General features: G+C 38.4%; 3 protein-coding genes and 3 long non-coding RNA genes across 11 annotated transcripts; 2 read left to right on the top strand and 4 right to left on the bottom strand.

The window, feature by feature from the left end:
* Positions 1–16,337: 16,337 nt before the first annotated feature.
* On the top strand, positions 16,338–33,057 carry LOC136251173 (uncharacterized). Its single transcript, XR_010698963.1, has 2 exons — positions 16,338–16,683; positions 31,961–33,057. It is a non-coding gene; the product is annotated as an uncharacterized lncRNA (long non-coding RNA).
* Positions 33,058–41,579: 8,522 nt separating this feature from the next.
* LOC136251175 (eukaryotic translation initiation factor 3 subunit D-2-like) lies at positions 41,580–57,697 on the bottom strand. Of its 3 annotated transcripts, XM_066043569.1 has the most exons (10): positions 57,436–57,697; positions 57,127–57,217; positions 56,645–56,763; positions 55,413–55,553; positions 54,920–55,024; positions 52,520–52,650; positions 49,041–49,224; positions 46,424–48,832; positions 42,521–42,579; positions 41,580–42,470 (listed from the first exon to the last, which is right to left on the bottom strand). In XM_066043569.1, exons 5-8 carry the CDS (start codon positions 54,962–54,964, stop codon positions 48,743–48,745), a joined length of 450 nt encoding a protein of 149 aa, XP_065899641.1. In that variant the 5' UTR covers positions 54,965–55,024; positions 55,413–55,553; positions 56,645–56,763; positions 57,127–57,217; positions 57,436–57,697; the 3' UTR covers positions 41,580–42,470; positions 42,521–42,579; positions 46,424–48,742. The 3 variants fall into 3 exon arrangements, with proteins under 3 accessions (XP_065899641.1, XP_065899640.1, XP_065899642.1); XM_066043568.1 differs by lacking the exon at positions 56,645–56,763; XM_066043570.1 differs by lacking the exons at positions 55,413–55,553; positions 56,645–56,763.
* On the top strand, positions 57,697–60,994 carry LOC136251179 (uncharacterized). Its single transcript, XR_010698968.1, has 2 exons — positions 57,697–58,033; positions 60,134–60,994. It is a non-coding gene; the product is annotated as an uncharacterized lncRNA (long non-coding RNA).
* A 1,316-nt stretch (positions 60,995–62,310) lies between these two features.
* On the bottom strand, positions 62,311–67,379 carry LOC136251177 (uncharacterized). 4 transcript variants are annotated; one of them, XR_010698966.1, is made up of 6 exons: positions 64,322–67,379; positions 64,077–64,259; positions 63,926–64,025; positions 63,522–63,875; positions 62,677–62,716; positions 62,597–62,611 (listed from the first exon to the last, which is right to left on the bottom strand). It is a non-coding gene; the product is annotated as an uncharacterized lncRNA (long non-coding RNA). The 4 variants fall into 4 exon arrangements; XR_010698967.1 differs by lacking the exons at positions 62,597–62,611; positions 62,677–62,716 and adding an exon at positions 62,311–62,572; XR_010698965.1 differs by lacking the exons at positions 62,597–62,611; positions 62,677–62,716 and having other exon boundaries at positions 63,466–63,875; positions 64,322–64,399; positions 67,213–67,379.
* A 1,261-nt stretch (positions 67,380–68,640) lies between these two features.
* LOC136251176 (eukaryotic translation initiation factor 3 subunit D-like) lies at positions 68,641–78,421 on the bottom strand. Its single transcript, XM_066043571.1, has 4 exons — positions 78,211–78,421; positions 71,749–71,888; positions 69,077–69,250; positions 68,641–68,870 (listed from the first exon to the last, which is right to left on the bottom strand). Exons 2-3 carry the CDS (start codon positions 71,877–71,879, stop codon positions 69,091–69,093), a joined length of 291 nt encoding a protein of 96 aa, XP_065899643.1. The 5' UTR covers positions 71,880–71,888; positions 78,211–78,421; the 3' UTR covers positions 68,641–68,870; positions 69,077–69,090.
* A 1,112-nt stretch (positions 78,422–79,533) lies between these two features.
* On the bottom strand, positions 79,534–92,093 carry LOC136251174 (eukaryotic translation initiation factor 3 subunit D-like). The gene is made up of 15 exons (XM_066043567.1): positions 91,919–92,093; positions 91,826–91,871; positions 90,930–91,066; positions 90,683–90,759; positions 90,481–90,547; positions 89,946–90,067; positions 88,906–89,038; positions 88,301–88,405; positions 87,295–87,343; positions 87,021–87,148; positions 86,619–86,695; positions 86,072–86,228; positions 81,673–81,812; positions 79,947–80,139; positions 79,534–79,738 (listed from the first exon to the last, which is right to left on the bottom strand). The coding sequence occupies exons 1-15, from the start codon at positions 92,039–92,041 to the stop codon at positions 79,649–79,651; spliced, it is 1,644 nt and encodes a 547-aa protein (XP_065899639.1). The 5' UTR covers positions 92,042–92,093; the 3' UTR covers positions 79,534–79,648.
* Positions 92,094–119,174: the final 27,081 nt, after the last annotated feature.

Below are 119,174 nucleotides of genomic sequence, written 5' to 3' on the forward strand. Positions count from 1 at the left end.
ATTTCATAGCGCTTACAACCCGTTGCGAAGGAGTTGTCCGCCAATATTCGCCATTTGCAGTACCAAAACCATGGTAACATCACAATTCTCCGCCAAATTCGCCATTTGCAGTACCATAACTATGGTAACATGATAGCAACCGTTGTGCTCGCCCAGTTTTAGAACTCAAAATGGCGTCCGAAAGACCATCACCATGGCAAATACCGTAGGCGGGGAAAGTTTCGCGAATTGCACTCTACTTTGTACACCGGCGTAAAAGTTTCGCGATGCTGATTTTGCATACTAATGTATTACTGTACAAATACAAGCATGTAGAAGCTAACCGGCGTAAAAGTTTCGCGATAGCTACTGCAATCACGAAACGTTTCCCACGCGTAACCTTCCCCGCCTACGGTAGGGAGCCCTGTATGGCTTCGCGTGACATCAGAGGGCGCTTACTGTTCTAAATGAATAAAGTCACTAATTTCATTGTGTTAAAGTCCCTGTTTAGACTGTTTGACGCTTTTCTACAGTAAAGGACTCATGTAAGATTTGCATTACCTGGTTAGTTTACCAACTTCAGACTGGGATGTCAGGCTGTAGATAGTTGTTTGCTACAGTTGCTGTTAGCAACAAGAAATTTTTGTGTACCTGCCAAGCTAAACTACTGGTACTATTTCAGTACTTTTGTTTTGCAAAGTAGTCTACTGTTATCAAAGCTTTGCATGAGTGATATAATGAAGTGCCACATAATTTGTGATGGTTTCCATGACTCACAGAATTCACTCTTTTTTTAGGGCTCATTCAATGCTACTACACATTACCTACAAGTACTGTATGCTGGTTAAACAGATAGAATGTTATTGGAAAGCAACCATTGTACTGCATTCCAACACAAGAAGGAAAGTTATTTACTAATATCCAGTGACAAATTACAATGAAAACAGAGCACAGTGGGATCAACCACATATTTGGGACACCTTAGAAGCACAAGAGGCGGATGGTTTAACAAAAAGACTGCCCAATACACAATGCCGAGGAATTTAGAACCTGAATGAATCAAAATAGATTGAAGCTGTAACAATATTTGTGGTAAAAGACAGGGACGTACCAAGGGGGTTTCCCAAGGGTTTCAGGAAACTCCTTTGGATTTTACAAACTACTTGAAACATTAAGACATTGGTTTCCAGAATCTGGAATCTATCATGGAACAGGACATATTTTCTAAATGATAGCAACACCTATAGCATTGTTCTGAATTATGATTTTCGTGAAAAGATCGAGATACTAGTAGTCAGGTAATATAAACTACTCTAATATAACAGTCACTTAGATGTATAATAGCAACTCCTTTTCAAAATTCCTGTGTACACCCATAAAAGGGGGTGTGCTGGTGCAAATGAGACCATGGACAAGTTTCCTGGTTATTAAAGGTGTTTGCAGTATCCTAGTACAGTTGTGTTGTACATATAGCACAATCTTGTCAAACAATAGTGGTGATAATACTGTACAGGTCATTCACAAAATGGTAGTCTCCACTGCCCACCAGTGTGGAGAATTACTGATGATAGTTTCAAAATCTATATCATGCCTAGTCACTATACTGGCTTGTATTTTGATTCAGCTGTAAACCATGCAACAGTAAAAACAATGAAATTGTAGCACATTAGATGATTAGTACATCAAAATCTTGTAATGTTAATAACTTATGCTATAGTATTATAGGTATGTGCTACAAATTTATGTTGTTACCTAGCCGTGTTCTGAAGTTGCATGATTGGTCGGTCTTAGCTACAAGGCATGCCAAACTGTCTGTGTAGTGCATAGTCCTATATACAATTATTCTGTAATTCACATCTGTGATGCAATATATCTGCTGGCGTCCACTGGCGAGAAATATGGATATGCCATGGTCCAGATGTGCTATAATACTACTGCAATAAATACTAGACCAGGAGGTTGTCACATGAAATTCAGGATAGACCAGGTGGATATCACATGAGATTCAGGATTTATTATAACCCAAATCACATCATAATCATATGATGCAGCTCCAGCAATTCTTAGCAAATTCTCCTAAGCTCATGCCTGTCGTACATCTGCTCAGGAAGGCAGTATCATGAAAGTCCAGTATGTAGCAGCGTCATCAGTTAACGGCAGATCTGTCGGATCGTTTTGTTCTTGTTCAGAAACCTTGCCAGTGACAGATAGTATAGACCATAGATAATGTAAGGTATATATTATCTATGTATAGACTATATTATCTATGCTCCTAGTCTTGCGGCGCCCGACCCTAAAAAGAGGGTCTGGTGAAACTGCAGAGCTCTCAACTGGTGGAAATCACTTTGAGTGAGAACATAAGTGAAAATGGGTGAGATTGGTATGAAAATGAGTGAGAGGATTGGAGACTCACTTGCAGTGTGTCAATCATACTCCTAAATGCAAAGGATTTTGCGGTTTGGGGACTGGGGTATGAGAAAAGTTTGCAACTCAAGACATTCTCAGATGCAATTTTGATCAAAATTCATGATTTTTGGACAAAAATCATACAGACTTTAATCACATACAGAAACTGATTATATTGCATAATGTATATGTAGCTACTATATAATTCATTGTTTGCTGCTGCTGTGTGCCCTGTTATAATTATTCTGATGTTGCTTTCTTTGCAGATTTGAGCACCGCATCTGCAGGGCTGCATTTATAACAAGGCTCTGTTTTGATTATAACAGATAATGACCAAAATACATACAATAACTATACAGCATGGGAATGACTAATAATTGCATGTTAAAAATAATAATGTGAAGTCAGTTAATTATATGCTATGGTGTGTCCAATGAGTCAATAATGGCAATGGGAAACTTTCTGTTTACATGGCTTCTGTTGATCGTTAGTGGCTAAACAACCCTAACATATGTGAATATCATCACTCTCATGCATACAAGACCCTTACGAGTGATCACGTGATACTAAGAAACGGCTGTTTTGGTTCGACTGAGATTCATGTTGTGAGTCAGAGATTAATGCGTAAGTTTAGAGGTGTTGTGAGTGAGATTTTACTTCAATGCGTGAGACTCACGCAGAATGAGTGAGCGTTGAGAGCCCTGAAACGGTGTACAAAAAGTTTGGCGCTGCCGGAATGTTGGAAGCTCCAATCAGATCGCTCTATTTCAAATTGATTATGTAATGCGTACATTTCAAAAGATTCGCAGCTTACGGCTAATTACATCCGGTGACTCTGCCGCTTAAACTCATTGAGAAAACAGCCATACAATTCTGTTGGGTTCGTTTTAATGTTGAATAAATAAAGTAGCACTATTAGTTTGGTGATGCTGTAAGCGGATCTGGTTGAATGGATGTTGTGATCGACGTAAACAGTGCACTTACGTAACACGTAAAACGTTATCCAATAAACATTCCAGAGCTCAAACTTTTTGTACACAGTTTCATCAGACCCTCTTTTTAGGGTCGGGCGCCGCAAGACTGCTATGCTCCAGCCTTCTGGATCTTGTTCTGAATCGCTAGAGAAGACACTTAACTCCAGTTAGGCTGCAAATACACAATTTAACTTAATGATTTTATACACTAGCTCACCTTCAGATACTTCTTTTAGCCAGTCTTACGACATGGCGTTACTATAGTACATTTTAATTAAGCGCGTTAACAACGCGGAGTGTCGAAAGCCGAAGTACTCCGTTTCATATCCCGGGTAACGACATATATAATCTATGGTTTAAGCGTGGTGAGTTATTTCTGTTTGCAATTGTACATTTTGTATTTTAATTACTAATGCACCTACCAATATTACTGAACTCCCAAACGAGAAATCTCTAGTCTCGCGTAGCCCGAGGCGCAGCGGCCAGAGCACCTTTTCTTCTTTTGGGAAGAAAAAGAGCCTGGTGAACGCAGTATAGAGTAGATGCTGGTATTATGGTTCAGGGGGGTATTGTGGGGCACATAGCTTAAAAAGGTTGAATCGTGCAAATTTAATATGAAAGGGATGCTACCACTTTAGATCAACACAACAAGTGATCATAAACTAACCACAAATCCAATTAAGAGGTTATGCAGGACTTCAAATTATGTCACTATAGAAATACCATTCCAGATTAGCTACCTGTATCACTTACCATGTAGTAAGCAGGACAAAGATGTGAAGTGTATGTACTAAGTTAACTAAGGTGTTTTGACAGTTCCTGCTATTGTTTCCACAACATTTACCATAATTCGACATGAAATGATGATTTTATAAACATAGTGACTCATAGCACCACAAGTAATACCCCAACACTTGCATGGTTTCAGTGAAAAGTCAAATTCCCAATTCTTGGTTGTAAATTTTTAGAAATTTTAGCATATGGTTACACCTTTCCCTACAAGTAGTGTGAAATATTGGGGTCATTGTAGGTGATAGCGGTGCTTTTAACTTAAGTGACTCTTAAATACCACAGTCACTCTATAATATATATATATATATAGCAGTTTTGTTCTGGCGTCCCCCAGATTTGGGGGTTCTACTGGGTGGATTCTGATTGCTGTGAAATGCTGGTGGGAATCGCACTTTTACAGAATAGAAGCTAATGGCATGCCCATTGAGAATCACACATGATTGCTTCCAATGAAGTTGAAACCATCATGCGCAGTTCTCACCAATCAATGCTAATGAGTGAACCTTTCACAGCAATCAGAAGCGCACAATGGAAACTGAGAAGTGCCAGAACTAAACCGCTATGCTGTGTTCCTTTTTTCTTTTCCGACAAAAAGAAAGTGATCTGGCTGTGCAAGACTGCATAATCTCCACCCTCCCCCGACTCAGGAATCATAGCGATTTGAAAATCAAATTATCTTGCCATGGGGCATCATTTGCAATCAAATTCCTACCACCGAGTATTTTTTGAATATAGTACAGCAACGATTATGACATGCTTGCTATAAGTATCACAATTCTAGCCATAGCTATGTTAATTGTAAATTTCATTCACATGCACTGCAAAACAATGCATACCTCGTAATCGAATGTCCTATGTTGGAGCTAGTCTGGTGCCGCCCGCCCCTTTGCAAAAAGCAAAGGACTGGTGAAATACAGATATCATATCATTTCAAAGGAATTCAATTAGACGGCGTATGTGACTGTTGTCAAATGATTGCCCTTTCAGCATTGTGTTGCCAAGGCGATTTGTGTGTGAATGTCATTGGCACACATTAATTGGCTACCACCAAATCTTCACCAGATCCTTACTTTTTGCTAAGGGGTGGGCGGCACCAGACTATGTTGGGGCATCGTTCTGCATCAAAAGTAAGCAGTAAATGAAATCCATTTAGCAACTTGCTGTGCTAGAACCTAAATGTTGAAAATAACTCTTTGCATTGCTAGTGATTTTCTGGTCTTCCTGCACTGTACATGTGCGATGATATTGGTTTGAGTACACCCTTGGTTTGTACATTTTCTGACTTTCTGGGCAGTTGTATAATATTGTTTAACTATATGGCTGATATAAATAGCTATGTTGGTCATGGTCTATACGTGATGATTATGAGCCTGATACTTTTGTTATTGTATACAGGGAGTTACCCAGCCAGTACGTGACTTTCTTGAGTATTTACATAAGCATTGTTTAAACTGGCTTAAGGCATGTGATTTATAGTTAGTTGCAGTTCTATCAAAACTGACTTGTGTGGCCAATGCCTCAATATTGTGTGATTTTTACATGTTGTTTTGAGATGAGGCCTCACCTGGTATCCCATTAGGTAATGTTGTTTTGAGATGAGGTCTCAACTGGTATCCCATTAGGTAATGCTGGATTTGAAAATTAGGACACTTAGTGATTATTTGTGACTGGATCTGCAAATCCCACAAGCCTAATTTTACAGTAGAATGCATCAAACGTGATAGGTGAAGCATTTTAACAAAATTGAGAGTGCTTGTTGCACAATGAAGGAAGGTGATAATGGCAAAAACTTGATAGCATTATGATCCTCAAAGCAAGAGGAATTTGACAATCTTTGTATCTTGTCAGTACTCCTAAGGAGACAGAAGATATGAGCATTGCAGTAGACGAGTGAAGGGCCTGGAAGAAGACAAAACTTACCCAGCAATGGATTCGCCTCATCATGGAAAACCCAATGGTGTAAGTTGCATCTTGGTAGAGGACTGCTTTTGTAAGTTATGACCGTTTGATTACATTTTATTTTCCATTACGTTACAGTGCAAATCGATTTTTCAGTTGTTGAATCTTTGAAGTTCTTGGTTTCTAGAGTTGAAACTTCAGTTGACCATCCCTTTGGCTAGCTAGATAAAGAAAATAGAATCAAAAATGCGCTAACGTGGGGTTCTTGCACATTTTATCTCAAGATGTCCATACTGGTCCCACTGGAAGTGCCCAGCAGGGATAGGACAAGCCCACTACATGGTCCTTAAAATATATTTCAATTTAGAAACCGATTCCTTTGTCTCTCTATAAGGATATATCAAGCATGGATGACTGTTTGTAGTGCCCACCATGTGTTGTTGTTTTGGAATGCTGATTTCTTCATGATGGATTTGCATGGCCATTGTAAAGTACAAACACAGTAGAGTTCAAATGCATATACATCTACCCTCTTCATCGATATTTTGTACAGTAACCAAGTTAAGCCCATGTGAAGTATTTTCAGGCATCACATAAGTGTATTGCATAATGTATATCAGCCCTACCCCCTCACTGTGAAACTAAAGTATTGTTAGTAACATAGCTTTCATGTAATAGTGGATGGTGACATAAAATTCATGTATGATGTGTAGAATTCTGTTCTTACTTTGTATTCAGGTTGCTACCACTGAACTACACATCACCAAGCTACAAAGATGCTAGGAATACAGGCTTTTGATTTATTTAGTGGAGTATACGCCATTCTTTTTGCTCATTTTATGCTACTTTGTTTTTCAAACATATTTATGGTATTGGGTAACTATTGTACTGTGTACGGTAAACTTACACTGGGTTACAATCAACCAGCCAATCAGTATATACTGGTAGAGTATGGAAACGATATTGTTGATATAGCAAGTGCAATCTTTCAGAACTTCACCTATCATCTCCCATTTTTGAAGAATACCAAAAGGCAACATTGCCATGGTAAGACAAAGATTTATCAAAAAATGTGGTTGACGACTACACATGGTGCACCCTAGGAGAAGAACTTGAAGAAACATATTAGAACACACATTGTAGACAGTAATCCTACAATTTTATTACAAGATTCACCACTAGCACTGAGTGTTTTACAAAGTCTTCTGTCTCATGTGAAGCATTTGAAGTAGCAGGGTCCACTGAAGAAACAGATCCAATGAATGATGATATTATGCCTTTGGAATTCCGGAGATGGTCAACTTTCTTGGCAGGTGTTTCAGATGTAATTGTGATACCAGAAGCTCAGTTGCTGACATCTTGACAGTTTGGATAACGTACGTAATATTAGTGGCTTTGGTAGTAATGTTTAAATGTTTGTACGTATTGAATACTTTTATGTGTATGCATTATTGGTGGAAGAAATGCAATTGTATTACTTTTCTCTATCAGTTCACTTACGAAGTTGTACAGTACAAGTACAACCTCTTTGGTCATCGGACAAAAAATGATTGTGTGATGTTAGGAAATGTTGTAAAGGAAAAGCTCAATTTTGGTACATACAACAGTGTCAGGTACTCTGAGGCATCTAATTAGGGAGGTTTCACTGTATTGTTTTATAAGCTACATACATCGTAAATTTTGAATTCTTGAATTGTATCTTGTATCAACTACCAATTACGTAAGGAAAGAGTGGAGCACTGGCACAACTGAGTCACAAGATTAAGGTGTGACTGTTACAGAGACATACAGAGATGAGTGTCTTAAACCCAGAGAGGAGTGGTGGAGGCCGGAGGGTACAACTTAATTGGAGGGTACAATTTACAAGTTGTATGGAGATCTGTCTTAACCACGAAAATTTGTTCCACGAAAATCACGATAATCCACGAAAATTTAATACCACGAAAATTTCCCTCGGTTGGTTGACCTCTCTGCCTTTTCTTATAAGAAGGCGAGGAGAAGTGGCTATTAGGATTTAAAGACGAATGTGGTGGGTAATTGGCTATTTTACCGGTTTCTTTTTCGGTGGTGGAGGAGGACCTCGTCATGACCGAGTGGAACTCGCTGTAGAACCGGCACGTGACAACCAGCTCGGTGACAACGATGCTTTGGAACATCGGCGAAATGAACAAGAGGAAGCGAACAGACAACGTGATATTCAAATACAAACCGCACCTGGAGAAGAAATTCGAAGTAAACCCGCTACACAAGAAAACTTTACCTCAAAGCAAAGGTCAAATAACGTTTATCATTGTCAAGTGCAGTTAAAAGGAAGGAGAAAAACTTTGTTGTTATTACACCGTGCTAAACCTAAAATAAGGAACAGAAAGGCACGAAGACAGTGTAAATCAGGCCATGAAGTAACCACTAGTGAGAGCTTACCATCATTGATACCACCTGATAGTTTAGATACAGAATTACTTAGTGAATCAGAGGGTTTTGTAAGTGCAGGTATAGAATACAGTAGTCTATTGGAGGATAATACAAGTACAAATTCATCTGAGGATTTCATTAATAGAAGTATCCAATCTAGTAGTGTGTCAAGTTTTAGTAATATGAGTACAGAATATGGTAGCGCACCTGAGGATTTTAGCAGTAGTGTACCAGTATCAGTGAATGTAAGAAATGCAAGTGTTCAGTTCAGTAATACTAGTAATAGTTCGGAACAATTAGAAATGGTGCCAGTGATTGATAGCGATGAACAATTATATGAAACTCACATGTGCTATGGTAACCAATTCAGATGTATTAACTTGAAGAGCAATGCCACTGGTAAACCTACTGGACATTGGGAAAGGTTTTGTAAATTAGGTTCTCAATGTAAGTAGATTTATTCTATAGTAATTTATACCAATCTTTTTTAACTTTTGTACAAGATGTATTGAAAATACATTAAAATAAAATGTGACTGAATTTGACAAAACAAGGCTTCGATGCACAAGGCTTTGTTAGGAGATATGGCGATTTTAAGGAATCATTGTGTAATAACTTCCCAGTGCCTACAGCTGTGCAAACAAAATTTGCACCAATTGTTCATCTGTTCACTAGCTATCACTGAGTGGGTGTATACATTTCTGATACCCAAAATTTGTCCTGTTTTGAGCAGCTATTTCGAGCGGGTAATAATATCACAGGTGGTAGTAATAGGGTGGGAGGGTGGGGGTGGACGGTGGTCTTAACATATGGGTATAAAATGAAGTAAGAAGACGATTGGAATCCAGAGGCCAAGTTTGGGCTCTCCATGGCCCTCAAATTACTCCAAATTGACTGAGAACACTATTGGCAAGCTCTCTGTGAAGTCCCAGCTCACTACACTCCATTATCACAAAGCCATGGCCATTTAATGGTGCCAATCTCACACTCGTGGCTTTGACAGGGTCGGAAGAAAGCTGCTACAGAAACCAGACTTGCCAGTGCTGAAGGAAGTACAGTGTGAAATATGATAGTGTATTAGACCAGCAATCCATTTCTGGTAAAATCGTAAGTTTGGTTTTGTGTGTGTGGAAGCCTTGTTATGTGAAATCCGGTCACAAATGTTTATGTTAAAGAACGTATCTCAATGGAATGATAATCAGATTGGTATTTGTGATGCAGTTGCAAATTGATGTCAGTCAATATGCACAATTATCTATGTTATTGTATTCCTACCTGACGAATCCATTATTTATTTATTTTATTTATTTATTAATGCTTTATAGTACACACATACAAGCATGAGCTTAGGTACACACACAGATATAAGAATTGACAATACAAATGGTGTACTAAAGGTCTGTAGGCTTGTTCCTACAGCCAAAAGTAGTAATTATAAAATAGTAATAAAAGAACACATGATAAATTGTCTAAAACGGTGTGTAGTTAATCGAGAAATGATCAGTAACACACCGACTACAGGGACAGTGGTAGTGCAGTGTATGGGGGTTGAGGGGGTCAAAGTTATGAATGAAATTATTCCAGAAGTGGGACTTGACTCACTGTGAAAAAAGAGGGATATAAGATGGTATTTCCAGTGGCTTATTGAATACAAAAAAGCTTGATATAGCCTGTATTATACTAACAATCTCATGTAAGATGTGTTAAACATACTGAAACCATATATGTGATGGTATAGTGTGGGCATTATATTCGATATAAGCTATTTCAGGTAATGTGATAAATAAACTGAAACCATATATGTAATAGTATAGTATGCATTATACCAAACTATAACATGAGTATCATACAGGGTTTATATTAAGGCTTATTTGTATTCAATAAGCCACTGGAAATACCATCTTATATCCCACCTTTTTCACAGTGACTCTGTTCCTGATAGTTATCTTTTAGGATACACCTGCCTATGAAAATTCCTGATGATACAGTGAAATTCTACTGTAGCCTGCCAGCTGCTTACTGAAGCCAGAAAAGTTTGGCCTGGTAGAAGACTAGTTTTACTGTTTAATGACTAATTCAACTTGAGAGTTGCATTGGAAATGTGGGAATGGTACTTCTCTGTACTAGTCTGCAGTTCACTTTGTGGTAATGTTTTCTGTGAAAGTTGAGTAAGGTATACTAAATTATTTGAGATATGGTGCCACATCAAGCTTTTGGATATGACCATCCTTTGCTGTCTATGCAGATACCAATTTTTAAGTATAGAGTACTTTATGGCTTCCCAGTACATTTTCTAGGTTTTGTTGATGCTTTTATCAAAAAGTGAATGATTTTTTTTTTTTGCTTAGCTGCTCTACTATAACTACGTTTGCTCTGCATGGTCCCTGGAAATGCCTTTGCTTACATACAACTCATACTGACTGTCTGTGCAGCTCCCTTTATCCCAGCTGGGGCTACCCACCTAATCATGGGACATGAGTAACCATGGCAACCAATTGGACTTGTCTTAGAGATAATAACAGGTATAGACATGATGAAATAATCCCCTGTATACGTAGTTGGCTTGTAATGCCAATGCAAGGGAATCTCTTGACCTGTCTGGGTTCCACCACCACTACACATACACCAAACTGTCTTTGTGACAGATCATGTGATTATGGCACAATCATACAACATTATCAGCTCTAACGTCACCATCACATGGCTGCAGTTGCATGTGTTGTTATAAATGATAACGTCATGTTTTGACAATTAGGCCCCTATTTGGTGATTATTAGTTTCTCATCCACCGCCCGCATCCTTCTTAGGCTGCCGCATGATAAGCTATTATTTACTCTCAGAAGAACACGTGATACCAAACCGTTATAATTTTTCTTTGTTGATGAATGCTACAATGCACTATATATCACCAGGAGAACTGTTGTTTTCCTTAGCAAATTGCTGCAGTGGATCCACCCAGTTGCAATCGTGTTCTATCAACTTCATCAAAGCAGACTTTCAGTTGACTATCGAAAACAGATGGCAATCACGAAAAGTAGAATCAGCTGGTGAAGGAAATGTTTTTAGTATGAAAGAAAGACAATTTGGACAAGGTCTGTACATCAGTGTGGTAATATTATACCCTCCCGCCCGCATCATAATAATTAGAAAGGCTGGATGAGAAACTAATAATCACCAAATAGGGGCCTTACATGTATAGTGTATAATTACAAGGAGTCAGGAGCCTAGCCTCGGTAATAATTATAATGGATTATCAGAGTGGCTATTCGTACGGCAGTCACGTATGAATAGTTCTTGGGCTATTTGTGGGCACTATTTAGACTCTCTGAATTCAAACTGCAACTAAATGTCTACAAAGAACGCTGCATCTCCAAGTAAGCAGAGAGGTATTGACAGGAAAAGGCATGCTAATTTTACCCCACCAAATTCTAAGAAGTAAAAGGACAAGAACAAAGAAACTCAGAACTGAAACTGAACCAGAGGATATATGTGCTGTGTGTGACGGGCCAATCTTAGAATGGTCAGAAACTAGTGATGGACAGGAGGCTATATTTTGCGAAGGCCGTTGTAATGCCTGGATGCGAGCCTGGATGCACCGTAAATGCAGTGGACTATCTTCAACCTTATTTGATATCCTTAGTAATGAATCGAAAGAACCTTACCGCTGTTGTCACTGCATTTTTATATGTCAAAGAGATGAAATTAACATCCTAAACAACTTGTTGAGTCTTTGACCAAAAACATTTCTAGCTTGGAATCCAACAACTCTATCACGTCCAACTCAACTTCCAAAACTCCGAATTTAATAGAAGCTAACCACTCCATCACAACTTCTGAAACTCCAATAAGTAATCATAATCACCTTCGTACTCCTTCCTCAGGTCTTGTTGAACCTCCCAAGGCAAAATCTGATAAACTGTTTAATGTGGTCATGTATGGAATTAAAGAATCCCAACCAAACAGTTCACGAGCCACTAGACTAAAACATGACATGGAAGCCATGCAAAATGTGCTTACTAATATTGATTCTGCTCTCTCTAAGTCATCTATTAGGGATTTCCATCGACTAGGAAAATACAATACCTCCAATCCAAAACCCAGACCTATATTAATTAAATTTCTTCGCACTTTTGATGCAACATCTGTCTTATCTAAAAGATCCTCAGTACCAAGACCAATTCTAATCAAACCTGTCATGACCAGAGAAGAAAGAGCAATCGAAGCAGTCTATCTGAGAACAAGGTGGCAATTAGCTCAGAATGGCACTGACAAGAATTTTGTCAAGCTAAGAGGAAACAAAATTTATGTCAACAAGAGTCTCTTTGGCACAATTGAAAGGTCCAGCAGCACAGAATCATATGTAATGACTCCTATTACCACCAATGATCATTAAGTTATTAACTTTGACGATAAGAGCAACTGTACATGTCACTTAACTTCTTTCTCAAGAATTTATCAGTTACAGCCACCCACCTTCAATCTAAACTCTCCTTAGCAACTGTACGTATGTATGTATGTATGTAAATAAATATGTAAATAAGTAACATAGGGTAATGTACAAGGCTGTTGGTGCATGTTACCTTCAGGCCTTTGGTGTGTTTACACCATAACGTTTTAAATAAATAAATAAATAATAATAAATTTGTACGGCAGTCACGTGATTGACAATAAACGAGCCAGTTCAACGATTTTTGCATTCCGGAAACTACACGTGGCTTTTGGCGCGTACGTTTGGTGGTGTGAATGTCTGCTCTACTATCTTTGACTAGAGTTAATTGTCGATGCTTTGATGGGTTTTAAAGTATCGCAGAGGATCTTTGTGATGCAATATCGACGTTTCATTTTTTTTCCTGGGGTGCCTGCACCCCTTGCCACTACCCCCAGCACCAGATGGTAAAAGTGCTGGACAAAAAAACTGTAAACTCAAAAAATCAATGAGATGGCAACACTTGGCCTTCCGAAATAGCAAGGTCAAGTGCTCCAATAGTCACAGGGCTGCAAAGGTGTGACCTTGCTCCACGCAAGCAGGTCACTGCTGACCTGAGCAAAGAGAAGCTGGTGGAACATCTAATCCATGATACAACACTGCTGTAAGATTGGCCCCGTTGAGTAGATAGCATAGAAGCTAGACGCTTATAAGCAACTGTAGCTGCACTACCCATTCCTCCAAAAGTGGAGAAAACCAATGGAGTGAATGAGCCCATTTCAACATCTCTTATTCTCTGTTCATACATCCTTTGTTTATCTCTTTCAAACCTTCTGTACAAGGAAGAAACCGCTGTGTTTCGATAACTGGGAGCAGTTAGATTGAAAATTCTAACATCAAAGAAAGCCTTCTGATGACGACTTCCCCAAATGTGCACTGACATCTAAACATGCCTCATCCTCTACATTAGCTGTGGCATAGCGAAAGGACTCACCAGACAGGGGTTGCAGCACTGGTTCAATGGCCACATTATGACATACTTCAGACAGAGCAGCAGCAGTGAAGTCCCTAAGTTCATTATGACGTAGAGTAGGGAAACCACCTGTAGCACAATTCATTGCATGATCAACAGTAAAGCCATGACCACAGACACACTTAGCAGGTAGACTATTGGGCAACCAACCATATCGTAGACACAGTGCATCCCTAAATGCACCTTTATGGAGTGCAAAACCATGTTCTTCAATAGGAAGCACTGATAACCATGATGAGGCACTGATAACCATGATGAGGCATATCGACGTTTCAGCAAGCCGAATTCTTGACCGAATTTGTGCAAACCTGTGTGTACGGCAGACCGTAACACTGGCGATTTTCCGGCGAGGAGGATCATTTGAATCAGCGTCGGCAACACGTGCACCAAAGAAGTACTCAGAAAGGGATCATATAGCTACTGAGTTGCAGGACGAGTAAACATTACCGAATTAGTGCGATTGTACAGTTGGCAACCATGCATTTCGAGATTAGCAGCCACCCACTGTACTAACCACTTCAAGATGAACAAACCTCATTGTCAACTTTCTACTTTGCAGCGATTCATTGAACAGTCACCCTGACTGGATAAAGCAACAGTACAACTACTGCTGCAATGTACTTAACGGATTGATCACATCAGGTGTCTCACTCCCAGCTACACATAACTAGTATGACAAGAGTTAAGCCCAGCTACACTAGTATGACAGGATTAATGCCGCTCATCACCTCTTACATGACCAATCTCATCAGGATACAATCTAAGAACTCCTCGAGACTGTACTTGAAGTTTTACTGAATGCTGCATGTGCTATGGAATTGCTTTATAGGAGCTGCATGCATATTGTCAAGTGTTGTACACCGACTACGACCACTAGGTAGCATGTCAGATTCTGAAGTTGTATATGTCACACAACAATAAATTGTTTCCTTTGCTAATTCTTGATCAGCATAAATTCTTCAGGTCCATCTTGAAAAGTGCAAATGCAAATTGATTACTGGAGTGTATATTCCTGTAATGATCTTTGTTTTGGCAGAAATCTAGCATCATGCCGTTATGAGCACAAGGTAATCCATGGTCATCTTATTCTAGCTATAATATACATGCTTGTATTTTTTGTATGTTAGCTCTAACTAGCTAACAGTTAACTGATATTCCTGTATTAGTTTGAGTACAACTATCTGAATGTTGATTTTGTGATCATAGTTATTATTGTATTATATAAATTATGCATGCTCTTACCGAGACTACAATGCATACGTAGTACAGGTGAGCATGCAGTGTCACTGTACCGTGCATGGAAATTCAATTAGTCAGCTGAGCTTGAATGAGTTATGTCAACAGTGGCGGATCCAGACTCTGGGTTGGTGCAAAAAGAGATCGCAGCCTGCTGACAATGGCTGTCCTCCACCAAATATAACACACTACACATCATAATTTGATACTGCTTTATTCGAGTGATTGATTACTTTATTACAATATCTCGATCTCACATACCAAAACTCTTCGGTAGGGCATAGGCCCACTCCTAAATACGCACTGCATGTCAATTTCTGTCACTGAGGAGGCAGCTGACCGTTGCCAACAAATAGCATTTGGCAAGTGGTAGTTACACCCTAGTTATGCTGTTACGTGACCGTACAAATAGCAGGTAAGCTATTTGTGCATACCATCGTATGAATAGCTTTTTTGCTATTCATGCGGACTGCCGTACGAATAGCACAAGGTGATTTCGTAGTTATTCGTACGTGACCGTACAAATAGCACGTGAGCTATTCGTACGTGACCGTACTAATAGCACGTGGGCTGAATAGGGTATCACTCTTTTCACCCTATTTCATAACCCTACAGAACTTAGAAAAATAACGGTGAACCAAAAGGCGAAAAAAAAAGAGCGGTATTGAAGAGGGATCGAACCCAGGATCCCAGTGTGATGGTCCAGTGTGCTACCGATTATGCTATCGCTGCTAACTCCCTTGATTACCTTTTTTTGTATTTTATAAATGTGACTAACGAAATAAGCTGTATATAGTAAGAAGAACCTAACCCTGAAGGTGAAGAAGAAACCAAAGCTGAACTCTAACACTAACACTAACACTACTAGACGCTTCCCCTAAAGTCTACTACTTGTGGCAACTACTGGACGCTTCCCCTAAAGTCTACTACTCGCGGAAACTACTGGACGCATCCCTAAAGTCGACTACTCGCGGCAACTACTAGATGCGTGCCCTAAAGTCGAAGAGAGAGAGCAACAACTACAGTAGGAAGTCTGGATGCTTTTGAGCTTAATATTACGTAAGGGTTATGAAAGGTGGTGAAAAGAGTAAAACCCCGTATGGGTAGCAACGGCCTAATTATACACTGCCACTTCCATCATATACCATTATCGTTCGTTTTTTCAATTAAAGCTCACCGACAAAAATCTAGAAGGATTTTTTAGTATTTACTGGATGCAATGAAGGTCCGCATTCGCCTAGTTTTCCTCGACAAAATCATCAACATCTACGACAAAATGTAGTCTTGCCCAGACCGAAGCAGATCAAATACTAAGTGTAACTCTGTAAACTATAACGCATGATTCTCGTATGATTGTTCGAGTGCTATACCAACTCTTGCCGACTCTCACTGATTTTGTGCAAGTGTTGTGTCTTGCGACACGTATACAGGATCTGTGGATTCAAAGGTTGTCCGGTGTTTTAAACGTGAAACAGGAGTAGACTACATCTGGCTACTGGATCATTCATACAATTCAACGTTTCTTGGTGAGTTGGTCAAGTTCTCATTTCATGCACGCACTTTAAATGTACATTTCTATGCAATTATTTGCATGTCTAGCGCATTGAAACTTTAAAAGGATGCCAATACATTAACCAATGGCGGATCCAGGATGGGGCATTTGGGGAAATTGCCTCCCCCCCTCTTAGTGTGGAGTAGCTATAGCTAGCTACCGCTCCTTTTGATTAGGCCAGGCCAAGTTGATTGACAGTTTATCGTCCGGGATATTTGAAAAAGTCATGCAGGCGGGAGGTCATTTTTCATATTTCATAATTTTTTTAACTTGGAAAACATTTTAACAGTAGCTTCACACAGTTGCTAGCCACTTTAACAATGATTGCAGAGCTTATTTGATTACGTCACTGTTAATACTTAGCTATTCGTTTATGTAATCTCTCTTTAGAAATCCATTTATTGAAAGTACTAATGAGTCCAGGCTGGGAATAATCATCACGTTTGTTGCACACACCATGTTTTAATATACAAAAACGAGTTCAGAAGCGTAAGCAATGATTATCACGTGAGAAATAATGAATTATGAAATTATTGCTCTATTCCTAAAAACCCATGCGGGCGGTGACGATAAACTGTGAATTAATTTGGCCTGACCTTAATACTAAACTCTTTAAGTCAGGCCAAGATCAGTTTTAACTCATAAATGAAAATATGCACATTTTACTAAGACCACTCCAAATGAGAGTGTAGTTTCCCGTACTCGATCTGCCCGCGTCACGTCTGGCCACCCGCATTGCATGTCATTGTTGGTCATTATTTTTCTAACACCTCTTCCTGTGCTGCTTTCTGAAAACTTCTCATCGAGCCTTTTATGTTGCATTGCTAAAAAAGCACAATGAAATCTAAAAATAAACAGTTCTGGTGGTTGCTAGCTTGCAAAGAAGCCATTTTCATGACCTTGAAATCCTCTCAAGATCAAGATACTCTAATAGAGCAGTTACATCTTTATTATACAACCAAGTACTAAGAATAATACGAAAATTACATCATAAATAAATAAAAACAAGTTGATGTTGTGCTACTTCTAAAAACCAGGTACCATGCAGCTAGCTAACTGTATCTGTATGTAGTTGTACCCATGCTGAAAAGCCTTATAATAAATAAATAAAAATAAATAAATAAATAAATAACTCATCTGGAATTAACTATAGACACTATGAATTAACCAACTATGTATTACTATTTTGTAGTTTTGGGCTGTGCAATAATATTATTAGATAATTCTTGTATTTTGTAATTCATGAAATATTCGTAATTCGTTCAATTATGTTGCTATGCACTGCTAAGGAAGCGTTTGTTAAACAAACCGACATATTACACACAGAAGTATCTTCTAAACTGTTTTATAGTGTGACTAATGTGTTTTTCCAACAAATTCTCTTGACAAAGCCTCAAAGCTGCTCTTCATTTTCGTTCGCGTACGTAAGGGATACGCCCCCTTTCAACTCAAAGCGATAGGCTATTCCTGGTAGTGTACGAGGCCTGCGCCACAGCCAGGTGCCAGTGGACATGATTGTTTGTTATGTATTTCTATCATTAACCACGATAGTGGGTTCATAATAGGGATCGCCCATGTTTATTGCAAAAATCCTAATAGAACGCACACCTAAAAAACCACCTTGAAAAGCATCCTTCAACTCAAAACAACCCTCTGGTGGTTCTTTGCAATGAGTATAGGTCCACTAGTAAGTATCAAGTGAAAAAGAAACAGTATGTGTATTTCGTGATTATTGTACAAGGGCGGGTTATCCAGATTAAATACTCTAATAGAGCAGTCATGTAAATACTCTAATAGTGCAGTCAAGTGTATAACAACAATCCTTGCACTGAATTTGATAGCTATTAAAAGCACCGGTTTTGTAAATTGTAGTTCATATTAGGAGACTCTCTGTATGCACATTGCAATTTGATCAGTTTCATGTTTGTACTGAAACGTTGACGGCGTTACTATGCAGAATACAAAAATTACACTATTCACAACAGTCTTCATTATCAGTCCTCATAATCCATTACTGGATTAATAAAAAGTACACAAACTAGATGAATAGAAAATTGAAAATTTTAAAATGGGAATAGGGATCGCTGAAAAAAGCCACGAAACAAGAAAGGATTGCTGGGGGGTGGTAATGTAAACCACAAATCCCTATTTTGACTCACTTCAAAATGACAGAGCATGTAACTAAAGATTTATGACAGAGAGTCAAAATAGGGATTTGTGGTTTACATTACCACCCCAGCGATCCCTTCTTTTTTTGTGGCTTTTTTCAGCGATCCCTTCTAGTTTTGTGGCTTTTTTCAGCGATCCCTATTTAAAATTTCCAATTTTTTATTTATCTAGTGTATACCTCTGTTCATCCTTTACCTGGCTTGCTAGCTGAATTATTTCCATCTCCAGTGTTCAGTGCCAATAATACATTGCTGCATACAGTTCTATGGTATAAAGTGCATCTCCTGTATGTTGTACAGTACATTGCTACACTATTAATGTACCGGCACTCAGCTATCAGTAGTTTTGCATTGGGCCTGGCAAGCCATTGTGTGGAGAATGTTAACACCAGCACAGTTTTCAGCTAATAAGTTTGTGTGTGAAAATACATAGCTCTCAACCTGCAGCCTTTCAGTGCCAGGAGTGAGATCACTTTGTCACAGAAGCACAATACCTCTAACAACCAGACACTTTCCTGGATACACTGTGCTTTGTTGTTTTCACTATTATGTTCTGCTGTACTGGCTATTCATGGGAGCAGAGAGCTACAGTCAACAGAGCTCCCTGCTGTCTCCACTGAGCTGCGTTTAGTGGAAAGCCATATTTGTGTTGATTAGAAAATTGTGGTTTTGTTTGTTTGTTTGTATCATTTTAATTTACGTTGTTTTGTCATCACAACGTATTATTTTACTTTGAGACAAAAGCTATAAACATTGCCTTAATTACATCCCATACAACGTGATTGAGATAACATACACAAAAATTAATGTGCCCTTAGGCTGATAATTGCTGTGTGGTTGTGCTTGCTGCTGTTTATTTACCTACATACTGTAAACTTTATTATTGTGTCTATACATAGTTACAGTCTGCAATGCTACTGCACAGTGGAATTGTACTTTTTTTTTGTTGGCATATCCTTTATTTTCTGGTATTGAATTTTTATCCTATTGAAGGTACTGCCGTCTTTCACAGTGATCAACTGCAGGCAGCTGTTTCTTCTCCAAAATTCAATTTCATCTTGTAGTATATCATGTTATCATTTTAGGACATGGCCCAGCTCATATTGAAAAAAAAAAACTCAGATAACAGTTTCTAGTGAAATACCCTGCTTCTTTTATAATTGAGGTCTGCTTTTGGAAACTTCAGCAGCCATGCATGCCTTAATCCAGTACCCCGATTCATCCTCATTAAACATTATAATTTTAGGACTATTTAATGAATGTATAAGCTTTATTGCTTGCAGACATGAGATTCAATACCATAGATATGAGAGCATGCACTTGCACCTCAACTATACAGGAGGGGCGGTGACAATGCATTATGTGGTCTTCCATGGTTGGGTATTCAATACAACGTAATAGTAGCAGACCCTCACGATTGTAATTGCATGTATCAATTAACCCTTTATTATCAAACGGCTAATATATTGCCAAAAAACACGTTATGGGTGCCCTTTATAAATGGACCCATAACTCCTTCGTCCTAGGGGCTACGAAGTTGAAATTACCACCAATTTGTTGAGTAGGCCAAGGCGTTTCTAATAAAGTTTAACGCGAAGCGATCAGAACGAGTATGGGAAACTCAACACTTATAAACACACAAAAATGTATCAAGAACAATTGTACCTGTTTAAAATTTGATAACTTTCTCTCTAAGCATCATAGTGTGTTTTACTAAGAATCGAACTGTTCCTCACGTGATAAGGATTCTAAAAAATATACAGTATGATGTAACCGGGGGTTATAACAAGATGGTGGCGCCCATCTTTTGCTGCTATGGTGAAGAATAACATGGTATATAGTTTTCCGTGTTAATTAATGGGTGGGGTCCTCAAATAATGCGCAAAGATCACACAAGCCATAAAAGTTCATTTCCTGAGGTTTTTCTGTGGTTTTACAAAATAACTTCAGTAAGAAAGGGTTTCCATCCACAGTGGTTTATTGCATCATCACCTTCAAGCTGTTTATCTTCAAAGGAAGCCATGATGAGTCTAAGTACTTGTGTGCTATTTGTAAACTAAAAGAGACTGAACAACTCTTAATTAACAATGAACTAAGTAGCCATATATTTTGTAAGCTCTCTGTGCTGTACTGAGGACCAGAAACAGAGCTGTGTTGAAATCATTCTTTTAGTTACCCTACCAGTATTACTGACATTCTATGGCTGCATATTAACTGCTAGCAGCTGTTAACATAACCAAGCACAGCCCAGGAAATTACTGCTCTCTTTATAAGGACATGTTTCATTAACAGAAGATAGAACACAGCTATACCTTGAGTGTTACACTACACAGCTATACCTTGAGTGTTACGTGCCTTTGGCGCTGATAAGCTCCTGTTTGTACTTGCCCCGTTAGTAGATTGCCCCATTGTTGGTTGTACTTGGTTGTATGTGCAGATAATGAATACTGATAAGCCTCCTGCTCGCACCAAATAGCAAAAACATCAGGACGGGAAACTACAGTCTTATTTGGAGTGGTCTAACATTTACTATAACAAATTTGTCTAAAACCAAAGAAAATCAGTCAAACTAGCTTTGAAATTGTCACCCAGCACTTTTGTGCATACTAAGTTCCTTTAAATAATTATCGTTTTGTTGCTTTTAATTTTTATAAATGGACAATTCTCCTAGAGTGAACAAATTTTGTTTCCCATCCTCCACTCAGGAAAATTTCCATACAATAGATTGGTTGCTTTTCAAGCCAATATTTGCCTGTGCACAGCCAAAAGCAAACGGCATAAAATGAGGGGTAGCCAATGTCTTGGGACTCTCGTGAGAAATCCAATTATAAATCCATGAATTACTCTATTTATTGAAATGATACAGAGATACATTTTGAAGTACTTAAATATTGGGACTCTTGTACACAATTTAGAAGTTTGTGTGAGCAGTTGGTGACCCCTCAGCGTAAAAACATACTTCTAGCAGCAGGTATAACAAAAATGTAAATTTGTGCTGATTTGATAACATCCTGACATGTTAATAAGAAAGACCAAAAAATAATGGAAGAACGGTGGACGGGAAACATAATTTTTCCTTATTGGACATTATGATTTTCAAACAGCTGCCACTCACTCCAGCAGCTTAGGTCATTGTACCACAAAGTAGCCGACACTAAGCAACAGTTATCTTCCAATTATCATTTTGTAGCATGAGGGCTGCAGGCAATGTTTGAACAAAACTATCCATTTGGGAATATTGTGTTTTATTACCACCCATTTTTTTCAAATTTTATATTATATCTAATATACCTGTGTTCATATGACCAAAAATGGTTTTGATATCTTAGCATAGAGGGAGTACAAAGTTTAGAAGTTTGGTACTATTTTGGATCCCTTCCATTTTTTATGTAGCTATGTCCATTAGATTTTCTGTTTATCATATGTTACGATAGTAGAGACCACAAATGAGTAGCCGTGGCCCACGAAATAACATCACCCAAAAACCAGCCTCAACTTTCCCTGACGACGATGAGGCAGTATTGGTTAGGTAAACTAAGCCCAAACAAGCCTTCAGATCGACCCAAAACGCTTTCAACAAGCTGCTACGGAATTCAAAAAAAACATTATTTAACAGAATTAACTGACTGACTGAGTAACTGACTGACTGATGCCTTCATTCAATAATGGCTATGGCTATGGGCTTGATTTTTTTCATTGTTGGTGTCTCTTCAGCCTGAGAGGTGCCTTTTGATATACCGCAATATGTACAATGCATTTTTCATGGTGTCCTGCTTTGTGTCCCATTCATCTTCACTGACAGCGAAAAGTGTTAATTATATACAAAAGAAGTTAACAAACAAATACACAGAAAATTTGGAATTTTCAACTGGAGTAGAGACCAAGGTGCATCGATAAAAAGTGGAAATAAGCTGTACTGTTTGCAAGGTGCTAGTTAGCTACTTGACAAGTGTTCAATGTTAGGGATAAAACTGAACACAGACCAAAAGTGCCTCTGTATATAATACTGTTTAAGTCTTAAACCTTCCTACTTGAGTTTATTAAGAGATAAACTGTAAGGAATGTTTCCAAAAGTAGCTGCAAAGATAAACAAATTCAAAGAGGTGCTTAATGTTATTATTAAAGCCAAAGTGGCACTTAAGTGTATTACATGGACCAAATGAATATAAAGCTGTTCTGGGTAAAGACAGGTTAGATTAGTACTGTTTCTATTAATTAATAAATCCTAAGTACCATATTTACTCGATTTGTGCTCTAGAGTACTATTATTTTTTTGCCCAAAAATAAGGATAAAACCCTTCAAATAGTGCCACACTGCGGCATTATTCGAGGGTGTGCTACTAATAGTTTAAACCTACTAGCTATTCTACATTATAGGTTTATAAAATAATTACTATTTACTTCTTCTATACAGGATCTTTAGCCATTTAAGTTTTGCCAGGACAACACCTTCCTTAAATCAAGATGGAGATTAATACTAAAATTATGAGAGCACTAATTACGAAAGTATAGTGCAGTACTATTCAAGGGTGTGATACAATTAAAATTATTTTCAGAAACAAACCTTTGATTTTTATTGGCCAAAAAGTGGTGAGGTTCTGGCCTCACTGGTTGCACCTACTCTGACATCCTTGAAGCACGCTAATGAATTTTTCTATGTTATGTACCCATATAAGGTAGAGAACACCCATCAGTTTTTAGGATTGTATTTGTGGTAGGCCACCTAGACTAACATAATTATAGAGAGGTTGTTTCTCATTATTTCATTCTTCACTTTCCATGCATCTCCTTGTAAGAACTAAAAATATAGTGTGCCAACAAAATATTCTTATAGCACTGTACTTATAAAGTAGCACTTGGCCAGTGGAACCTCAAAAGCAAACACTTTGGGACCAGTGAAATTTTATCATTATAAGGAGTGTCCTTGTTTCAGAGACAAAATTGCATTCATAACTATCATTTATTAGGCAATATGTTTTTCAAACATCTGCTATTCACTTCATGGAAATCCATCAGCTTATATGACAAATGGTTTTGATATCTTTAGAACAGAGGACCTTACAATTTTGGTGGTATTCAGACACCTTTCATTTTATTTAGCTATGCCCACTAGTAGATTTTATGCTTTTGCAAGAAAACTAGTGCTAAAGTACAGAAACTGGTAAATGCATGTGTGAAACTTGTAATATACTCGGTAAATAAGGTGATACCAACGTGTACCCAGCCGATAACAACACAGTTCAATTAGATTGGAAGGATTAAAGACAACATGTACAATCACGTACAAATCATTAGTCACGGAAAAGTTCGAATCAAATCTAAATACGCATGCGTACAATTACAACATATTCTAATTAATGTTCAAGTTATGACATCTCCTCCCTCCTTAAGATGGAAGGTCATCTGGGGACCAATGATCTGGAGGATGTCGTACTCTTGTAGAGCGACGAAGTTCAACAGTGTTAGAAGCTTCAATAGTACTAGACTGATCCACCACTGGGGAACTTGCTTGGTCTCCAATTAACAGGAAATCATCAGAGTCGGAAATGTCATTGTTCGACAAGCGAATTTTGACATGGTCTACATGGCGACGCACAACTTTGTTTTTTTGTAACTGAACTAGGTATGACAAGGGACCACGACACTTCTCAATCACACCAGGTATCCAAACTGGAGTTCCACTAAAATTCTTAACATACACTGTATCACCAACATCAAACTCACGCAATCTACGTTTGCCATCATGATTAACCTTCTGCTTTTGCTGGTTAGCTTGAACTCTACTTGCTACAGTAGGCATTAGTAGATCTAGGTGTGATCTGAGTCTGCGTCCAAATAACATCTCTGCTGGAGATAACCCTGTAGTGGTCTGTGGGGTTATGCGGTACTTAAACAAGAATTGATTTAATCGAGTCTCCAGCGGACCATCTGATATTCACTTGAGTCCATTCTTAAAAGTTTGCACAGATCTTTCGGCAAGGCCATTTGAAGCTGGGTGGTATGGGGACGTGAGGATGTGTTCAATGCCATTCTGTTTAACAAATTCAGCAAATTCTGAGCTAGTGAAAACTGATCCATTATCAGACACTATCGTATGCGGAAGTCCATGGATAGTAAACAAACTCAACAATTTCTCAACGGTCACAGCTGTGGTGGCATTTGAAACAGGTATCACTTCCATCCACTTTGAGTGAGCGTCAATTATCACTAAGAACATTTTGTTCAAGAATGGTCCAGCATAGTCTATGTGAATACGAGACCACAGTCGCTCCGGCCATTGCCAGGGATGAAGTGGGGCCTTGGCAGGTGTTGACTGTACTACTTGACACTTCTCACAACAACTTACAGTATTCTCTAACTGAATGTTCAGGTTTGGCCACCACACATAACCTCTTGCCAATTGCTTCATCCTAGTGCTACCTGGATGGCCCTCGTGGAGAATCTTGAGAACAGTCTCTTGGGCTTGTGGGGGAACAATCACTCTGGATCCCCATAGTAGACAACCGTCAAAATGGCTTAACTCATTTCTTCTCGTGTAATAGGGTCTCAATTCTTCCTCGACTTTGGTTTGTGGCCAACCATGTAACACAAAATGTAAAACTTTGGATAAAACTTGATCTTTTTCTGTCATAACTTTAATCTCTTTGGCAGTAACAGGTGACGATGACAACTGTTCAGTTAATAACAAAATGTCTCCTGGAATAGGAACAGTCTTGGGGCAATCTGGTAATGGTAGCCTACTAAGTGCATCACAGTTACCTTGGTCTTTGCCTCGTCTGTATCTTAGTTCGTACTCATATGAGCTAAGTGTAAGGGCCCATCTCTGGATTCTCCATGATGCCATAGGCGGTACAGCCTTGGTTTCACTAAACAGACGTCTCACGGGCTGATGATCTGAAAATATAAGGAAATGGCGACCATACAAGTATTGGTGGAAACGTTTTACACCAAACACAATAGCTAACCCTTCCTTTTCAAGCTGAGAGTAGTTTTTCTCCGCAGCTGATAAAGATCTTGATGCAAACGCCACTGGTCTTTCACAGCCATCTTCTTGACATTGTGACAATACTGCACCGACACCATATGGTGAGGCATCGCATGCTAGAATCAACTGCTTGGCAGGGTCATAATGCACTAAGAGAGCTGATGACTGTAACAAGTTTTTGGCTCTCTCAAAAGCTGCTTGCTGAGCACCAGTCCAGTTCCACTTACGGCCTTTCTGTAACAGTTCATTTAATGGTGCCAACACTGATGACAGATCCGGAAGAAATTTCCGGTAATAGTTGATTAGTCCAAGAAAGGATTTCAACTTAGTGACATCAGTGGGGACAGGTGCCTCTTTCACTGCTTGTACCTTGGCCTGTGTGGGGTGAAGGCCTTGATCATCAATACGATGGCCCAAATATTCTACTGAAACTGACATAAATGAACATTTCAACATCTTCAAACGTAAACCTGCCTCATCCAGTTTCGTCAAAACTCTTTCTAGATTTTGTAAGTGCTCTTCGTCATTTCTTCCTGTGATCAGAATGTCGTCAAGATAAGCAACTACATTAGGAATACCTTGTAACAATGAATCGACAATTCTCTGAAAAATTGCTGGTGCTGTTGAGACACCAAAAGGTAAACGATTGTAAATGAACAGGCCACGATGTGTGTTAATAGTCGTAAGATGCTTGGAAGCTTCGTCAAGACAAACTTGCTGATATGCATGGGCAAGGTCAAGTTTACTGAACTTGGTTCCTCCTGCCAGTGACGCAAACAACTCTTCTGCTTTTGGCAACGGGTATTTGTCTACTCTTGCTGCCTGGTTGACTGTCAGTTTATAGTCACTGCATATTCTGATGTTGCCGTCACTTTTGACAATGGGAACAATTGGTGCTGCCCATGAAGAAAATTGTACAGGAGTGATAACACCTTCAGTATGTAGCCGGTCAAGTTCAGTTTCAACTTTGGCTTTGAGTGTAAACGGTAAGGATCGAGGTTTGTAAAAACGTGGCTGAACATTAGAGTCTATAACAATACTAGCTTGGGTGCCCTTCAACTCACCCAGTTCATCACAGAAAACTGTTTGGTGGCGATTCAAAACTTCTTGGAGTGGGGTGGGCACGGACACAGCGCATACCTGAGCCCAATTCAACTTTATGTGTTTCAGCCAATCTCTACCCATCAAATTGGGTCCAGTACCACTCACAACAATCACTGGTAAGTTAAATGACTGATTACTATATTGTACACTGACATTGATCTGCCCTAGGACTGTGAGCTTCTCTCCGGTGTAAGTATGTAACTGTAAATTGGAAACTTGCAATGGAGGCTGTTGTAAAAGAACCGTCTTGTAAGTCTGTTCACTAATCACAGAGATTGCTGCACCAGTGTCTAGCTCCATTCTCACTTGGCAACTGTTAATTGTGAAGTCGACAGTGATTGGTGGATGATTCTGGTTGTCAATGTGAAACAATGTGTAGGGAGTTTCTGTTGATTCTGTGACAGAAGGGCTGCTTTCAGCTTGTAGAGAATGTTGTGGTTTGGAGGTTTTGGAACTCTTGCTCTGAGGGTAAGTAGGTGGTGTTGACTTTGAAGTCCTGCAAGCTTTCAGGATGTGGCCTTTCTTACCACACCCATGACAAGTACTGTCCTTGAAAGGGCAACTATTAGGGTTATGCTGGCCCTTACAGCGGTAGCAAGTCTTCTGAAATGTACCTTTTTGTACACTGTGAACAGGAAGCTGTCCTGTACCTGTTGCTGCTGCCAGGTCCTTTGTGTCCTTGTCTGCCATTTCTATAGCTTGTGCTATTTCGTAGGCCTTTTTGAAGGTTAGCTCAGGTTCTGACAACAGTCTTCGCTGAATTCGGGGGTCGTTAACACCACAAACTAGCCGATCACGAAGCATGTCTTCAAGGGTCGCGTCGTACCCACAGTGTTGAGCAATGTTTCGAAGTTCCGCTACAAACTTAGCGATGCCTTCTCCCTGCTGACGACATCGCGAATTGAACTTAAACCGTTGCACTATCATCGACGGTTTAGGACTGAAATATTTCGCCAAATGTTGGGTGATGTTTTCAAACTTACATTCTGCCGGTTTCTTTGGTGCCACAAGGTTGCGAATCACTTTGTAAGTCTGTTGTCCGCACGCACTCAAGAAAATTGCACGGCGTTTGTCGGCATCTTCCACGCCATTGGCTACGAAATACTGTTGAAGTCTCTCTTTGTAAGATTCCCAGTCTTCGTGTCGAGAATTAAACTCTTCCAACTTGCCATGTGCTGCCATCAGTAACGAAAATCGTCTTTATCCTCGTCGCCAATATGTAATATACTCGGTAAATAAGGTGATACCAACGCGTACCCAACCGATAACAACACAGTTCAATTAGATTGGAAGGATTAAAGACAACATGTACAATCACGTACAAATCATTAGTCACGGAAAAGTTCGAATCAAATCTAAATACGCATGCGTACAATTACAACATATTCTATTTAATGTTCAAGTTATGACAAAACTGTACTTTTGTGCATCTCTATGGTCAGTTGAGGCTGAGTTGCCATATAGCAATCTGGAGCATCAATTGAACTCGGTCAGAAACTTAATGGATAAATGAGTAATTTAGGTGTATGTGACAGGATAAGTTGTATGAGTGACTTGGACAGATCTCTGGCTAACTTTGGGAATGGCTGGATGTCACTGTTTAGCGATAGTTCAAAATATTCACTGTAAATTTCCTCGTACTTTTGAGTACTGAATAGCTCACAACTCAGCCTAACCAATCACTATGCATTTCTGTTCCCTAAACTATGTTTTGCTGGGATTCAGTATGGATCTCCTATCAGCATTGAAACCGGGTCACTACTGCTGATCCGGATGACCTGCTAACCTGGATAGCAATCAGACCTGGGGCAGTTGCAGGCTGAGTCAATGGTAGAGCTAGTGAGGGACTAGCTAGTTGCATGTCTTCAAAAAGGTGTTGTAGAAATGGCCTTTGCCAGCGACAGTATCAAAGCTATGTTTTGGGTACTCATTTTGTAAGCACAAGGGTAGCTACCTGTATATGAAAACTAGTTTATGTAATAAATAATCAGTGCGTGGGTGTGGTTCCTTGTACAGCAAGGTATGGTTCCTGTAAGTGGGTGTTACTTTGTACCTACCTACACACATACTATATTAATTTCACATATGTTTATAGACAGTATCACCCACTGATATTAAAGTGAGAGTGGCTCATGAAAGCTGCTCTACTGCAAGACTAGGCTGTCTCATACAATATCAAGTGATAACAGGCATGGATTCGTGCATACCATACCTATAGAGTGCATTACTACTGATAAATCAGTGAGGCTGCATGTATGTCTGCAGACAGTAATGCCTAGAACTGGTTGCACATGTGATCCAATTCAGGTCGCACCCAAATAATCTGTAAAGCAGGATGACAAAATGTGACCTGACCTGGTTTCAATGCTTTCTTCTCAGTGTTAGGGGTAGCCACAACGAAGTAACGAAACCCACTTTGAGTTAATGAATGAAGCTTATTAATCAGTTTCTTTCTCTTGAATCATACAGTATGATAGTTACTGTATAGTAGGGACCAAAAGGAGTAGGCGTGGCCCACAAAATAACATCACCCAAAAACCAGCCTCAATTTTCCCAGACGACAATGAAGCAGTATTTGTTAGGCAAAACTAAGCCCAAACAAGCTTTCAGATCGACCTGAAACGCTTTCAACAAGTTGTTACGGAATTTTAAAAATAATTTATTTAATGGAATTTTCTACTGACTGAGTAGGTAATTAACTGACTGATGCCTTCAGACAAGCATAACTTGATAACGGGTAAGGCTACGGGCTTGATTTTTTCACTGTTCGACATCGCTTTGTCCCGAGAAGTGCCTTTTGGCATACCGCAGTACGTACAATGCATTCTTAATGGACTTACCAGTGCCCTCCTTTGTGTTCCATTCATCTTTGCTGACAGCGAAAGGTGTCGATTTAGCTGTAGCTTGTGATGGCTTCCCTTCGAAACAGAAATCGTCAGTATTTTTCATAGTGGCTATTTTGATTGTAGAGATGCTTTTTGAACAGTTCTTGATTCGTACTGCTGTGTAACAGGTTGAACATAGCTGACAGCGAAGAATAATGGATACTTCACTTTTCAGACAATAATTAATATGATTGGGGCATGCAGCATGATTTCTTTTGGTATGCGTGAATTGTAGAGGTGCTTTTCGAACAGTTCTTGATTTGAAATGCTGTGCAATGGGTCAGGGCCACAGCCCACAGTCTGGCCAGTCACTTTTCGGCTACTTGATTTTAGGGAAAAATCAAGATACTCTAATAGAGCAGTCATCAAAATATACTCTAATAGAACAGTCATCATGATACTTTAATAAAGTATTCAGTATAGAATATAGCTTATATTATTATTTATTTATCTATAGTCTAAGCCATTACATCTGTGTTAACTGTCTTAAAATTACCCAGTGAGTCATCTGCATGGCACACTGCATCGAGCTAATTGATCGTGCATTAGCATGTAGTTACAATCTAGAACTAAACTTTTATGTTGAGAAATTTTTGTATGCATCATGAAAATAAAATTAGCTACTAGCTATAATAGTCAGGTATGAAACTCAATTAATTGGTAATATAGCACAAATTACCATTGATGTTAACAAAAAGAAGAGACTTTGCATGTAAAATAGCCTCCAAATGCCATTTCAGAGCATCTATTTTTTAAATTTTCCCTGGGGGAGCATGCACCCTGACCCTTCTAGCTTAGTATGCTGTGTAACACACACATGCAGTTAAGTAGCACACAAAAGCAGATAATCACTGATTTACAGGTCATATTAGATCAATAAAAACTGAGTAGTGTGCATGACTATGACCTTCATTGCAGTCCATGTCTGGCTGGACCACTCAAAATCTTTGGGCCCCAGCCCTGCAATAGGTTGAACATAACTGACAATGAAACATAATGGATAGTTCACTTTTCAGATGATATGGGACTGGGGAGCGCTGCGCCATTTCAGATGCAGTATGCGTGGGTTCACCAGTCATAATAAAATTATTTACAATAACGTTAACAAACAAGTATACGTGGAATTTTCAACTAGAGTAGGGACCATAGCACATCGATAAAAAGTACTGAAACAAGTTGGAGTAGTGCACGATATTAAATCACAGTAAAACAATAAGAAGTGTTCTATCCCTACTGTGCATTTCCCGTTATGGTAGCTTGAGCACAGTAGGGATGTAACACTTCTTATTGTTTTACTGTGATTTAATATCATGGACTACTCCAGCTTGTTTCAGTACTTTTTATCGATGTGCTATGGTCCCTACTCTAGTTGAAAATTCCAAATTTTTTTGTATGCTTGTACAATTATAACCAAGGCTTACACATTGTCTTATACAATGGCATGTCAAGAATGCTTTGATATTTGCAAAGTATGCAGGGTTTTTATTCTAGTAAGACACCTGTAAACAAGTGGAACCTAGTAAGACACCTAGCCACAAACTTCAACAAACAAATTGCATACTTTGTGGGTTCATAACAAAATTCCAGTCACCACAGTCCATTGTCTAAATTACTAAGACATGCATTGCTAGGATTCTTCAGTGGATAAACAGCCCTCAGGAATGATGTGATAATCACCGAGGCGGAGCATTATTACATCATTCCTTTGGGTTGTTTATCCACTGAAGACTCCTAGCAATGCATGTCTTACCTATACTAACAATGCATTTGATAAGGTGATAGTTGCACAAATGGCAGCTTAACTTAATAAGGCTATGGACACAAAGTAATATAATATTATAGTTACTTTATTTTATGGTTATGTAACTAAATAGTTTCAGTTGCAAGTAATAATAATAATTAATAATATTAATGAATAATAATGAAAAACTTTGTTTATCCCAACACTACATGCGTCGTATCTTGTTAAGTATCTTGTTCTGTCAAAATACTACTCATATATTTGCTAAGTTTTTGTGGTTGCTTTCAGCTTATGCTATTTCCAAGTAGTAGAGAGTATCCTGTAGGTGTTATTCATAGGACACAGTTAGTTGTTTATCATTCCTATAGGTATACAAGGTGGGTGATAACAAACTGATGCAGAGAATGATATGGCATATTCAGTGGTGTATATGCTGTACCTACAATAATCCTAACAGTGAGCCAGTTTATTTTAAAATCTCTGCTAATTGTTTTCAGTGTTGTAAGAACATTTCTATGTGTGATTAATGTACAACTGGGATACTGCCAGCGGGTAGCTAATCACCACTACATACTTGATCTAAGGCCAGAGTATGGAGATGATATTTTACAAATTACAAGTACTATCGATGATATTTTACAAATTACAAGTACTGTCTTGCGTGAATTCATAATTTTACTGTCATTCATAGCAAAAATCAAAAGACATTTCTGGCACAATGACCACCGCTGGCTAATCACTACATAAGGCCAGACTATGAAGGTGATATTTTACACATTGCAAGTATTGCCTTGTGTAGATTTACCATTTTACTGTCGTTCATAAGGAAAATCAAAAGACGTTTTTTGTACAATGACTATCAGCCAGCTAATCATCGCATATTTGATCTTATAGGCCAGAGTATGGAGGTGATATCTTTAGAACAGCCAGGACTGTCCTTCATGGCTTCACCTGTCTGCTCTTGAAAATCAAAAGGTGTGGTGAAACAACTAAAGAGTATAGTACATTTGTACCACAGGAGGGAGCAATCGTATTTATGGGACCCTTACAAAACACAGATAGGACAGATGATGATAATGTACTTTAGATATTGCCTGGCGGTCAAATAAGATTATATTATACAGCCATGCTTTTTGTACCCCAAGTATTTCTAAGACCTATTCAAGACACGGATTCTACATGTCATTGACGATCTTGTACATTTGGAATATCATGGACAATCAAATTTCTATGTAGTCTTATTGGATGGGACAATTGTACAAGAAGCACAAATTGTTACAAGATTATGTTATCTGGAGGTGTGGCCATGCAATTGATGAAATAGTGGAGTAGGATGCAAGTAGTTTTGATTATTTGTAATGATCTATAAAGAGATATTTATTTTTTTATATTTAATACCAAAAACACCAGTTGTTAACTTGTTTGTGTTACTGTTTCACATGATGATAGGTTTGAATGACAAGTAGTTGCTTCATAAAGATCATCACTTAGGAATTAAACTATTTCTTGTCTATTTAGTTGGTATTTATGTCTAAATACTGTGACATGCACCCCTTAGAACTATACATTCACCAGAGTTATAATGTCAATTTTTTGGCTCCAGCCTGCTAGTGAGATTGTACTTTCAACTGGTGCCACACATTATCATTGTGGTAAAATCTTGCATATCCTTCCTTAAATCACTTATTGCTAAAGTAATGGATGATCAGTGTTTGTCCCTCATCAAACAAAACAAAGTGTTTCTTTTCCAGTGCCATCACCATTAAGATAAGCTGTGATACACCATTTCTTCTTGTGTAGAATGGTGGTGAGTAGATGCTGGCGATTTGACCAAATTTTTAACATCATGAATTCTCATTTCTGGGAAGCTATATGAAATAGTTCACCAAATGAATCATACATGAAGCCCTACCACTTCATTAGTACAGTAGCAATTACAAGCACAATCAGTACCAATTCACTTCAATTTTTTGTTAGAAAGTTTGGTAGGCCCTGTGAAACAATCCAGCAGGGGTCTTATAATTATATCTCAGGGTGATTCAGGGGCGGAGAAATAGGGGGGAGGGGGGGGAACTGCCCCCTCACTTTTTCCAATGCTCAGTTGCCAAAGTAAAACAACTGTTGCAGTCATTAGCCAACTTACTCCGCCTTGATTTACTAGAATTTGTGCTAAAGGTTATGCTACTGCATGAGTCAGTGCTGGGAGTGCACAAGATCGATATACTCTAATAGAGCAGTCACCTAAATACTCTAATAGAACATTCAGTGGAATTATATGAGTTGGTTCTGCTATGCAATTAATTCAATCTGTCTCCATTAACACAGTATATTGATACGTAATCAAGAGCATGAGTCTGTCTGAAATGCCTTCCATTTACTACTGTATCTACAGTATCTTAATGATGGACAAGATTTATCAGCCATCCCACTGTTACAGACAAAATTAAAGGGGTGAAAGAACCATACTTTACCTCCCAGATCCTTGTTTTATAGGTATGCTTCTTCGTATTTTCATGCCTTCTGTAAATCCTCTAAGAGTTGTTGAACAATTGCTAGAGGCATAGGAATTGAAAACCTTGACATAACTGCCTCCCCAGAAACCTGCCCATATCACTTTCAATATTGTTTGTTCCCTTGTAATTAAGTGCCTTTGTACTGGTAATCAAAATAGTAGCTTATACTTTACTAAGGAAGGTGGTGAAATAGGTACATGCATATGTTGTATAGGGTGGTAAAGGGTGTAATACATTATACAGGCTTTAGTGCTATATAGATAGCTTCAAGTTAAGCACTGCAGAAAAATTGTGTAACCAGCTATATTGTGCAGCAGCTAGTAAATTAAAATTTTACAAATTCACTTCTTTTTTTGTCGTTAAATGTCATGTAGAGTCTGATAACATGCATTTCCCACATGACAGGTATGGTATCTATGCATAGTAGTATGTATAATAGTATTTGTAGTGGGCTTTGCCGTTTTGACATGTTCACATCATTCATGCACTTTGCAGGAAGGCATAATGCACCTCATGTTCTTTAAAAGTGACATCCCGGTATATGTATGCTACATATAGTCAGTACACATTCACCTGAGCCCCCGCCAAACAAAGAGGTGAACATGTGTTCACTCCCAATGGTTTTGTACTGGAACAAGCATGTTTTCATGTTATAAACATGTTTGCGCCCCTGAATCATCCATACTAAATGTATGGGATATTTTTAAAGCCTCATAACTCACCTGTTCTTTTCCAAAAGCGCTTTTTTTGATTAACAGTTCAGGCCTTTAAAGGGCTTCACTGCACTACTAAATGTTTGAGCAGCTGGCCCATGTTATTAACAAGAAATGAGGGCTCAGGTGAACGAGAACAAACTATAGCTAATCATAGTAAAATTTAATGGTGCATTGTGGTGCTAAAAGTTTATGCTTGCATGCATGGTACATGGTTCCCATTACAGTGGAGGTGGTCCTGCACATGATGGGGGTATAGTGCACAATATGGCAAGTCCTGCACATAGGGCAGGTGTAGTTAGCTATGGTAAGTACAGATTCATATCTTTACAATCATTGTATTTAATGGATTTAAGGTATATTATATGTAAGGCTCATGTCACTTTAAAAGTGATATCACTATATGCAATTGCAAGACATGAATGGTGTTGATGTCTAATGCTTGGTTATATTATGGTACCAATGCTAACTGTCTAATCTCTCACCTCCTGCCTACTTCGAGGTACTTTCACTATTGTCTGTTCCCTATGTAATTAAGTGCTATTGTAGTGACAAGAATTCAAAATACAGAGAGGATGCATCAGATTCACCTCCTGCCACAATTCCATCTGCTTTACTACTATACCCATATAGCTACCGGCCTGATATAACTGTGCATAATGAAAGAACTGAAAACGGTATCGTTATACTGGAGTCAGGAGTTCACCTGCCCATTTAATTATCATACTGACCTTACTGCTGCACGTCAACGTAAAGAAGAAAAGCCTGAGTACCAACAAATAGTTACTGACCTTGATTGCTTATAGGCTTCGTGAGTCAGTACTACAGCTTGCAGCAACCTTAATTAATTTATTTTAAAATTTTCTGTTTGTTTTTGTTCGTATCCATGCCTACTTTGACTTTGGTCTTTGTGGTCACAAATGACTGAGGAATTGTTCGTATTATGTAACACTTCATTTAATTTGATGGTTCCATAAAAAAATTAAAAACTGCAGGCTTTACAGTACTGATAGCTTACACATTATTTGCACCTGTACACAGTTGTCTTTGCTTAGCTACTGCAGATCAGCTGGAGTTCCTGTATACTTCACATCATGATCATTTCACTTTTGCTGATGTCTTGGTTTATATCGTTATTAAGTGGTCCTGCATAGTCTCGCGTGGCCAGACCGCTATTTCAGCGCAGGGGCTTATTGATTAGAAATTATAAGCGTCCGCGCTGAAAGACCGCTATTTCAGCGCGGACGCTTATAATTTCTAATCGATAAGCCCCTGCGCTGAAATAGCGGTCTGGCCACGCGAGACCTGCACTAGTATCGCGGATTGCGCATCCGTTGTCATAAATTTATTTTTGGATTCGACCAAATAGCCAATCAAATGTGAGGACTTCCATTCAAATGTTGTTCTCATTGGCCCAATTTCACGTGACACTATAGACATTGGTGACCACGGATGTGCAATCCGCGATATATGTACCACACACACACCATCATAATAGTCATGCATGCCAGGTTTGTGTGGGGGCGGCAAACAATTATAAACTGACTCATAGAGAGTGTTATAATATTTCAATTTTCAATTTCAATTATTAGCTTTATAGTGCAATGTTACAGGTGTATATGGTTGTAGCTACAACAATAGAAGTGAGTTTGTATACAATTGCACTAAAGGTAATCTGGTAAGTACCAGATCCCATAACTTAAATTAAGTACTTATCATTACTTATATAATTACAATTAGCTGCTAAATGTATCAAAGTTAGGCGGCTTGGGATGTTTGGAGCAGATGCTACAAGGACATGTAAAATGGAAACTATGCTGGTTGTCTGGATCGAAGTTTCTTATGAAATGCTGCCATAGGATTTTAGTTAGTTGAAATTTAATGGTAACAAAGGGTTGAGTTAGGTCAATTACTGGTAAGCTGTTGAAGGTTCGAGGAAGTCTGTTGAAGTAGAAGTTTCTTTGTTGATTAGATGATGTAAAAACATGTCACAAGTTTGTTACTGGAAGAAGACCTAGTAGAATGATGACAGAATTTGATGAAGGTCTGGATGTTGAAATGATCAGATGGATTTTGAATTGATTTTATGAAAAATAGAATGTCACACTGGTCATAAATATACATTAATGGTAGTAGGTTGAGCTTGATAAGGCGAGTTTTATAATCAGAAACATAATCGCTGAGGATGTATTTGGTAGCTCGGCGCTGTATTCTTTCAAGAGCAGAGATATCTTGGATAAGGTAGGGATGCCACAATGGGGAACAATACAGGAACTGAGACCTTACTAGTGCTATGTACAGAGTTCTTTTAGTTGTAGTGTTAATAGAATGGCTGAATGTACGTCTAAGCAATCCTAGGGTTCGATAAGCTTTGGATGAAATGTGGTGATAGTGGTTTCTCCAGGACAGGTCAGTAGATAGAATGATACCAAGGTCACGATGGGTGTTACTAGATATTATTGAGGAATCGTCAATGTTGTAAGAAGTTGGGAACTTTGTATTAAAGGAGAGGTGAATAAATTTCTTAGTGTTAAAAGCCGCGGATAGGTTTGACCAGTCAAATAAGGAGTTGAGGTCATCCTGGAGTTTGATGGAATCAAGTAGTTCAAAGATGAGTTTGTAGCATTTAGTGCCACACCCCAAACTTCTTACAATATATCTATAATTGACTGTGTGCACCACCACTGCATGGAATGTACGTAATTAGATAACACCCGAGTTGATTACATCACAGTGGTTTATTTGCCGGACCGCCCCTGCTAAAACCCGTGACTTTCTAGCAAGTGATTAGTGAAGGCTCTTGCTATCCTCATCGCACTGTCTGTTGTAACATGTATATGCTGTCTGTTGATGTGAGAATCGTAGAGAAGTTTTATATTACTTGAAACTAGCTGACATTCCGTAGTCTCGCGTAGCAAAAGAGAACCGGCAAAGTGGTCTGAGTACGCGAGACTACACTGATATTCTGTTCTTTCAGCGGTAGCTCACAGGTGAGTTGCTATTTGTACATATTTGTCTGCCTCGAATAGCCAGACAATTTTATTTTGGTCTGGCCTACTGTAGCGGGGTGTAAAGGATCTGTGGTAGTGACCAAAGAAGCGGTCTGGGGTTGTAGCAAGAGTAGCACTTCTCTCTGTGTGTTGAGACCCTGGGTGTTAGGGATCATGTGTACGTTCGCTTGTGCGACGGATAGTTCCCGGGTAATGGAGCAGTCTGGAGATAATAGGTCGATCCGCCCAATTTGGAAGGCTGCCGCTGATGTTCAAATGGCAACAATTCCACCTGGGAAGAGTTTGCTTATCTGCCCACTGTTTGAGCTAGGCAAAGACTTTCCTGTTGTTTGTTTACTATAGAGCTTTTTCATCTCCTTGACAACCGTTTTTGTTGGAAACGTTGTTGAACAGTATCTACTTTTCCTTGACCACCCAATTTTTTTGTTTATCCAAGCTTTGTATGTGTGTTGTGTTGTGTGTGGTGGTATTGGATTTGTTGTCTGGTGATGGTGCTTATAAGCAATTCTCAAAGTATGCCTAAAATAAGACATCTCCCTAGTGGCCTAGCATATAGCTCCAGTACTGAAATGTAGGTGTATGCCCACAGCCAGCCGAAGGCCAGCTGTGGGCGCACGCCTGGTTTACTGAAATTGTTTTCGTAAAAGTGTGTGTGTGTGTGTGTGTGTGTGTGTACCTATCTACCTATGTTTGTCCGTACGCACCCACGTGAGCAAAATCGTTTAATAATGGTAAAAGCAGCTTTTACGTAAGAAGTAAAAGTGAAATGAAGTCTGTATTAAACTTCTGCACAGGTGAACTTTGCTCTGAGATGGTTTCTTTTCGGCGGACTGAAATACGGGTGTGGCGACTTTCCTCAGACTACCTTCCCCTTGAGGTTTTCAGGTGTTTAGCAACTGAAAAACAACGGTACAGGCCTCCTACACTACCAGGTCGCTTCGAGTTGAAAGGAGGTGTATCCCTTTCGTACGCGAACGAAAATAAAGAGCAACTTTGAGGTTTTGTCGAGAGAATTTGTGGGGAAAAAAACACGTTAGTCACACTATAAAACAGTTTAGAAGATACTTCTGTGCGTAACATGTTGGTAAAAGTGGTTTGTTTACAAACGCTTCCTTAGTAGTGCATAGCAACGTAATTGAACGAATTACGAATATTTCATGAATTACAAAATACGAGAATTAGCTAATAATATTATTGCACAACCCATAACTACCCTATTGTAAAGTAGTAATACATAGTTGGTTAATTCAGAGTAGCATATACTGTCTATAGTTAATTCCAGATGAGTTAGCTAGCTGCATGGCGCCTGGTTTTTAGAAGTAGCACATCAACTTGTGTATATATAGTGCATGTAGGGAATTATATATGTGCACCTCAGATGAAAGGGAAAAGCTAGTGTAGATATCACTATATGCCACTATGTGGGAGGATTAAAGCCATGCCAGGTGATAACTAGCTACCCCAGTGTATGGGTTGTTGATTAGCATGATAACAAGAGTGGCCATGATGTATATTTGTGTGACTTGAGTCACTTTGTGATAAATGAATCAATTAGAATACATTACTAAATCAACTTATAGGCTGTGGATATAAAACCAGTACTCTAGGGCAATATTTTAGTTATCCTTGTCTTCGATTTAGCCTTGGATTCAGGTGATAAAATTAATGCGATATTGCCTCATACTGGGATATAACTATGGTTCTGGTATGTTAACGTGACAATATGCACTGGTATTAGTTACTAGATATCCTGGCAATATTATGAGTTCATGTGTATTGTGAATGTTATTTTGCCAAACTGAATGATTTGCCCACATGCTGTAGCAACTGTATTGTTTTGTTGTTCTTATATACACTATAGGTGCTTTTCTGAGCTTAAGAAACAAGCATGTCACCGTTTCCCAGTGTGCGAGCTTTGGAGATGTTCAGCGGAGCATATGCTGTTCCTACAATAATTCTGATGAAGATCTGCTACTTAATGTCAACATCCCTTTTCAAACATGTATATAGTATTGGGGTAGCTGTAACTACTGTTCTGTGTATGGTAAACTTACAACTGGGGTACAATCAACCAGCCAATCACTACATATTTGATCTCAGGCCAGAGTATGGTGATGATATTGTTGAAATTGCAAGAATCATATTCCAGAGCTTCACAGATCAGCTCCTGTATTTGACAAAACCCAAAAGGTATCTCCGGCGTGGTAAAATCAGAAAGTTCATCAAAAAACGTGGCTGGCGACCACAGATGGTACATCAAAGAAGAAAAGTGTTCCAAAGAAGTATACGAAGACCAGCAGATACACCTGTTGTTATAAACAGTAGTTCTACAATAGTGTCACAAAATTTACCACCGGTATCAGTACAACAATCTACTACAGATGCAACGTCTACTGTACCTCATGGACTGTTTGAATTATGGGGCTCAGTACAAGACTCAGATACAATGGTTGATTATGAACCTCGGGAATTCCTGGCACAATCTAGTTGCATATTAGAATCTTCCAATGGGATATTGCTACCAGAAGCTCTATGTTGAAAGTTTGGCTAGATCATTTAGTAGCAATGGTGGTATAATATTTGTATTGCTTTGTGTGTTAGCTTTTGTATGAGATGGAGAGTATTTGTATATTAGCTGAAGATTGCTATTGTGTTCTACGTGTACTTCTTATTAATGTTTTGTCCGACTATATTCTCAAATGTTACACAATTGCAAGGCACTAAGGTATACTCATGTTGTATAAGGCATTTATAAATGGATTATATATATATATATATATAATAATCAGGCAAGCAATGTAAGTCTGTTGTGCAAGATAATAGTATTATAAGAACTTCATACCAAGAGTTCATAATATAAAGTAGTAAACTCTTGTTCATACTAGTAGACCTATATAGTTCCTTTAGAGGTTGAGTGTATAGGTGATGGTGGTGGTGGTACGTGATAATTCCATTGGTGAAAATGAAATTTTGTGATTTGAGGGTTAACTTCAAACTATGATGCTGTTAATCAGACATGTGCATGGACAATCAGTGTATGTGGAAATAATACCCATCATGTGGGAGTTTTGATAGCTGACTCAGCAATTCTTTACTTAGGGTAAGGGTGTGTGGTAGAATAAATGCTACCTTTTATAGACAAAAAGGAGGTGTAGTGGTGGGAGGGTATTTCAATAATTTGTGTGGGTCAGCAATTGCCATGGAAACAAAATTAGTACAGGGCATGATTCATGTGAAAATCAACCAATGAAGGGAGAATTCTTGTGGTGTCCAAATATCACAAAAGAAAAATTGTGACCTTACAAAACAGTGTAATCTTTGTATTCACCCTTCCTGATATATCCTGTCCTTTTCTTGATGGATTTGGCAAGATTGCTTACACTTTAATGAATGATATACTAGTATAGCCAGGAGCTTATCAGCCGCCGAAGGAGCATGAAACTTAGGCTGCCTGCTGGGTGCCATCGAAATCCAAATTCATTATAGCAATTAGTTTCCATATAAGGAAAGTAAAATCTCATTAGTTGATGTCGTATACTAATTGTGCGTGACACTTGTAGCAATTTATTCAAAAAACGTGACGTAATTTTGATTGTGATGGAACCGAGTTTCATGTTCCTTTGCCGCCTCATAAGCTCCTGGTTTAGCTAAGAAAAATAATGAAAATTACACAAGGTACATACACCCAGCCCTGTGGATACAAGAAGTGTAAAACCCGTACCAGGTCAAGTGCCAATAAATTCTTAAAAGTAACTTGACATATGGATTATTTAGTGATCTGGTTACAGTGTATATTAACAGGCACACAGAGACTAACAAAACATTTACAACTAGTTTGAACCAATGGTTATCAACAAGAATCAATCTTTACACTCAAATGGCCACTGAAGTAATGGATCATACTTGCCTCTCATTGAAACAAAGAAAATTGAAAGATGTGCTCCTTCTCCAGTGCCATCACCATTAAGATAAGCTCTGATGCACATCTTGTAACCATTTCTTCCTGTGTAGAATGGTGGTGAGTAGATGCTGGTGATTCAACCAACTTTAGCATCACAAATTCTCCTCTGGTATACGCCAGAGAAAAGCTCCATTGTGTGTACTGGCAAGAGATACTTGTAATTGTAACTCTAATTCTGAATGGACATGGTGGACACTGAGGATGTTTAGAGAACACTCAAATTTTTCTTCAACTTGTTAGATATAGTGTTGTTATATGGGATTGTTTTGATACTTGTGACAAATAATTTTACTTGATTTTCTCAATCTCACCACTGATCACTTCAATTCAAGCAGTCAGTAGTGGAAACATCAGTGAAAAGCTTGTTATAAGTTTGTTTCTAAGTAGAAAGCCTATATCATCATAACAAGAATAATGTTACCAACATGAGACTTGGCCTTTGTGCTCTTTCTCTCAGCTTCTACTTTCATGGCTTGCATTTTTATCGGTCTTTTACTTAGACAAGGGGTGGAGGTGTGGAATATATAGAATCTCTAAATGCCACAATCCTTACACCCCACTAGTCGTTGTAGACACTCATTCTTCAAGTGATCTTCTAGTTTAGACAGTAATACTCTATCACCACATCCAGTGTTCCTACACTCCACTGTGATGTACTGACAACTTGTCAAGTGTTGATCCTGTAATAGTACAGTGAGTTAACATGTTCATAGTAAATGAAACAACTCACAATGAGATCTTTAAACAGTCTCTTCCATTCGCATCCCATCTCATGGTTGTGACACTTCGCTATGACAGACATGAATGGCTTCACACGACAGCATCTATTGGTTAAAGTTAAGGGCTTCACAATATTTGAAAGGTTTTTAAAAGTATCTATAATTTGATTGGGTAATAAATACTTGCACAACAGTGATACAAATACCACTACACTATACACTAACTCCTGGACCAATAAAGGTTTGGGATTTTATAACTACATGCTTTGATATGTGTGCGTGTTAGTAATTTGAAAAGTGTGTCCATCAAGAGTCCATAATTGGGACGAGCCTGAGCAAGTCCTACACTAGTGAGAGATCTTGTCATTGTTCATTACACGGCAAGTTAACGATTAAACACGAAAAAAAACTTACAAGTTCATAAGTGTCACAAAAGGCTGCGATAATAAACTTAAGTTAAGTGGTGCTATCAAACATTACACAACAAATTACATTACGGAATCCTGATGCTACTGGTGCTATCAAACATTACACGATAATTTACACTATGGAATCCTAGCGCTACTGGTGCTATCAAACATCTAAATATGAGTTGGTACTATAAAACACCACAACAAATTCCTAAAAGACGCGTGCTTATTATTTTAATGCATAAGTGTCAGGGCTCTGGGAGAACGCTGAGACTTGAGGAAAATGGAACGTGCTACTGTTGGGCACTCCTCTGAAAGTCAAGACGACAGACATAGACGAAGGCATAGGGAACTGTACAGACAAAGACGCAACAAAGAAACTTTACAACTACTATCATCACTGCAATATGCAGTAATGATTTCTTGCAGTAGTTATTTCTTGTTGTTCAACTCATCATATTGCTCAATCTAAAATGATTAAAACATGTACATTTATACCTTCCATGCATCACTGTCATGCATTACTGTCTATGTGACTCCTCAGGCTCGCCCCTTGATGTTGTTAGCATCTGTCTAATAAAGAGGGGAGTGTCCAACTCAGTATTGGACCATCAAAAACGAGCCCTGTAAGTCCACAGTGGTATATAATTGCTTGACCACTTTTTAGCCATATTCATTTTAAAGAAGCCTTGCGAATAGAGCTGAGCGATAGTACATCCATCACTATTCATGATTGATAGTATCTATACAAAAAAACAGCCAAGCTGTGAAAAAAGGGTGCAGCCCCCAAAAAAGCAGCCAGGGTGAAAAAAGATTGAAATCAAAGGTGGCGACCAAGAAATGACTGTGATGGTAGGTCAATGGCAAAAAAATTTAATAATGACAATTTGGTGCTGAATCCTAGGAGAAGGTAACACAAATTCACCTGAATTGTCGTTATTAAAATTCTTGCCACCATCACAGTCATTTCTTGGCTGCCACCTTTGATTTCACATCTTTTTTCACCCTGGCTGTTTTTTTGGGGGCCGCACCCTTTTTTCACAGCTTGGTTGTTTTTGTATAGATATCACTTCTTTTTGTATTTGTATACTCCAAAGAGCCAGCCTGTGGCCAGCTTTGTGGTTCTTTTACTTATCTTTTTCTGTACTGTGAAGACATCAATACCTGAATTCTCTGGATACCTTTTATAATGATGCATTCTTTTACAAAAATTAATACTGTATAAAAAATTATTACATGTCTTCTCTCCTACAGGTAGATACTACCTCGTAATAGAAATCTCTACAAGGTAACTTGTTTGTTGCTGAACTCTCTACAGGGTAACTTGTTTGTAGCCGAACTCTCTACAGGGTGACTTGTTTGTAGTTGAACTCTCTCCACGGTGACTTATTTGTAACTGAACTCACTACAGGGTGACTTATTTGTAGTTGAACTATCTACAGGGCGACTTATTTGTAACTGAACTCTCTACAAGGTGATTTGTTTGTACTCGAAGTCTACAGGGTGACTTGTTTGTTGCTGAATTCTCTTCAGGATGACTTGTTTGTAGTTAAACTCTCTACAGGTGACAGTGCGAAAATAAATTATTCTATAAAAAAAATTATTCTATAAGAAAATAAATTTGTACATATACATAGATGCACACACAAAAAGCAAAAAAAGCAAAGTCTTTGGCAGCCATACTAACACAGCTATTGCCGCCGAGTGAGCCAGCACTGGGATGCCTGTGCACCTCAGACACTTGAGCCTTGTGCAGACAAATCCTCCTGGGACAGGGCTAGTAACCCACAGGAGGACTGTCCAGGTCTCATACAGAGAGGTCGTGGAATCCAAAGTTCCACAACGACCTCAAAACCGCTAAGCACACACACACACACACACACACACACACACACACACACACACACACACACACACACACACACACACACACACACACACACACACACACACACACACAATTATAGTGACCATGCTGGTTCCAAACATACTGTAGCTAAGGTGTACTTCATGACCACAATAAGACCACCTCACATAGTCATACTTTGCTTCTTTTAATATACGGTAAGTGACTTACGTAATGCAAGAGTTTATAACATAATTATTGAGGAGTGTCCTACTCTCACATACCCCTGTAGAAGAGCATATTTTAAAGTGATGATGTAACGACTACAGTAAGTGTGGTTTGTGACATACAAGAACCCATAAAGTACTGTGTCGCTCAAGACAGCTGTGAATGGTCAAGCAACAAATGCCTATATATAAGCAATTGTCTAAACCCATGACAAGAAGGTACACTTGTAGCTTGGTGAGAAACACTGAGGAGCTTGAGTTAGTTTAGTTGCTAGTGACATAGCTGGCATGCGTACAATCAATATTAATTACAAAGACACAGTACCATCGTGATATGTCTTTCTACAGGTGTATATGAGAGTAGAATACTCTCGAGTAGAATACTCTCCTCAGTATAATTATATTACAAACTCTTGCTTAATTTGATGTAAGGAAATTGTAGTGTACTATATACGTACACTTTACTTGCATTTGCAATGCTCCACATATATGCATGTTGTATGAAGAAGGTAGTTGCACAGTTCATTGTATGGCTAAAATAAATAAATGGGTACTAATTAAGGATATTAGAATTCGGATAGTAAAATTGGTATTGGAGTACTCGTTGAGATCATGTGATCCAATATTAATGAGCTCACATGATGCATTTGTTATCTGGCAGTGACGGTGTGGAGTTTGATTGAAGCATTTTGGTTGTCAGGAACATTTACTGGGTATTTTAATACAGCGTATTTATCATCGCTGTTACTTAAAAGCTTTAAACTGCATATGATATGCTTCAATATAGGTATGGTAAGTATTCGTGATTACTCGATCATTAATGCTAGAGAGTACTCGAATACTAAAAATCCATGATTGTTTCAGGCCTAGTTCCTTGTATCGGGAACCACCAGGATACAATTACGTGGTCTTGCTAACGTGCATCTTAGCTACCTTCTGGACCTACAGTGCAATCACTACAATGTGATGGTCTTATTAATGAGGTCATGAAGTATATGCCTCAGTTTGGTCACTGCTTCCCATACAAAGACCACATTGTAATAGTGAGTTAGTAGTTACGCTCCATTGTATAAGCAAGGTTGCATTCTAGCATACACACTTTATAAAGCTATGAACATTTCCTAACAGGGGTGTCACATAGACACAGGAATATCTGCAACTGCCATCAGACTATTGTCCAGTCAATTTTCCCCAATGTGGAACTTCAAGTAAGCACTTTTCAATTGTGGGTTTCAGACTTCATCCTTGACTGTAGCACAAACTTAGCAGCCTTAGCCTTTGACTGCAGCTACAGATCTACCATATTACTACGAGTCAGCACCTTGCATTCCTCCCCCCCTCCCACTCGTATTTTACTTTCTGGTTTATACAGTGTAGTGTATCTAGCAACTCACGAAACTACTGTCAAATATGTTGGTATACCCTGCTTACCATCTCTAGCGAAGTCCGAAGTAGTCTATGCTGGCATCATAGATAATACACCCCCCTGACATCCAGCGTTGCAGCGTAGTGTATTAAAGGAGCACTCTAATGACTCGCTAATGACTCGCTAATGACTAAGCGCTTACAAAGTGCGTTATTATTTTGAGGCGCCACATCAAGTTGGGTGAATATAGCGTTCGTTACCCTGCAAGCCAACATTCCGCAGACCTCTGTATATAATTATGTACTGTGCAAGTAGCGGCCCGCGTAGCACATGTGCAATGACATTGAACACGTGTTCATGTACTGCGATCACAACTTAAACACGTGTAACTCCCTGCAGTAACCGAGGCAGTAACTTTGTAACCGAGGCAGTAACTTTGTAACCGAGGCAGTAACTTTGTAACCAGCTGAATTACACTAGCAACTTTAGCGGCGATACTTTTTATAATTCCATGGTTAGAGGTTTTCTGATTTATTCACTGTCGCTTGTCATCCTGATTGAGATATTAAAAATGACACTGGATTTTGAGGGGTACGGTTTACAACTGGACCCAACTACCAGAATCGGCTTGTTCATTAGCCTTTGGCTTGTAATCGTGTTGTTAAGCATGATCACTTCTATGGCGTACTGCTGTTCGTTGCAAATGAAATTTATTGTAAGCCGCCCTAACTTGGCAACTACTGGACGGGCGTACAACGCTACAGAGGTGGATAGAAACCTCGATAGAAGTACGTCGCTGATCGAGCTATTAAATAAGTTATTTACAATACATCCATACCCTGAGCCAGAAAAGAAGAAAAAGAAACGAAGGTCAAAACGTAAGTACGAGATGAAGAATGGTTGGAGACGCAAGTTAAAAGCAAAGAATAGGCAATGGGAACGAGAGAACCAAGACCAACATTCCAACCACTTAAAACACAGAAACTACAGCATTCAAACACGAGATCATAAAGAGAATTACCATTGTAACACCGAGACTAAGCAGGCGGAAGAGAACTTATCCAGAAATCAGCTAGAAATGACTGTAAGCGATATGCACAAACCAAGTAGTAATGAAACACTTGGACGTCCACCACTTCTGAAAGAAGACAACCCTACATTACATTGTACCAGTAAGACACTACCACCAAAAGCTTGTGAATGCCATGCACAACATTTCCACACAAGCCAGCTTTCGGAGCTTCATACAGAACAGTTTGTATTACAATTGCCAATACAAGCTATGGATAACCAAATTGATGAATTTTGTAATATTATGATATGCTGAACAGCAATGCCAGAAGTCACGAGATTTTATATGGAAAAGATTCAAATGTTTATTACAATAATATGTGTACTTAATACTTTACAATACAAGCACGCATTGATTGTCTGCCAACAACTTGTGCTGGCAGCCAGGAAATTACTTAATTACAAAACTTACCTTTGTATACCATGTTATTATACATATCTGTGCATCTGTAATGCTTTCCATGTGTAATGTACAATGCCCTTTTACACTTATAAAATTGTATATCTTGACCACAAATAATTGTCTATATACCTTAAGTCATCTGCATTGCTACTAGAATCTTAACATCAATGGACGTAGCTCACGACTGGACCCAACTACTTGGATCGGACAGTATGCTAACTGTGCTTACTTTAGCATATTGTTGCTGTTCTTTTTGTTGGCAAAAGACAGTGTCAAGCCAATGGCAAGGACACACAATCACAAAAAACCTAGCAATAAGCCAAAGCTGAGACCAAAGCAGTCATGCCTTGTCAAGTTGCTAGAGAAAGCATAACAAGAAACAGTGTTACGTGTAAGAAACATCAAATGAGACTTAACTATTATGCATGGACCAAACACACCTGGGTGCCCACCAAAGCTGAAAAGAAGGAGAAAGACGCTGATGTTGTTACATTGTACCAAGTGCAGGATCAAGTGAAGACCATTAGGTACTACTTTATATCAAGTGTGACACACAACCCCCTGTACCTTTTCATTGTCGTCTACAATATCCCTACACTAGTACTAAGTACAAGCAATTGTTCGGAAGAGTTTATGCTAGAAACACCAGTACAAGATATGAATAGCCAAAATGATGAATTCTACTACGGGTATATACACTGTACTACAGGTTTAAATTGTAATGTAATGATATTTCCAGATGAAAGCCCACAACTTCTACAACCATGAGTACATTCAGATGCACATTTTAAACTTTTAATTTATACCCCTGCATTTGTAATGCACTTTAAACATTTCAGATTTAATATACAATGCCAAGTTTACGATAATGACTATTTGTGTATTGACCACAGATATGTGTCCATCCACATCAGTCATCTCCATCACTACTGGCATCTTCACTTCTACTATCATCGTTGTCAAATGCATCCTTTGGTACTTTGTAGATACGCATGATTGGCTAAAATGACATAATAATGTACAACATTTTATGGAGATATATACAATAGGATTGAGAGTATATAACAACAAAGACTTGAACTCTATCAAATATTTGGTTTCAAAGTACATCAGTTGTATAAACATTGGCTACAGTGATATGATTAAGTTAAGGGATAGACAATTAACCATCCATCCAAACAAATGGTAATTAGTTAAATACCACAAACCTTGTTAGGGTCTTTCAAGATAAGATATTTTCCTTGTTCCTTCTTCAAGAATAGAGTCATCAAGATGCCCCAGGCATTGCTCAAGTTCAAGTTTATCTGTTTGGCAAATTCTCGTGGTTTAAACTGTTGTACTCCCAACACTTCATGACTGGATGAATCATTGGGATGCTCTTGGGACACATAGCTAAATAAGGAATAAAAATATGAAGTTGCACTAATAACACAATTACCACACAGTTGCTAATATCTGTGAAGTGCTGTTAATACAATGTGATAGTGTAACCAGTTGCTAGCATTATTCAAACAAATGAGCCATCTAATAAATTCCACCATGGTAAAGCCTTACAAGTAACAACTGGGGGATTTTTGTGATTGTTGGTACAATGTTATAAATTTTCTTTTTTCCCCTCTGCAATCAATATTTGGAATTCCTTACCCCAACACGTGATTGATTTAACAGAGATTGACCAATTCAAGCACAGCCTAGCTGGACTAGTAACTGTTTAATAATTTATCAATGTGTATATATGGTCTTGTGTATAGTAAATATTGTATAATTATATAAGTTTGTTTTCCTTTTGTAATTGACAGTAGCAATTGTACCCTTTTTTGTGCACCATACTCTTTTGAGGTCTGCACAACAATCAATAATAATAATAATAATATTACACCATTACATTTGGCTTATATACTACTCACATGTTCTGTAATAACAAGGCTTCTCATGCACAAATATGGTTACATTTTAGTTCCACTTGTTTAATGAAATGAGTAAATGAAATCATATACTTAGGTTGAGTGATATCAAATTCATTGTGTTGATTATGGTTATATTGAACATAAACAACAGTTATTGTCTCCTTAAGGTGGCAGGGAACAGAGTCCGCATGGCTTCACCATGAAATTTACAGGGCCTAAAATACACAAGCTGTCACCATGAAGCACCTTGTACTAACAGAAATCTATAAAGCAATTTGTTCTCTACCGTTTACAACAAACAGAAACTCTCTTGGATGCATGTAGCGCCAGTTACAAATTAGCCCTTCAGAGTGAGCTCTTCCTTCGCGTTTGGCACTGAATTTGCAGTAGACACTATTTACCTGATTATCTACCATTGTGTGGAGCTACTTTTTTTTATCAGGTCTTTAATTCATGCATTAATTCTACCCAAAGATTTTAAGTTTTTTTTTGTTTTGTTTTGTAATTTGCCACTGCAGGTGGAAGCGAGTATTAAAAATTGGCTTCCGCACAATTGTAGCTATTTACTACTGCTTGCCCATCCGAAATTTGACAGTCGTATCTTGAAAAACCAGTGACTAGTTCATTTTTATATTAAGGCTTGTAAAAATAGCACACAGCGATCTCATTAAATGCTGTGATGATCGGTGCTTATGCAACATAATTATATTCGTTTGCAAATGACGGGAACTGGTGGTCAACTACAACAATGATTATATTCAAGCCTCATTGCTAATGTGATCGCTTGCATAACACGTTGAAACCTTATGAAAACTGTTCCGAGCCACCATAGACCATTGTTTAGACTCCACTTTGTACCATGCAATATATTGCTGTATCGTGATACACCAGAGGCAATAATACATCGATACGTCTACACACTGTATCGTTGCAACTCTATCATATACCTCTTACAAGTATGTGCAGTACACCTGAGGCCACTTCAACTAAATCTGTTGTTTCTTGGGCCCAACCGACCTTATATTTTTCCGTGCAAAATATTTATGTTCACATGTGATCACCTTGCAAGTACAGATAATGCCATAAAGAGGATGCTAGTTACTTTTTAAGCTCATCACAAAGTAAGGGATATTCAATTTTCACTATTATACTGTCTATTGACAAATGTCACAGCAATCACAATGTAGCTTAGTTAAGAATCAGTACTTGGCTGAGTTTGGCCCAAGAATCGATCGTCATATAAAAGCCCGGGCTTTATTTCCTTCACAGCATTTTTGACCCAGCCTGTGAACGAATAGGGCCTTTATTTGAGGCCAGGCGTTTATTATGGATTGGTTCAACAGATGTCTGGCATTCAATTGAATTCGGGTGGTGGTAGAATGGGATTACTGTACTGGCAAGCATAGAAAACAGTGATACAGTGTGTTGAATATACAAATAAGCGTACTCAAGGCTTAAAATGATTGGAAAACAGATGTATCATACATATCTGCATGCATGCGGACTCACCCGGACTACTCATGTGAATATTCGTAATACCTTCGGCTTTAAACTCAAGTATGAAGAAGCAGCAGCAACAAGGGAAACAATTAAAGCCATACAGTAGACTCAAGTAATAGCCTGAGCCTCTATTTGAGACCAGGCATTTATTTTTCTAAGGTGTTGGAAACCCCCAGCTTATAATTGAGACAGGCGTTTAATCGAATGTGGCTTTTATTCAAGGAAATACGGTACTTGGCTGAGTCTGGCCCAAGAATCAGTACTTGGCTGAGTTTGTCCCAAGAAACAATAGATTTAGATGAAGTGGCTTGAATCCACCTGATGTTTCCTGGGCATTTCACCAATAAGTTTTATGGGGCTATAACTAAGAAGTAACAAACTCTCCGTACGCTGCAACTCCACTATACTACTACAAAAAAATCTAGACACGCTGTTCTGTTGAGTTGCTATCACTCTGTACATAACAGCCGAGAATAGTATTTACACTAACAAGTATAGTGATACGGTTTTAATGATTAATTTGTAGTGGCTCGGATAACAAAGTAATTGCATGGTATTTGGGATAAGGCAAGCTGAGCATTTCAGCTATCCAGCTAGTACCTAATTTTTAAACACCACTGACATGTGAGACCATCTGAAATATAGCAGCCCATTCACAACTTGTGGTACACGCAAACCAATCATGTCATTTTTGTTTTGCATGCATGTCCTTCTGAGTTACAACATATGAGTGTTGAGCCACAGCTCAAATTACGAAAGATTTAATACATATGTCAGCTAAAAATCCAAGAACATCATAACCTGATGATAAATATTTACAACAGAAGGCCAAACAATGATCTAACAGGGATAGTACAGAATCTACTAAGTAAACATGACAGTATAACACAAATTAATCTGAAGCTATACAAGATTACTATTGTGTGAAGAATTTTAGTGGTGGACAAAAACACAGAACTTGCTTGTAAGAGACAATATAACAGCTTAGCATACTAAACCACAATGAAGACCATATAAGTACAGCAACAGTTCTACAGGATAAACTATGAATACCATCAGCACAACCAATCAAAAAAAACAACAAACAAACAAAAAAATTGCACAGAGGCCATGCGTACAATCATCTGTTTGACTACAATATTCTGAATACAGGTACATGACAAGATGTAAAATTTTTTAGCAAATGTCATTCTGTGCTGTGACATTTTAGTTTATTGTGTTCTCACTGATAAAGCATTATTCAACATTTTACAAACAAGTATGCAAATGTACTTACTCACCCAAACTTGATGAAGGCTGATCCAGTTAAGATGGCACTGACAGTCCACTTGGCTCCATTGTTCTTTATCTCTGTAGCCAGCACTGCTCCCTTCTGAGAGTCCAGTTTCTTACACCAGTCCATGCTAGCAGTCTGTGATATACAGTATCATCTATTATTAGTGATGTACGATACACATTGCTACTCTAGAGTATCGTGTGTGTATCTTTTAGAAATATAAAGAGCTGGATTTGCGAATATGCCAAATTTTGTCCTTAAGGTTTTTTGAACCATGAAAAGTATACCATACATGTTGCTATCAGAATACTTTGATGACAATGTTACCAACATTTTGTGACCTTTGGGACCATTGCAATGCTAACAACATCACATTTTAGTGACCTCAGAAAAGCAGTCCATTTAAATGAGAGCAAATCCAAGTCAGGGCCAATAAGGCAGGCATTTACAGGATGTATACCAAATGGTTGTACAAATGATATAGTGGCAAATCACTCCTTGTACAGAATGCTGACTAATCCATGGCCACATACCAGATATTTTTGACTGATAGCAGCTTTAATGAATACTTTAATGACTTAACTCTCTACTAATCACACCCACCACCATATGGCGGATTAATCTAATAACTTATGTGCTGAGTACAATTTTAACTTTTTTTTGTACATTTAATAATGTTCTGTGGTTACTCTGAAGCCCTCATCCGGATAAACGATTCTTTCATGGAGTATTACGTTACAGTTATGAAATCATGGAAAATGTTTTATCTCAATAGTTTGTTACTTGCTTGAGTTGTATTATTAAGAAAGAATGGAAGAAGACAATCTGTAACTCTGAGATAAGTACAAGCTACTTAGCTGTGTAAACAAAAACGGAGTTCCTTTATCCATAGTGGGTATTGTAATATAGTTATCAAGTAGATATTCGTATGGGCTGACTACCCATTTGTGGCCCTGCAACACAGACAATGGTGATCACTGCATTGTGAGGCTGTGCAAGCTTTATAATGAGAAGTGTCCACCTGATCACCCTAATGATGCCTTTTACCTACAGCCAGTCACTAATCCAGTTGCAGGTGGGTACTGGTATCATCCTCGTGCTGTGGGACATAACCCACTGGGAACAATTATGAAAAGATTGTGCCATAAGGCTGGCATGTCAGGTATTTTACAAATCATTCACTAAGTGCCACAGCTACTACCAGGCTGTTTGACAATAATGTTGATAATAGCCTTGTCATGTCATACCCAATGCACAGGTGTTATCTCATCTCACCAAGCCTCAACACATACCAAACAAAGAGCACACCTTATACTGTACTGGCCAGGCATGGCTTATGATATAGATCAAGTAATATTGGCTTGCAAGCAATGTCAAGACCACTTACCATCACACACAAAGGAACCAATTAATATGAAGTCTACACCTTCAAGGTTGTTTCAGGAGATAACTGCAGATTTTTGTTGAAATGAAGGAAGGTATTATCTTGCTATAGTAGACTGCTACTCAGACTGGCCAACAATAATTCTGATGGGTAGAGACAACCCAATGATTAGTGGACTCACAGAGCTGCTCAGCAGAACAGCTATGCCTGACATTTTATGGTCAGATACTGTAAGGGACCACAATTCACATCAAACAGTTCCAGCCATTCTCTCAACCGTGAGGAATCCACCACCAAACCTCCACATCATCGTCAGAGCAATGGGAAAACCGAAGCAGCAGTGAATAAATGAAAAAATATTGTAAGGGCAGCATGGAATGGTAGGATGCTAACAGAGGATAAGTTGTGCAGAGCTCTTTTACAGTATACGAACACTCTGTACAGAAAGTGGGCTTGTTGACTGCACAAAAACTTTACAGACACCCTATCCAGGATACATTGTCTGCCCACCACAAATATTTTGAGCCAGAGTGGCAACTTAGTGGCAACAGCACATTGCCCCTTCAATATCAAATTATGAAGTCCTTTTGTCACATTCACAAGAAGTACATATAATATAGTGTTTGTTTGTTAGCTAGGAAAGCCACACAAGTGTTAGGTGGTTGAAGGTGACCATAACTAATCTGATACTAAGGTGTTGAGGGTTGAATGGACTTTTTCTCAGATATTTGATGAGGCATGACCACCCTCTTCTGAATAATATTATCCACTCACTTTTAAAATACCTGACAGTGCTGTACGTGCGTCATTTTACACATAGCTAAGAGTTGAATTGCTTGTACTAAACATGTGAAGTAGGAAGATGGTTAGTTTTCACAATTCTAAAACACTGTCAGAACTTTTTGCTATTCACTAACTAAATACTCTAATAGAACACACACCAGTATCCAGTGATCATACACTTTCCTTTCTCCACACCAATGATGGTAACCTGTCATGGTATCACAATAATTTACTAACCTGTACGATAATATCCCAGGAGTATGCTGATCGAGGACTAGTCATTAGTGTGGCTAGAATGGCATCTGTAGCAAACACATTACAATCCTTGTTCTCTTTAGCAATCTAGTCATGAGGAAAGGAACAAACAATGCAAACCAATACTAATAAGAGTATGTGATGAGTACACTATATAATCTGTTATATTTTGTAGTGATTAGTGATACAACATATCTGTATCTAACAGATACACTGATATCACTACAGTTGAGATATGGTATGATATAGTAAGCTTTTGTAAAGACTGTAATTGAGTGCAAGGGAATTTTCATTGCTCCTGAGTGCCAAAATTTCAATATGCAAACATGCATATCAGATTATTGGTACCAAGGTGTGGTGTGTTATTGGTGTGTGAATGTGCATACATACATGCGGATTATTGATCTGTGTGCAGCATGTAAGTGTGTGTGTGTGCGCGCACGCGCGTGTTGCATACTACACACATTAGAGATACTTTCTCAATAATAAATTATAAGGATCATCAGTAGTGGTGACCTTATGAAAGACTCTCTTAAACTTCTGCAATGGGGCTGTATTCTTCAATGTAACTTTATCAAACTGTCTATTGTAGTACTCCAGAGTGTCACACTCGTAACTAAACACGTAAAAAGATCTTAGTATATTATTGTAATAATTAAGGCTCATGTATTGATAGTACAATTACTCTCAAGCACAGATGCGTAAATTTGACAGATGAACTAATTTTAGGATTTTTGTGGTTATATTTTTGAGGATCACGTGTTTTATATGTAGCAACCAGTTAATCCTGATCGCTACAAAACCTAGAGGATGAAAATATTGTAGACTGCAGAACAACTGAGTGGTCCATGTATATAATATATATATACTACAAATGAGTGTAATAGACTAGACACAAAGTGTTGAATTCAGTGGCACACTACACACACAGACCAGCACTGATATGCATACCCATGACATCGCTGATATCTCAAAACCTAGTAGTCAAACAGGTAATTCACTGGCATTATATGCTATTTAAGGTAGTTAAAGTCAATGAAAAGTACAACATTTTCACCAGAAATAGCTGGAACCAAGATTCAATCAGACAACACGGACTCAATGTGTCCGAGAATAGACCTCTCGACTTTTTTACGGTGTGGCACTTTAATTTTACGAAATGATCATGTGAACGCAATTTTTGTAGGGCAAAAGAAGTAGTGATGGAAATGAGTGATTACGTACGAGAGATAGATCATGAAGCAAGGAAACATTATTGTTTGAAGCTACATATTGTTGATGAAGGTTTTCATGCTGGTACAACGTTGTAATGAGTCAGAACAGTGCTCAGGCAGAAAATCTCAGTGAATCTGAAGTGTGGCGATGTAAATAAGTACTTGATAGCATAGGTAGGGAATATATAATCTATGTTGATAGACACGCCAGGGACCTAGTCTTGTCCTCGCAGACCCATTCTCCGGGGTGGCGCTTATCGTTTGGAGAGTTCATTGGCAATATCTTGTGCAGTATGCTTCTTGTTGCGTTTCGTAACTATAATCACTATAGTATATCTCAATTGGGACCATCAATATTGTTCAGATGGTACCAGTCATAATAACGCACTTTCTCACAGCCATTTCAACAATTCAATATATTTAGGGGACTGCCCCACAAAAGTACCAAGTCATACAGTCAGTTGTATATCTGTAGTGATTATAATATTAGTACTTCAATCACAACTGGGGGATCTGGAATGTTCACTCAGTATCTCCTTAATTCTGTTAAATCATAGATTATATATTCCCTACTGTAGGGAATATATAATCTATGGTTAAATTGTGACACACCTGAGGAAGAACATCCTATATAAGCACAGTTAAATATAGACACATACATACAAAACTATACTACTAGGAGACACATCAAGGGCTTTGACTACTGGGCTAAGACCACTAGCCTACACACACCACGAGAAACAGCAAGGTATAATAATGGATGAGAAGACAGCATCAATTGCTGAATGGAACCAATTCGAAATATAGATGAGACTAACTTCAAACTTACTACCATATGTGTCCCTGACTGGTTACGTATACATTGTGATATCATAGTACATATTCTTTTCACTACCTTGTAGTGAGTATTATAATGCATGTGCATCTACTTGCAGTATGGTCTTGTATGCAGAGTAATCACACCATTACACATACCTTGAGTGAAAAAACTGATGGCACTAGATGGTTATAAAGCCCTGCAAGCTAGCTGCTCTAGAATAACAAGATAACATCTTGACTTCTTCCCCTGTAACAAAATGCATGCAGAGTGGTCATCTTAGCACTGAGGCCCAATGCACGTGCAGTTTATAAAGCTACAGGAGAGAACCATCATTATTAAATGAGGAAACATGTAAATACATTACAGTATGATGAGCCCTCGGTCTCGTGCGACCACAGCCAGGCTCTTAAAATTTAAGAGATCTACTTAAAGTGGTAGCATGTTGATCAGTCAGTGCCACTTACCCAGCCATGCCAGCAAGAGTGCCAGGTTTAAGTGTAGGCCTCCCATTTATACCCAAGCTTCATGAAAGCCCGTTTGAAGATTTCTTACACAAATCAAACATTGAACCATTTTGAGAGACTCCTTTGCCAACACACTGATGGTAACATCACAACTGTTAGTCGTACATCTGTAGAAGACACTTTAAAATATCTTTAGGCCTTTAAACTTTCGTTTTGAAGGTCCCTGACGTGTCTATCAAGTCTCGCGTGGCCAGCCCGCTTTTTCCCGTGTATTGGGTGGGGAAAAAAGGGTCCGGTGCAACCCTAACCCTGCTTAGATATTAGTCTGTATATCTATGGCTTTATTATAATCCCTTTGTGGCATAACACGTAAGTATACGTAGTAATTGTTATTGACCACTAAAAACTCGTGACGAGAAGAACTGGCATTAGTCTACTTGTGTTCAGTGGTGGCGGCGGCAGAAAGTATCGAAGTCTATGAGAGCTACAGTATTTCGACACCAGCTATACTACAGTACTTCGTTGTTTATACTACGCAAGTTGAATCATCTATGGTTGAATCTTCATTGTGTGATCAAAGGAGACTAAAATTGGCGAGGTACAGTGTTAAATACATACAGGCTGGTACATTATCAACACGTTTCTGACTACCCATGTACCACACATGACAGCCAGGGGAGGGTGGAAGCGCTGCTCGAAAGTATTGCGTTAATTGCATACCTCTGTTTAGAATTTCACGTGAGCCTCAATAGTTGCAATACAAAACTAGCAAACAGTGGGGATCATTAGATATTTAGATTGTACTTCGTGTAAGCATTACGATGATGTGCTTTGTTTTGTAAAATCACTTAGTTTTCAGTGCAAATCTGATGAAATGAAACACTTTCGTGCATAGTATGCTTGCACTAACCAGGTATGTATGTTCTTCAACAAGACAATGATGCCATACTTCGTTAGACCATTTACACGATTTAGTTAATCACAGAAAACGAGCATTTTGCATAATTCATTTTAACGGCGCTTAAACTGCTTCCACCCTCTTGACAGCAGAGGAGGTTGGACATGCATATGTGAGCGCATACATTTTGCATTGAAAGTTTAAGCAAGTGCTCACCAACGTTTTCACAAATACCATTTGAGAGTGCACTTCAAGTTTAGTCTATTCAGCTGGTCTACCCATTCAACCCCACTACTCCAGGCACGTAAATCACTCTTGAAATCTATGGGGATCACGTGTGTATGCGTTTAAAGGTGGAATTAATGTGTAATAGTATAGGGACGCCTTATGTACATATATTTTAGCACAATAATTGTCAAAGAAAGCAATGTGCATACTAGCATAGCCTCCCAGGGTATTAAAAAAGAAAAGTGGATGCTGCTAGCTTGGCCTCACAAAGAATCGAACAGAGAATTAGAAACTTGCATACTCGCCTTGCAATAAGAATTTGCTGTTCATCTTAAGAAGTACAAGGTAACATGGTGTGGATATTGTTAAATGTTCCTTCTATCACTTACTCCTCGTCGATATTAGAAACATCATAGATAATAGACACCTCTACCTGGACTGGGAGCACATGTATACTGTAAAGCATTAATAAAAATAATAATAAAAAACTACGTGACTATCGGCATTTTGCACCTGAAATTTTGAAACACTTTCATTCGAAGATTCTGTTTTACTGTCTGGATACAGGTTGGTTGCTTTAACTAGTAAGTTTAGTAGATAGTTTCTTGTGTGGCAAAACATGTTTTTATAAAATATACTCCCGGTACTGTGTACAGTATAAGGGATGTGAAATGCAGATAAATAAGATGGCGCTTAGAAGTTTCCAATCCAGTATGGGGTGTTCATTATCTATGGAAATATGCAATTAACAGTAATAAATTTCTGAAGCGCTTATATTGTGTCCAACCTCCTCGGTGCAGCCATGTTGTAAATGTGAACACTTGATTACATTTTTTATTCCCAAGTTTAACACTGTCTTGATGAGGAAACCTCAGAAAGAACTAGTATAATAGGTTGCGTATATCTTAGTGATACTAGGGCTACTTATTGTTGCTTCAGATCCATTGCTTGCTACACTGCAGCTAGATCATTTTAATTAAAACTACTGCAATTATGTGCTAAAGCTTACTGTTTTGTTAATGAATAATAAACTGTCCACCTGTCCAGTAGAAATAATTTTTATATTGAAGATGTTCTTATAATGTTCACTAAGTGGTAATGTGTGCACATGATAGAAATATTTACTTACTGTACAACATTTTAACTGTGTTGTCATTGTACGATATGGGTCATGGGATTGCATATTCAACAGCTGTTATAGTCATGCGATGATGCTGGCAATCCTTGGGTTTCAAACAATAGTGCTATACTCACAGATTGGACTATTTCTTCAAATAGTAGTTTTCAACTCAAAGTATGATTTAACTTGCTCATTATAAAACGTTACACTTTGTGCTACTGCTTAACAAATGCGCACTAGTCCGGGAAGGATTCAGTTATCTCAGAAACGGGATCTTTTTGGGTGTGTCCGCTTCAGTACAAGTTACAGCAAGGCTAAAGTTTATTCTGAGTTATGACGCCATGTGGTGGCAGTAGCTGTCAATGGCTGGGTTAAGTAGCAGGTCATGTTCTTCAAATTTGTGGTGTTATTCTTCTGAACATTGTTTGTTATTGTGTTTATAACTCCGATAGGTCTACTTCAATTGTATTAAAGAACAATGACGGGAATACAGGCATTCAACATATTCAGTGGTGTATATGCTGTACCTACACTACTGTTGGTGAAACTGTGTGAACTTATATCAACATCATTGTTCAAGTGTGCTTTCCACTTAATGCCAGCTGCTGTGATGGTATATTTTACGGTTAATTTACAAGTTGAAGACTACAAGCCTACTAATCACTATATACTTGATCTGAGGCCAGAGTATGGGAATGACATTATAGAAATCACACATGATATCTTTCAAAGTTTCACGTATCACCTTCAGTTCTTTAGGAGACCAAAGAGACGTGGTCAGAAGAGAAAGGTTGTTAAAAAATCTGGTTGGCGTCTGCACTTTGTGCGTCCAAAGAAAAAGACTCGTAGAAAAGCTACTCATAATCTTGAGCAAAGGAGTGCAGATGTTGTAAACGGAAGTGATACAGAATTGTCTGAATATTCTTCATCACATCAACCAGAAAGGCAGGATTATTATTTCTATTCCTCTTCAGATTATTCCACATCTGCACATACGTCACAGGAAATGCTAATTCAAGACCCACCCCTACCAGACACAGATGATGTGGATGATTTCATGTATATAAAGCTTAAGGGACAGTCGAAGTATTTGGCAAGCCTTCCAGATGGGAGAGTTATACCATCAGCATTACTATCGTAAATTCCTTGATAAGCTGTCTTCGGAGTTTCAGGGGAATAATGGAATGGTACACTGGGGCTTCGATGGCTTCCCATAGATGTGAAAACAGACAGTACTTTTTGTATGTTCTATCACTTGTAAGTACAAGAATTGATGTGTTGTGGTTGTGAAATTAATAAAACTGCCCAAAGCACCAGTTTGTTGGCAATTTTTGCTCTATTAAGGATATATATAGTAAAATAGAATTTCTTAAATACCATGCATTGACCAGTATAATGTGGGAACAATACCCAAGGGAAGATACTGGTTTAGTTTAAAGCTGAGTCAGCACATTCTTTATGTGGGGTGCTAAAAATACTAGGGTGTGTGCTAAAATAAATGACACCTTTTATGGTAAAAGGAAGTGTGGAAGGGGAGGGTTGATAACTAAGGCATTTAAATAACATTCCGGATGTATCATGAAAGCATATAATTTTTTTTATTCTGATGTATTTCTGTACCCATTGTTGAAATATATTATAGGTGGCACTTATGAGCTATTACATGATAGAAGGGATACTATTAAGTCACATCTGGATCCACCCTTATTAGATGCATACCCTTATTAGATGCATCCTACCCCTGTATTAAAAGATGGATTAAAAGAAACAATATACCCAATAACTGGATGATGATAATATACCACTGTTCTAGTTAGAATATGTAGTGGACACATCCCATAGATGTATGAATTTGCCTGACACAATACAGTAAAACACCTGTATTATTGGACATAGTCTCCTTATTAGTGAAATGTTCTGATTTTAGGAGTCTAGAACATGTGTACACTGAAATGGGACCAGTGTCTTCCAAGTTATCCACAAGGAGGATTCCATTGTCAATTTCCTGGTCACAGACACAGGAAACCATACCTGTAGTTGACAAAGCCACATAACTGCTGGTGGTATCAGTGGTATAATGAGAGTAATTTTTTATCCTAACCTTGTACCACAAAGAATTTTAACCATGTGTAGCATGTGACCCCAAAGGAGCATCTGAAAATGTTTTGATTGCTGGTTTAGTTGCCATGGTGACGTTATGTCTGTTACAAACATAGACATTATTATTGTGCTTAATCACAGAAAAACCTGCAAACTAACCTGCAGAGCTAATTCACAATACCTTTGTTTCAGTGTAACTCGTAGTGAGAATTAATGGGTGTCAAGAGGTTGGAATGCCACATTCGAAGTATAGTGTTCCCTACCAAATATTGCCATAAGTGTTTCAATCTTAAAATATTGCACCTAAATTGATTTCTGTTTGCTAGAGATTTAAATTACCATTTATTGCTCTTTCCAAGGTATCTATCACGTTATTATGCCATTTATTACATGTCCCTAAATTCCCAATACAAAATGTATAGTGATATTTGCTACGTCGGGTTGGTTTAGGTAATTTTGACATGCCAAAATTTCTGTTAATTGGGCTTCTAGCATCATTGTCGTTGCAGAGAATTGTTCTACATGTTAGATGGTACACAATAATTAATTTTTATTTTAATAGTTTTTCAATAGAAATGTATTGGATGTACCTCTTCTAGCTGGCATTCTATCATGAACAAAATGTCACAAACTTCTTCATATGGGGGAAAAACAGTAGACACAATTAATAGTAATTAGTTATCAGCAAATCCTTAAGTATTGGTGCTTGAAAATTTAGATATGAGACATGTCCTTGTGTAGAGAGGTATACAGACCAGTTCCAGTGTTTCTCATCCAGTAACACAACGACACTAGTATGTACAGTACGTACATTACATCAGAAATAAACTCTACATAATAAGGTTGTGGGACAATGAGTGACTGTCAACAAAAAAAATTATTATGGAGGGCTTACTGTTGTTATGTTGTGTACAGCTGGTATCATGCTTAAATTGCTGGGAGAATAATAGCACAGACTAAGGACAGTAACAAGGTACAAGGAAACACAGGGTAACAGTACAATATAACATAGAAACACACTTAGTAACTGGCACACCTGTAAGCACATGCCATGCCAAGTTCTGTTCACTAATGGCGATACCGGGATTTTCCAGTCCATTGCCCTATGAATTTTGATGCATGCTTTTAGCAGTACAGAGGAAACAACAGATTCAAATGAGATTTAAGTAACTATGTGGGTCCTGTTATGATGAATGATTGTAAACGTGGTAAAACTATTACACATTGTGTTGTTGTGATTCCTTTATCACCAGTAAATGGTCCTTTGGTTACTAGATTTTCAGCGCATGTGTGATTATAATAGGACAACGGACTAGAAAATCCAGGTATTCCCTTGAACCAAAAATCAGGACTGTCAAATAAGTTGGTATAACCAGATTACTAGTTTGGCTTCTTGTCTAGGTCCTGACAGAGCCATTTGTAAGAAATAATGTCTTTAGTGCTTATAATGTGAAATTTTAAAATCAATGGCTTGACCATGCACAATAACTTGTTTTAGACCATATTTTTAGCTGTAATTCACAATATTCACTAATCCTCTACCAGGCCCTCACATGTACAAGTGATGTTTCAGAATTTCCCGGTTAGTATGTTCACATGGTTCTTCATTGGTCTGATTTTTGATTTAAAGGTTTCACCAATTGACATGGGAATAACATACATTTTCATGGCAACATTTGGTCAATTAATGAGAAGTTAAGAATGTGTAAATAATGGATTACGAGAAAATTAAACACTTACTCAAACAAAATGATTTATAATGTTCATGTGGGTTTACGGTGTCCCGTAACCATTTTCTTGAGGTTCGCATGACCATTTTACCAGCAGAAAACAGAAGAAGGTGGGAGGGTTGTATTTGATAATCTCATCTGAACTTTTAAATCTCACTGTTGCAAGTTGATAATGATCATCTTGTGTAGCTCGATGCTGTCCTTCTGCAGCATTCTTCATCAGATCATCTCTAGTAGTTCAATTCTACTGGTGACTAGTTGGTCATCTTCTCTACTGACTGACTCATCTTGGAGAACTGGACCAGTAATGGTTGTAGGTGACTGGTTAACTTGTTGGTGCCTCAGAGGTCTTCTTGCTGTTAGCCTATAAAAAAGTTAATGATTACATCATAATATTATTGTGTGTACACACACCTCTAACAACACAAATCATCTTCCTTACCACTACAAGGACACCCGATCTAGGTACACTCACTCATCACTTGATAAGTACACATTATGCCTGATAAGTAAGCTACAATAGTATATCATAGCTCATTGTAAATTACGTAATTACAGTAATTACCTCTATAATGCTAAGTGCTGGCATCTCCTGTTGGCAATGATGATACTTTCTCACTGCATTAGGGTAGTCAAAACTCTGTGCCTGTTAATTGAGTAGTCTAATACATAGCAGCATGTAATGTTGCTCAGTGTTCCCACACTCCACTATGATGCACATGTACTGACAACTTGACAAGTGTTGTTCCTGTAATAGTGGAATTGTGTATGGATGGGTCAAACTTATACACACAATGTATCCTACATTACCTGACTGCCTGGCTGGTCTGAACACTTCTAATTTATGTACTTAGCTGCTCTTTCTTGCCCAAGTGTGCACCATCACAACTATAGTGCAAGTTTGGCCAATTGTGAAGATGTAAAAGTCAAAGTACAAACTGTTCAGCTATGCATTTCCCTTCTACCAAGTACATACCGCATACATTATACATATAGACTGTCACTTTTTGAGCAGACATAAAAGATTATAAGATGGTAACATTACCAGAATGATCTCTTATAACATTTGCAGGTAATGTCTTATTGACTCAAACTTATTAGCATTTAGAAAAGTGAGTATCTGTTGTAGTGGCACAGGTATAAGAGTACAAGATGTATTGAAATCATAGTAGTGTGATAACTTCAGAGTAGCATTCCTGTCGTGTATATACTCAGGTAATTTATTCATGACAAAAGGACAGGCCAATCTAACTGCAGAAAAGCATCTGAAAATTTATCCCAACACTTATGCAAAGGTGACCAATGACTCCCACTATCCCACTGTGCAGCATGTCATTGAACAAATGTGGACTTGTCAGTGACAGTGTAAGGATCGCATAGTTTTGTGCTCAGACCGCTTCTTTCCTTTTTGTGTGGGGGTGGAGAAAAAAAAGGGTCTGGTGGATTCCCAATACTATTTTTGTGCAGCTGGACCTACAAATTTTGGGGATCGTTGATTAGTGGTGATGAATAGCAAAGGCCTATTATTATATAGGAAAACAGCACGTGTTTGTCAAAGAGGCCAGCTGAGCTGAGCTACACTTGGTAGCAGACGAGTCCTCTGGGGTGCAACAGGGTGATCCTCTAAGCCCCCTGCTATTTTCTCTTGTCATTCTACAGTTTATTGATGCTGTTCACCTTCGTGACCATGATAAGCTAAATCTTTGGTATGGTACATTTGTGGGCACACGATCCTCTTTACTTTCCTTTTTGTCTCTCTTCACTTCTCATGGACCTGATTTTGGGCTTCATTTGAATCTGTCCAAATGTGAGTTGCTTTTGGGCTTCATTTGAATCTGTCCAAATGTGAGTTGCTTTGGCCTTCAGGTGACCCCTCCTTTTCTGACTTTCCTTCCGACATTAAGCAGGTTACTAGCTTGGAACTATTGGGTTTTCCACTTTAGGGTGATGATAACTTCTTTAAGGAGTTTCTTTCTTCTCGTTTGGATAAGGTGGCTGTAACTCAGGCTATGTTTGACAGGGGCATAACTACACCTGGACCTGCACGGGCACAGGCCCGGGCAATCATCACTGATGCCCAGGTAGTATGCCTGGTAATAGTGGCGCCTGCCCCGGGCACACCCTTAATAATACGCACTTGCTATCTTTTTGGAGCATTTTGTAATGCTTTCCAACATCGAAAATTGGTAATGCTTGAGGTTGTGAAGATTCTTCAGTCAATTAAGTAAACTTCTATATAATGCCCAACATCACGTGATGACATTTAATATTTGAATGCAAGTTGAAAGTCAAACATGTGCTACTTTTGGTGAAACCTCTCAGTGGACAACAGTACTGGATATTAAGTAATTGTTTTATTAAATGTCTGATGGTATAAACTGATGAAAGACAGACAAAGTCAATTCCCAGTCTGTTGTACTTTAAGTGCCTGCCCTGGAGCTGGGTGGAGGAAGATTATTCTTTATTTAAACTCTCTGCCTCTCAATGTTGGTTGTGAAGCATGCTACAGCGCTCAGTGTGTGCAAGTAGAGATGATAGAAAAGTGAAAAAGGAGTCAATGCTGAGGCTAGAGGGCACTCACTGTAGCAACCGCGGTCAAGTCTAAGTCAAAGGTCAAGGCCATCAAATTAGTGCCAAGTCAACGGTCAAGGGTGAAAATTTCCGACCCACAATCGAAAAGTACTGAAATATTGTTGCTAGGTCACCGGTCAAAGATTGAAAAAGGCTCTTAGTCACAGGTCAAAGCAAAATTTCAGCCGGTCAAGACTTTGGCCACGGTCACAGATCTCCTTACAGCGCATACCTATGTGACACCCCCTTGTAAAGCACTGTGTCAGACAGCCAGAAGAGTGAAAAGAAGTCTGATATTGGGGCTGGAGGCTAAGTTAGTCCATCATTATTTAGTATAATATCCATGCAGTAGTATCTTAGTCTAATAAGCTGCACAAACAGCAGTGTATAGTAGCTAGCTAGGTACATGTATGCACTTTTAAACAGATTTTCAAAAAGCAAAAAAAAAATGAGTAATAAAGAGTCCACAGAATGGGCTCGCATTTCTTGCTAAATAGTTTGCATGGGAGCAGCTGGACCTTGTGCCTGGGCAATCCAGAAAGCTAGCTATGCCCCTGAATTAAAATGTGATGTAACAAGTTGGTTTGGCTGACACATACTTGCAGTGGCCAGACTACGACAAATTTGATTTCATCCAAATGTAATGTAAGGCTATATATATATATATAGTGTATGGCTTTTCAATATAATGCGCATATCAATGTTTTGCCCCACTACTATGAACACAGGCAGAGGTGGGGATTTGAACATTTAAAAATTCTTATCCCCACTACCTGGGGCTACTTTTGATGTGGAATCCCCCAATAAAAGAACCCGCTACGTGCCCTCTAGCATCAAATACCCACCACCTGGGGCACAGTTTGAGGTCGATTTCTCCACTAATCCCCGCCTAGCCCCCACTTCTGCCCGTGTTCATAGTAGTGCGGCAAAACATTGATAGGTGCATAAGTAACCCGCCCTAATTCTTCCACCCATACATCTCTATGAAAAAAGTTGTTAAAAAGCTGTTAGCCTAAAGAGGGATATATGTCTTCAAGTGGTTCGACCATTGTGTGATTCAACCCAAGATTCAACCTGGCCAGACTTACCTAGCAGGATGTGGTAAGTTAATTACAACACTCCTTAAATACCTTCAGTTCTCCAAGGTAGCAAACCAGTGTAAACACTGCAGTATCTAAATCCTGATAGTATGGATCCAAACACTAAACATCAGCCTTCGGGGCGGTGGACAACGTCGTCCAGGGTCCTCACCTGCTTTTTAGTGGCGTGATAAACAGTGGGTAAGCTCTGCGCTTAATCTAGATTTATTATTATTTTTTTTACCACTTTAGCTCCACCCTTGCGGAGCGGACGACACATGTACATGTGTATTACACGTGGAGACCCGAGATGTCTCACGAGATCGCTGTTGTAGAGGCTTATTTTGTCCGGCTCAACCAAGAAATGGCACTGAATTACGACGTCGATGGACGTAGTTCACGACTGGATTCAACTACTTGGATTGTACTGTTCATTGGATTGTGGCTCGTTCTCATGTTGTTCAGTATGCTTACTTCTTTAGCGTACTGTTGTTGGGGACCCTGTTGTTCTTTTTGTTGGCAAAAGACAGCGTCAAGTCGCTCTAAGACAATCGAATTAAAGAGCTTGTTATTTAACGGCGCAGAGGATAATAGTAGTTCGTTCATAGAGCAGCTGTTGAGCAACCTTTTGAAAACCCACTCGGCCAGAAAAGAAAAAGAAACGAAAGCCTAATCGCAAGTTTAAGATGAAGAATGGTTGGAGACTCGTGTTGCAGAAAGGAAAAGGTACACGAAAAGGCGAGAGAAAAAGAAAGAAAGCAGAGCAAGAAAATCTGAACCAACAGCATAACGACCTGAGACTACGTAGAGACCTCATCAATGGCAAGGACACGCAATCCCAAAAACCTAGCAATAAGCGAAACTTTAGACCAAAGCAGTTATGCCATGTCAAGTTGCCAGAGAAAGCAGTCTGGTCTTTAAGAACAAGAAAAAGTATTGATAAGAAACCTCAAATGAGACCAAGTAATATCTATAGTAATATTCACAGACCAAACACACCTGGATGCATACCAAAACTGAAAGGAAGGAGAAAGACATTGATGTTACATCATGCCAAGCGTAGGATCAAGCGTAAGGTTATTGCACAATCACAAGTACCACCTCATGTCAAGTATGACACACAACCCCCTGTACCTTACTTATGGTTGCCATCTACAACATCCCTACACTAGTACAAGCAATTGTTTGGAAGAGTTTATGTTAGAAACACCACTACAAGATACGGATAGCCAAAGTGACGAATCTTTCTACGGGTATATACACTGTACAACTGGTTTAAATTGTAACATAATGATATTGCCAGATGATGGTTGCCATCTACAACATCCCTACACTAGTACAAGCAATTGTTCGGAAGAGTTTATGTTAGAAACACCACTACAAGATACGGATAGCCAAAGTGACGAATCCTTCTACGGGTATATACACTGTACAACTGGTTTAAATTGTAACATAATGATATTGCCAGATGAAAACCCATAACTTCTACATCCATGAATATATTCAGATTTTATATGTATGCATATTTTAAACTTGTATCCCCTTGTAATTTATACCCCTGCATTTGTAATGCATTTTAACATTTCATATGTAACATACAATGTCAAATTTATATCGTATTGACCACAAATATGTCAATCATCTCCATCACTTCCACTATCGTCGTTGTCAAATGCATCCTTCGGCACTTTGTAGATGTGTATGATCGGCTAAAATGACGTAATAATGTACATATAGTTTATACTACAAGTAAATAGACTGAACTCTAGTAAATAAAGTGTATAAAAGTAACCAAATATTTGATTTCAAAGCATAGTTATGTAAACATTGGTTACAGTGATACAAGTTAAGAGAGACAGACAATTAACCATTCATCTCAACAATGTTAATTAGTTGAGTACCACAAACCACTTACCTTGTTAGGATCTTTCAAGATAGTTGGTCTTTCTTCAAGAATATGTCAATCAGAGTCATCAAGATGCCCCAGGCATTGCTCATGTTCAAGTTAATCTGTTCGGCTAATTCTTGTGGTTTAAACTGTTGTACTCCATGACTGGATGAATCATTAGGATGCTCCCAGGACACATAGCTAGATAAGGAATAAGTATGTTGTATACACCAATAAAACCAGAATTATCTAATACCTTATAACATTTTTTAGCCAGTTGCTAAGCACTATTCAAACAAAGGAACCATACAAATGATAAGTGGTAATTAACAATTCAAAAGCCAGCCATCAATCAGGGCTGAATCGCCCACTCATTCCAGCATGGTAACCTTACAAGTAACAGAAGTACTGTATATATGGGTCTTATTATGGTCACATGTTTTGTAACAACAAGGTTTCTCATCACAAATATTTATATTAGTTCCACTTGTACTTGAAATCATATACTTGGGTTGGGTGATATCAAATTCATTGTGTTGATTATTATATAGCAAGTGTCACCTCGAAGCTGGTTTTCTGTGACAAAGTGTGAACCTCCATGATACTACAGATATTGATTATGGAACCCCAGACTCCCTGTAGATGTTGTAACACCAGTATACTTCCAAGATGATTAGACACACTGTTCTGTTGAGTTGCTATCACTTCACACATAACAGCTAGGAACAGTATTTACCCTTCCTCGTAACACTAACAAGCATAATGATACAGTTTTTAGTGGATGCAATCCAATGGCTCAGATAACAAAGTACTGTAATTGGATACTATTTGGGATAAGGCAAGCTGAGCATTTCAGCTTGACCTGGTTTCCCACCTGGTACCTAATTTTTAAACACTATTGATATGTGAAAATATAACACCTATGGTATATACATAAAAACCAATCATGTCATTTTTTGTTTTTCATGCATGTCTTCTGAATTACAACATACAAGTGTCGGCTTCAGCTCAAATTACAAGGTAAAAGATTATGTCAGCTAAAAATTTATCTGTGCTGATGATAAATATTTACAACATATGGCCAAACAATGATCTAACAGGGATGGTACAAGTAAACATGACAGTATCACACAAATTAAACTGAAGCTATACAAGATTACTACAGAGTGAAATTTTAGTGGTGGAAAAATGCTTGCTTGTAAGAGATAACACCAACATCATCTTTACACCAGCAACACACTAAACTACAATGGAGACTGTATATGTACAACAACAGTTCAACTATGAATACTAGCAAACATCAAAAGATAAATAAAGTAAGTTGCTACTTCTAAAAATGTGGCACTTAGCAAATACTATCCCTTGAATATAAATCTCTTTTATAAACACACACCACATGCTATTAATTTATCACCTTGTTTTGTACAGTACACTAAAATTAAACATATTTTGTATATCACCAAATATTTCATAATTTATTAATTACATTGCTATGTATCGCTAAGGAAGTGTAACTTGAGTGAACCACTCTAAACCACAAATTACACAATCTTCTTTAAATAATAGTTATACGGGCACAATGTGGAGTCTATGAAATTTATAAACCCGAAGGCCCGGGCTGTAGCGCACGAGCGAAGCGAGAGCGCTACTAAGGGCCTGGGGGTTTATAAATTTCATAGACTCCACATTGTGCCCGTAGAACTGCTTTAGACTATTTCACATTACACTCAGATTACTTACCTCATCCACGGCTGTTTCGCTGTAGGCTCAGCAAAAGCGGCTGGTTTTCTTACGATAATACTAGCGCCATGGCAACTATGCATCCTCACGTGACTAAATAATCGCGCTCGTTAAATCACTGCACATGAATAACGCATAGCGATTGGACAAACCTGATTTTGAGCATATGTCATATTGTGCTTAAAGGTGTGGAGTATATTAGAAAACAAAGTGGAGTATATGAGATTTATTACCCACCCAAAACAGCCTAAATAGAGTCTAATGTTTCATAGCTTGTCTATCATGTTTTCATATGCAAATTCTCTACACAAAGAGAATTTGCATTCTCTAACCCTACACTTAATTTTTGTTTGCATACAAAGGGGATATGCTCCCTTTCAACTTGAAAAGATATGCCATTCCTGGTAGCTTACAAGGCCTATTACGAGTTTTTTCAGTCACCTTACCTATGTTACAGCATGTAGGCTAGCTCCTACTACACTGCTTCACTCTGGTTTAAGTTACTAGCCACACCCCCTTCAAGTAAACATAACAAAAAGTAAACACGATGAAACAGAAAGTTATGCTAAATTTAATACAGTACATAAACAATCTATACTCATTGAATGAAGCTTTATTTTCTGAAGCCTGTTTGCTCACGTGGGTGTTGGACAGACATGCCTACACGCAGACATGCAGATACACAGTTTTAGCCAAAGCAATTTTAGTAACCAGGCACACGCCCACATTTGGCCGGCTGTGGGTACGTGTCTAGTTTTAAAAATAGCACAGAGGCCATGAGTACAACCATCTGTTTGAATATAATGAAGAAAGGGTACATGACAGGATGTAAAATTTAGCTAGTGTGATTCTGTGTTGTGACATTTATGTAGTTTAGAACAGAACATGATTGTGTTCTCACTGTTAAATTAAAGTATTACTCAACATCTTAAAAACAAGTACCCAGTGCATTTACTCACCCAAACTTGATGATGGCTGATCCAGCTAAGATGGCACTGATAGTCCATTTGGCTACCTTAAAGCCATTGTTCTTTACCTCTGTAGCCAGCACTGCTCCCTTCTGAGAGTCCAGTTTCTTACGCCAGTCCATGCTAGCAGTCTGTGATACACAGTATCACATTATTATTAATAGTGATGTACAACCTATCTCATGATACTCTAGAGTATCGTGTGTGCATTCATATAATATCTTGATTTTAGAAACAAAAAGGGCTGGATTTGTGAATATATTGGTTTTGCAGTACCAATGACAGACCATGAAAAATTTCAAGTCAAAAAAAAAAAAAAGAGCAATGCCAGGTTAGGTTCAACAAGACAGCCATTTAAAGGATGCATAGCAGATGGTTGTACAAAAGTTCATAAGGAAGGTTATAGTGGCTTATTTGGCAAAAAAAAATATCACCTTTTACAGAATGTTATGGCCCAACACCATGAAGAGGATGATATTTTTGACTGATGAAAATGACTAAGCAACTTTAATGAAAATCCCTCTACTAATCACACCCGTCATGTTGCCATATTGTGGATTAATAAATAAGGTATATGCTGAGGTGCAATTTTGATGTTGACACAACTTCTTTGTGCGTTTAACAATATACTGTGGTTACTGTGAAGTCCTCACTCCCAGTTACCGGGGTAAACGAATCCTTCACGGAATATTCGTGACAGTTATGAAACCATGGAAAATGTTTTCTCTCAAAAGTACAACTAGTTTGTTACTACTTGATTGAGTTGCTATTAGTATCTATCATTGAGAAAGAATGAAGAAGACAATCTGTAACACTGAGGAGGTGTACAAGCTATTTTCCTAAGACATGGCAACTTAGAACAGTATTAGAAGTAGTATTACATACTCTCAGTTAGTTTAACAGAAATAGGATTACATTTACATTATGTGCTGTGTAAACAAAAACAGAGTTCCTTTATCCATAGTAGATGTTGTAATAGAGTTACCCAGTGGATATGCATATGGGTTGACTAATACAGTCCCATTTGTGGTCCATAGAAAAACTTGACTGTCAGAGGGTTAAGTGATGCAAAATCCAGTGCCCAATAAGTACATACACATGATAAACCTGCACACACAAACACACACACAAACACACACACAAACACACACACAAAGTGCCATTTGTGTGCACATGTACTTTATACACTGTAGGAATTGTGAATGTTGATTGCAAGTGCATGTGCTTTGTGGTTAATGAGCTGTAATAAATTGACCATGTTGTGTTTTAATCAGTATATTGCACTGCGAGCTCCTGAACACCCTGGTCAAAGTTCGTGCTGGTTAGAGGCACCTGATAAGGTGGAGTCTGCATTGTGATTTGTATAGGCTATTGTTTGAATACGAGGATCTGTGCTATTTTATAGATACTGGTAAGTTGAAGTTTTTGAAGGTATATGTAAACAGACAAAAACAATGTAGCCAATGAAATTACTTTTAAGTTTACCATAACAACAGAAAATAGCCAATGAAAGTTCTCCAACACATTTCAACCAGTTATTGGCACAATGTGATCAAGTCACCTTCACTTATAGAGGATGTGTCTTAGATGCTTCCAGGATGGATTGCACCGAAGCAGTTTCTGTTGGGCCTAAACCTTGGAATGAACAGAAACCAGATGAAGTAGGTGGTGTCAGATGCTCAACTAGAGGAGCTACAATAAGATGGAATTCCGAAAGCAGCTCAAAGGCAAACTCAGTGGTATATATCAGTTTGGAAGGAGTGGGCTGTGTATCGGTAGACTGTGGTTAAAGTAAAGTAGTATTGGTTAGTGACATTTGTTGCAGAAGTGAGAAGATGAAAATCACTACCCACCAGACACTGTTCATCAAATTTGTTGTGGTCTTGGGTGAACTCTCATTACGCATGGCGTCCTGACATAGATATATATATATTTTTAAAAAGAAAGCTAATACAATATCTGAAGAGATAGAGGATACATTGTAGGAAAATGGAGATTCTGATATGATGGTGTACTATACTTTACTCTTAAAAGTGGAATGAAACAACAATGCCTTTGCTATTATCCCTCACAGTTAACTCTTATTGAGGAAAGGAGCCAAAAGAAGTTATTCAATATGCTAACACAGACAACCCTGATTGCTGAATTGTGAGGCTGTACAAGCTTTACGTCGAGAAGTGACCACCTGATTGCCCTAATGATGTCTTTTACCTACAGCCAGTCACTAATCTAGTTGCAGGTGGGTACTGGTATCATCCTCGTGCTGTGGGACATAAACCACTGGGAACAACTGTGAAAAGATTGTGCCAGAAGGCTGGCATGTCAGGATATTTTACAAATCATTCACTATGTGCCACAGCTACTACCAGGCTGTTTGACAATAATGTTGTTGAGCAGTTGATAGTTGCATGTACAAGCGTTATCTCACCTCTATGAAGCTCATCAAGCCTCAACACACACCATACAAACAGCATACCTGGCCAGGTATGGCTCATAATATAGATCAAGTAATGTTGGCTTGTAATCAATGTCAAGATCATTTACTATCACACACAAAGGAACCAGTCACTATGATATCTTCAAGGCTGTTTCAGGAGATAGCTACAGATTTTTGTTAAAATGCAGGAAGGTATTATCTTGCTATAGTAGACCACTACTCAGACTGGCCAACAATAGACAACCCAATGATTGCTGGACTCACAGAGCTATTCAGCAGAATGGCTGTGCCTCACAATGTCAAATAAGAGGACCACAATTCACATCAAACAGTTCCAGTCATTCTCTCAACTGTGACTACCAAACCTCCACATTATCCTCAGAGCAATGGGAAAGCTGAAGCAGCAGTGAAATATATACATGAAAAAGATTATAAGGGCAGCATGGAATGGTAGGATGCTTATAGAGGATAAGTTGTGCTGAACTCTTTGTGCACATTGAAATCAAATCATTGGGGTTAAATGGGGCTGATTACGTCAATGGATTTAGCATAAGAAATGCTTTCAATTGGCACATATATTTAAGCACTACTTTCCTGAAATAGAGTCTATGTACAAACCCCTATGGATCACGTCAGCCGCCGAAGGCGGCAAAGGAGCATGAAACTCAGTTCCATCACAATCCAAATTACGTCATGTTTTTTGAATAAATTGCTACGAGTGTTGCGCACAATTAGTATACGGCGTCGATTAATGAGATTTTACTTTAAACTAATCGCTAATGAATTTGGATTTTGATGGCACCCAGCAGGCTACGTAAGTTTCATGCTCCTTCGCCGCCTCATAAGCTCCTGATGACGTGTACGCATCGGACCTCCTCTGCACCAAACCAAGCTATGTAATATATCTATGGAATAGTGACAGCCATGGCCTGCAGAGTCAACATCAAGACATCAAGAGGCACCATACTTATCAGAAATCATAGATTAAGGAGAAGGGTAGCAGCTTCAGTTCCGAAGACCTTAAAGAAACCAGAATCGAAATGCTGATCTTGCTAATCACATAGACATAGAAAACCTACACACAACATCTCATAGAAGATCCAATCACACCATGAACTCTGACTTGATTTGCTTACAAGTACTTGTAAGTCAATAATTGTCATACTGTGTTAGGTTTATTAGTCTTTTCCCAAAAAGCTTTGGTGGTGGAGAGATGTAGGAATTGTGTATGCTGATTCTAGGTGCATGCGCTACGTTGTTAAATGAACTTTAATAAGAAGTTTACCATGTTGTTTTGATCAGTAACATACCATATTCATACACAACAATAAATCCCAATGGAACTACTACTACTACTACTACACACATTTCTTTGAATAGATACACCCGTTTTAAAGGGGAAATGTTGTGATGGTAAGGTGAAATTTACAAACGATTACCTATTGCTTAATTAGGTGCACTGTGGGGAGAAGAAAATATGGCCATGTGCTGAGCATTGAATCCACTGCTGTAGGGCTCAAGGGACGAGAGGTAATTTTGACAATAAATTAACTAGTAGATTTTTAAGATGCAGCATTGCATCCACACTAGTTAGTTGTGCATTTTGTTAAACCAATGTATGTGCATGAGCCCCATCACAAAGATGGTAGGCTTTACAGCTACATAACATGGGGAATGGGTGGTTGGCTTTCTCACGACCAGGTAGTTGAGAGGTTCTGCTTTCACCCAAGGTTGCAAAATTTCGTGGATAAGGCGGCCACAAAATCTTCACGGTATTATAAGTAATGTACGTGTACAAGACTGTAATAAGTATAATAAAATCACCCACTTTGAAAACGTCTCAAGCTGCATCTTGGATTTTAAGATGACCAATACTGCGTGATTTCGGCCATGTCACCCTGCTTGGCGTACATCGCTTATATTTTAGTCTACTGCTGTACTAGAGGTGCGGTATATAGACCTTTAAGCAGCCAGCTCATTTTCTTTCGCACCTCCGAAGCACAGAGCTACGGAGGTGCGAAAATTGCGTTTTCGTTCTTCCTGTCAATATACTCATGGGTGTTGCGCGCCGGCTTCTTGGGCCGCACGACACACTACCGTGTGTCTTGATATACACGTTGTGAGGTTTCTCAAGTGATTTAACCACTGTGATATAAAAAATCAACATCTTCAAAATAATTTGCTACATGCTGTTACATGTTGGACTAACTCTCACTTGCCCAATACCAGGCTGGCCCAGATGGTTAGCAAGCTCAGAATTTAGCCATAACTTTTTTTTTGTTGATTGGTGACTACTACTAGTACTGTGGTGTGCGTGTGGTCTTCATGGACGAAAATCTGTTTTTGGACCACAAAACCTTGTCTAAATAATGCAGTGATGGAAATCATGCTTCACCAATCAAACCACCAATACTGTTTGGTGGAGGTGCTCGCAGAGGAAGGGTAAAGTGCAGTATTGCGATAAAAGATCATTGTTTCTGGGAGTTACAGCTCGTAATCTTACAATTAAAAGACATTTTGATTGATTTCCACCCCAAGAAAGCAATAGAATTTAATTCCACTGCAGCTGTATTCAAGTGAGAATTAGTCCAACATGTAACTAGTTATAGCGAGGTCACATGATTTTTAAAAGTAGAAATTCGATTTTTAGCTACAGCACCTTGTAGAGCATGAAAAAATGCTGCAGAGTGATTTACAGGTTTGCCACATTTGCTTATGTAATAGCTAGTAACCGTTAAACAAACAAGTAGGCGGATCTCCAGACATCTCTATTGAGCACCATTGGTAGCCACAGCACAAAAAGAAAACAAGTGATGTATGCGGAATTATGTCACTTTGTATTATGAAGCGTGTAGCATTGCATCATAGACATTCAAGTTGTATCTTGCAATGGGCAAAAACCATTTAACCCATGAGCTGGACCTGGCAAACAACGATACTTTTCTTCCATATGTTTCTATGGAAAGAACTTACGTTGGAGCTTAACCAAATGCCTTTCTACTCTGATCATGAAGAAACTCACCAGAAGAGCACCATCTTTACTAAGTCAACACTATGAAACTAATGAACCTACCGCTAACCCGTCTACAGGATGCGCAACCATTGTGCTACTCTTACCTTAGATACTAGAATACATAATGGATTGGAAATGCAATACATTTTATGGTTACAGGCTTGATACGGTCACGTGATTTATGGCAACATTACCAGGTGTGCAAACTGCAGTTGTTCTTAACACTGAGACTGCTATTACAGGTTTTATAAAGCATTACATTATTTCTAAAGGATTCAGCTATTTGTTGGTTTGTGACTGAAGGATAATCGTTTTGTACAACCGAAGGTGTGAAGGAAAGAACACAAAGTACGTGTTAAAAACTAGTGTGGGGGTTTTAGTGTATAAGGCATATTGCATACGAAGCTATAGAAGTGCTGAACAGTTTTGCCACATCGTAATGAGTGCACATAATTATTTTTAGCTCTGTACAGCAGTTACTTTACGTAAGTGAAGTGAAAGAATGGCTACATGACAGTACCTTTTGTGGGGTTTTTCCTGGCTTCGTGAAAATGAGTCTAGCGATACATGCTACAGTTCATACCTTCGACAGTGCAAATGAAATATCAACGAAGTGAACAAGATATCTGTTTTACGAGAAAACCCTTTGTGAACTTGACAAAAATGTATTGTGGCCATTGAAAAATACAGCTGTACCCCGTAAATGTCATCACGTGACCATATCAAGCCAGTAACTGTAAAATGTATTGCGTTTCCAATCCAATATGTATTCTAGCATCTATGCTCTTACTATGCAATTTATGGGAGAAAAAAATTCCACCATTTCGCGGGGTTTTGACATCATTACTAGTTAGCAAATTATTTTGAAGAGGAGATTCAACCTCAGTGGACACCATGACACTGAAATCTCTCTTTTGATTATACCGACTTATCTAGCACATCACACAGTCAAGGCATAGGTCAAGCATATGGTACTAGGGCTTAATTACAACATTCCTTATACCTTCAGTTCTGTTGCCTAACGTAGTAAATCAGTGTAAACACTACACTCTGATGGCCTGTCTGGGATGTGTATCCGTCAACCTTCAGTCTCCGGTCAACGCAATCAGCCAATGCAGTGTGGTATCTTTTGGTATCCGAAGATGTCGCCTGCTTTGAGATCGAGTTTGAGATAAACAGTGGATAAGCTACTGCGCTTAATCTAGATAATGACAACTCAAAGCCCCACCTGCTGATAACACGTGTATTACAAACACGTGGAGACCTGAGATGTCTCGTGTGAGATTCGTCAAATTGTAGTTTGCTCAGCTCCATCTAAGAAACAATGGTACTGAATTACAGTGTCGACGGACTAGTCCGGCGTAGCCAGACTATCGACGAACGTAGTTCACGACTGGACTCAACTACTTGGGTTGGAGGATTGTGGCTCGTTCTCATGTTGCATGTTGTTTAGTATGCTTACTTCTTTAGCGTACTGTTGTTCTTTTTGCTGGCAGAAGATAGTATCAAGTCGCTCTGCGACTATGAAACTGAAGAAATTGTCATTTCAGGGCGCAGAAGAAAGCAGTAGTTCGATCATCGAGCAGCTATTTAGCAGCCTTTTAAAAACGCATTTGTACCCAGAGCCAGAGAAGAAGAGAAAGAAACGAAAGTTTAAGACGAATAATGGTTGGAGACTGATATTGCGGAAAGGAAAAGGTAAGTTACAAGAAAAGGCGCGAGAGAAAGAAAACATGCAGAACAAGAGAATTCGGACCAACAACAGCTGAACGGCCTAAGACGGCACGGAGACCTTATCAATGACAATGGTGAGGATACACTATCTCAAAAACCTAGCCAATCTAGCAACAAGCCAAACTTGAGACCATGCCTTGTCAAGCAAGCTATCCCTTTGATAACAAGAAAAAGTATTAAGAGACATCAGATGAGACCCAAGTATTATGCGTGGACCAAACATACCTGGGTGCCCACCAAAGCTGAAAGGAAGGAGAAAGACATTGATGTTACATCGTCCCAAGTGTAGGATCAAGCGAAAGATCATGGCACGATCACAGGCACCACTTAATGTCAAATGTGACACACAACCCCCTGTACCTTATCATCTACAACATCCCTATACTAGTACAAGCAATTGTTTGGAAGAGTTTATGTTGGAAACACCAGAACAGGATACGGATATCCAAAGTGATGAATTTTAAGGGTATATATACTGTACAACTGGTTTAAATTCTAACGTAATGATATTGCCAGATGAAAACCCACAAGTTCTACAACCTTGAATACATTCAGATTTTTATATATGTGCATATTTTAAACTTGTATCCCCTTGTAATTTATACCCCTGCATTTGTAATGCATTTTAACATTTCAGATGTAACGTACAATGCCGATTTTACATTGTATATAATGACTATTGTATTGACCACAAACATGTGTCCGTATCAATCATCTCCATCACTACTGGCATCTTCACTTCCACTATCATCGTTGTCAAATGCATCCTTTGGTACTTTGTAGATACGCATGATTGGCTAAAACGACAAAAATGTACAATGTATACCATAATAGGATTTAGACCACAGCATATAACAAGACTTGCACACTACTAAATATTTGTGTTTCAAAGTGCATCAGTTGTATAAACATTGGTTTTAGTGATTATGATCAAGTTAAGGGATAGACAATTATATGTATTCATCTCAACAATGTTATTAGTTGAATACCACAAACCGCTTATACCTTATTAGGGTCTTTTAAGATCAGATATTTTCCTTGTTCCTTCTTCAAGAATATGTCAATCAGAGTCATCAAGATGCCCCAGGCATTGCTCATGTTCAAGTTAATCTGTTCGGCTAATTCTCGTGGTTTAAACTGTTGTACTCCCAACACTTCATGACTGGATGAGTCATTAGGACGCTCCCGGGACACGTAGCTGAATAAGGAATAAGAACACCAATAACACCTGAGTTACCACGCACACAGTCATTAATACTTGTGGTGTGCTGTAACAGTTTACAGCCAGTTGCTAGCATTATTCAAACAAATGGGCCATATAAATATCATAAGTGTTAACAATTCCAAAGCCAGTTAGCAGGCCATCAAACACTCATTCATTCTAGCATGGTAAAGCCTTACAAGTAACAGCAGTATTGTATCACAACTGGGTAATTTTTTGAGATTGTTGGTACAACATGTTCTGTAATAACAAGGGTTCTCATGCACAAAATATGTTTACAGTATAAACCATTTTAGTTACAGTTTTTTAAATGAGTACATGAAATCATATACTTGGGTTGGGTTGGGTGATATCAAATTCACTGTGTTAGATTATTGGAATAATGTGCTACTTTGCTTGAAATACTATACTTTTTACAAGTTAATCTAATGGCTAAAATTACATCTGGTGAGTGACATTAATCAACCATAGTATACCTGAGGCTAATTTAGCCAAAATCTTTTGTTTCTTGGGCCCAACCGACCCTTTACTTTGCAGTGCAAAATATTTATGTTCACATGTGATCACCTTGCAAGTAGATACAATGCCATGAAGAGGATGCAAGTTACCTTTTATGCTCATCACAAAGTAAAGAACACTCAATATTTCACCACGTAGCTGTCTATTGACAAGTGGTACAGCAATCATAATGTAGCTTAGCTACACTGTACCGTTTTGACTTGCAACAGCTAGCAAAAATAAATTTTAATTTTACCGACCTACCATTCTTGTACTTGGCTGAGTTTAGCCCAAGAAACAAAAGATTTAAGTTTAAGAGGATTGGATCTGCCTGGTGGTAGCTATGGTTGCCTGGGCATGTCATCAGTAAGTTTTTTGGGGCTATCACTAAGAAGGTAACAAACTCTTAACTCCTTGTAAGTATCCTAAATGTTGTAACACCACTATCCTTCCAAAAAATCTACATATGCTGACACTGTTCCATTGAGTTGCTATCACTCAATACATAACACAGCTAGGAACAGTATTCACCCTTCCATGTACAATAACAAGCATAGTGATACAGTTTTTAATGGATACGATGACCAATTTCCAATGGCTCAGATAACAAAGTTGTGGCATGCTATTTTGGGATAAGACAAGCAAATAGTACTTGACTTGGTTTCCCACATGATTGGTTTATGTGTGCCACAAGTTGTGAATGGACTGTTATATTTCAGATAGTCTCAAATGTACGTCAGCTAAAAATTCAAGAACATCATAACCAGATGATAAATATTGGCCAAACAATGATCTAACAGGGGCAGTACAGAAAACACGACAGTATAAAACTGAAGCTATACAAGATTACTATTGTGTAAAGGGGTACATGACAAGATGTAAAAATTTTAGCAATAAGTGTGATTCTGTGTCGTGACATTTATGTAGTTGTATAGTTTAGAATACGATTGTGTTCTCACTGTTAACACATTACTCAACATTTTAAAACAAGTATGTACTACATTTACTCACCCAAACTTGATGAAGGCTGATCCAGCTAAGATGGCACTGATAGTCCACTTGGCTACCTTAAAGCCATTGTTCTTTATCTCTGTAGCCAGCACTGCTCCTTTCTGAGAGTCCAGTTTCTTACGCCAGTCCATGCTAGCAGTCTGTGATACACAATATCATATTATTACTATTAGGGACGTACAATACACAGTGCTATCTCATGATACTCTTGAGTATCGGGACATGACTAAAATGCGGAACAGACTGGAAAAACGGATTTGCAAACGGACTGGCTCAAACAGGCCTAAAGCGTGGATTTACCAGTATAGCTTATGCATAACATAGCATCCTTAAAACATTACTACGCACAACAAAGGTCTTACAAAAGCTTTTGAATGTGATTTTACAGCACGTTCGAGCCAACAACAAGCCCTGCGCTTAAAACTACAGTTTAATAAACTCAGGCACGGGTGAAATTTTTGCTATCAGCACTGTAAACATCATTGACAGCATTGTAGTCACACCATGAAGAATGCGCTTTTAATTCAGCACAAAAAACGAAGTTCAAGAGCTGTTTTAAGTACAGTGCTTAATATCGACTGAACCAAGCTTCGAGACAATATTCAGAGGTTTATTTACTGTCAATGCAGCATCTGATATTGTTTTGGAGTGGGTAACTGTGATAAATAGATGTTAGGGGTAAGTTTTTTTCCAGTCCATTCCGTGTTTTAGTCATATCCTGAGTATCGTGTGTGTATCGATATCTTGATTTTAGAAACTTTAATAAAGGGCTGGATTTGTGAACATATGCAAGTTTTGTCTTTAAACAGTACCAATGACAGTTTTTATTTTTGAACTATGAAAATTTTATACAGTACAACATACATGTTGCTTTCAGGATACTTTGATGACAACTTTGTGACCTATAGAACAATTGCAATGCTAACAATGTCACATTAAATTTTTAGTGACCTCAGAAGAATCAGTCCATTTTAAAAATAAATGAGAGCAAAGCCAGGTCAGGCAGGCATTTAAGGATGTATACCAGATGATATGGTTGTACAAAAGTTCAATAAGGAAGGATATAGTGGCTTATTAGACAAATATCACTCCTTTTACAGAATGCTGACTAATCCATGGCCGAAGACCATGAAGAGAGTGATATTATTGACTGAAAAAGATGACTAAGCAGTTCCAATGAATACTTTAATGACTAAACTCTCTATTAATCACACCCACCTTATGGCGGAGTAAACTAATAACTTATGTGCTGAGTACAATTTTAACTTTTTTTTTGCGTTTAATAATATACTGTGGTTACTAATACTCTGAAGCCCTCATCCAGATAAACGATTCCTTCATGGAATATTACGTGACAGTTACGAAATAATGGAAAATGTTTTGTCTCAATAGCTCGTTACTTGCTTGAGTTGTAAAGAATGGAATAAGACAATCTGTAACACTGAAGATATGCACAAGCTACTTTCCTAAGATATGGCAACTTAGAAGTAGTATCAACTTAGTAGTATTACGCACTCTCAGTTAGTGTAGCAGAGATAGGATTGCATATACATTATATGTGCCGTGTGGGTGTTGTGATATAGTTACCAAGTAGACATCCGTATGGGCTGACTAATAGTCCCATTTGTGACCCTGCTGAAAAACCTGACTGTAGTGATAGTGCCCAATAAGTACACACATGCACGCACGCACGCACAGTCATTTGTGTGTATATGCACCATATACACTGTAGGAATCGCTTCTCGGCCTATCTGACTAAGATCAAGTAGAAAGTAGACATTGTGTATGCTGATTGTAGGTGCATGTGCTACGTATGTTGTTAAATGAGCTTTAATAAGTTGACCATGTTGTACTTTGTACATGAGCTCATGGACATCACTGACTTAAGCTCTACTAACCAGATAAGGTGGAGTTCACATTGTGGGTTGTTGTTCGAATACAAGGATCTGCACTATTTTAAATACCTGAAGGATGATATGTAATCTAGCCCTTGGTGATTTTGTAACATCCTGAGGGCGTCTAAATAGAACAGATCTGAGGATTCGAACGATAAAGTCTTGTTAACTAGGTAAAGTTGTAGTGAAGTTTTGTAAGGTTACGCTATATGTAAACTATAGAAACAAGGGCAAAAACAATGCAGACAATGAAATTACCTTAAGTTTACCATAGCAACAATGAATATCCATAGCAACAGCACATATGGTGTATATCAGCTTGGAAGGAGTGGGTTGTATATCGGTAGACTGTGGTGATCAAACAAAGTGACACTGCTCACCAGTTGCTGGTAAAAGTGGATATATAGCATTGGTTATAGAAACTTGTTGCAGAAATAAGCAAAAAGATGGAAATCATTACCCACCAGACACTGTTTACCACATTTGTTGTGGTCTTGGGTGAGCTTTTCGTTATGCAGGAGTACTGACATACGTAGATACATTTTTTTCCAAGTTCAAAGATACACTAGAAGCTTACATGAAGCAATGTAAAGCCACTGGAGCATATGAAAAAAAGAAAGCTAATACAATATCTGAAGAGATAGAGGATATATTGTGGGAAAATAGGTTACCTGGGAATTCTAATCCTCAAGTGCTGCTGGATATGACGGTGCACTATTTGGAATATTACTTTGTTATTAGAAGTGGAACGAATTTCAATGAAACAACGATGCTTTCATTATTATCCCTCACAGTTAACTCTTGTTGAGAATCCAGGGACTCGTCCATACAGTATCTCCACTACAAGGAAGATGTATCCAGTTACAGGTAGCTACTACATGGTATCATTCTTGTGCTGTACCCACTGGGAACAACTGTGAAAAGATTGTGCCAGAAGGCTGGCATGTCAGGATATTTACAAATCGTTCACTATGTGTCACAGCTACTACCAGGCTGTTTGACAATAACGTTGATGAGCAGTTGATAGTCGCCTTGTCATGCCATACCCAATGCATGCACAGGTGTTGTCTCACCTCCATGAAGCTCCTCGAGCCTCCACACACACTGAACAAAGAGCACACTTTACAGTGTAATGGCCAGGCATTGGCTCATGATATAGATCAAGTAATATTGGTTTGCAAGCAATGTCAATACCATTTACCATCACACACAAAGAAACCAATCTATATGAAGTCCACACCTTCAAGGCTGTTTCAGGAGATAGCTGAAACAGAGTAGAGTTGTTGCAGACTGGTAACTTAGTGAGGCAAAGGCAGCCACAAAATCTGCAGCTACTATTGAATCATGTAGAAGATACTATAATACAACAGCTCATCCCCTACCCAAGATAAGTATGGACACTAATGAGTACAGAACCACCAAACCCAGATGAAGGCCAACTCGAAGTAAGCACTATCAAATAGTGTTGCACTAACTATCAGATCGGTTACTAGAAAAAACTATATATTGGTTGTGTTTATTGTATTGGATCGGCATCATGATGAAAAAAGCAGCAGATACATATATTACGCATGTATTTACAAATGCATCGCGTAGCATTTTCCTGTATTACAATGTTGTTATCACACTGCTAGCTGTTGTTATAGCAAAACTGCTGCTATAAACAAGCTAAATTGATCCTTTACAATCAAATATTTAGTAAAAATTACTACAAGATAGACATACGTACTGTGCTATATCGGATCGGCTATGTTTATTGGCTTGAAAATATTGGTTATCGGAATATTGGCAAAATCTCATATTGGTGCAACACTACAGTATCAAAAAGATTTCGTGTTAATTACATAACTTACATTCCTTTAATTGCTGAAAAGAACATCTAAACCAGTGTTATAGATTGTAAGGCTCCCTGGATTTGGCTGTGTTAATTTTCCCTGGTGGATCTTTGTCTTGTATTTTGTACAGTGAGCTCTTAATCATGTGAGTAGCTAAGTCTCCAATGGATCGTGTATGTTGAAATCAAACCACCGGGGTTGAATGGGGTTGATTAAACCGATGGATTTAGCATAAGAAATACTTTCAATTGGCACATATATTTAAGCATTACTTTCCTGAAATAGTCTCTGTACAAACCCTTATGGCTCACGTGAACGTGTCGGACCTCCTCTGCACCAAACCAAGCTATGGGATATCTATGGAATAGTGACAGCCATAGGTCCACAGGGACAACATCAAGACTTCAAGAGGCACCATACTCATCAGAAATCATAGATTCGTAAGAAGACAGGGTACCAGCTGTACTGTACTGTGTTGGGTTTATTAGTCTTTAGATAAAGCTTTCCCAAAAAGCTTGGGTGGGGAAGATGTAGAAATTGTGTATGCTGATTGTAGGTGCATGCGCTATGTTGTTAAATGAGCTTTAATAAGAAGTTTACCAAGTTGTTTTGATCAGTAACATATACACAATAATAAATCACAATGGCACTACTACACACCACACTCACCTTGGAGTCCCATTCATTACAGGCCTTTATATTAATGAACACATCTCCTTGTTCCCCTCTCAACACAGCATCATGTTCACATCGTGCCACTAAAGTGACACCCTCTATCCTCTCTCCATCTTTAACTTCAGCGTCACGTAACTTCCACTTACGATATCTACAACAACACCATATTCAGTGATGATGATGACGTGTGTAATGCAACTTAACACTTACATCATGAGTTGATCACACAATTAAATAGGAGAGCAAATTTGATTGAATTAACACCTGTGTACTCTATAGTGAGAACTGTTGATTGGCGTTAATAAGGTCAAGCTCTTATTCTGGGAACAAACTGAGGCAGTAATGTTTCCAGTCAGATGCTCTATCACATACAAATATTATATTGAAATCCTGTATTACAGGCATTGTACTTAACACAGGCTGTGAATGGCTAGTTTGGCTATTACATTGTTACAATAGACATACAGGTTGTAACATTACAGGCTGTACAGTTCTACAGGTTGAGATGCATATTATCTGTTAACATTATGTTGTCCCTCACCTGTAGACGACTGAAGCAACTTCCTCATCTTCATCAGCAAATGGGTTAGGATGTTTAGCATGGTACTTCTGATCACCCTGTAGAGAAGTGTTGATGTGTGGTTGATAGTAAACAGCACGTACACAGTCCCTGCTAGCATTTAAAGCAATTCACTTTGAATAACCTACAGTAGTGAACTAAAAAGTTGGCATGCGCCATTTCAGGGTGACAAAATACGTACAGTGACCTTTAAACCTTAACTGCTTTCATTTCAGCTAAATGTGTAGGTGGATGGAGCATACAGGAAACACTACTTCATTAGGTCATTGTTGGAATGTAATACACAAAAAAATATTCAGCATGTGTGTAAATTAAAATTACTTTTGATGTTGAATTGTACAATTACACAATACATCCACTTACCCGTTTCAAGACTTGTTGTGAGAAGTTTTGGTTGATGAAGGTTGCCTCCATAGCAAGGTCTGTGGGTGAGTTCATTCCCTCCTCATCTTGTGGAGGCTCCACTGCTGTCTCACTAACTGTGATGAAGTCTATGGAAAGTACAACATGTGTGTATGACAAACTGATATTGTAACTTGTATTACTAGAATTAATATACAGAGCAACACTTGTATGTTGACACCAGACAGACAGACAGACAGACAAACAAACAGATAAACACACACTAATAAATTACCAAATTGTGACTTGTCCCTTTTATCAAAAAATATACAATGTCCAACACGCTGTGGAAAGAACAACACTGTTACAATACAATACGTGGTAGTAAGGTATGAATTGAATTATGGTGAACCACCAACGGTATACAGTAGTTCACATGGTACTTGAAACTTGTCTATGTAATTATATAAACAAACTAGGGTTGAGGTGGTATGAGAACTATGCTGACCATGATGTTAATATGAATAACTGTATGGACTTATAATTAGTTCCACACATTCCTTCCATTGTTTAAAGACGTTAATCAAGCATCATAGCCCTATGACATATAGCTCATGTGATTGCACAATCAAACATGGAGCTTAAAGGGGCAATGTGCTGTTTACATGTTGTATTATGTTTTGATGTATGGAAGCCACCCAACACTTCTCCAAGACCAGCTGGTTGTATTGTGTATTTTGTCACATTCATGTTGCAGGTGGTAAAGTACAAGCATCACATGATTTTATTGGGCCCCAAAATAATCAAATGTTGTAAACAGCACATTGCCCCTTCAATATCAATATTATGAAGTCCTTTTGTCACATTCACAAGAAGTACATATAATGTAGTGTTTGTTTATTAGCTAGGAGAGCCACACAAGTGTTAGGTGGTTGAAGGTAACCATAACTAATCTGATACTAAGGTGTCGAGGGTTGAATGGGCTTTTTCTTTGATCATGAGATGTTTGATGATGCGTGACCACCCTCCTCTGAATAATATTATCTACTCATTTTTAAAACACCTGACAGTGCTGTACGTGTGTCATTTTACACATAGGTAAGAGTTGAATTGTACTAAACATCATAAGTAGGAAGATGGTTAGTTTTCACAACTCTAAAACACTGTCAGAACTTTTTGCTATTCACTAACTAAATACTCTAATAGAACACACACTAGTATCCAGTGAACATACACTTTCCTTTCTCCACACAAATGATCACATATGGTAACCTGTCATGGTATCACAATAATTTACTAACCTGTACGATAATATCCCAGGAGTATGCTGATCGAGGACTAGTCATTAGTGTGGCTAGAATGGCATCTGTAGCAAACACATTACAACCCTTGTTCTCTTTAGCAATCTAGTCATGAGGAAAGGAACAAACAATACAAACCAATACTAGTAAGAGTATGTGATGAGTACACTATATAATCTGTTATATTTTGTAGTGATTAGTGATACAACATATCTGTATCTAATAGATACGCTGATATCACTACATTTGTAATATGGTATGATATAATAAGCCTTTGTAAAAACTATATAGTTTAATTGAGTGCAAGGGAAACCGATAAAAATTTCATTGCTGCTAAGTACCATCTATTGCTCCATTGCACTGTCATATTGTACAGGTAACAAGCTTATGAAGTCCAAGAAACCAGTAAAAAACCCAGCTACACTGCTAAATTGCAAAAATTTCAGTATGTAAACACGCATATCATATTATTGGTACCAAGATGTGGTGTGTTGTTGGTGTGTGAATATGCATGAAAATTATTGATTGTGTGTGCAGCATGTAAGTGCGTGTGTGCATGCATGCATGCGTACGTGCGTGTTGCATACTACACACACTAGAGATACCTTCTCAATATAAGGATCATCAGTAGTGGTGACTTTATGAAAGACTCTCTTAAACTTCTGCAATGGGGCTGTATTCTTCACTGTGACTTTATCAAACTGTCTATTGTAGTACTCCAGAGTGCCACACTCGTAACTAAACAAATAAAAAAAGATCTTAGTATATTATTGTAATAATTAAGGCTCATATATTGATAGCACAATTACTCTCAAGCACAGATGTGTAAATTTGACAGATGAACTAATTTTAGGATTTTTGTGGTTATATTTTTGAGGATCACTTGTTTTATATGTAACAACCAGTTAATCTTGATCGCTACAAAACTTAGAGGATGAAATTATTGTAGACTGCAGAACAACTGAGTAGTCCATGTACATATATACTACAAATGAGTGTAATGAACTATACACAAAATGTTGAATTCAGTGGCACACTACACACACACAGACATATGCATAACCATGACATCGCTGATATCTATCATAATCCTCGATTACCATGCTGTAGCTTGTGCATTAGTTTAACAGTTTAAATAGGCACTTCAAAGTCAATGTGAACCTTATAATAATATACTCTTGGTGTTGACATAGATGCCAAAAATGCCTGCCACAACAAGCTAACTATGTATATATCTCTGTTGTTTCCTATAACTGTAATAACTGTTCATTCTTTCATACTGGCAGTCACCTTAGAACAACAAAAATACTTTTGAAACAGAATAACAACATTTGTGATTTCTTCTACTCATTATTAAATGTTTTTGCTTCAGTGTAAAGCAAATGGAACAGATTGGAAATGAGAACCTTTTTTTGTCTGCTGCTGTATGCTAAACACCAGGTATAAACTGGTAATGTGTGTAAAGTTTTTTGTCCACGGAAACAAGTAATTATAAAGGGCACATTGGACATTAAACCAGGCATTGCATACAAACACAGACACACTATATACACAATATGCCAATATTGTGCATGCACTATTCTATACAAAAAAAACAACAACACGCAGTTACAATATAATAATAACGGAGGACTATACTACTCACAGATCTTCAGGAGCAGCAGACATGGGAAAATTGAGCTTGCCAAGTCGAGAGAATTCAATCTCTTCCTCAACTGGCCAACTGGAGCTCACCGTTACTGATGGGTTACGTTGTTTTATCTGACTCTAGTGACAAGAATAGAAGAGACCAAATCACATGTGCTGAAGGTTCTCGGTGTAGAACACGTCAAGCAAGGAATAAGGGAAACCACCAAATAACTGTTCTGAATCCAAACAAATTTTATTTCAAATATGTACAGTAGAATATGTACAATATTACTATAAATATCTCTGACCAAATAAAGCATGTCTCCAGGTTTCCTACCTCCTCCTAGATTACTGTTGAGTGGTGTATGTAAATCCCTATTCCTAGCTTACCACCATAGAATTGTGGTACCACTATAACCATAGTGATAGAAAATAAGACCAGAAACGGATCAGCAATTTTCAAAAAAATAGTACCACAAAAAAATGTACACATGGTGACCAAGATGGATTTTGGCCAGTAACCAAGTACAATAATGTGGCATGGCTTGTACCTGTGGTGGTCTATGGAACCTCCTACCCATCTGTTTCTCAAGCTTTCTCTGTTGACGTTGCCGATCCCTAAAAAAGAACAGAAAAAAAAATTTTTTGTAGGTATTATCTGTGCATGCATACGGATTCTAGGATTACTGCTAGTTGTGATACAGTAATGGAATCATGTCACTGGACACTTACAGCCACACCATATGCTATTACCTTGCTCTTGTTTTACTGGGTTGTGTCCCTGCCAGTTTACGCTCCTCCCTCTTCTCACGATCTCGACGTATATTACGCTAAAAGATAAACAGTGACATTCAGACTTGAAATTTGGTTGATTGCTGTGTACACTGACACAATATTATTATAACCAAACACACAATAGAATTTATCAAAGTAGTATTACACAGTGCAGGTGTAATAAACATTGTCAAGTATTTTGGATTATGTATACATGAGAATTTACCTGTATCTTTTGCTTGTTTTTGTAAGTCGACACTTTCTGTGGTTTTGATGTGTCCACCAGTTGAAATTCACTGATGTCCTCGTCCAATTGATAAGTGTACAGTAGTCCTCCCTGACCATAACCTGGTTGATATCTGTCTACAGAACAAGAGCGGATATTTGTAAAGAAACTTTTATTGCCACACCATCAGCATGCAGTAGATGCATGGAATTATCACAGGATGATGTATACTATGTGCATTCTCTCTATATCAATTTTTCAGGTGAAGTTATTTTTAGAGTTGATATGGTATAACAGATTTATATTTACTGTAGTTAACAACTAAAAGCCTGCCGACTCCAAAATTAACTATCAATGAGGATGATGCAGTACTTGGCATGGCCACACTTATACTAATGGAGTTTAGTGACAAAAGTAAGTGTGCACAATAGTTAACAATCAGAACGTCAACAATCAAAACATCCTAGATGTAGGCCAAAACGGTATACTATTTGTGTGTGTCTGTTCTACATTGTCAGATGCTCACATAAAATTGTCTAGCACCAGTGTAGGCAGAGAAATTTTCTTGTAATAGCCTAGGCTTATATTGCAGGGGGATAGCACTTTTAATGTCTGAACTCCAATCTTTTCCTCTGTCAAAATAGTCAAACCCAAAACATAAGCCTCGACCACCACTATATAACTGCCAGACTCATGACTGAGCACGAGTTCTAGTATTTCATTATCAATGAGGCTTTTTTGAATCTCTACTTCAACCAAGGAGGCAAGGATATGCACCATGGTGCTTGTGCTTGTACACATGTGCAGAACAAGTAACAACTTTAGTTTATGATATAGCAGCATTGCGGGACAAGAGTAGTTGCACTCCCCAAGGACACAAAACGGATTAGTCTCACTTGCAATCCTTCTGTCCTGGTATATACTGCCAGTAAAATCAGCCACCTATAACCAATTTATAGCAAGACATAATCAGCAAGTAGGGTATTAACTTTTCCTAATCGGTCTCCTTTGGAGAATGGTTGGTAAGGAGTATCCTTAAATTGTTCCGGTACGTGAGATGGTCCCCATCCGTTCTTGTTATCGTGTATAACTGGTAGAGAGAACTTCGCCATTAGCGCCACGTGTTGAAAGGAAGAGATGAGCGAAAATATTAAGACTCTACAACTAGTAAGGTAAATGCGGGTATTTCCGGACAGCGCACAATTCCGGACACTTCGTGTATAGCACCCAAGAATGAATCAACTACAACACACTTTTCGATTTTTATAATCCCTATAAGAATAGCTATTCACAGCAGAAATTTCAAGGCAATCCGTTGTTTCGTTCCTCGGCTAGCTTGATAAAGATACCAAAGTGTCCGGAATTGTACGCTGTCCGGAAATACCCGCATTTACCTTATCCGGGAAATATTGTTCGCGCCCTGTCCGGATTGTCATCCTCGTTTTGTGGTTACAACGAAATAGCTATCTGCTGGTGCCGTGGTGAGGATTGGCATTTTGCTGTCACGTATATACTTGCTTTATGTGTCGTAATGTCTGTAATGTTATTGTAAGGAAGAACGGCTTTACAAAAACTAATCGATCACCTGAGCACTTTACTATCTCAAAGGGTAGTCACTTCCATATTGCATACCGCCAGTTGATACACATGCGATCGGAATCAAGAATTTTGATCGTCGAATTTCACCTATAAAGCCTCGACTATTGATCGTACACCGTAAATCCTAAAGTTAGTTTCTAAAGGTGCTTGATTGTCACTTTTGCGGACGTCTTGATCGCTTGATTCACTGTACAAAGCCCCTTGATCGCTTGATTGAATCTTGATTCTGGTCATAAGTGTTTCAACTGACAGTATTGAAGTGACTACCCCTTGTATCTTTAGGGTAAGTGTATGGCACTGTCTACTACAGCTACTGTTACAGTATAGTTGAGAGTATTATAGTTGAGACACTTCTCTTCATCTTTGACGTTTGGTGGAGTGTTTTTGTATAGTCGTAGGAAGTAGGTCGCCAACGACCTTGGACTTTAGTATATCATCTGAGAAACCCAGGCAATTAGAGTATTAAGAAACCCCGAAATCTGGAATTACACACAAAATTTTGGTTTTCATCTGTTTATGAACTCAATTACAAGAATCGTGACGAATAAGATGGCCTCGAAGATGTGTGGCTTTGAGTAAGGCCATAGATAATTGGGGCAAGCCTGAGCGAGCCCCACACTAGCGAGTCAACGGTGTAATGGACCCGTTTACAAAAAATTACAATAAGAAACGGAGTCAATGTGTAATGGACCCGTAATACGACAATAAATTACGATATAAAGCGGATACCTTACACTTGCTCCAGCGTAATGATTCATATCACGATAAATCAACGGCGTAGATTACTGCCTTCCCATATTTGGCGATGTTTAATGGACCACATCACGAGAATTACCGGCCTAGATTACTGCTTTCCCATATTTGGCGATGTGTAATGGACCATTTACTGGCGTAGATTACTGCTTTCCCATATTTGGCAATGTGTAATGGACCATATCACAGGATTTACTGGCCTAGATTACTGCTTTCCCATATTTGGCGATGTGTAATGGACCATATCACGGGATTTACTGGCCTAGATTACTGCTTTCCCATATTTGGCGATGTGTAATGGACCATATCACGGCATTTACCGGTAGATTACTGCCCTCGTTACTGCCCAGCCACGTGCAATGGATGCAGATGAACGCCTTCGACGCAGGAGAGAGCAGTACAGGCGCAGAAGAGATAGAGAAACCCCTGAAGATGCGGAAAGAAGAAGGTGTAGAGACAGAGAGTATATGAGACGGCGAAGAGCAGGGATGACAGCGGAGCAGAGGAGAATTGAAAGAACTAGAAATGCACTGCCCTCCCCACAAATCCCTACGCAATTTAATCGGGAAGTTCCATCATTTAATGATCCTACCGTCATAAGAAAGATGTGTGAGTTTCACGAGGGCCTACTCAATTTAGAATTTTCATGCTGTGTAGTCTGTATGGAACGTTTCCCTTCCATATCCGTTAATGCTATGAACGTTTGTAAAAGATGCACAACGGATAAACATTTGCCAAAATTGTATTCTGGGGACAACAACATGGATCCAGGCCCAGTACCACCCGAACTACCTGGTGCATGTTTTCTGGCGACTATTTATCATGGCAAGCATGGGTGAAGCCTCGCCATGGCTCTTTTGGCGTAATGAACACCAGCTAAGGAGCAGTACTAGACACTGGCAATTGGCGTTCACAGATGATGCAGACGCATTGGATGTCTTGCATTATGACGAAGACCTGGATGACAATGTCAGCAATCGGGATGATCCAGAGAACTACATTGTTATAATTGTAATTATCATATTTATTTCACCTTTATAGCTAATTAACACATTGATTTCTACCAAGTTATTTCATTCTTATTTGTACCGAGTACCAAAAAATCTACATGCAACTAGCTATACTATAACAAACTAAGTGTAATAGCTAAAGAATGTCCAACTTCCTGAATTCCCAAATAGCTTATTATGGTTTCTTTTAGATCTCCTTAGATCCTACAGTTGACTTATCAATGAAAGCATCAAGCTTGTACTGATACAGGTAAAATCCATGAGCAATATGAACTATTCATACAACTCGTAAGGTCTATAGTAGTTTGCACTGCCATCAATACTTCAAAGTCATCAGGCTCGCCCCACGATGCTGTTTGCATCTGTCTAGTATAGTACAAAAGGATTAGCCATTGTAATACTATTTCTTCTTCGAGACTATCCTTGGATGGTTACAATATGTATTTTAATTTTGATCCTGATGGCTGTCAACCAACCACTAACACTCATGGTGTAGGTATATATATTTCAAAAAGAATATCTGTCTTGGAATATCATTCACAGGCTCTAGCTTTCAAGAACATATTTGGATCTCAATTTCGCTCAAAAGTTGTGATAATTTACTCGTTGGGTGTATCTATCGAAGCCCATCTTCTGAGTTATTAAGTAGTACTAATTTCCTGTGTGAGCTTCTGAAGTCAATTCCTAGTCTCAAGTTTTCTCATGTCCTAATATGTGGAGACTTTAATTACCCTAACATAGATTGGTCATTACCATCAGCACCAGCTCATTGTGAACAGCTATTTCTTGATACTGTTCAAGATATATATCTCTTTCAACATGTACTGGAACCAACGCGACATTGTAGCTCCTCTTCCGGTTTACTTGATCTTGTTTTCACAAATGAAGAAGGAATGATATCTGATATACAACATATCCCTGGTCTCGGTTTGAGTGATCATGTTTGTCTCAAATTTGCTTTAACATGTTATGGTAAGTACATCCATGATAACAAGCCAAGGTACAACCTTCATCAAGCTGATTTTGACAGGATGCGGACTTTGCTGGAGGCTATTGACTGGGATGATACATTAAGTTCTTTAGACATTCATCAAGCATGGGATATATCTGCCTCTCATTATAAGTCAATTCTTAAGGAATGTATACCCTGCCATGCACTTAAAATGAAGAAGAAAAACATTTATATGACACGTGAAGCATTTCGTATGAAGAAGAAAAAATGTAAGCTTTGGAAACAGTATAAGCTATCTGGCACAAAGACAGACTATTCACTATATAGCAAAGCCAGAAATGAGCTGCGTAGTTTGACAAGGTCTCTTTGCAAGTCATATGAAGAGAAAATCGCCTCCAATATTAAAACTAACCAGAAAGTATTTTGGAAATATATAAACTCCAGATTAAAATCAAAGTCTAGTATCAATTGTCTACAACATGCTGATGGCTCCATGACACACTCCAACACTGAGATGGCTAATGTTTTCAACAATCATTTTGCCAGTGTATATACTAGAGAGGATATATCCTCAGTACCTTCATTTCATCTTGATCACACAGTACCAACACTTAATGATGTCGATATAACACCATCCATTGTACTTGACAGGTTAGAGAAAATCAATGTAAACAAATCATCAGGACCTGACGGTTGGCTTCTACTCTCATTAAAGGAAACTGCTTTACAACTTAGTGTTCCATTGTGTATACTGTTTAAAAAGTCACTTAGTAGTAGCTGTCTCCCTAGTAGTTGGAAACACGCCCATGTCACACCAATTCACAAGAAGGGAAATCGTTCTGCTGCTGATAACTACCGTCCAATAAGTTTAACGTCACCTATAGTCCGAATTTTGGAGTCAATCATTAAAGATCATATCACACACCACATGCTCACTAACAGTTTATTTTCTCCAAGCCAACATGGTTTCATTGCTGGCAGGTCGTGCACAACACAGCTTCTTACAGCAATGGACTACTGGACCCAATCACTTAATGATGGCTATCCTGTTGACATTATATATTTAGATTTCCGAAAGGCGTTTGATTCTGTCCCTCATAATCGACTACTGATGAAATTGAAGGCATATGGCATGGGCGGGTCTCTACTAAGATGGGTACAGAATTTTCTTTCTGGTAGAAGGCAACGAGTTGTGCTTAATGCTGATCACTCTAGTTGGTCCACAGTCTCTAGCGGGGTTCCTCAAGGTTCAGTCCTTGGCCCCCTGCTCTTTCTGGTATATGTTAATGATATTCCGTTATCTGTGGACAGCCCAATCTTACTATTTGCTGATGATGCCAAGATCTTTCGATCAATTAGATGTGAAGCCGATTACTTACAACTTCAACGGGATATTGATATATTGTTTGAATGGTCGAGAACCTGGTTGCTTAATTTTAATATTAGCAAGTGTTATGTTTTGCATTTAGGTCTCACCCACTTCTATGGAAATTATTGTATTGACGGTAATGTTATAACATCTACTGAGTCAGTCAGAGATTTGGGAATCGTCGTTGACTCTTCTCTGAAGTTTCATAACCATACTGCTATAGTAACTGCAAGAGCTAATCATATACTAGCTGTGATTAATAAATCGTTTGAGTACTTGAACACCAACGTGTTACTCCAACTGTACAAATCTTTTGTTTGTCCCATATTAAAATATGGAAATATTATATGGGGTCCACAGTTCATACTTGATCAGCAGTCAGTTGAAAAAATTCAAAGAAGAGCTACCAAGTTAGTGAGCGAAATTAAAGACTTGCAATATGTTGACAGATTAAACCACCTAAACTTACCATCTCTCAGATATCGACGTCGTAGAGGGGACTTAATTTACACATACAGACTATTTCATAACATGCTGGACATGGATAGCTCATCTTTATTTACCCTTCGATCATCTTCTATAACAAGAGGTCATGATTTAAAGATCTACAAACCACACGCTACCTGCTTGCCACGCTGTCACTTTTATTCAGTAAGAATTATAAATGATTGGAATGGACTCCCATATGACTCAGTTAATGTTCATTCAACCAATTTGTTTAAGACACACCTAGATAGATTTTATTATGATTACCAGTATGATATTGTATAGTTATTTTTGTAGTAGTTTGATTGTTTAGATCAGGTTTTTACAGGCTTTGCCTCCTTACCTGTACCCCCAATAATAATAATAATAATTAGCAATGGTGACGTCATTCCCATGGGAGCTAAATTTATGTACGGGAAATCCTTGCTACAGGTCCAGACTTTGAGTGGCCATATCTTGCTAATTCTACTTTGGTTCTTCATGGCTTTATCTTGACGGTTTCCTCTTCACTATTACATCAGGTGAGTGTTGTCAAATCATGGCTGTACGGAGCCAGTTTGTCTCAAACTTCATTGTCAATAGTTGTTGTGGTGCTATTATTAAGGACCCTGACAAGGTACTAGAATTTTTTCAACATTAATTAAGTCCACAATGGTTGAAAATTTGTGTGAAGGATATATTTCTTGAACTGAACACTGATTCTGCCGACTACTGAACTTGTAACCGAGACGTCTGTAGTGATGTCACTGTTGCCAATCCCTTTTTACTATATTATCTAGGGCAACATTGTTCAGTACAGGTTGGCAAGTGCTTGTAATGTGACAACCTCAGTGTTTGTTTAGGGTGTGGCTTGCTAAACCATCAACAAAATGAGTACCAAAGGCTGGATTAAAATAACTCTACTTTTTCGATATACTGGTTATCAAAGACTGTCACAGTATGACAACCGATTGTGTTTGTTTATCACGGTAACGGTATTACTGGTATATCGCTGAGCTCTACACTGTAATCTCTGTTTAGGCTCCTGTGATTCCTTGTTTTCTGCACAAGCAAAAATGAAAATGTTCTACAAACATATTGAAATACTATTAATATTTTTTGAAATACTTAAATATTGGGACACTTATACACAATTTAGGGGCGCTGGTGACCCCTCAGTCCAAGGTATGGTCTTATCTTGCTGAACTAAATGCTTTTGATCAAGGTCTTAGTAATTGACCAGCAACTCATTCTCTAATCACTGTCAGTACTAAAACCACATACAATTAGTATAGCTGCCAAGGGTGTGGCCAGCTAATTTCTGATGGTCGGGCATAGCTAGTATCAACTCTATACTCTATACGCACATAAAACACTCGCGTTGGTGTGAGGCATTATCAAAATAAATTATGAAAAGTGTATGCACACAAGGTCTGTAGATGTTTTTCCTAGTTTAGTAAATTCCGGAAATGTGTTACATTGGTAGTACGTATGCCAACCACTTGTGTGGTTATAGGTTAAAGTCAAAACATAAGTAGTGTTGTAGTGATATGCATTTTTCACATTTGCCGATACCGATTATTTGCTTATTCCTGTAACCGATATGCCGATATTTTTCAATTCTTAAGAACAGAGGAGGAGGAGCAGAAAATCACCTAAAGTTTATGTGTATAAACTGCATTTGTAATGATAATGTAATCAATGTAATTAAATGCGTGGGCGGCCGACTTTTACAATGTTTTATACAGTTTTTCTACTATCTCCTTTCATGGAAAAGGAAGCCAAGTAGTTAGAAAACAGCTAAGCCAGCTTATCAAACAGTGTTTTTAGTTGGACTACAGACCCTTTGTGAAGAGTGATCAACTAATTGCGTGGGCGGCCGATAAATATACACCGCCTACTATAGCCTTGCAACCATACTTGTGCAAACGAACTAGCCAAAACAGTTACAGCAAACCACTTACTGCTATATTCACCACCTTCTTTACTTTCACCTGTTCATTGCCGTCAATTTAACGATTGATTGTGGGTTTCGGTTAATCGGCAAATTATTTCCGCTTCGTAGCCGATACCGATACTTGTAAAATTAGCTAATATCGGTTGTTACCGATAATTCAACCGATTATCGGTGCAACACTAGTCAAAACATAGCCATCCACCAGTTTCCAAAAGAAAAGAAGAGGAAGAGCATTGCCAAAAGTAGATTGCCTTTGTTTCATGGAAGAACAGTGACGCCTGGCTGTTCAAATCATTTCATAACAGGCAAAATGTCTGACATGTATACCAACCCTGACTACATACTCTCCATTAAAGCCAAGACTTCACAAACTATCCTGGCATGTTTTAATGTGCTAGCCATCAAGTGAAATTGCAGTTGGAGTGGAGAAAGCAAGAAGAGAGACATGCTGAACCTTAGAAGAGTGGATGAGGAAAAGGAAGAGATGATTTGTTGCTTTTAACAATAACCCGCTTGATACCAAGTAGAGAACAGTGAAGAATCGAGGGAGGAACTACAGATGGAAGACTGCATTAGTGTAGAACTTGTTCTTGTAGATGACATAAATTTGCCAATTGATATGCAGCCAGAATTGTCACATCCAGAGTTGAGCCCAGAGCACAGTACCACAGATGGTTGTATCTTTGTAGAAATAGGTATGCTTGTTTACTTGATTTTTTATTTGAGCACAGTGAGAAATTGCAAGCATTGTAATCTCCAACTGTGTCATTTAAACACATTTGCATAAAATATTTTCTGCCTAATACCACCACCCACCAGGACATATTGGTCTCCTGGTTTCACTGCTGACTTTGACTGTACAGTTGTGCTTAGTTGTTAATATTTGTATGTACGTTTCTATTGTGATAGCTTAAAGCTGTTAATGCCTTTGGGCAACCTTGGAACATTTCTAGAAGGACTAATTGTGTATTATTTGAACTGTGAAATAATCATCTTGTATTCTTATAAAATGCCAGACAGAAGTAAGTTGGTGCACAGTTGAACAGCAGTTATATTAGAGGCCCGAATTCAGTGTTTCAACGATACTAAAGGGGAATGATAAACTGACTCAATTTTACACAGGAATGCCAACTTACAACAGTTTTGTAGCTTTTGTAAACTACCTTGAGCCAAAAGCTCAACAGACGGAAGTAGTTGATGTGAGGGGGAGCTGACCAGAGGATAGAACCTCTGGCAGCAGGGAGCGCAACCCCCAGAAGTTGTAGGTATTTTAGCTTTCACATTGTCTCAAAGTTCTATATTATTTATAGGTACAATTTGTAGCATTTTAATCAAAATTAATTTAAAACAGGCTATTTGCAGTCAATAAAAGCCTCTTTTGGCTACAGGGTTAATGAACTTACAGCATTTAAAAGCAGTACAAAACACGTCAGTACAAGACAGGTTTTAGACATCTGAAAACACTTTGTGCAGTGGTAGGACACCAGCTCTTAAAGTAAAATGTCAATGGTTTGATTCCTGCTTCAAACTACTAAGCACTTTGACTGCTCTATTAGGGTATTTGAGAGCATATCAAACTTTTTTTTAGTTTTCAGCCTCACTCCAAGAAGGGTAAGATAATTTCACCTCTCATCCGCTGCCTATGTCAATATTTACAACCTAGGTAAGGGAGTGAAACCACCTAGCTGGATAAAGCTGTTGCAATGGAAGAGTTGAGGTCACAGAGAAAGGGGTTTTTATGTTTTCTGGTGGCTGAGCAACTATCTGCAGTTTTGATCAAGGGTTAAAATCTCTTGATGCTAGCATCAGGTTCAAGATCATTCAACATACAGTGGAATGTTCACAACTTGCAATTGGATAAACCTTTTATCTAAAGAGCTTACATTGCTTTTCCCATTTCTATTAAAGCAGCAAGTGCAGCAGTGGCTACCTAGTCAATTTTAAGAACTTCCGTAGCAATTGTGTGATCATTGAATGTTATGAGATTGTCAAAGGCCATCAATTCCTCAAAGACCTATTCTCAGTATAAAAGTACTTGAAAGATTGTTGTAGGGTGTACATTTACAGGACTGATAAACTTTGTGTCAGAAGCATGGGATGAAAGGATATCTGACAAAGTCCTACAGAAAGGTCAGGTCTGTTGGAAATGCTAGAACCAGGAGACATGATAATGGCAGATAAGTGGTTTGTTACTCAAGAAATGGTAGCAGCTAGAAGAATCCTAGTGAATATTCCACCTCGATTAGAAAAGCAAATGCCAGCATCAGATGTTGAGAAGGCCAGGAGAAAAGCTAAGCTAAGCATTCATGTTGAAAGAGCAATTGGAAAAGATGTCGTTTTAGAATCTTAAATGAAATGTTTCCAAGCACAATGTTTAGTGATGATAATCCCTTGGTCGTTTGGTTAAGTAATAGTTGTATCATGTACCCGAATGATTTACCTGATATGTACACCCAAGCTCGAGGGCTGTTAGGCCCGAGAGCGTGGGTGTACATATCAGGCAAATCACGAGGGCACGTGATACAACTGATATGTACCATGTAGGCTAATAGCCTACTGTGGTGGGCGACTAATCACCCAAGTCAATATGAGGCAACACACTGGATTTATTATATAGAGAGTCTTGTAAAATTTGATTGTGGGTCAGCAGCAAGTAAGGCCAATGAAACTTGATTACCAGTTTCTCGCTCAGATTTTTAAAAATTTGGTGCGGGCGGGCGGTTATTATTCATTATTCAGTATTTTCCAAAAGCACAACACACATCCCAAACATGAAGATTTCTGCCAAAAAACGGTGAGATCTATATTGATTACTCTTGCATTAAATAGCTGAAATACATTACTAATCCATATAAGAATATTCAGCTATTCTGTTACTCCTAAACAAGTGATTTTTCCATTAGAGTGTAGCTGATTGCACTACTAGAGTAAAAGTGACTGCTCTATTAGAGTATTTCGATCTGAATTATCAATAATGAAATTCCATGCGGGTATATAAAAAGCATGCGGGCGATGACGCGAAACTGCTAATCAAGTTTCATTGGCCTAACGTTGCAGTTACGTTTGTTAACATAAACGGGAAAATCTTATGAATATCACGGAAACATTCAATTTTGCGATTTAACAAGTGTTTCAAAGTTGCTACATCGTTTAACCACTGTTTACAACATTTTCTAAATATCTAGAGGGGTAAGCTTCGCTGTAGAGTGGTTACCTCGTGATATACGAAAAGTGGGCGTGGTACGTAATCAAACACGCGGACATGCGATTGTGAATTAACTATGACACTAGTTCTCACCTTAAACTTCCGTTTGTCAACTCATAGGGTGGTAAGGGTGTCGAATTGCCTCCGTCTGAGCGCTGTAGAATGCAAAATCGGGTTCATGGTTTTCATCACGTGAACAATAATAAACTCTCACAATCGAATACTGCCAGGATTCTTATAAAAACAAACAACGTTACCTCAAGGCCATGGTACATTTAAGTTAAACCATGGCCTGCCATGGTTTAACTTAAATGTACCATGGCCAGCCAGGGTTTATGAGATACGTATGTACCCTGAAATTCTCCTTTGAAGTTAGGTGGTTTCATGGTACATTAAGCAATGTAATCATTTTAGTGTTTGAATTAATGATATTGTGTAAATCAATGTAGTTACACAAGCACAAATGAAATAAATGATATATTACTTATCACTGGGCATTTTCTTTGTAGCCTGGACATCATCAATATAGTAAACAACATTGCTAGGGAATTTAAAATTTAGTATAGAATGTATGTTACGTTTAATTCATTAGCAATGAAGAGAGTTTGTAGGTGTGAGAATGTAGTTGCTCCAAACTTACTTCTCCAAGAAAATGCATCTTGAGAACAGCTCTGGTACAATATGGTAGAGGTAAAACCATTCTAGTTTCTCTTCTAGTTTCATACTCCTGTCCACATCACTATACCATTGCTGTACACAACAAAACCGCAACACTCATCACTTAAAATTGCCATTTCTCTCTGCATTTGTGGTGGTCAGTATGAGGCCATCTTCATAAAAAAGTCAGGAAACTGTTACGTGAGAGTGAGTTTAATGGTATTGGTAATAGTACCCTTAATACTATAATTATGGACACTTTATTTCAAGACAGCCATAACAGCAGGTGTCAGTGCTCCTACATAATATTTCCCCATCTGATGATGCTCCTAGAAAGCTTTTGTCAGGCAAAAGTTGTAACCCTGTTGGTTGCTTTCAGCAAAAGATTGCTAAATAACACTTCCTGGTCTTTGCTTCATTTTCTTTTCACACTGCAGGAGTTAAGTGCTCCAGGGGTCCATTATATCTTGATGCCTATAGTCTGGGTAGTTGGAAAAGGCGGATACTGTCGGACATGGACACGGACATTTTCAAAAAGCACTTTTATATTTATGTAACAGTTATTTTCGTACCTAACGCTATTTTTACAGCAGTCTTCGCTTCCAGACCCAGGCATCGATCTTTTCATAGCGATTATCCATTTATAAGTGCACGTGCGAAGGACTAGACCAGCACTCCACAGCATGCCAAAGACCATATAGTGTTATACACATGCTCTAAAGTCTAATACAGAGTTATATAGCTGTAGAGTAGCTTGTATGCCCCATGCAACTTAGCTTAGCAGGCCAAATCCACAATCTTACGCCTTTCAGTATAAGGCGCAGGCGCTTATACTGAGTGTTGAGGGTTTCAAGGACCTGGCCTACAAGATTATGTTGGGACATGCTACATTAATCTCTGAGACTTTAAATTAGACTTCTAGAGCACGTATACAACACTATAATGGTCTTTAGAGTGCTAGTCTATCCTTCGCACGTGCGCTTATAAATGGATAATCACTATGAAAAAATCGACGCCTGGGTCTGGAAGCAAGGACTGCTGTAAAAACAGCGAAAAAAAATAAAGCTGTTATAACTGTATGAAAAATAACTGTTATATAAATGTAAAAGTGCTTTTTGAAAGTATCCGCATCCGTGTCCGACCGTATCCGCCTTTTCCAACTACCCCTATAGTCTGGTTGGATCTGTTATAGCTCGTCTATTCAATATCTCTCCTAACCTAGCCTTCCATTGTGTGACACTATCCACAGTTCACAATCAGACTGTTCACGAATGGCAGTCTTTAATGCAGTTACTTGACTGTTAGAAAGCTGCATGAGTGATTACAGATGGATCAACTTACACAGCATACACCTCACTATTCTATGTTTTATAAAACATGATTCCAAAGACTATCGGCAGGCTGTAAACACCTAGGGTACACACCAAAACTGCTGTAGGCCTGTATTGGGTACAGACTTCTACAAATTTGTCAATAATGAATGTACATGGTTTGGATCAATTTCATCATGTCGTTCTAGTAAACATGGATCAAACAAGCTTCTTTTGATTTTCTTGTGTATCAGATCTAGATGTGTCACCATGACTTGGTTTTACAAACTTCATATTTCATGCACATTCTGGTCGTATAATTTTCTTTGGTGGTTGATACTAAGCCATATGTCTTTGATAGTTCTGAAAGTAACTCCCTCATCATTAGCATGGTAATCAGCAGAAAACAGAAGAGCTGCAATGTGATCGCTAACCTATAATATACAAAGTACACACTTTATAATGCACTAACTAGCATTGGTACCTACCCTTGTGCTGGACCATTTCACGTTCTACAGTAACCACAATGACAAATCAATACATTGGAATAAGCAATACCATGATGCTATGAACTTACATGAGCAAAAAAAAAAGTGAAGTTAGAAAAACTATGTACCAAAAAGGTAGATATAACAAAAAAAAGTTTTGCCTGGGAACCCGCAGCCTACACTACCAGTAACCACAACAACTTCAGGGAGGTTGAGCTGTTTCTCCTGTGGTTTGCTATGGAATGCTGCTGAAGTTTTCTTTACATCATGGCCTTCAAAGTGCTGTAGTGGATGAAGGAAAGCAAGTAGAAGCTTGCAAAAAACTTTGTGACATAGCCAAATGATGAGCATTTTATTTCACATGTATATCATGGTGATACATGCACAGATTGGTGAGTAAACATTGTCAAAAGCTGACATACAAAAACGTATGTCATGAAAAGGTGGCACTGCAAAGAAAAAAAAGTTGTCTAGGACAGGAATTGAACTCTGGACTTTTGGGTGTAACAGTTCCACGTGGTAATGCTTGGATTGTTTGTTGGAATGTAGCCCAAGCTATCCTTTACACCAACGGCTTTAGTGCTTTATAGAGAATGAATGGAAGCATGTAGCAATTTGTAACAACAAACTTAGAGTTACCAGATGATGAACACTTAATTTCATTGAAGTCCCATGTCGATATGTGCTTTGGTTATCGAGTTAGCGGCGTCAGGGAGCAGGTAGACAGACAGACAGCTTTTCAGTTTCATATAATAATTATATAGACTTACTACGCCAACTGGTTACATACCCGGATACACAGGAACATTTCCCAGCATGTACATCACCATTGTCACCATTGTCACAATTGACTGCAACATACACCTCAAGTGGAGTCTCACAAGACAGGGAATGATATACCTAGGCTCTGAACTCTTAAAAATTCAAGTCCTTGTTCACAGGACACTGATACAGCCATACAAAGCCATCATAAAAGAACTTGAAAGCTTTCAACTGCCTGTATGCATTCATGCTTTGCATATCAAACGTATTGTCCATTTTGTACACAAGATATACTACCGAATTCATTCAAGGTGAACTCCGTCAGCATTCCAGACAACTTCTTTTCCCAGTGAGTCACACTCACAAAAGTCGGCAGGCTGCGAAAGATGGTCTTTGTTTCTTCAGTCAAGTATGACACGGTTGTGATATTGTCTGACTCAGGACTTCTAGACTACAAAGCCCCAATGTGAGCCATCCCCACAATTTGATCGATAATGTCATCCAATTTAGTGATGCCGGTCAAACAAACATGAAGTTTTTAGCAAGCATCTTCAACTCTTGTACTTTTATTTTGTGCAACAAAGTATTAAGAAACTCTACATATCTCCCTGCCTTGTAAAATCAATTCTTTGGCTTCACAAAGTGCTGCCATCCTATTGATTCCACTGCCTACCAACGTGACACAAATTGATACACCTAACTGTATGCTATTCTATAATTTGTAGCTCTGGTATTCTTCACGGGTAGCTACAGTATTCATGTATTGGCAATGATCGTTGTAGTTGAACATCATGGGACATCACAATAAACCTGGGACAAGAACCAAGTATGAAAACAATTCATATCTGAACTACAAGCTACAATCAACTGGTATTAGAGACCTCAAATAATGTTGTGTCCTAAATGAAGGTCAGGGACGCTAATATATAAACCTGGCATATGCCTTATGCAACTGGCTGCTTATATAGTAATGAATTCAGTGTGGTTTCCAACAAATGTATGCTTTGCATACATTTAGTAGCTGCATGAATGCGGTTTATCAGTGTGTGGTAAGTGTGACACTTCACAATGACTTGACCTCCCCACACTTCATGGCAAGCTTCATGACATATATCAAGTATATCATCATTCTAGAACACCATTTGCTCCTTTTCCACTTGACCTCATCGGCGGTGTACATACCTTGGGTGTGTGGCACTTTCTGTGATAGACTAAAACACACTTGAACTGAAATGTCATGGATTAAAACCTCTTACTGGTAGAATCTGAATGACTCAGACATTTAGTGTACTTACTGTGGCACAAGACTTCAACTCCATTTTGAAAATTCAAAAAAGTTTAAACCACGTGTCACTTGCATCTACTGAGGTGTGAAAGGGACTTCCCAAGGGATTTTCCCTAAATACATCAAGTGATTCAATCAATTGGATTCAAACCTTTGTTGAACTTGTTCATGGCCATGAAATGTGGTACGTGCGCAATTATAGAATAGACTATCACAGGGTTGTTTGTATGCTGCCATGAATCTAATGTAGCGTATGTAACTAACATTATTATGATTATGATTAAAGTACCTGGTAAAGGCAGAGCCTGTATACCAGAAGGCCTTATAAAGGCCTAAGTTGTTTATATTAACTGCACTAAGTGTGTTTGAAAAGTAGAAGATTAAGCTAGCTACATGTGATGGTTGGGTAAATGCCCACTCATGCCCACCCTCATATTGTTCACTTTGTGGTAAAAGCACCAAATTTTCTGTGGAGGTTGAGTAAGGTATAGCTAGGCTTAAGTTTATTATGCTCCAAAATCTTCCTATTATTCTTTCTGGCAATTCTTTTTTATTCACCTACTATTCTCAAAAATTTTTCCTAAGTTCACCTGTTATTCCCAAAATTATTTCTGGAATTTGTGCAAAAAAAAAGCAAATTAGTTAGAGTTTTTACATAAGTAACTGCTATATTAGAATTATGGACTCAAAGTTGACTGCTCTGTTAGAGTAAGTGACTGTTCTATTAGAGTATCTCTATCTTTTTAAGTGTTTTTATGCTTGCTCTGTTTCAGTGTTGTATCCAAAAGATTTTTGCATTACACTATAAGAAAAACTTATAATTTTGCACTAACTGTTCCTAGAACTCATCCGATTATTCCAGAATATTCCCCAATCCTTTTCATTACCTATTATGCCCGAAATTATGCTGGCATAATAGACATATACCTAGGTGTAGCCACACCGCATTTAAAATATAGTGTCATTTAAAGTGATACTGTGAACTTTGTAATGACCTATTTAACAGGCCATGTTAAACTTATCAAAATTAAAGTACAGGTGCAATCATAAAGTCTGTTGAAACGTAGTCGTTTTAGTTGCACTTCCAGTATTTCAGTGTATAAGTGCAGGCTACAGCACAGCACCCTCTATGTACTACTTAGCATACGACCTGCTGACTTGGATGGACACCTCCTTTCAAGGTTCTTTCATCATCTTCTAGATCTGATCATCCTTTACTTGTAAATATAGTTTGAGCATGTACACCATCAAACTCTTTAAGGTTTTCTCATACATCTTCTATTGGTTTTATTTGTCAGATTCTTAGTGTGTGACAGGTTTGTAAATACAGAATATACATGAATGCTTACTAAGGATTTTGGCACTTAAATACGATAGTGAGTACTTAAGTACTTGTTAAGATCACGTGACACCAGTGCACATGATGTATCTGCCATCATGAAATGATGCCACAAGGCTGTAGAGAAGTAGTTTGATTGGTGCAGTTTAATGTGTATTGCTTGTCAAGAACATCAGTACTGTGTGTATCATTGTTGTTACTTGAAAAAGTTATAAACTGCTTAAGGTCAACTGCTTAAGGTCTGCACATTACATGGTATTACTGCAAGTAGCTAATATTCATGAGTATTCGATTGTTAACTCTAGAGAGTACTTGAATACCAAAAATTCATGATTGTTTCAGCCCTAATTGGACCAAAAAATGTTTTATTAAGTAGCCAATGCTTTTATTAAAAAGTAAATGACAAATTCATCAAAAAGTGAGTTGCTTAAAAGGGTGGCAGTGCCAGACTAACAGGACTCAGGTTGTGTGTTTATTTACAGTGTAGATTTGCCAGATGACAAGCAACATGGAACTCGAGTTTTTGAGCAAACCACTTATAACCAAAACACGATTGTATTAAATATCATACAGTTCAGTAGAACTGTATAGTATGGTTTCTTCCTCCCCCAAAATGAAGGCCATCCACCATACCCAGCTGTTAAACATCATCATAGAAATATTTTGTGACAAAAATAACCTTTATGGAAAAGTCTTAGTGGTAGGTTAGAGACCTAGCTTGAGGATCTTCGTGGATTCGAGGCCATGGTCTCTAACTGACTTAGAAAATGTATGCGTTTTATATGGGAATATAGATGGAGTCATTGTAGGATTGGGCTATTATGTTGTACTGAAATCATCACACAATGTTAAAATAGTCACGGAAGACTGAACGTGCTTTTGTCGAAGTGTTGAAAAATCAAAGCTTGCACCGTTTCCTTTCACAAGGATCTGGCACAGCTGGGAAACAGCAGTGATCAATAATGTCGAGCCGGTTAGCAGTAGCTGGTGCCTATGGCGTCACAGCAGTGTAAAGAACATGTGTGTCGATGAAGCAGCTTGTGTGGATTTATACGATGGAAACGAGTTGTCACAAGTTGTGCCTTCAGTAGCACCACAGTAGCACGAAGAACAGGCACGGTTATACATGTAGTGCACAATATTGTTTCTACAAAGAAGCTTACCCATTTAGGTCTCCATAGTTTAATTAATACAAGATGAAAACAGTCTTAAAACACTCTAGAAACAGATGGGCACTAAACAGAATTTTCTGCAATATTTCTGGACTTCTTTGTTCATCATAACAAACGTTCGTACAACGTTAGATTGTACCTCCCATAATAGAATTCTTTTAGATATGCCTATAAAATGAATAGAGTGGTTAAACACATGTTGGCCTGGGTGACTGGTTGCCCACTACAGGCTATCAACCTGAATATGTTTGGAGCAAATCAATGATCGAAAGTGAGATTTGTGATGCTTGAGGTCTTTTCTGCTAGAAGGTTTCTAACCATTTTAGAACCTGCTAGCAGGTCTCTTAGTGGATTTTAAAGACTTCATTATCCTCCAAAGATCAAACATATTGTGCATACCATTTTCTAATACATGTTTAAATCACCAAAACCTGATGATTTTTTTACCTAACTGGCTGACCACAACTAAGGCTAGAGGCTAAGTGTTGCCTCGTACAGTCACCATTTTACAGAACAATAGCAAAAAAACTTATGAATACAACTGTCATGTACAATGTTCTAATAGAACAGTTTATTAGGGTGACTGCTTTACTGGAGTGTCTTGATCTTACGGGAGCTCATTATTCATTGCAATCTTACTTACTGTTTTATGAGAGTTACACTGTAGCTGAATGCTCTATTATCAAACAGTACTAGTAGAGATTGCCCCAAAAGTGACATGCGCTTTCTTAAATTCCGCTTTAAAAAACAATGAAAATTACCTTTATAGAATAGTATTAGTACATCTAGCATCAAATGCAGCATTTAATAAACACTGACAGGATAACATAAATTTTATAAAAATCACCGAAACTTAAATTTTCATCTGCCAGCCTGACTGACCATAATTCCAGGCTGGAAGTCAAGTGACATGTAGTATAGCAGCATAGTCCCCAAAATTAGCCAAATTGTGCACTTTTTCATCAAAGTATGAAACTTTCTACATAAATAGTGACATGTATTTTTTAATATAGCAGATTTGACCTTTGTTGCCACTTTATGTCATGAGTAGTACTACTTATGTGGAAAGTTTCATGCTTTTATGAAAAAGTGCACAAGTGTGTACTGTACCTCTTTTGAGATGCCATTGCTCTGCGCTATGGGTGGTCTCCTAGGTGAACCCCACCCCTGTCTGATAAAAGGCAGACCCCCATTGGGACCAGACAGCTCATGAGTATGAAGTTCCACAAGCACAGTGATTTGGACCTCACCTCTACATTATTAACATAAATCTGTTCACAAGTTGCTGTTGAATCAGAGCTGCAGTCAGTGCCACAGCAAGACTATCCTCCATCTGCCAACATCCAGGATGATGCTTGACTTGACATTGCAATGAACACTTCTGAACTGAGTGGTATTTTGTGGATGTACGGGTGTTTAATCCTCTTGCAGCTTCTAATGCATCATCCTTGTTGACTTTTTGCTTCCATAGGCATGAAAACACCAGGAAACATGTTTATGCTCGAAGTATTCGAGAAGTGGAGTGTGCCTCTTTCACCCTCTTAGTCATGTCTGCCTCTGACAGTCTGGCTCATGGGGCAACTATTTTTTATCAATGCATGGCTTATTTGCTTGTTTCTAAGTGTGGCAATGCATGACTGCTCTGTTGTCATGAACTGGTTAGGAAGCTGTTTGTCTTTCTCACTCTTGTGGTTCTCAATGCAATGCATCCGCGAAGCCCACTCTGCCATCAGTCACTACATCAAGACTCACCTAGTTGTGGCATTGATTCGGAGGGAGTCTCAGAGTAAGTATTTTATTTTCATGTTATTCGTTTATTATTATTCAAAAGGAATCAGAAAGAAACAGTGCCCTCTGTGCCTTGTCTTTCCTTTTTTGGTCATCATCTTCTTCATGCAATGAAACCATATCATGGCGTTATGTTTCCGTATCAACACTTTACTTGAGTAGCATATTTAGACCCACAACATTACTTAAAGCTTACACTTGTAACTTTACTATAGGTTCAAGACCACACTCCATTAACAATCTTGGTTGAGTAATAACAATGAAACATGAGACCACACCTCTTCACAAATCTATTTACCCAATCACGATTGGTATAGCTGTGGATATTTCAGTTGTACTGATACCCAATAAATCTGTACTTTAAAGAGCTGATACCAATCTGATTATTATACAAGTACACAAAAATTTTTAAAAATTTCAAATAGATTAGGGACCATAGCATATCGATAAAAAGTACTGAAACAAGTTGGAGTAGTCTAGGGATATAACACTTCTTATTGTTTTACTGTGATTTAATATGATGGACTACTCCAACTTGTTTCAGTACTTTTTATATGTTATGGTCCCTACTCTATTTGAAAATTCCAAATTTTTTTGTATACTTGTCTGTTAACTTTTTTGTAAATAATTATTATGACTGGTGAACCCACGCACATCACATCTGAAATGGCGCCGCTTGCCCCAGCTATATCAATTATTATATTACAAGGCCCGAGGCACATACAACCAAGTACAACCACCAATGGGGCAATCTACAAATGGGGCATGTACAATAGTGCATGACCAGCACAGTGCGTGTATGAAAAAGATGAACTTACAGTAAACATAAGTGATATATGCAATTAAAATCGTGAGGGCCTGCTACTATTATGTTGTATTGAATACCCGACCATGGAAGACCACATAATGCATTGTCACTGCCGTGCCAGCTGGCAACAATTCCAAAAACAAATGATCAGTAGTTTGCTGGCTGTTTTGATTGGCGTTAAATAGAATAGTTGTATGGTTTCTATCACCTCCACGAAAACACCTGCCCATTATACGATTGTCTCTTTGTTCAACTTCCCAGTGAGTGCAAAGCCTTAGGCCTTGTGGTTTTCTCAAACATTATTTATTTATTATTTATCATTCATTATTATTATCTATGACATAATTTTAACCGCATTTTGTGTTATTCTTAGTACTTGGTTGTATAATTACTAGGCCCAGGACACATACAACCAACTAATGGGACAATCTACAAATGGGGCATGTACAACAGTGCATGACCAGCACAGTGCGTGTGGATGGAAAAGATGCACATACAGTAAACATAAGTGATATATGCAATTACAATCGTGAGGGCCTGCTACTATTACGTTGTATTGAATACCTGACCATGGAAGACCACATAATGCATTGTCACCGCCCCTCCTGCATGATTCTCACAAGTTGAGGTGCAAGTGCATGCTCTCATGTCTATGGTATTGAATCTCGTGTCTGCAAGCAATGAAGCTTATACATCCATTAAACAGTTCTAAAATTATAATGTTTAATGAGGATGAATCAGGGTACTGGATTAAGACATGCAAGTTTCCAAAAGCAGACCTCTAAAGAAGCAGGGTATTTTACTAGAAACTATTATCTGAGTTTTTTTTTTTAATATGAGCTGGGACATATGTCCTAAAATGATAACATGATATACTACAAGATGAAATTAAATTTTGGAGAATAAACAGTTGCATGCAGCTGATCACTGTGAAAGATGGCAATACGTTCAATAGGATAAAAATCCAATACCAGAAAATAATGGATATGCCACCAAGAAAAAGTACAATTCCATTGTGCGGTAGCATTGCAGACTGTTACTGTGTATAGACACAATAATATAGTTTACAGTATGTAGTTAAATAAACAGCAGCAAGCACAACCATACAGCAATTATCAGCCTAAGGGCACATTTTGTGTATGTAGTGTTTGTTATCTCAATCACGTTGTATGGGATGTAATTATGGCAATGTTTATAGTTTCTGTCTCAAAGTAAAATAATGCATGGTGATGACAAAACAACATAAATTAAAATGAAATGGAACAAACAAAACCACAATTGTTCTGATCAACAAGAATATACGGCTTTCCATTAAATGTAGCTCAGTAGAGACAGCAGGAAGCTCTGTTGACTGTAGCTTCCTGCTCCCACGAACAGCCAGTACAGCAGAACATAATAGTGAAAACGACAAAGCACAGTGTATCCAGGAAAGTGTCTGGCTGTAAGAGGTATTGTGCTTCTGTGACAAAGTGATCTCACTCCTGGCACTGAAAGGCTTCAGGTTGAGAGTTATGAACTTTCACACACAAACTTATTAGCTGAAAACTGTGCCGGCGCTAACGTTCTCCACACAATGGCTTGCCAGGCCCAATGCAAAACTACTGATAGCTGAGTGCCGGTATATTAGTGGTGTGGCAATGGCATAATGATGTGTAACACAATACTGTACAACATACAGGAGATGCAGTTTATACCATAGAACTGTATGCTGTATTATTGGCACTGAACACTGGAGATGGAAATAATTCAGCTAGCAAGCCAGGTAAAAGATGAACAGAAGTATACAAAATAATACAAATACACAACAAACAATCATGTTAACATACTCTTAATTAGGGTCTGCTACACGAAAAATCAATATCCTCCAATCAACTAACCAACTATTGTCATGTGTTAGGCTAAGTGTAACTTGAATAACAGCATCGTGCCAGCCAAGTTTGTCACTTGTTTCTGGTAGAAAATGATGCAAATGTCTTAAAATTATGTGATTTTTTGTTGCAGCGGCTCATAGGGTTCTTCGTATGCCACGATATTCACTCTCAACACTGTTCAAGTAGTCTATCATCAACTCAAAGTATTGGTGATTTTATTTTATTGGTCAGTTTCTGATGGTAGCACAATCTGTGTGCTTTTTTGGCAACAAATAAAATGTTTCTTCCTATGGAGCACAGGACAAGTAGAGCAACAACTGCGTCGTGGGTCAGCAATGGCCAGTACTAGGTAAAGTACCTGCATGCAGAGTATGGTTATAATTGAAGCTTTTAAGCCATCTGGCTGAGCCATCTATATGCTATAATTAGGCGATAACGATGCAATTTTTGCAAACAAATACCAGAATGGTTGATAAATCAGTGTAACAGTCTCCAACAGCAAGGATACGAAGCTTATAACCACCTAACAATACGGCTATCTCGCACAGTAAACGCATAAAGCAATCCAATGCATGAAATAAGCACTCACGTGATCGAAATTCAAATTGCGGAAATACCCATGAAATTGCTTTCATTTCTGAAAAGGAGGTTCCTTTTTTAAATATTTTGTGTTAGCTGTTCACTCAGGCATGGGGGCCAGTGCAGGTGTGTCTTATACTGTGATAGCATCATAGAGAGAGCCTTAAACTGCTGGAGTAATCGAGATGTTGAACTTAATGCATACAAACTTGTTTTCATTTGATTTTAAGGTCATTGGAATAGATTATGGCTGTATTTTCCACGATTTGAATTTTGATCATGTGAGTGCTTATTTCATGTTTCATGCATTAGATTGCTCTATGCATTTACTGGGCACAATAGCCATATTGTTAGGTGTTTATAAGCTTTGTATCCTTGCTGTTGGAGACTGTTACACTGATTTGTCAACCATTCTGATATTTGTTTGCAAAAATCGCATTGTTTTGGCCGAATTTCAGCATATAGATGGCTCAGCCAGATGGCTTAAAAGCTTCAATTATAACCATACTCCACATACATGTACTTTACCTAGTATTGGTCATTGCTGACCCACGGCACAGTTGCTGCTCTGCTTGTCCTGTGCTCCAGAGGAAGAAACATTTTGTTTGTCGCCAAAACAGTGCACATATCGTGCTGCCACCAGAAACTGACCAATAAAATCAAACCACCGATACTTTGAGTTGATGATAGACTACTTGAACAGTGTTGAGAGTGAATATCATGGCATATGAAGAACCCTACGAACCGTGGCAATGAAAAATCATGTGATTTTAAGACATTTGTATCGTTTTCTACCAGAAGAAAGTGACAAACTTGGCTGCTACGCTGGTGTTATTCACAAGTTACACTTAGCCTAACACATGACAATAGTTAGGTAGTTGATTAGAGGATATCAATTTTTTGCATTGTGGATCGTATCTTAATTTTGTTCATCACCTGGAATGTGTCCACTGGCACCTGGCATAGTGAATTGGAACTCAATGTGCCACCTGAACACACTTGTAATCTTGTTTTTTTTTACGTGTAAAGTGGCCTCTGGCTCTCCTGCAATCACTTACGGATGTTTGCCAATCTTCTCCTTTGCAAATTCGGAAATTAAAGCATGGTTGTGGTACTGGGCGTTATATAGAATTACACGTACATTAAAGTCATCAGCACGAACAGGCACAACGACTATATGGTTGTTCCTTCGTTCATAGGCAAATCTATCCCCGTTTAGTTTATCTCTAGGCCTCGTAGTTTTCTCAGACATTTATTATTTATTTATTTATGATGTAATTTTAACTACATTTCATATTATTCTTAGTACTTGGGTTGTATAATTATTGTATAATGTACAGACCTCAATCACGACTATAATGTACATGATTAGTTAACAAACTATTAAGTAGCTAGTAGGGATTTAAAATTATCAACATTATCAATTTGCACGAGGTGATCGATTAGGTGATTCCAATTATCGTCTAAAAAGTGAACTATCTATTACACTTCATTGTCAGCTATGTTCAACCTGTTACACAGCATTTCGAATCAACAACTGTTTAAAAAGCACCTCTGCAATCCCCACACACTGAAAGAAATGGTGCCGCACACCCCAGTTAGATCAATTATTGTCTGAAAAGTGGAGTATCCATTACGCTTCGTTGTTAGCTACGTTCACCCGTTACACGGCAGTACGAATCAAGAACTGTTCGAAAAGCACCTCTGCAATTAAAGTAGCCACTATGAAAAATATGGACGATTTCCGTTACCTTGTCCGTTACGAAGGAAAGATATCATGTGCTACCACCAAATTGACACTTTTCTCTGTCAGCAAAGATGAATGGGACACAAAGGAGGACACTGGTAAGTCCATGAAGAATGCATTGTACGTACAGCGGTATGCCAAAAGGCACCTCTTGGGCCGAAGCGATGTTGAACAGTGAAACAATCAAGCCCGTGGCGTTAGCCGTTATTGAGTTACGCTTGTCTGAAGGCATCGATATCAGTCAGTTACTCAGTCAGTCAGTCAGTCAGTCAGCCACTAGAAAATTCCGTTAAATACTTTATAAAAAAAATTCTGTAGCAACTTGTTGAAAGCGTTTCGGGTCGATCTGAAAGCTTACTTGGGCTTAGTTTTACCTATGTTGTGATAGTAGCAAAGGACACAATTCAAACACACCAATATAACTATAACTAAGCAACGAAGAATACAACATAGTTACAACCAATGAAAACACTGCATGTGACCAGCAATGAAGCTGAAAAGCTGTTTGTCTGTCTGTCTGTCTGTCTCCAACACCCGTAACTCTAACAACCAAGCACATATTGACAAGGGACTTTAACGAAATTAAGCACTCATCATCTGGCAACTCCAAGTTTGTTGTTACAAGCCGCTACGTGCTTCCTTTCGTTCTCTATAAAGCGTTGAAGGCGTTGGTGTAGAGGAAAGCTTGAGCTACATTCCTGTCAAAACCACGAACAAACAGCCAAAGCGTTAGCGCATAGAACTGTAACCCAGAGGTCCTGGGTTCGATTCTTGCCCATGACAACTTTTTTTTCTTCTCAGTGCCACCTTTTCGTGACACGCTTTTCATGTGTCAGCTATTGACGATGATTACTCAGCAATCTGTGCATGTATCGACACGATTCACACGCAAAATTAAATGCTCACCATCTGGCTACATCACAAAGTTTATTGTAAGCTTCTATGTGTGTTCCTTTGTCTGCTACAGCACCTTGAAGGCCATGATGTAGAGAAAACTTCAGCTGCATTCCATTGCTAATCACATGATAAAATTCCATTGCTAACCACACGATAAACAGCTCAGTTGGTAAAGCACCTCCCTGAAGTTGTTGTGGTTACTGCTGTGTAGGGTGTGGGTTCGAATCCCACCAATGACGAAACTTTTTTTTTTTCGTTTTATATACCTTTTTGGTGCATACTTTTTCTAACTGAACTTTTTTTCTCATAGTAAGTTCATAGCATCCTGGTATTGCTACACCACATATGGACTGTTGGAAAAATATACAGTAACACATTTGATATATAGGGCAGGCATGAGCAGGCCAATTAGGTGCAGTCTGTATGTTTGTCCAGTGTGTTCTATTAGAGTAAGAGCCTCCTTTTTGTAACTCCAATTCTTTGTGATGTGATAAAGTGTGTACCTGTGTATTTGCTCAAACCTTCAGTTGTTTGCAGTATAGCTACAACTTGCTTTAAATACTGTTGACCACGTTATTGCAGTACGTGCATGATAGGATAGCACCACATAATTCTGCTGTTTAGTTAACTCCATGTTCACATCACTTTAATTATTAGGCTTGCATGGTGGTGAAATAAGGTTCATGATATGCTACTCAGTTTAGGACATGATCTTTAATGTTATTGCAGTAAATGTGAAATGGTCCCGCATGTAGGGCAGGTACCATGGATATAGGTATACATATTGGTTTGTCTGTGTGTTTGTCCCATGCACAGTAAGTGTCTTCTCTTAGTAACTCCAATTCTTTGTGATGTTAATTCCTAAATTATAGCCAGGAAGTGTGAACCTGTGCATTAGGTTTTCTCAAACCTTTGCTTGCAGTATAGATACAACTGCTTTAATACTCTTTGTTGAGTTGTACTTGTTTTTGTAATCTGGGAAATACCCTTGTGCAGACCTCACGCCTTTTGGTGAAACCCTGTCTTTGAAAAATCAGATAATATAAAGCACACAGCTATACACGTTTGACTGTTGTATTATAGTGACTGCTGTATTAAAGTATCTCGACTTGGCCTTTCACCTACCATATTTTCACTGTGCTAGCATTATGAATACAGTTGGATAGAGATGTACTGATAATTGGATCAGCAATCAGATTAGGTGCCGATATGGCATTTTCTACCATATCATTAATTGGCACAAATGTTCTGTGAACCGAGATTATTACCAATAGCTGCATGGCCAGTACAAGTACCATCACTTGCAGTAATCAAATGCCTTCTTGCCTTAGTAGAAACAAATAACCCCTCTATTGCCTGTTTTAAAGCACTAAGTTACGAGAAGCCATGTATGTATATATTGTGTTCTTGCTAAGTCTTCCAGAAACAGTAGTTGCAGTTTAAGAATAAAGAACAGTGCCACATGATAAACCAAATAATCTGCTGTATAGTCAGCTAGCCATCTTGATAAAAATACAGAGTAATCCGGACAAGTCTTTGGGGGAGCATGTATCAAAATTTTTGTTCTTGTGTCTGGGTTGTGCAATACAGGCCTCACCACCATAGGTAACCAAGTATAGTTATACTTTATAGCTAAGATTACATTACTTTTGTTTTCTCAAAAAAATCATATCAGGAAACAGTAGGTACACCTGCAGTATTATTTGATGTACACTTTGTAGAATATCATACAGTACTTGGAGCCACATGATTGATCAATTGTCCACTCGTGCTCGCCAAAGATTAGGAGCTATTTTTTGTGTTGGAGATTATCTTGGCCAGAGTGGTCTTATTATTGCTTACAAACCTTTCGTCCGTCCAATATGTGAATACAGTAATGTTGTTTTTATGGGAGCTTCTGCTACTCATTTACATAAATTAGATTTAATTCAGAGAATGGCTGAGAGGTTGTGTGGTGTTACCTTTTCCTCTCTAGCTTCTCATCACTATGCTAGCTCCATTGGTTTGCTGTGTAAGTTGTTGGACCTACAGTGTCGAGGACCTCTCCAGAATTTTTGTCCCACTCTAGCATCTGTCACCCATGCTTACTCCTTTCGTCATGTTGTGGATGACAGTTTGATGTTGCGGCAGATGACGAAATATAATTCATTGGACTTATTTATTAATGGTTTCCTGGGCATAATTCCCTCTCTCTGGACTACCATTCCGTTAACTTTAAGGGAGAGAGGTACA

The sequence above is a fragment of the Dysidea avara genome, chromosome 3 (genome assembly GCF_963678975.1).
Source record: "Dysidea avara chromosome 3, odDysAvar1.4, whole genome shotgun sequence".
In the NCBI taxonomy this organism is placed as follows: domain Eukaryota; kingdom Metazoa; phylum Porifera; class Demospongiae; order Dictyoceratida; family Dysideidae; genus Dysidea; species Dysidea avara.

What these genes read in the sequence shown, in the direction of transcription:
- LOC136251174 (XM_066043567.1), bottom strand. Translation starts at nt 92,041, where the DNA reads ATGGCGAAGTTCTCTCTACCAGTTATACACGATAACAAGAACGGATGG. An exon ending in CACAACAAGTCTTGAAACGG is followed by an intron (nt 86,696 to 87,020) that starts GTAAGTGGATGT and finishes ACTTCTCTACAG; the next exon opens with GGTGATCAGAAGTACCATGC. An exon ending in GTTGCTTCAGTCGTCTACAG is followed by an intron (nt 86,229 to 86,618) that starts GTGAGGGACAAC and finishes GTGTTGTTGTAG; the next exon opens with ATATCGTAAGTGGAAGTTAC.
- LOC136251176 (XM_066043571.1), bottom strand. Translation starts at nt 71,879, where the DNA reads ATGGACTGGCGTAAGAAACTGGACTCTCAGAAGGGAGCAGTGCTGGCT. An exon ending in TCAGCCATCATCAAGTTTGG is followed by an intron (nt 69,251 to 71,748) that starts GTGAGTAAATGC and finishes TTCCTTATCTAG; the next exon opens with CTATGTGTCCTGGGAGCATC.
- LOC136251175 (XM_066043570.1), bottom strand. Translation starts at nt 54,964, where the DNA reads ATGACTAGTCCTCGATCAGCATACTCCTGGGATATTATCGTACAG. An exon ending in CCTGGGATATTATCGTACAG is followed by an intron (nt 52,651 to 54,919) that starts GTTAGTAAATTA and finishes TGTATATCACAG; the next exon opens with ACTGCTAGCATGGACTGGTG. An exon ending in TCAGCCTTCATCAAGTTTGG is followed by an intron (nt 49,225 to 52,519) that starts GTGAGTAAGTAC and finishes TTCCTTATTTAG; the next exon opens with CTATGTGTCCCAAGAGCATC.